Genomic DNA, 144,179 nt, shown 5'->3' with positions numbered 1-144,179 from the left:
GTTGTCATGAACAGTTTTACACTCAAGTTTCCATCAATGAAGAGTTATAACATCAATGAAACTGACTTCTTTGTTAAAACTGTTAACGTTATAGTCATGTTGTCTGTTGTTGCCCAAATGAGGATGGGTTCCCTTTTAAGTCTGGTTCCTCTCAAGGTTTCTTCCTCATGTCATCTGAGGGAGTTTTTCCTTGCCACAGTCACCACAGGCTTGCTCATTGGGGATAGATTAGGGATAAAATTAGCTCATGTTTTAAGTCGTTCAAATTCTGTAAAGCTGCTTTGCGACAATGTTTATTGTTAAAAGCGCTATACAAATAAACTTGAAAACAACACACCAGCACAGAAGACCACTCCTCCCCCAGATGAACAGGCCGTATGTCTGGATACGGCCAGTGTGGAGAGGACCCTCTCCAGGATCAACCAACATAAGGCAGCTGGACCAGACAACATCCCTGGTCATGTTCTGAAGGAGCTGTGCCATGGAGCTCAGGGATGTCCTCACTGACATCTTTAACATCTCCCTGAACCAAGCGGTTGTCCCCACGTGTTTCAAAGCTACAACCATAATACCAGTGCCAAAGAAGCCCCTCCCATCTAACTATAACGACTATCGGCCTGTAGCACTGGCTTCCATCATGAAGTGCTTTGAGCGACTGGTCAAGCAGAACATAAAGTCCATTCTCCCTTCCTCTCATGACCCGTTCCAGTTTGCATATAGGTCAAACAGGTCCATAGAGGATGCTATCTCCGCTGCTCTCCACCCAGCCCTTACTCACCTGGACTCAAAGAACACCTATGTGCGAATGCTGTTCTTGGATTACAGTTCGGCATTCAACACAATCATTCCCCAGCAGCTAATACAAAATCTCGGACATTTGGGACTCAACACCTCTCTTTGTAACTGGGTGCTGGACTTTCTTACAGGGAGGCCACAGAACGTTCGGGTCAGCAGTAACACCTCCAGGACCATCATGCTGAACACAGGGGCCCCCACAAGGGCATGTACTCAGCCCGCTGCTCTTCACCCTGCTGACCCATGACTGTGTACCAATCTACAGCACCAACCACATCAAGTTTGCGGATGACATGACTGTGGTGGACCTCATCCCTAACAACGATGAAGCCAACTACAGGAATGAGGTGAGCCAACTGGTTGAGTGGAGTAAAGACAACAATCTCTTCCTGAATGTGGAGAAGACCAAAGAGATTGTAGTTGACTTCAGGAGAAGTTACTCACAGCATCCCCCTCTGACCATCGATGGTGCTGCAGTGGAGAGGGTGAGCAGCACCAAATTCCTAGGGGTGCACATCGCTGAGGACCTCTCCTGGTCCAACAACATCGCCTTGCTGGCCAAGACGACTCAAACTTGCAAACTGAAGAGTGCACGAGTCCCACCCCCCATCATGTGCTCATTCTACAAGGGCACCATTGAGAGTGTCCTCCCTGGCTGCATCACTGCGTGGTATGGAGGCTGCAGTGCCCCCTGCCGGAAGACTCTGCAACGCATAGTGAACATAGTGAACCAGCAAGATCATTGGTACCCCTCAGCCCTCCCTTACGGACATCTATCACTCCTGTCTCACCTGCAGAGCCATCAGCATCGCTGGTGACACCTCCCACCCTTCACACTCACTCTTCAGCCTCCTGCCCTCAGGTAAAAGGTACCGGAGCCTCCGGGCCCACTCCACAAGACTGCTAAACAGCTTCATCCACCAGGCTGTCAGGATGCTGAACTCTGTCCACTACCTACCCCCTACCCTTGGTCTGTAACAGAATTCATTCACACAAGAAAACTACCTCATCCGTTTGCACATCACACCACAAACATTAGCATTACTGCTGTATCTGCTGCTATTGCTCATTTGCACTACTGTCATATACACCTCATAAGCTGCTCTTCTAGCACCTTGTCCATTATTGTACTGTATTGCACTACTGCTATTTTGTACATTGATTTTTATATTATATATATATATATATATATATATATATATATATATATATAAAAACACACTATATATTTTTTTTCTTAATTTTTTATCTATATTTATAAATATTTATATCTCGTGTGTGTGTGTGTGTGTGTAATCTTTATCTGTTTTTTTACAAGTAAGGTGAGAGAGAAATGGCATTTCGAGTCTCCTATATGTATAGTGAATTGACAATAAAGAATCTTTGAATTTGAAATTACAAAAAAAAAAAAATCCTGGCTCTGCATCCATATCCAGATTTACATAAAAATCTACTCATTTGTTCCTGGGCCCATGGCCCACCTTTCTACCAAATGTCATCCAAATCTGTTCAATACTTTGAGTTATGTTGGGAAATTACCAAAAAAAAAAATCCTGGATCGGCATACATTTCTGGATCATACTATGCAAATCGGGATATGTACACCATTCACATACTGTACATATCCAGATTTACATCAAAATCTACCCTTTTGTTCCTTGGCCCATGACCCACCTTTACTCCAAATTTCATCCAAATCAGTTCACTAATTTGAGTTACAGTGGGAATAGAAAAACAAACAAATGGAGGCAAAAACATAACCTCTTCCAACAAAGTTGTCAGAGGTGTATTTTAAAAAAAAAAAAAAAAGACAATAAAACCCCACCTCATTTAGTAGTGGAAACAGACCACAATATCACACAGTTAATATGCTGTCAGCAGTATTTCACACTGAATCATAGAGTAAATCATGGGTGATGTAGTGGTTAGCACGGTCGCCTCACAGCAAGAAGGTTCTGGGTTCAAGCCCAGTGGCCGGCGAGGGCCTTTCTGTGCAGAGTTTGCATGGGTTTCCTCCGGGATATAATCTGTAATCTGCTATAAGATGGGAGAAACAAATGAAGTGATTCTCGGAGAGGACTTTTTTTTGACAATTCAGAATCCACTACTTCCATAGTGCTTTTAAATATAAGGCTGTAAGCTTTGTGTTAGTTGTCTCTAATATTTATGTCCCAATATCTTGACCACATTTTAGGATAAAAATAATCATTTTAGATATTTTATATTGAAAAATTAGCTGTCTCGGAGAGGACTTTTTCTGACACAATTACATACTAATTTGATCAAAATAGTCTGAAAATTTACCGGCATTCAACATTAAAACTTAACTAAGTTTCCAATGATATGGAACCAAATATTTGTTTTATGGTATAAAGAATGATTTAAGTGCATCCCTTTTGGAGCTACCTGTGGTCAAAAAAAGCACTTTTTCTAAATGACACGAGTAATTTTGCTAAATATGATATATATTGCCACACATTCACCAAAAATAACGTTGTCACCAAAATTTTTTTTGCATGGTAAATAAAGCTATCACAGGGCTACAATAAACAACCAAGTTTATTGAGTCAAGCCTTTTGATATTGAAGATAAGTGTTAAATGTGATTTTTAGCTTGAATACCCTGATTGTAAAACAACCCTTAACTGGTGACTCTAAATTGACCGTAGGTGTGAATGTGAGTGTGAATGGTTGTCTAATGGCCCTTTTCCACTACCCTTTTTCAGCTCACTTCAGCCCGACACGGCTCGCGTTTCGACTACCTCAGAGCAGCACGACTCAGCTCGCTTCAGCCCTACTCAGCACCCAAAACTCGCATGGTTTTGGAGTGGGGCTGAAAGCGAGCCAAACCGAGCCGAGTGGGGCTAGGGACATGAGGAGACACTCCCCTGTGCACTGATTGGTGAGGAGGAGTGTCCTCACATGCCCACACACGCCCCGCGAGCACGCTGGGGTCTGTAAACACCGTAAACCCGGAAGAAGAAGAAGAATTACGAGAATTTCTGAAGCCTTATGCGCCTCGCCTCATCTATACGCTCTTGCCAGTATCTGTTGGCGTTGTCGGTGACAACAAGCCACAGCACCAAGACCAGCAACACTAACGACTCCATGTCCTCCATGTTTATTGTTTACTATCCGGGTTGTGAGACTACCGCTTAAAAGCTCACTGATGTCACTGTTTGCGCTGCCTAACGACATCACATGACGTCCACCCACTTTCGCTAACTCCACCCAATGTGTCCACCCACTTCCAGCCAGCACGGTTCAGCGCGGTTGTAGTCGAAATACAACTCCAACAGCCCCACTCAGCACGGCATGGCTCAGCCCAACTCAGCCGCGTTGGTAGTGGAAAAGCGGCATAAGTGTCAGCCCTGTGATGACCTGGTGACTTGTCCAGGGTGTACCCTGCCTTTCGCCCATAGTCAGCTGGGATAGGCTCCAGCTTGCCTGCGACCCTGTAGAACAGGATAAAGCGGCTAGAGATAATGAGATGAGATATTATCAAGTCAGTGCAAAACATTTTCAGAAATTACTTTTCCAACACAAAATTAAATGCTACAGAAAAACATCTGGATGTCAATAAAGAAAGCAGCATGTTATATGAAGAGAGACACGCTTCAGAGAAATAACAGAATGAAGACTGCTGGGGGTTTGGGGCAAAATGAAGAAGCAAGTGTGACAGTCAAAGTGTCCAGAAGAATTGTGGCTGGTTCTGGAACTTTCTCATTAAAACTTACAGTTCATTTCTTTATAAAACTGTACACATTATACCTAAAAACTAATTTTTTTACACCAAATATGGATTTATATTACCGTTTACTGCTCTCTATAGTATTTTTTTTAAAGTAGAAGCATTTCACTTCATTATTTTTGAAGCCATCTTTGCTTGCACCTAAGACTTTTGCACACTGCTGTAGTCAGTCCTACCATGAATAAACAGCTGTGTTACTCTTCTGTCCTGTATCCTGTTACGGAAGTATGATCTACTCACCCAGTTTTTAGATCTAAAGTACTCGACGCATTTCGAGCCCAGAGCTCCTTTCCCTCCGTAAACAATGACTTTACGAGCCTCAACAGCTGCCATTTCTTATTAACCTGAATTTCAGGTGTAAATTCCAAATAAGCGTGTAAAAACTCCGAGTACACTTGCAATAGCGACACCTAATTGAAGCTCTCTATCGCCCCCTGAGGCCTGGAGGATGTGGAGTAGACGACATGTACAGTACATACAGTGGTGCTTGAAAGTTTGTGAACCCTTTAGAATTTTCTATATTTCTGCATAAATATGACCTAAAACATCAGATTTTCACACAAGTCCTAAAAGTAGATAAAGAGAACCCAGGTAAACAAATGAGACAAAAATATTATACTTGGTCATGAATTTATTGAGGAAAATGATCCAATATTACATAGCTGTGAGTGGCAAAAGTATGTGAACCTTTGCTTTCAGTATCTGGTGTGACCCCCTTGTGCAGCAGTAACTGCAACTAAACGTTTCCGGTAACTGTTGATCAGTCCTGCACACCGGCTTGGAGGAATTTTAGCCCATTCCTCCATACAGAACAGCTTCAACTCTGGGATGTTGGTGGGTTTCCTCACATGAACTGCTCGTTTCAGGTCCTTCCACAACATTTCCATTGGATTAAGGTCAGGACTTTGACTTGGCCATTCCAAAACATTAACTTTATTCTTCTTTAACCATTCTTTGGTAGAACGACTTGTGTGCTTCGGATCGTTGTCTTGCTGCGTGACCCACCTCCTCTTGAGATTCAGTTCATGAACAGATGTTCTGACATTTTGCTTTAGAATTAGCTGGTATAATTCAGAATTCATTGTTCCATCAATGATGGCAAGCCGTCCTGGCCCAGATGCAGCAAAACAGGCCCAAACCATGATACTACCACCACCATGTTTCACAGATGGGATAAGGTTCTTATGCTGGAATGCAGTGTTTTCCTTTCTCCAAACATAATGCTTCTCATTTAAACCAAAAAGTTCTATTTTGGTCTCATCCATTCACAAAACATTTTTCCAATAGCCTTCTGGCTTGTCCACGTGATCTTTAGCAAACTGCAGACGAGCAGCAATGTTCTTTTTGGAGAGCAGTGGCTTTCTCCTTGCAACCCTGACATGCACACCATTGTTGTTCAGTGTTCTCCTGATGGTGGACTCATGAACATTAACATTAGCCAATGTGAGAGAAGCCTTCAGTTGCTTAGAAATTACCCAGGGGTCCTTTATGACCTCGCAGACTATTACACTCCTTGCTCTTTGAGTGATCTCTGTTGGTTGACCACTCCTGGGGAGGGTAACAATGGTCTTGAATTTCCTCCATTTGTACACAATCTGTCTGACTGTGGATTGGAGGAGTCCAAACTCTTTAGAGATGGTTTCGTAACCTTTTCCAGCCTGATGAGCATCAGCAATGCTTTTTGGTCCTCAGAAATCTCCTTTGTTTGTGCCATGATACACTTCCACAAACATGTGTTGTGAAGATCAGACTTTGATAGATCCCTGTTCTTTAAATAAAACAGGGTGCCCACTCACACCTGATTGTCATCCCATTGATTGAAAACACCTGACTCTAATTTCACCTTCAAATTAACTGCTAATCCTAGAGGTTCACATACTTTTGCCACTCACAGATATGTAATATTGGATCATTTTCCTCAATAAATAAATAACCAAGTATAATATTTTTGTCTCATTTGTTTAAGTGGGTTCTCTTTATCTACTTTTAGGACTTGTGTGAAAATCTGATGATGTCTCATCTCAACATCTCTAGCCGCTTTATCCTGTTCTACAGGGTCGCAGGCAAGCTGGAGCCTATCCCAGCTGACTGTGGGTGAAAGGCAGGGTACACCCTGGACAAGTCGCCAGGTCATCACAGGCCTGACACATAGACACAGACAACCATTCACACCTACGGTCAATTTAGTGTCACCAGTTAACCTAACCTGCATGTCTTTGGACTGTGGGGGAAACCAGAGCACCCAGAGGAAACCCACGCTGGCCACGGGGCTCGAACCCAGACCTTCTTGCTGTGAGGCGACAGCGCTAACCACTACACCACCGTGCCGCCCGTACATAGGTATGAGAAAATAAAATGTCTAAAATGTATTTGGAGAGATCTCTGTACACATTTCACTTATTTCCTTAAAGTGTTTACTTGTGTTATGAAAAAGTATTTGCTTCCAAATTATTCTACATATTATTTAAAAAAAATTTCCAATTCATCCATTATCCGTAACCACTTATCCTGTGCAGGGTCGCAGGCAAGCTGGAGCGTATCCCAGCTGACTACAGGCGAAAGGCAGGGTACACCCTAGACAAGTCGCCAGGTCATCGCAGGGCTGACACAGAGACACAGACAACCATTCACACTCATATTCACACCTACGGTCAATTTAGAGCCACCAGTTAGCCTAACCTGCGTACATACAGTTAGATCCATAAATATTTGGACAGAGACAACATTTTTCTAATTTTGGTTCTGTACATTACCACAATGAATTTTGAACAAAACAATTCAGATGCAGTTGAAGTTCAGACTTTCAGCTTTAATTCAGTGGGTTGAACAAAATGATTGCATAAAAATGTGAGGAACTAAAGCATTTTTTAAGCACAATCCCTTCATTTCAGGGGCTCAAAAGTAATTGGACAAATTAAATAGTTGTAAATAAAATGTTCATTTCTAATACTTGGTTGAAAACCCTTTGTTGGGAATGACTGCCTGAAGTCTTGAACTCATGGACATCACCAGACGCTGTGTTTCCTCCTTTTTAATGCTCTGCCAGGCCTTTACTGCAGCAGTTTTCAGTTGCTGTTTGTTTGTGGGCCTTTCTGTCTGAAGTTTAGTCTTTAACAAGTGAAATGCATGCTGAATTGGGTTGAGATCAGCTGACTGACTTGGCCATTCAAGAATATTCCACTTCTTTGCTTTTATAAACTCCTGGGTTGCGTTGGCTTTATGTTTTGGGTCATTGTCCATCTGTATTATGAAACGCCGACCAATCAGTTTGGCTGCATTTGGCTGGATTTGAGCACACAGTATGTCTCTGAATACCTCAGAATTCATCCGGCTGCTTCTGTCCTGTGTCACATCATCAATAAACGCTAGTGACCCAGTGCCACTGGCAGCCATGCATGCCCAAGCCATCACACTGCCTCTGCCGTGTTTTACAGATGATGTGGTATGCTTTGGATCATGAGCTGTACCATGCCTTTGCCATACTTTTTTCTTGCCATCATTCTGGTAGAGGCTGATCTTGGTTTCATCTGTCCAAAGAATGTTCTTTCAGAACTGTGCTGGCTTTTTTAGATGTTTTTTAGCAAAGTCCAATCTAGCCTTTTTATTCTTGAGGCTTATGAGTGGCTTGCACTGTGCAGTGAACCCTCTGTATTTACTTTCATGCAGTCTTCTCTTTATGGTAGATTTGGATATTGATACACCTACCTCCTGGAGAGTGTTGTTCACTTGGTTGGCTGTTGTGAAGGGGTTTCTCTTCACCATGGAAATTATTCTGCGATCATCTACCACTGTTCACCAGTGCTTTCTTTCTCAGGATGTACCAAACTGTAGATTTTGCCACTCCTAATATTGTAGCAATTTCTCGGATGGGTTTTTTCTGTTTTCGCAGCTTAAGGATGGCTTGTTTCACCTGCATGGAGAGCTCCTTTGACTGTATGTTTTCTTCACAGCAAAATCTTCCACATGCAAGCACCACACCTCAAATCAATTCCAGGCCTTTTATCTGCTTAATTGAGAATGGCATAACGAAGGAATTGCCCACACCTGCCCATGAAATAGCCTTTCAGTCAATTGTCCAATTACTTTTGGTCCCTTTAAAAACGGGGTGGCACATGTTAAGGAGCTGAAACTCCTAAACCCTTCATCCAATTTTCATGTGGATACCCTCAAATGAAAGCTGAAAGTCTGGACTTTATGTCCATGTCCATTATATAACTATAACTTGAATATGTTTCAGTAAACAGGTAAAAAAAACAAAATTTGTGTCAGTGTCCAAATATATATGGGCCTAACTGTACTTGCCAACTTTTCAAAATTCTCATGGGGGAGAAAAGTGCGTGAACGACATTTTCAATTGGACGAGGGTCTGATGCGCGGTTGAAACGATAAAAACAGTGGATCCCAATTAACTGCAAACCATTTGAAATTTATACAATTAAAGAGTTTTTGAATTGTTGATATTCTTCTATCAGTTACTCTAGGTTATGGGATTCATGTATCAGGCATGAGAGAGCTCAGAGTGAAAAATCTGAAATAATACTCATCTTGAATTTTAATATAATAACAATGAAAGGGAAGTCTTAAATCAGATTTTTAGCTGAAAAATCTCCTGCCTGAATATTGTATACAAATAGAGACCCACAGAAAATAACACAAGTGATGCTTTAGAAGAATGTTTATAATTTCTTAAAATAGTCACAGTGAATGAAAGTATTTTTGGATTGCATCAAATGTGTTTTCCTTCTGTAAGCTCATGTAAAAATACAGAGAACTATATCATATATAAATTAAATTTTAATAAAATTTAACCAAAATAGTAACAACTCAATTAAATAAATACTGCACTGTCTTAGTACTACTAAAATGCATCTCTCTCACTAAACACTTTCCAACAGAATTTTTAAAAAGCACTAGAAATACTATCAAAATCCTATCGGAATGCATCAAAGGAATTTGCTCATTTGCAAACTTTGACTGAAAGTTTTCAAACAAAATTTAAAAATGGCACTATAAATGCTACCATACTATCAAAATATACTCCACAAATAAATTCACTTGAATACAAAATTTTAGTACTACCAAAATACTAGTAATCTTTCACTTAAAACTTTCAAACATAAATTCAAAATAGCACTAAGACACTACGACACTATTCAAATACACTCATCAAACAAATTCTGTCATGAAAAATTTCACTAAACACTTTAGAAGTTATACAATTTTTTTTATACGTTTCTGAAATGGTATGGAAGACTAGTTTAATTTCACACTCAAATCTCCATTGTATTCTGATTTAAGGTATCTTTACCTTAAAATGTGTAACTGGCTGGTCGAACATTTGCTTATCCATGGAAATTCATTCTCCCATGCAACCTGGTATTTGCATTCATATTTTTGCTGTTTGGTATTGGGTTTAGTGGCCATGATGAATGACTGCTTGTAAAAAATGTCAGACAGCCTGGGTGAATCCTACATTACAGAAGTGACTGTCGTTATGTTCATTGATTGGTTAAAAATCAGTTGATGTCAGCAGTGTTTCTCATACGATTCTGATTGGACATAATCAGGAGTATTTTTAAGTTGGCGGTAGGGATTTCCCAAAACCGGGAGATTATCCAGTTTTTAACAAATACGATCGGGAGGCGGAAGACGGAGACTAAAATCGGGAGCCTCCCACCAAAATCTGGAGGGTTGGCAAGTATGTGCATGTCTTTGGGCTGTAGGGGAAGCCAGAGCACCTGGAGGAAACCCATGCAGACACAAGGAGAACGTGCAAACTCCACACAGAAAGGCCCCCGTCGGCCACTGGGCTCGAACCCAGAACCTTCTTGTTGTGAGGCAACAATGCTGACCACTACACCACCATGCCATCCATCCACCAATGGGCGAGAGGCGGGGTACACCCTGGACAAGTCTCCAGGTCATCGCACGGCTGACACACAGAAACAAGCAACCATTCACACTCACATTCATGTTCAATTTAGAGCCACCAATTAGCCTAACCTGCATGTCTTTGGACTGTAGAGCACCCAGAAGAAACCCATGCAGATATGGGGAGAACATGCAAACTCCACACAGAAAGGCCCCCCCTTGGCCACTGGGCTCAAACCCAGAACTTTCTTGCTGTGAGGCAACAGTGCTAACCACTACACCACCATGCCATCTATTACTAAAAAATCATTTACAAAATACGGATTAATGGAAAATAAAAAATACAATACAAAGTATGGATCTTTTATTCACAGATACCGGTATGTGATATTTTCCATGAAATAAGAAGAAGCCTTTATTTCTGTCACATGTACGCTCAAGCACAGTGAAATTCCTCCTCTGCATTTAACCCATCTGCAGTGAAGCAGTGAACATGCGCACATACCCAGAGCAGTGGGCAGCTATGCTTCCACACCCAGGGAGCAGTTGAGGGTTAGGTGCCGTGCTCAAGAGCACTTCAGCCATGATACAGAGGGAGGGGAAAGTGCTGTTCATTCACTCAACTCCCCTCACATTTTTCCTGCTGGTCTCAGGAATCAAACCGGTGATCCTTTGGGCCCATGGTTGCTTGTCTAACCTTTAGGCCATGTCTGTCCTGTAAATTAATAAACATATACATACAGGTAAGATATTTTAATTATGAACTTTGGCAGTCATTTAATTGTTTTAGACTTCTTAATTTGTTTTAATTTATTCAACATGTCTTCCATGCCTAAAATTACAATAAGATCTAAAAAATTTGCAATCAAATGAACAAATCCATCTCATCTCATTATCTCTAGCCACTTTATCCTGTTCTACAGGGTTGCAGGCAAGCTGGAGCCTATCCCAGCTGATTACGGGCGAAAGGCAGGGTACACCCTGGACAAGTCATCAGGTCATCACAGGGCTGACACATAGAGACAAACAACCATTCACACCCACAGTCAATTTAGAGTCATCAGTTAACCTAACCTACATGTCTTTGGGAGAAATCGAAGCACCCAGAGGAAACCCACGCAGACACGGGGAGAACATGCAAAGTCCACACAGAAAGGCCCTCATCGGCCACTGGGCTTGAACCCAGGACCTTCTTGCTGTGAGGCGACAGTGCTAACCACTACACCGCCGTGCCGCCCATGAACAAATCCTTTGTCTTCATATGCAATTGCCTGCATCTTTAGTCAGCCTTTCTTCTGTTTTGTTTTTCTCTTCAAGGTAATGGATTTGATGGACATTCTGTGGGATGCCCATGATTTCAACCTTTTCTGTGGCTACAGACCCTTTGTATAATTTATGGGCACTTTGGTCCGTGTTGCTTTTTACTGTCTCCTCCATCTTTTGTAATGACAGAAAGCTTTGGTCTTACGCAGGGGTGTTTCTAGCTATTGAAAAGACCAGGGGCTGAGTCAAGTTTTCCTGGGGCTTGTATTTTTTAAGGGAGATTGGCATAGATAGGTTGGCTAGCTTATATCTAACTTTACAAGAAATATTATCACCCACACACATTCAAAGGGGGTGGCACGGTGGTGTAGTGGTTAGCGCTGTCGCCTCACAGCAAGAAGGTCTGGGTTCGAGGGCCTTTCTGTGCGGAGTTTGCATGTTGTCCGCGTGGGTTTCCTCCGGTTGCTCCGGTTTCTCCCACAGTCCAAAGACATGCAGGTTAGGCTAACTGGTGACTCTAAATTGACTGTAGGTGTGAATGTGAGTGTGAATGGTTGTCTGTGTCTATGTGTCAGTCCTGTGATGACCTGGCGACTTGTCCAGGGTGTACCCCGCCTTTCGCCCGTAGTCAGCTGGGATGGGCTCCGGCTTGCCTGCGACCCTGTAGAACAGGATAAAGCAGCTAGAGATAATGAGATGAGAGATGAGACACATTCAAAGGTTATGACATGTTTATTCCTGGTTTCTGCACTGCTCTTTTTAAATGTATGTAGTTCACTTCAGTTTCTGTTTCCTTATTATTAAGTTATTATCAACACCCATAATGTCTCAGGAAACTGAGACATGTGTCAATTGACTATTAAATACATCTCATCTCATCTCATTATCTCTAGCCGCTTTATCCTTCTACAGGGTCGCAGGCAAGCTGGAGCCTATCCCAGCTGACTACGGGCGAAAGGCGGGGTACACCCTGGACAAGTCGCCAGGTCATCACAGGGCTGACACATAGACACAGACAACCATTCACACTCACATTCACACCTACGGTCAATTTAGAGTCACCAGTTAACCTAACCTGCATGTCTTTGGACTGTGGGGGAAACCGGAGCACCCGGAGGAAACCCACGCGGACACGGGGAGAACATGCAAACTCCACACAGAAAGGCCCTCGCCGGCCCCGGGGCTCGAACCCAGGACCTTCTTGCTGTGAGGCGACAGCGCTAACCACTACACCACCGTGCCGCCCATACTATTAAATACCACTAGTAAAATTTATCATCAGTTTAATAAAAATATATATAATTTCTCACTCACATATCTCTCCTTTAGGATCACAAAGACACCAATTCTAAGCGATGTTATTAGATTACAACATTCAAAATCCCAGATGACATCCCATCTCACAAGACTATGGTCATATAAATATGTCTTCCAAGTTTCTCTCTCTCAATCTCACACACACACACACACACACACACACACACACACACACACACACACACTGTTAGGACTGGGACTGTTTTGGCCTCTAGAGGCCGCTGTTATTTCATTTTCTTGTCATGTTTGTTTTGGCCTCTAGAGGCCGCCACTGATTCTGTGTTTTATGTTTGTTGTTTTCCATGTGTCTTGTGCCCCACCTAGTCCTCATTAGTGTCACCTGTGGCCTATTTTAGTTTGTGTATTTATACCCCTGAGTTCAGTCCTCTTGTCACGGAGTCTTTGTGCTGTTATGTTTAGCTCCAGTTTCCTCTGTACGGTGTTCCTTGTCTTTTTGGTTTTGCACTTTGCTTTGCTTTTTGGACCTAGTATTTACTGTGTTTTTGGATCTTCTGAGCGTTGGTATTTTTACCTTTTCTTTTCTGTTTTTTTGGCTTTTATTTTGTACTTTGGATATTTCTTATTTTTTCCCTTCATCTTCTGAGCTTTTTGGATTTTTGTAAATATTGTAAATAAACCTTTTGATACTTTTTCTACTTCCACCTCACGCCTCTGCATTTGAGTCATCCCCCTGGTGGCCTAGTGGGGGTTTGCTGGATTATCACACCAGTGAACCAGGTTCGAATCCCAGCAAAACCCTAACAGAAAGACTCCGTCTGACCGACTCAGCAGAGGCTGCTTCAACTGTCTACCCGGCCAACCTTCAGGGAATTATGGCAGCTTTGACACGCTTCGGAGCGACCATGGAAGCTCATGGACGAATGCTCACCAGCCAACGTGAGGCCCTTGCTCGCCACGAGGACCTGTTTCAGCAAACTGGGAAAACCCTGGCACAGCTGACACCTCTGCCTGCATCTCCTCATCCTGATCCTGCTCCAGTGCCTCCCGCCACACTGTCTCCTTCACCTCGCGAACCCAGCCTTCCTGCACCACAGAGGTATGACGGCAAGCACGGTGAGTGCCGGGAGTTCCTTACCCAGTGCCAACTCACCTTTGAGCTACAGCCCACCACCTACACTACGGATCGCCGCAAGATCGCCTTTGTGATAACCTTGTTAGCTGGTAAGGCACGAGCTTGGGCAACAGCTATCTGGCAGAGACGGGGACCTGAGTGCTCTGATGTTGAACTATTTACTGAGGAGATGCTTTGGGTCTTCGACCAGGTGGACATCAGTACCGACGCAGCCAGAAAGCTCATGTCCATCCGGCAAGGAGGAAGCGTCGCAGATTACGCCATCTCGTTCCGGACGCTCGCAGCAGTAAGTGGATGGAAAGAGACTGCCCTGGTGTCAGCCTTCCACCATGGTCTGTCTGACCCCATCAAGGACAGCCTGGCCTCTATTGGATGCCCAAGTGACCTCGAAACTCTCATCTCACATTCTACTCGTCTGGACCACAGGATGAGAGAACGCCGCCAAGTCCTGAGCCCCCCCAGCCTCCCTACCTCTACCTGGAGCCCGTCTACCTCCTCCAGTGACTGTCCAGAACCCATGCAAGTGGGTCGTACTCGCCTCTCCGCATCTGAGAGGGAGCGCAGAAGGAGGGACAAGTGCTGCATCTACTGTGGCAAGCCTGGTCACTTCCGAGCATCATGTCCCGAACTCTCGGGAAAAGGACCACCCCATCCAGCCGAGGGAGGGTTGTGACGGGGCCTACCCTCTCTCCTGAACTCCCTGGCCAAGGAATCTACATCCCGGTCTCCATCTCCTGGGGTGAGTCTGTCCACTCTTGTCAAGCTTTGTTAGACTCAGGGGCGGCTGGGAACTTTATGGATATTCACTTCGCCCAAAGTATCAATGTCCCGACTGCACCTCTTGAAGTCCCACTGTCTGTGTCTGCCCTGGATGGCCAAGCCTTAGGTGATGGAAGAGTCACCCAAGTAACTTCTCCAGTCTTCCTCCAGTCTCAAGGTCACAAGGAAGAAATATCCCTGCACCTGATTCCTTCACCAGAGTTCCCAGTGATTCTAGGCCTTCCTTGGCTTACTCGCCACAACCCTCATATAGACTGGGTAACAAGCCAGGTTGTGGAATGGGGCCCTGCATGCCATGCCTCTTGTCTGCTCTCTAGCCCTCCTGTGTCTCCTGCCGAGCCCCCTGATCTCACCGAGCTATCTCAAGTTCCCACAGAGTACTGGGATTTGAAGGAGGTATTCAGCAAAAGCAGGGCCACCGTTCTTCCTCCGCACCGGGCCTACGACTGTGCCATCGACTTGCTCCCTGGGACTACCCCTCCTCGTGGCAGACTGTTTTCCCTCTCTCAGCCAGAACGCAAGGCCATGGAGGAATACCTCAAAGATGCCCTGGTCTCTGGGTTCATTCGACCCTCCACCTCACCTGCTGGTGCCGGCTTCTTCTTTGTCGGCAAGAAGGATGGGGTGCTCCGACCATGTATTGACTACAGGGGCCTGAACAAGATCACTGTGCGCAACCGATATCCCCTTCCGCTGATGTCCACAGCCTTCGACCTGCTCCAAGGCACCACCGTCTTCACCAAGTTGGACCTATGGAACGCATACCACCTCATCCGTATCCGACAGGGAGACGAGTGGAAGACTGCCTTTAACACCCCGTCTGGGCACTATGAATACCAGGTGATGCCCTTCGGACTCACCAACGCACCAGCTGTTTTTCAGGCCCTAATCAACGACGTCTTGAGGGACATGATTAACCTGTACGTTTTTGTCTACCTCGACGACATCCTTATCTTTTCCAAGACCGTGCAAGAGCACCGCCACCATGTCCGCCAGGTTCTCCAGAGGCTGCTACAGAACAATCTGTTCGCCATGGCCCAGAAATGCGAATTTCATGTTCCCGAGGTCTCCTTCCTGGGTTTTATCGTACGGACAGGCCAACTCCAAATGGACCCAGCCAAGACCCTGGCCGTCTGGGACTGGCCCACTCCCAAGTCCGTTAAAGAGGTTCAGCGGTTCTTAGGATTTGCTAACTTCTACCGCAAGTTTATCAGGAACTTTAGTTCTGTAGCAGCACCCATGTCGGACCTCACCAAAGGGACAGGTGGATCTTATGTCTGGTCTCCTCAGGCAGAAAAGGCGTTCAAAGACCTCAAGGATCGCTTCTGCACGGCACCCATTCTGGTCCTCCTGGACACCTCCCAACCATTCATCGTGGAGGTGGACGCCTCAGACAGTGGTGTCGGTGCGGTGCTCTCTCAACGTTCGGAAGGAAAGCTGCACCCCTGCGCTTACTTCTCCCACCGCCTGAGTCCTGCAGAGTCCCGGTACGATGTGGGGGATCGAGAACTGCTAGCGGTCAAATTGGCCCTTGAGGAGTGGAGGCACTGGCTGGAGGGAGCGCAACATCCATTCCTGGTTTGGACTGACCACAAGAACCTGGAGTACCTCCAGCAAGCCAAAAGACTGAACCCACGACAGGCTAGGTGGGCCCTGTTTTTCAGTCGGTTTGACTTCACCCTCTCGTACCGCCTCGGCTCCAAGAACACCAAACCTGACGCACTGTCCAGGCTGTTCTCTGCCACTAACAGGGAGAGTGAAGTCAGGCCTATCATCCTTGTGTCCCGGATTGTGGCCCCTGTCCGCTGGGGTATTGAGGAGGCCGTCCGACAAGCCCAACGCCAGGACCCCGGGCCTGGGACGGGGCCACCAGGCCTCTTGTACGTCTCACATCAAGCCCGGGCCAAGGTTCTCCAGTGGGGTCACTCTTCCCCTCTCACCGCCCACCCGGGAGCTCGGAGGACCCTGGACTTCCTGAAAAGACGCTTCTGGTGGCCTAACATGGAGAAGGAAGTAAGGTCATTTGTCCTGTCCTGTGAGGTCTGCACCAGAACCAAGAACCTGCGACAGCGTCCCCAGGGTCTCCTGCATCCTCTGACCATTTCCCGGCGTCCCTGGTCCCACGTGGCAGTTGACTTCATCACGGGTCTCCCTGAGTCTCAAGGTAACACTGTCATTTTGGTTTTAGTCGACAGATTCTCGAAGGCCTGCCGCTTCATACCACTGTGCAAACTCCCTTCTGCTCTTGAAACAGTGAAACTTATTTTTAATCATGTCTTCCGAGTCTTTGGTCTCCCACAGGACATTGTCTCAGACCAAGGGCCCCAGTTCTCCTCCCGAGTGTGGCACAGGTTCTGCAAGGTCATCGGAGCCACTGCCAGCCTCTCCTCTGGGTTTCACCCACAGTCCAACGGCCAGACGGAGAGGCTCAACCAGGACCTGGAAACCACCCTGCGAGGCCTGGCTATGGATAACCCGACATCGTGGAGCACCTGGCTGCCATGGGCAGAGTACGCCCACAACACCCTGCAGTCATCGGCCACCAAGCTGTTGCCATTCCAGTGCCAATTCGGGCTCCAGCCACCTCTGTTTCCGGACCAGGAGGAGGACGCGGGGGTGCCCTCGGTCAACCAATATGTGAGACGGTGTCGCAAGACCTGGAGCAAGGTCAGGAAGACCCTCATCCAGGCCTCCAGAACCAACCAGACTCAGGCCAACCGCCATAGAAGACCTGCCCACGCTTTCCGCCCTGGGCAGCGGGTTTGGCTGTCCACTAAGGACCTTCCGCTGCGGGTGGAGAACCGCAAGCTGGCTCCTCGCTACATTGGTCCCTTCAAGGTGGTGCACAGGGTGAACCCTGTCTCCTACCGGCTCCAGTTGCCCCGGACTCTGAGGATCAACCCCACATTCCATGTTTCCCTGTTGCGGCCCGTACTGACGTCCACGTATGCCCCTGCCCCTAGGAACCCCCCACCCTCCCGCATCTTCCAGGGTCAGACTGTGTTCACCGTGCATCGCCTGCTTGACTCCCGCCGGGTCCACAGAGGGCTGCAATATCTTGTGGACTGGGAGGGCTATGGTCCTGAGGAGCGCTGCTGGGTTCCCGCTCGGGACGTTTTAGATAAAGAACTGTGTCGGGACTTCCATTCGGCCCATCCGGATCGCCCTGGGAACGTCAGGAGATGCTCCTAGGGCGGGGGGTCCTGTTAGGACTGGGACTGTTTTGGCCTCTAGAGGCCACTGTTATTTCATTTTCTTGTCATGTTTGTTTTGGCCTCTAGAGGCCGCCACTGTTTCTGTGTTTTATGTTTGTTGTTTTCCATGTGTCTTGTGCCCCGCCTAGTCCTCATTAGTGTCACCTGTGGCCTATTTTAGTTTGTGTATTTATACCCCTGAGTTCAGTCCTCTTGTCACGGAGTCTTTGTGTTATGTTTAGCTCCAGTTTCCTCTGTACGGTGTTCCTTGTCTTTTTGGTTTTGCACTTTGCTTTGCTTTTTGGACCTAGTATTTACTGTGTTTTTGGATCTTCTGAGCGTTGGTATTTTTGCCTTTTCTTTTCTGTTTTTTTGGCTTTTATTTTGTACTTTGGATATTTCTTATTTTTCCCTTCATCTTCTGAGCTTTTTGGATTTTTGTAAATATTGTAAATAAACCGTTTGATACTTTTTCTACTTCTGCCTCACGCCTCTGCATTTGAGTCATCCCCCTAGTGGCCTAGTGGGGGTTTGCTGGATTATCACACCAGCGAACTAGGTTTGAATCCCAGCAAAACCCTAACACACACACACACACACACCATTTTTTCCAATGCATCCAGGCTCAGTTGAATGCAGCAGATCATTCATAGTATCTGGACAGCATGAAGCCATGGCCTAAAGGTTAGAGAAGCAGCTTTAGGACCAAAAGGTCACCAGTTCAATTTCCTGAACCAGCAGGAATGGCTAAAGTGCCCTTGAGCAAGGCACCTAACCCCAGCTGCTCCCCAGGCTGCTCTGGGTATGCTGTACGTCACTCTGGATAAGAGCATCTGCTAAATGCCTGTAATGTAACGTAATGCTGACATTAAAGTGCATATCACGGGTAAATTCAGGAGCAAGATCAATGTAATTCTCCTATTTTATATTAAACTTTGGTCAAATATCTGTCGCATTTTGCATTTTGTGCAATTTTTTTACCTTGCGCAATACCAGAAAAATTCAGTTGAAATGAAGCCATTTGAGGCGAATTCGTCCACCTCTGAAAAAACTTGGCATTTGGATTTCCCGGCAAACATTGATTTTCATGACGTCGCATGCGGGACGCCTCCTTCCGAATCCTACGTCAGCGCTGGTTTGTTTATGAGAAAACGACTTGGTGGTTTTCTGCAAATTTCTTCAACGTTATCACGTAATTATTAAAATGGTTAACAGATGCATCATAGGAGGGTGTAGCAACACCAATCATGATGGGATTAGTACTCATCATTTTCCAAAAGACCGGACAATGAGAGAGCTTCGTGCGAGGCACCCAGAAGCCGAGGACCAAAGCAGAGCTGAGAAAAAGACCAAGAAAATTGGCAATTCACAAGTTGACTGTTGCCAGGGTAAGAAATAAGAGAGACTACTCTAAATTAGGTGTTCCTGTGTTTGTGTGGTACATGGATAATGTTATTTATTGACACACACAAAAGTAAACAACACGAAAGCGCTGGGCAATAATACACTTACTTCACATGTATCAAGGGATATGCGTGTCAGGGCTTGAGATCTTGGGACCTGTCAGACACATTAAATGTATATACAACCCCGCTTAGCCGATTCCATGTGTGTAGCTTATGAAATCTTTCTCCTACAGTAACCAGTACTCTTCTAAATGAAGAAACATAAATACATAAAAGTAATTAGAAAAAATATGATTTATCTAACAATAGATAGATGAGCATTGATACATGAATCCATGGGTTTAGAAGCTCAGGCAACAATTCCATATTTCAATGCAAAATCACTAGCTGCTAAACTTGGTCTACACAGGCTGTGCACTGAAACCGTGCAAGCTCTCGCAGCCTGCTGGTGGTTCCGCACGTGACGTCACGAATCTGGTTCCAGACTCCCTTGGGATTTTTCCAGACGCGTTTTGTTATTTTATTTTTTTCTGCTGTAGACAGATGGCTTTGTGCAAAATTACCCTTCTGGATGAGTGTGTAAAGGGACATACTTTCATATAAAAAAAAACACGAAATTGGTCCAGGATATACACTTTAACACTGTGGCAAACAAAAAAATTTTTTTTATCCGTGACTAATATGCCAAAGGCTGGGTATGAGATGGTCAGCTGCATGGTTCTGCGTAGGCTACATTTAGCAATAAAACATATGATTAAATTATGTCAGGGCATCTATTGGTGTCTACATGAACGCAAACTGTTGTTGACCTGTGAAAGTGAATGTAATGCCTCTAAACCTCACTTTTTTCCTTGTACAAAGCAACAATCATGATGTTGATTGACCATGTGTTTTCAAACCAAAGCTGATCCAAAAGACCATAAACTGATGGAAAAAAAAATCAGCCGATTTTCACGGAATCTGCCAAGACTGAACCGGAAGATCCTGAAGGGGTGCGTGATGTCATACGTGTAACAATCCAGGTATCAATTTTGTTCATGTGCGCAGCAGTGGTTAGATCAGTCTCGATATGGAATCATGTTTTGGAGAGAATTCTGATCGTGATTGGGATTCTTATATGTCGGATGAAGGGGCAGATAATTATCAAGGATATTCTGGAGTAAATGGTTATTTTTTCAAGCCCCCAAGATGAGAAACCACCAGTTCACTCAATTCACAACAGTCTTCCTCTGTAGTGCGTGCAAGATGGAGACATATACATATACAGTGGTGCTTGAAAGTTTGTGAACCCTTTAGAATTTTCGATATTTCTGCATAAATATGACCTAAAACTTCATCAGATTTTCACACAAGTCCTAAAAGTAGATATAGAGAACCCAGTTAAACAAATGAGACAAAAATATTATACTTGGTCATTTATTTATTGAGGAAAATTATTCAGTATTACATATCTGTGAGTGGCAAAAGTATGTGAACCTCTAGGATTAGCAGTTAGTTTGAAGGTGAAATTAGAGTCAGGTGTTTTCAATCAATGGGATGACAATCAGGTGTGAGTGGGCACCCTGTTTTATTTAAAGAACAGGGATCTATCAAAGTCTGATCTTCACAACACATGTTTGTGGAAGTGTATCATGGCATGAACAAAGGAGATTTCTGAGGACCTCAGAAAAAGCATTGTTGATGCTCATCAGGCTTGAAAAGGTTACAAAGCCATCTCTAAAGAGTTTGGACTCCACCAATCCACAGTCAGACAGATTGTGTACAAATGGAGGAAATTCAAGACCATTGTTACCCTCCCCAGGAGTGGTCGACCAACAAAAATCACTCCAAGAGCAAGGCATGTAATAGTCGCTGAGGTCATAAAGGACCCCAGGGTAACTTCTAAGCAACTGAAGGCCTCTCTCACATTGGCTAATGTTAATGTTCATGAGCCTACCATCAGGAGAACACTGAACAACAATGGTGTGCATGGCAGGGTTGCAAGGAGAAGGCCACTGCTCTCCAAAAAGAACATTGCTGCTCATCTGCAGTTTGCTAAAGATCATGTGGACAAGCCAGAAGGCTATTGGAAAAATGTTTTGTGGACAGATGTGACCAAAATAGAAATTTTGGTTTAAATGAGAAGCGTTATGTTTGGAGAAAGAAAAACACTGCATTCCAGCAAAAGAACCTTATCCCATCTGTGAAACATGGTGGTGGTAGTATCATGGTTTGGGCGCGTTTTGCTGCATCTGGGTCAGGACGGCTTGCCATCGTTGATGGAACAATGAATTCTGAATTATACCTGCAAATTCTAAAGGAAAATGTCAGGACATCTGTCCATGAACTGAATCTCAAGAGAAGGTGGGTCATGCAGCAAGACAACGACCATAAGCACACAAGTCGTTCTACCAAAGAATGGTTAAAGAAGAATAAAGTTAATGTTTTGGAATGGCCAAGTCAAAGTCCTGACCTTAATCCAATCGAAATGTTGTGGAAGGACCTGAAGCGAGCAGTTCATGTGAGGAAACCCACCAACATCCCAGAGTTGAAGCTGTTCTGTATGGAGGAATGGGCTAAAATTCCTCCAAGCCGGTGTGCAGGACTGATCAACAGTTACCGCAAACATTTAGTTGCAGTTAATGCTGTACAAGGGGGTCACACCAGATACTGAAAGCAAAGGGTCACATACTTTTGCCACTCACAGATATGTAATATTGGATCATTTTCCTCAATAAATAAATGACCAAGCATAATATTTTTTTCTCATTTGTTTAACTGGGTTCTCTTTATCTACTTTTAGGACTTGTGTGAAATTCTGATGATGTTTTAGACCATATTTATGCAGAAATATAGAAAATTCTAAAGGGTTCACAAACTTTCAAGCACCACTGTGTGTATATATATATATATATATATATATATATATATATATATATATATATATATATATTAGTGCTGTCAAGCGATTAAAATATTTAATCGCGATTAATGTCGCGACTGTCATAGTTAACTTGCGATTAATCGCAATTTAATCGCACATTTTTGTCACATGAAAAAACATTGTACTTCTCTTATCAGCATAAAAAAGTGAATGGGCTTGCTCACCGTTCGAACTACGGGGGTACTCGGGGGATCCGAGATCCCCTGAAACAGACATAAGATCCCTTGAAAACATGACTTGGGAAATGTTGGGGGGTCTCTTAAATATTGTCAAAATGATGTTTATTGACATAGCAATCATGTGTAACGGGAAGCATTTGCATATCCTAAGTGAGCGCGCGATGGAGAGCCGTGCTCTGAGACAAGCGCAAGCACCCCCCCAAGGGAATAAAGGGACCCCCCGAAAATATCGGCATAGTTTGAACACTGGTTGTACCAATGTTTTTTTTTTTTTATTGCAGAGCATAACATGTCTTGTCACAGCCACTGCAAAGTGGGGCTGGAGCTGCCGATGGGAAAACGAAACCTAAGCCGAGCACCGTGGCTCTTCGGGGGAGGGCAGAGGACTCTGGCTGTGCGGGGCGTGGCATCATGTCACAGAGCGTTAATCTCGTGATAAAAAAATTATCGCCGTTAAAATTGAGTCAAGTTAACGCGTTAATAATGCAACATTTTTGACAGCACTAATATATATATATATATATATATATATATAGAGAGAGAGAGAGAGAGAGAGAGAGAGAGATGTGCAGAACGCGGTAGTTACCTTTCATCAGGTTTTCCTGAACAAAACTAAAGACAAATCAAGTCTTGCAATATTGCAATCTGAGAGCATTTAACACATTTCAGTTAATAATTAATGATGATGATTGCGCGTGTGCATTTTTCTTCCAGTTAAAATAAGATATGATAAGATCGGATGTTGTGAGTGTGTAAATATTGCTCATAATCCTGCGTCTGGTGCACTGTGTGTGTATGTGTGTGTGTGTGTGTGTGTGTGAGAGAGAGAGAGATAATAGGGGAATCGACGAACTGTCCAAATGTCAGATCAAATGTCATTTATTAAATAAATGGGTTTATTTTTTGCTCCAGTAATTCCCATATGATTGTTCTAGTGGTGATGAACACTTGATGAATCAGATTTATTATTAGTAGGCACACAAAATCTGCCCACTTCATTTGCAGAAACCTCACCCACTGTCGCTTTAGATTAGTGTCATTTCTTGGAAATTTGTGAACCAAATATTCTGTTGTATATGTATTTCAACATCCAAATACAACGCAGCGCTTTCCCATCGTTATTTTTGTAAGATTCCTACAACGATATCCAATTTCAGCGAGTAAACAAGCACAGAATCAGGTGAACCGAAATGACCCAGATAACCAGGGTTCCATGCGTGACACTGTGCAAGATAAGCCCTGAGGCAAGGCTGCCTTTTTCCAGGATCCGGAAGCCACGATTTATCTATAGTTTTGTGCCTGATAATAAAATAACAAATAATTAATATTATTTTCCCTCTGCTTATTAATTCATTTTGGTCGTTACTAATGATATATATTCATTTAAAAGCATTACAATAAGGCATTACGTACACTTTAAATAAACTTAGTCAGGACAAATAGACCATCACTGTAGATATTCATTAAACCGCTCAAACTTTTGAGCTCACCTGGCACACTAATCATACAGACCCTACGTTGTAAATTCAACATAACCAGGCTACACAGCAGTTTCTGTGCATCAGAAAATTGATAGTCTATATAAACACCCATGGTCAATGACTTACCATCTGTTTTCATCTTGAAAAAATCCAATAATAGTGGATTGTATTTTAAAGTTGTGTTCCAACCAGTTCTGAATGTTCTTCTTCTGTTGGTGGTTACCAACATTTTGAATGTGCACTGTGCAGCGCTCAATTATGTCCCCCCTCCATCTTCAGACACTGTAAGTCAAGTTCTGATCTGTTTCACTCAGTTGTTTTCTATTAATCTCTTACTTTTTTTGAGGGTGAAAATACCCAGGGCTATAGCCCCAAGTGACAGGGCCTAATGACGCCACTGGTCTTATGGATATTTTTGTTTGCTTTATGCAATTTCCATGTGTACCTACTCTACTCAGCTCCTGGTCCAAGCACTGACCCTCTCCCACTTGAATTACTGCAACTCTCTCCTTGCTGGCCTTCCAGCTTCTGCCATCAGACCCCTGCAGCTCATCCAGAACAGTGCAGCTCGCCTGGTCTACAACCTCCCTTGTTCTTCCCATGTCACCCCTCTGCTTGCCGACCTGCACTGGCTACCTATCACAGCTTGCATCAAATTTAAGACACTGGTGCTAGCTTACCAGGCTCTCAAGGGGTTAGGGCCAGCACACCTCCAGTGTCTGTTCTACCCCTACACGCCAGCCAGATCCCTATGCTCTGCTACTACTGGTCGCCTGGTCCCTCCTCCTCTCCGCTCCTGCCAAGCCTGCTCAGGACTACTGTCTGTCCTTGTTCCCCATTGGTAGAATGACCTTCCCATTGAGGACAGAACTGCTGACTCCCTGACCACCAGGGCTCTCAAGCCTCACACATTGAGAGTGAGACACACGTATCTCAATGAGTTCACACGCCACACATGGCATTTCTCACTCTGAGTTTCTCCAATAACCGCACAGAAATTCCTTCAAGCTATCTACAAATGCCACAGCCGCAGGTCACAGTGCTCCTGGGGCGAGTTCAACCGCTGCAATGGTTTGCTACATTTTTCTAATTGTTCCTTATTGATTGGCCGAAACATGCAACGTTCTGCAACTGTGTTGAAACGTTTCACGTGTCTTGAACTCGCCCCTGTGCTCGGAGCAGCATCAGCCAATCAGAAAATAGATTGTTCTGTTGTCGGGAAGACGTGAGTTTCAGCTACAAGCGCGCGCTGCACCTGCAAAATTGTGAGTGAACTAGAGAACGACCTGGAGCAAACGAGAGAATTGAAAGAACTGGAGAACTGTCGGGACTCAGGACCATCAGGTAATAACTTAATTATCAATATTTACTTAGTTACTTTGTAGTTTTACTCTATAGACCAATATTTCTGGTCTACACCTTGTTCAGTATCGAAAACCTGTCCATTTCAAGCTATCGTAGATAACTGTCTAACTAGCAAGCTAGATGTAAACCAGCTAAAATAGCATACTGTGCTGACGATGATTTAAATGTTCGTTTAGTCAAAGACTGTTTTTCTGGGGATTATAGAATGAATAACTTTGGTTAAGTCGCCTAGGAGCTGTCATGAACAGAGAGGTGTTTTTCATTTTTTTAATCATTTGTGTCATTTATTTTAGCATGTCAGGGAAGAAACAGAAGAGCCTCCTTTCCTTCTGGGAAGCCAAGGCTCAGAAAACAAAGGCAGGGATGTCAGTTGATGTGCCAGAGACTGAGAGGGATACTGTGACATCAGGTGAGATAATGAATGTGCAGGAAGTGACAGAAGAGGAGACAGGGGAGGTGGACAAAGAGACGGTGGAAGACAAAGAAAGAATGGAGGTGAATGCAGAAGGTGGAGTGCCAGAAGAGGACAGGGTGACGGAAGAAGGCAGGGTGACCGAGGAAGACAGTGCAGAGGTCAGGGTAGTGGTGAAAAAAAAGGCCTTAACTGGAGCTGCCACCTACCGATCCACATTCAAAAGTGAATGGACTGCAAAATGGCCATTTATAACTGTAGGCACCACCAACTCCTACTACTGGTGCTCAGTATGTAGGCAGGAACATTCCTGTGGCCATCAAGGTGTCGCAGATGTGCAGCGACACATTAAGAGTAAGCCCATGTTTACATTAGACCGTATCAGCGGATCATCAGATTAACGTTTTTAAAACGATTAGTGTGCACACAGCAACACCAATACACGATTTGCGTGCACACAGCAATACCAATACACGGATACGCTTGGCTCCGCAGGCATCCTGCGCTCCAAATCACACCGCCCTGAACAGCGAGTGCCCTCTGGAGGGTGCGCACTCCGGCCCTGCGCAGCTCACACAGCGCGCGAGTGAAGTGAACAAGCTGTGATTCGGGACTGAGCCTCTGTGTGTGTGATCCCAGCGCATATCACTTGCAAGTGGAAGGATGGCAAGCCTAAAGACAATCATAACTACACAATGGGCAGTATTTGCAGTATTTTCATACTTTTATACTCTTTAATGAAAGGTGATACAAGGCGGAAGTCCGCGCCGTTTTTCAGCAGTCGCGTCACATGACCAACGCCAGCAAATCAGGAAGGTGGATGTCACAGTGACATTGTCCAATGAGACGCCAGCTAGAGCTCAGCACAGTGTATCCGCGTATTCTGAATGTTTACACAGCACCGGAGCTGACACGATCTGGATTGAATACGTGGACGCTGGCGGATTCCCGTTTCCCGGCGTTTCCAGGTGGTTTAATGTAAGCGGACAGTGCATCCGCGAAGAAAACGAGACAGATACGGTCTAATGTAAATGTAGCCTAAAGCACACCAGTCTAAAGAGCAGGCACTTCAGTCCACAAGTAGGATTGGACAGTTTTATCCCCAGTGACTGTTGGTGGCATGACTGCACAAGAATCCAAGGTATTGTCCTGGTCAAAAGGACTACATGAAGCTCAGATTCTTGCATGAAATCTTGTTTTTCATCATTTCCGAATATAAAAAAATATTACCATATATTTTAAATAATTATGAACAATTACCCTGTAGCTGATTGAGTTGTGTCTGTGTTTACCATAAATTACCTCATCTCATCTCATTATCTCTAGCCGCTTTATCCTGTTCTACAGGGTCGCAGGCAAGCTGGAGCCTATCCCAGCTGACTACGGGCGAAAGGTGGGGAACACCCTGGACAAGTCGCCAGGTCATCACAGGGCCGACACATAGACACAGACAACCATTCACACTCACATTCACACCTACGGTCAATTTAGAGTCACCAGTTAACCTAACCTGCATGTCTTTGGACTGTGGGGGAAACCGGAGCACCCGGAGGAAACCCACACGGACACGGGGAGAACATGCAAACTCCGCACAGAAAGGCCCTCGCCGGCCACGGGGCTCGAACCCGGACTTTCTTGCTGTGAGGCGACAGCGCTAACCACTACACCACCGTGCCGCCCCATAAATTACCTCTACAAATAAATTTATCTTGAATGTCCTTTCTGCTGATAACATGGTTATCATTCTTTTCTGTTTAAGACAAGGAGAGCTGAGGTGAAAGTGGCTGTGGCCATGGTGCAGCACAATATGCCATTTGCCACGGCAGAACATTTTAGTCCTTTGTTAAGGAATTGCTTTAGCGACTCCCCCACAGCACAGCAATATAAGTGTGCCAGCACAAAAACAACTTGCATAATAAATGAAGCTGTGGCACCGCATTTCAGAGAGGAGCTGGTCACCAAAATGAAGACCAGTCCCTTCACTCTCATAACAGACGGCTCAAATGATACAGGTGTTGTATTGACAACCAATTAAGACATCCTCATTTTCCAGTACACATTTTTTACACGTCAGTGGTTTAGGCTATGTGTGTAATGTTTCTAATGTGATGCTTAAACCTTTACCTTGCAGGACGTGAGAAAATGAACCCCCTCACTGTCAGGGTGTTTGACGGCAAGGTTGTTCACTGATTTCTGGACATGTGCACAACAAGCGGGAAACACTGTGGCACTGCCGAAGCCATTTTCCAGAAGATCAATGATGTCCTCGAAAAACACAACATACCTTGGAGTAACTGTGTTGCTTTGTCTATTGACAATGCCCCAGTCAATACGGGGGCAAGAAACTCGATTGCCTCTAGGATACTGGCAGAGAATCCCAGCGTGTACATCCATGGGTGCCCATGCCATACTCTGCATAACACAGCAAAACATGCTGGGCAGGGTTTTTTGGAAGTAAGTTTGTATTCTTTCAGTAACCTTTAGATAGCTTGTTGTGCTGTGGTGTAATGAATTTGTGACCAAATTGTAACATAATCTAATTTGTAGGTAACTGGATTTGACCCTGAAGATCTGGCAGTAGATGTTGGGCACTGGTTCAGAGGCAGTACGAACCGTAAAGGTTACCTAACAGGTTTGTGATTTTCAGCAGTACTGTAGTGTGTGAATGCAATGCAAAAACTTTCATGACACTGAAATGTAATATTCACATTGCAGAATTCTGTGACTTGCATGAGTCAGAGTGTATGGATACACTTTCACATATCTCCATCCGTTGGCTGAGCCTGGAACGCTGCTTGAATCGGATTCTGCAGCAATACAAGCCACTCTCCAGCTATTTCAAGTCAGCAAGTAAGTTGCATATTTTACTAACATGAATTTGAGGTTCTTTAAGAGATTGCCATGTGAATGAATACTATGTATAATTGTGTTTTCTTTCCTTTTCAGATGAGAAACAACCACGCTTCACACGGCTTGCGCATGCATTCTCCAACCCAATAACAGAAATCTACCTGCTTTTCTATCAGGCAACGTTGCCAGCCTTCTCCTCCCTTAATCTCCTCCTTCAGAGAGAGAAATCATCTGTCTTCCTTCTCTCTGAAGAGGTAAAATATATGAGGGTTCAGCTCTGTTTATGCCATTGGTTTTTCATCTGCTGTCACTAACATCTTCAGTGAATTTTTCCTTCATAACTACTAACCCTACTCATCTTCACTAGCCTTGTTATGCTTGTGTACTCGCTTGGGATAAAACTGTCTCTTCAATGTAATGTAATGAATTGCAACTTTGTAGATGACCAAGTTCATTCGCAAGTTGTGCGGAAGATTCCTGCAAGTTCAGGCACTGCAGAGCAGAGCGGTGGAGGACATCAATTACACAGATCCATCCAACCAACTGTCTGGTAATGCTCCCCAAGTTTCTCCCTATATGCAAATACATAAACTCTCTGTTTACTGACCACAAATGACTTATTCAGTTTTGACAGTGAGGATGTCACCAATGTGAAAGCAGAGATACTTTATGATACTTTGTTTGTGAAGATTCTGTTAAAACTGTGGGAGGTGTTTGCCTTTGTGGTTTAAGTGTCTGATGTTTACTGTATATGTTTGCAGTCTATGTACAGTAGTTAGTAGTTTTATTGAACAGTATATTTATGTGTGGGCAGCACGGTGGTGTAGTGGTTAGCGCTGTTGCCTCACAGCAAGAAGGTCCGGGTTCGAGCCCCGTGGCCGGCGAGGGCCTTTCTGTGTGGAGTTTGCATGTTCTCCCCGTGTCCACGTGGGTTTCCTCTGGGTGCTCCGGTTTCCCCCACAGTCCAAAGACATGCAGGTTAGGTTAACTGGTGACTCTAAATTGACCGTAGGTGTGAATGTGAGTGTGAATGGTTGTCTGTGTCTATGCGTCAGCCCTATGATGACCTGGCGACTTGTCCAGGGTGTGCCCCGCCTTTCGCCCATAGTCAGCTGGGATAGGCTCCAGCTTGCCTGCGACCCTGTAGGACAGGATAAAGCGGCTAGAGATAATGAGATGAGATGAGATGAGTATATTTCTGTGTGGGCGGCACGGTGGTGTAGTGGTTAGCGCTGTCGCCTCACAGCAAGAAGGTCCGGGTTCGAGCCCTATGGCCGGCGAGGGCCTTTCTGTGCGGAGTTTGCATGTTCTCCCTGTGTCCGCATGGGTTTCCTCCGGGTGCTCCGGTTTCCCCCACAGTCCAAAGACATGCAGGTTAGGTCGCCTTTCGCCCATAGTCAGCTGGGATAGGCTCCAGCTTGCCTGCGACCCTGTAGAACAGGATAAAGCGGCTAGAGATAATGAGATGAGATGAGATATTTATGTGTGCACTTTATGGAGCAGCTTTAAATGTTTTTATACTCTGTATAATGTCAATAAAGGCTTTCTATTCTATCCTATCCTATTCTATTCTACCCTATTCTATTCTATTCTATTCTATTCTATTCATAACTCTAATAGGACAAAAACTGAATGTGGGTTTTACAACCAGGGCAACCCTCAACCGGCTCCTAGAGGCTGGAGATGTCACTCCACAGCAGGTGGAGAGATTCCACCAGGCTGTCTTGGCATTTTTGACAGAGGCAGTTGAATATGCCATGGCAAAACTGCCCCTTAAAGAGAGTCTCCTGAAACACGTCAGGTTTGTGGATGTGCAGCAGAGGGCAGACTGTGAAGTCAGTGATGCTGCATACTTTGTGGATCGGTAAGGGTTTACCATTTCAAATCTATTGCAAAGTTTGATCACATTTGCTGAAAAACTAGCCCTTTGTTTCTCCTGGTTAAGTACACATTGTATTCTTTAGGTTCACCAAACTGCTTCCATATCATGAACCCCAAGACCAAGACCAACTTGCAGAGGAGTTTCAGGACTACCAGTTAATGGAGGTCCCAATGCCCGAACACCAAACGGAATTTGACGTTGAGGCTTTCTGGGAAGGCATGAGTTCACTTAAGAATAGGGTAATAAATATCCAGCGCGCACACATTGACATGAGCAATTTAATAAGTGTAAAATATGTAGGGGTGTAATTAGGCTTCCTTGTTTTTTTTTCCCCCAAAGGTGACTGGAATGAGCAGATTTCCCAGGCTGTCTGCAATTGCCAAATTAGTTTTAATTCTCCCCCACTCCAATGCAGATGCTGAGAGGGGTTTTTCCATAGTGGGCTTGAACAAGAGCAAAACAAGAAACGCCTTGGCCCTGGACAGAACCCTCTCAGCAATCATGACAGTGAAAATGGCTGGCATTGAGCCTCATTGCTTTAAATGGGAGCCCCCAGTGTCAGTAAGTAAGGCATCTAAATCTGCCACAAACACTTACAACACACAGCATCACTCATAAACACACACACACACACACACACACATACAATATCCACCATTGTTCAGTGGGGCCCTTTGGGGCTATATTTGTGTTTTTTGCCTTTATTTAATTTGAAATGCAAATGTTTATGCACAATAAAGAACAAAACATATTTTACTGTATTATTATTTGTTATAGAATAAACAAACAGTGTAATTGATCTGATCAAATTTGTTCTTTTTTTAAGTAGCTGGGTTGATGGGACACTGGGAGGGAGGGTCGATGGGACACTAGGAGGGACCACCCACCCCACCAAAAAACAAACAAAAACATCTCACTCCAAGCAAACTTCAAAACTTGAGAGCCCTGCTGACCACCTTCAAGTGCAGACTGAAGACTCACCTCTTCAGGCTATACTGCTCCCCTCCTTCCCTGCCCACTGTGTAACTGCGTTTTGGTCTAGACCAACCCAGGCTGTGTACTGTCTAGCCTGAGGTTAGCCCTTTTGAGTTCTCTGTTTAGTTATACTTTGTATGGTTGGTTTGTTTCCTTGGCTGTTTGAGTATTGATACTTCAACAGAATATTACACTAGGTATTGCTGTCACTGTTCAGTTGGCACTAGAACTTTTCTCGTCTAGAAGTTCAGAACTTCGTGTGCCTGACTTTTGCACTCGTTGTACATCGCTCTGGATAAGAACATCTGCTAAATGCCATGTAATGTAATGTAATGCCTTTGGTTGAGATATTCGCCCCTTTCACATATCCCACAATCCACTGTGTTGGGAACTTCCGGTGGCCAGGCTCAGGCTGCTGATAACGGTACAGAAACCAATACACTGCAAAAAGTAAAATTTAACCAAGATTAAATATCTTAAATCAAGACAAAATATGCTTGTTATTTGTCTGCCAAGATAATTCTCCTTTCCAGGCAGGTTTTGTGTAAGAGTATTTCACTTACTTTAAGCATTTTTTCCCTCAGTTATCTTAATAAGGTATTATAACTTGTTATTGAGATTTTATTACTGGTTATGAGTAAGTTCTGTCTTAAAATGAGAATTACCATAATTTCATCGGTGTTATATTAACCATGACAAGTTTGTCAAAGTCAGAATTTCTTATTTCAAGCATCTTATCCTTTCTTTTAATCTCTTAATACAAAACAGATAACTAAATTAAATGAATTGTTGTATTGTCAATCTGGCAACAAAAATAGGCTACAAAATGGATTGGTTTGTTGTTTTGATTTATTTGGCGGTCTCAGTTGGTATAAACACTTACTTAAACAGAACACACCAATATGCCCAGATGAAATAGTCAAACTGCTGGTTGGGGGACAAAGTATCTAGCATGTTAAAATGAGTAGTACAACTTTACTTGTTTTTAGTATAAATACACTAGTTTTAAGACATCTGTGGGGTTTCTAAAGCTAGATATATTTACTTGTTTTTAAAAATCTTGCCAAGTCAGATTTTCTTGTTCTGTTGGCAGATAATTTTGCTTATTTTAAGTAAAATATTCCTAATTTTATTACTTTTTTTTCTTGTTTTTGTAAGCCGGGTTTTTGCAGTTAGGCTATATAATCAGTTTCAATGTTCAAATATTATTACACATTTACATGGTCTCACAGATTTTTTTCAAGATTAATACTGCTCTAGGGCGGCACGGTGGTGTAGTGGTTAGCGCTGTCGCCTCACAGCAAGAAGGTCTGGGTTCAAGCCCCGTGGCCAGCGAGGGCCTTTCTGTGCAGAGTTTGCATGTTCTCCCCGTGTCCGCGTGGGTTTCCTCCAGGTGCTCCGGTTTCCCCCACATTCCAAAGACATACAGGTTAGGTTAACTGGTGACTCTAAATTGACCGCAGATGTGAATGTGAGTGTGAATGGTTGTCTGTGTCTATGTGTCAGCCCTGTGATGACCTGGCGACTTGTCCAGGGTGTACCCCGCCTTTCGCCCGTAGTCAGCTGGGATAGGCTCCAGCTTGCCTGCGACCCTGTAGAAGGATAAAGCGGCTAGAGATAATGAGATGAGATGAGATTATTTCAATGGAGATTATTTCAGTTTTTCTCTTATACAGTGTATCTTTCTCTTTTGTATATTTCTTCTTCCGTTCTATCTATCCATCTATCTCTCTATCTATCTATTTATTATACCAAATTTCTTCAACGTTATCATGTAATTATTAAAATGGTTAACAGATATATCGTAGGAGGGTGTAGCAACACCAATCATGATGGGATTAGTACTCATTGTTTTCCAGATTGCACTCAGGTGACAATTTCATATTTCAATGCAAAATCGCTCGCTGCTAAACTTGGTCTATACAGGCTGTGCACTGAAACTGTGCAAGCTCTCGCAGCCTGCTGGCACTTCCGCAGGTGACGTCACGAATCTGGCTCCAGACTCCCTTGGGATTTTTCCAGACGCATTTTGTTATTTTATTTTTTTCTGCTGTAGACAGATGGTCTTGTACAAAATTACCCTTCTGGACACTGCAAAAAATTGAAAACTGAATTTGAGGAGAAAATTACTTAATACGGGCGGCACGGTGGTGTAGTGGTTAGCGCTGTCGCCTCACAGCAAGAAGGTCCGGGTTCGAGCCCCGTGGCCGGCGAGGGCCTTTCTGTGCGGAGTTTGCATATTCTCCTCGTGTGCGCGTGGGTTTCCTCCGGGTGCTCCGATTTCCCCCACAGTCCAAAGACATGCAGGTTAGGTTAACTGGTGACTCTAAATTGACCGTAGGTGTGAATGGTTGTCTGTGTCTATGTGTCAGCCCTGTGATGACCTGGCGACTTGTCCAGGGTGTACCCCGCCTTTTGCCCGTAGTCAGCTGGGATAGGCTCCAGCTTGCCTGCGACCCTGTAGAACAGGATAAAGCGGCTAGAGATAATGAGATGAGATGAATTAACACCCAGAGTGTTTATATTGGTCCAGTTGGACCAATATAAACACTCTGGGTGTTAATTCAACACTGGGGAATTTGCTGTGTAGTGAAATTATCTTGCTGCACTGACAGATATTTTTACTTGATAAGACATCTTAGAATAAGTTGGTTGCAATCTAGAACTAAGTTTAATAATCTCAGAATTGGTGTCTTGTATTCTTCTAATAGGAAATGTTAGATAGTTTCAACTATTTCAAGATATTTTCACTTGCTAAGATATCATTTTTTGCAGTGGATGAGTGTGTAAAGGGACATTCTTTCATATTAAAAAAAAAACGAATTTGGTCCAGGATATGCACTTTAAGGTGTCGATAATTGTAGCCGCCGCTCTAGTAGTAAAAGAATTGATGAGCCACACCATGAAGCTATGGGAAAGGGTATTGGAGGCGAGATTGAGAAGAGAGGTAGCAATCTGTGAACAGCAGTACGGGTTTATGCCAAGGAAGAGCACGTCGGATGCAATTTTTGCTTTCAGAATGTTAATGGAGAAGTACAGGGAAGGCCAGAGAAGCTACATTGTGTGTTTGTAGACCTGGAGAAGGCATACTATAGAGTGCCGAGAGATGAGTTATGGTATTGTATGAGAAAGAGTGGAGTGAATGAGAAGTACATTAGAGTGATGCAAGACATGTATGAGAACAATGAAACAGCACTGAGGTGTGCAGTTGGAACAACTGAATGGTTCAAGGTGAAGGTGGGACTCCATCAAGGATCTGCTTGGAGTCCTTTCTTGTTTGCCATAGTGATGGATAGCTTGATGGACGAAGTGAGGCAAGAGTCACCATGGAACATGATGTATGCGGATGATATTGTGATATGTAGTGAAAGTAGAAAGGAGGTTGAGTTGGGTTTGGAGAGATGGAGATATGCACTGGAACGAAGAGGAATGAAGGTGAGCAGTAGCAAAACAGAATACGTATGCATCAATGAGAATGGGGATGAGAGTGTAGTGAAGATGCAAGGAGTAGATGTAAAGAAAGTTGGTGAATTCAAGTACCTGGGGTCAACTGTGCAGGAAAATGGGGGCTGCGATAGTGAGGTGAGAAAGAGAGTGCAGGCAGGGTGGAGCAGTTGGAGAAGGATTTCGGGAGTCATTTGTGATCGGAAAGTCCCAGCAAAAGTGAAAGGTAAGATGTATAAGACAGTAGTGAGACCAGCTGTGATGTATGGATTGGAGACCGTACCCTTAACGAAGAGACAGGAGGCAAAGTTGGAGGTGGCGGAGTTGAGGATGTTAAGGTTTGCAATGGGAGGTTGGACAGGATAAGGAACGAGCACATCAGAGGGACAGCACATGTGGAGAGCTTGGGAATTAAGCTAAGAGAGATGAGACTGAGATGGTATGGGCACATCCTGAGAAGAGATGCAGAGCATGTGGGAAGGAGAATGTTGAGGATGGAGCTGCCAGGCACACGAAAACAAGGAAGGCCAAAGAGGAGATACATGGATGTGGTGAGAGAGGACATGAAAGTGGCAGGTGTGGAAGAGAAGGATGAAGAAGACAGGGAGCAATGGAGACGAAAGATCTGCTGTGGTGACCCCTAATCGGGAGAAGCCAAAAGAAGAAGAAAGAAGCTCTAGTAGTAAAAGATCCGTTCAAAAAAAATTGATCAGAAACTGGACTGGAAAAGGGGGAAAAATAACAGTGAAGGGGACAACTATGAAGATATGCAAGGAATGGGGGTAAAGTTGAGAAAATAAGAGGAGGTAATGAAAGGGGGAAAAGTCAGGAGATACTTTTCTTGGGGCAAATTTGATCGGACAGAATGGTTTAACACATAAGCCAAATACACGCAATGCGAGTGGTAAGATGGCGGCCAAACGGCTTCACTCTGACAAGCCTGTGAGCTTTGCTGATTTTATATAGAGCTCAGTGAATGGGTGATGCTCTGAATTAAAGTTTGGCGACAACAGGATGGAAACTTCTTTTCGAACTTCTTTCTATTCGAACTTCTACCAGTCCGTAATACATCCTCATCCGTATTCAAATCCACAACCACTCCATATTTTCTGTCCTTTTTTAAATTATATTTCCGTAATCCGTTGTCCGTCACCTATCCGCATTTTGTGAACCACCTTTATTTAAAACTAGATAGAACTCGACGCCAAGATGCCTCCGCCTGGTAGATTACACGCCTTATTAAGTTGTGATTTGGGGATGGACATTTGACCGCACAGTAATCTTGACCTGTGACCTCATCTCATTATCTCTAGCCTCTTTATCCTGTTCTACAGGGTTGCAGGCAAGCTGGAGCCTATCCCAGCTGACTACGGGCGAAAGGCGGGGTACACCCTGGACAAGTCGCCAGGTCATCACAGGGCTGACACATAGACACAGACAACCATTCACACACACATTCACACCTACGGTCAATTTAGAGTCACCAGTTAACCTAACCTGCATGTCTTTGGACTGTGGGGGAAACCGGAGCACCCGGAGGAAACCCACACGGACACGGGAAGAACATGCAAACTCCGCACAGAAAGGCCCTCGCCGGCCACGGGGCTCAAACACGGACCTTCTTGCTGTGAGGTGACAGCGCTAACCACTACACCACTGTGCCGCCCGACCTGTGACCTTTTAACCTCAAAATCTAATCAGTTCATGTTTGTCCCAAAGCGCACAAATGGTGAAAGTTTGGTGAAATTCCTTTCATTTGCCTTGGAGATATTGTGTTCACAAGGTTTTCGGACAGAAATTTGACCTCACAGTGACCTTGACCTTCGACCTCATCTCATCTCATTATCTGTAGCCGCTTTGTCCTGTTCTACAGGGTCGCAGGCAAGCTGGAGCCTATCCCAGCTGACTACGGGCGAAAGGCGGGGTACACCCTGGACAAGTCGCCAGGTCATCATAGGGCGACCTTAGACCTTTTGATCTCAAAATCTAATCAGTTTATCTGTGTCCCCAAATGCACAAATGGTGAAAGTTTGGTGAAATTCCTTTCATTTGCCTTGGAGATATTGTGTTCACAAGGTTTACGGACAGACATTTGACCTCACAGTGACCTTGACCTTAGACCCTTTGATCTCAAAATCTAATCATTTTATCTTTGTCCCAAAGTGCACAAATGGTGAAAGCTTGGTGAAATTCCTTGCATTAGTCTTTGAGATATGGTGTTCACAAAGTTTGAGGATGGACATTTGACCTCACAGTGACCTTGACCTTAGACCTCATCTCATCTCATTATCTCATTATCTCTAGCCGCTTTATCCTGTTCTACAGGGTCACAGGCAAGCTGGAGCCTATCCCAGCTGACTACGGGCGAGAGGCAGGGTACACCCTGGACAAGTCGCCAGGTCATCACAGGGCTGACACAGAGACACAGACAATCATTCACACTCACATTCACACCTACGGTCAATTTAGAGTCACCAGTTAACCTAACCTGCATGTCTTTGGACTGTGGGGGAAACCAGAGCACCTGGAGGAAACCCACGCGGACACGGGGAGAACATGCAAACTCTGCACCACAGAAAGGCCCTCGCCGGCCACGGGGCTCGAACCTGGACCGTCTTGCTGCGAGGCGACAGTGCTAACCATGACACCACCGTGCCGCCCAACCTTAGACCTTTTAACCTCAAAATCTAATCATTTCATCTTTGTCCCAAAGTGCACAAATGGTGAAAGTTTGGTGAAATTCCTTGCATTAGGCCCACTTTACATGGGGACGGTCTGAAACAAAAACGCAAAAGTCCGTTTTCGTTCTCACTTTTTTCCGCGTCTACAGACAACCCGAAAACATAATGCCTCCTGCACCTTAAAGGAACAGTCCACCGTACTTCCATAATGAAATATGTTCTTCTCTGAATTGAGACGAGCTGATCCGTACCTCTCCGAGCTTTGCGCGACCTCCCAGTCAGTCAGACACGCTGTTACTCCTGTTAGCAATGTAGCTAGGCTCAGCATGGCCAATGGTATTTTTTGGGGCTGTAGTTAGATGCGACCAAACTCTTCCACGTTTTTTCCTGTTTACATAGGTTTATATGACCAGTGACATGAAATAAAGTTCAGTTACACAAATTGAAACGTGGCGATTTTCTATGCTATGGAAAGTCCGCACTATAATGACAGGCGTACTAACACCTTCTGCGCGCTTCGACAGCGCATTGATACCTTCACTCAGGAGTTGTACCATTTTTTTTTTAGACAGGGCGGACGGACCAGGGCATTCGCCCACCTGGCCGTGCCCGACGAGGAGCGCTCTCGGCCGGCTTGGGAGGCAGACGGCAGCCCCTCCTGGAAGTGTCGTTTTACCATGGGCCTCATGCGGAAAAATAAAGTCCCAATTTTACCATGGGGCTCGAGTTGTACCATTTTTTTAGACAGGGCGGACGGACCAGGGCATTCACCCGCCTGGCCGTGCCCGAAGAGGAGTGAAGGTATCAATGCGCTGTCGAAGCGCGCAGAAGGTGTTAGTACGCCTGTCATTATAGTACGGACTTTCCATAGCATAGAAAATCGCTACGTTTCAGTTTGTGTAACTGAACTTTGTTTCATGTCACTGGTCATATAAACCCAGGCCCGGCGCCATGGGGGGGCGAAAGGGGGCGTCGCCCCCTCGTGGCTACAGCCTCGCCCCCTCAACGGAGACTCAGATAACTTAATTGTTTTCTTTATTGTTATTGTGGGTGTATGTGTGAAATGCTGACACAGCCGCGCACACACAGACCTGTGATAAGGACAAGGGGAGGGGTCGTGCAGGTGGGGGTTTTACATGTACACTTACAAGTGCACTGTCTCTGCAATATCCTGCAATATGCAGTCAGTTTACGGGAGTAGTCTTTCCCCCACCGAATTAAACAAATTCAATCACAATATTGTGAATCCATTTTCTTTCTTTGTAGGCTAAGTCTATCTCCGTTTATGTCGGTGTATGTGTTCATATATGGTCCACTTTGTGCGCAAATAGCGTAAGAATATGTGTCGTTGATGTCACCCCCCATGCAGCGGGGGTGAAAATTCATCACTTCAGAGTGTTTTGTCCCCTACACGCCTAAACTGGGATCGTGGATTAAGTGGTTCGCGTTGACTCGGTGCGAGTCAGGAAGGCTATTACTGGTGCAGCCACGGGGTCTGTTGATTTTTTTAAATTATGATTTTGGCCGCCGAGCCAAGTACCTTAGACTTGCATTGACGTTTTGTTTTCATGCCGCGGAGCTATTTGTATGTATTTTAAATGTAAAGGACTTGCCTGTAGGTTTGTGTGTGTTTTTTATGTTTGGCATCTTTCCAGTTGTACCGCGTGTCTGTGAGAAAATTGGAGGGGAGGGTTAACAGGTGGGCACGGGGGCTGATAAAGCGCAACTGCCCTGGTAATATGTCACATGATTTTCCCGGACTAAAGCAACCTTCGGGGCCGTGGTTTTGTGGTTGGCGCAGTTAATTGTTTGAAACACGTTGTCAGACCGCCATCACTACTACACACTATATGAAAAATATTTGCCCCCTTGCGATTTCTAATTGCCCCCTTAGTAAACTGTTCCTGGCGCCGGGCCTGTATAAACCTATGTAAACAGGAAAAACGCGGAAGAATTTGGTCGCATCTAACTACAGCCCCAAAAAATACCATTGGCCATGCTGAGCCTAGCTACATTGCTAACAGGAGTGACAGCGCGTCTGACTGACTGGGAGGTCGCGCAAAGCTCGGATAGGTACGGATCAGCTCGTCTCAATTCAGATAAGAGCATATTTCATTATGGAAATACGGTGGACTGTTCCTTTAAGGTGGCGGAGGCATAAAAAACAAAAAAACAAAACACGGCTCCAGGACAGAAGGTGGCGCAATACGTGTAAAGTTCGCGAACTGTCCAGTGAAATAACCCCGTTCTTTTTTCCTACCTGCATTCTATAAATCCCGCCTCCGTCTCGACGATTGGCTACGGAGTCGTACTCGTCGAGCTCTTATCCAATCCCAGGTCGAGGAAACGAAATACGACACGCTTAGCCTTATCTGAATACGGGTGCGGAAAATATCACAAGAAACAAAGAAAAAGTGCGGCGTCGTCTTTTTTAGGTTGTAGTTAGCTTGTGGCGTTGACGCTTACAATGCAGAACTGAATTAAACCCAAGGGCAGCTCATGAGCTTCGGATTAAGACAAGAATATCACAGGTCTTTCTGTCAAAGGAAGATCGTAGTCGGATAAGCGGGTAGGTTTTAAGGACGGAAGAAGTTTAGCTTCATTCCAGAGTGTTGCTCGGTAGTGAATCTTATACTGGAGTTTGGGTTTTATTCACAGAGAGAAGGGTTAAGAGTCGTAGATTTATCTAGCAATGATAATGAGATTAGCCGGTAGGTTTTATTTCAGAATCCTGTAGGTGGCAGGCTGAAAACTGCACAGCTGGAGGTTAAAGTCATTTCACGACAGCTAGCTATGCTCACTTGGAGCAGAAGATATTATCCTAGGTAGCGTTAATTATCCATTCAGCTGTCGTTAGGCCTCATACGAAAAAGCTGCGAGTCGATTCTTCGATTCAGACGCGAGCGAATCTTTCGAGTCGATTCTCAAGCGCGCGATTCTGTTTCAGTTCATATCCAGCAGGTGGAAGAACGAGTCAGAATCAGTGTCGACTCCGGACTGTGGAGTCGAACAACCCTAATTGATACATGATTCTGAATCGACTCACTTGGAATGTAGCTGCTGTGGTAACTTAGAACAGGATTAGTAAAGGTGTTTTAGATTAGGTTAGTTAGCTCAATAACTTTTAAAATGCCTCCAAATACGAGCTATATGCAAAAAAAGAGTCTCTTATTGGATAATTACTTGATGGTTGGTTTTCTTACTGAGCTTCCAAAAAAGTTGGGACAAATTGTAAATAAAAACGGAATGCAATGATGTGGAAGTTTCAAAATTCCATATTTTATTCAGAATAGAACATAGATGACACATCAAATGTTTAAACTGAGAAAATGTATCATTTAAAGAGAAAAATTAGGTGATTTTAAATTTCATGACAACAACACATCTCAAAAAAGTTGGGACAAGGCCATGTTTACCACTGTGAGACACCCCCTTTTCTCTTTACAACAGTCTGTAAACGTCTGGGGACTGAGGAGACAAGTTGCTCAAGTTTAGGGATAGGAATGTTAACCCATTCTTGTCTAATGTAGGATTCTAGTCGCTCAACTGTCTTAGGTCTTTTTTGTCGTATCTTCCGTTTTATGATGCGCCAAATGTTTTCTATGGGTGAAAGATCTGGACTGCAGGCTGGCCAGTTCAGTACCCGGACCCTTCTTCTACGCAGCCATGATGCTGTAATTGATGCAGTATGTGGTTTGGCATTGTCATGTTGGAAAATGCAAGGTCTTCCCTGAAAGAGACGTCGTCTGGATGGGAGCATATGTTGCTCTAGAACCTGGATATACCTTTCATCACTGACGGTGTCTTTCCAGATGTGTAAGCTGCCCATGCCACACGCACTAATGCAACCCCATACCATCAGAGATGCAGGCTTCTGAACTGAGCGCTGATAACAACTTGGGTCGTCCTTCTCCTCTTTAGTCCGAATGACACGACATCCCTGATTTCCATAAAGAACTTCACATTTTGATTCGTCTGACCACAGAACAGTTTTCCACTTTGCCACAGTCCATTTTAAATGAGCCTTGGCCCAGAGAAGACGTCTGCGCTTCTGGATCATGTTTAGATACGGCTTCTTCTTTGAACTATAGAGTTTTAGCTGACAATGGCGGATGGCACGGTGAATTGTGTTCACAGATAATGTTCTCTGGAAATATTCCTGAGCCCATTTTGTGATTTCCAATACAGAAGCATGCCTGTATGTGATGCAGTGCTGTCTAAGGGCCCGAAGATCATGGGCACCCAGTATGGTTTTCCGGCCTTGACCCTTACACACCGAGATTCTTCCAGATTCTCTGAATCTTTTGATGATATTATGTACTGTAGATGATGATATGTTCAAACTCTTTGCAATTTTACACTGTTGAACTCCTTTCTGATATTGCTCCACTATTTGTCAGCGCAGAATTAGGGGGATTGGTGATCCTCTTCCCATCTTTACTTCTGAGAGCCGCAAGATGCTCTTTTTATACCCAGTCATGTTAATGACCTATTGCCAATTGACCTAATGAGTTGCAATTTGGTCCTCCAGCTGTTCCTTTTTTATACCTTTAACTTTTCCAGCCTCTTATTGTCCCTGTCCCAACTTTTTTGAGATGTGTTGCTGTCATGAAATTTCAAATGAGCCAATATTTGGCATGAAATTTCAAAATGTCTCACTTTCGACATTTGATATGTTGTCTATGTTCTATTGTGAATACAATATCAGTTTTTGAGATTTGTAAATTATTGCATTCCGTCTTTATTTACAATTTGTACTTTGTCCCAACTTTTTTGGAATCGGGGTTGTATAATATGGTAGTGTAGTGTTGTAGACCTGTCTAGTTGTATTAGTTCATAATGGTTAAATAGTTAAGCTCACAACTGCTTTGACTGTGTGACATTTTAATTTAAGTTTTATTGTGTGTGTGTAGGATGGACCCTGCTTTGCTGAGAGAGCGTGAACTCTTTAAGAAGAGGGCTCTGTCCACTCCGGCAGTAGAGAAGAGACCGGCGTCCTCTGAAACCTCTGGCTCTTCCAAGAAAAAGAAGAGTAAACCAGACAAAGACTCTTCAGCTTCTAAAAACAACGCAGGTTAGGATCTTGCATGCTTTTGTCCATACAGTGATGCTTGAAAGTTTGTGAACCCTTTAGAATTTTCTACATTTCTGCATAAATATGACCTAAAACAACATCAGATTTTCACACAAGTCCTAAAAGTAGATAAAGAGAACCCAGTTAAACAAATGAGACAAAAATATTATACTTGGTCATTTATTTATTGAGGAAAATGATCCGATATTACATATCTGTGAGTGGCAAAAGTATGTGAACCTTTGCTTTCAGTATCTGGTGTGACCCCTTGTGCAGCAATAACTGTAACTAAACGTTTGCGGTAACTGTTGATCAGTCCTGCACACCGGCTTGGAGGAATTTTAGCCCGTTCCTCCGTACAGAACAGCTTCAACTCTGGGATGTTGGTGGGTTTCCTCACATGAACTGCTCGCTTCAGGTCCTTCCACAACATTTCGATTGGATTAAGGTCAGGACTTTGACTTGGCCATTCCAAAACATTAACTTTATTCTTCTTTAACCATTCTTTGGTAGAACAACTTGTGTGCTTAGGGTCATTGTCTTGCTGCATGACCCACCTTCTCTTGAGATTCAGTTCATGGACAGATGTCCTGACATTTTCCTTTAGAATTCGCTGGTATAATTCAGAATTCATTGTTCCACCATGATGGCAAGCCGTCCTGGCCCAGATGCAGCAAAACACGCCCAAACCGTGATACTACCATCACCATGTTTCACAGATGGGATAAGGTTCTTATGCTGGAATGCAGTGTTTTTCCTTTCTCCAAACATAACGCTTCTCATTTAAACCAAAAAGTTCTATTTTGATCTCCTCCATCCACGAAACATTTTTATGCCTCCGCCACCGTAAGGTGCAGGAGGCATTATGTTTTCGGGTTGTCCGTCCGTCCCGAAACCTTGTGAACGCGATATCTCAAAGGCTAATGAAAGGAATTTCACCAAACTTTTACCATTTTTGCGCTTTGGGACAAACATGGTGATTAGATTTTGAGATCAAAAGGTCTAAGGTCAAGGTCACTGTGAGGTCAAATGTCTGTCCAAGAACCTTGTTAACTCAATATCTCCAAGGCTAATACAAATGATTTCACCAGGTCAAGATTACTCTGAGGTCAAATGTCCATCCCCAAATCACAACTTAAGGCATGTAGTCTACTAGGCGGAGGCATTTCCATTGCCGCCGTTGGCATCGAGTTTTATGTAGTTTTTTTTTTTTTTAAAAGCTTTTTGTTCGCGTTTTTACAGCGAAGCACTGCTAGTTGAAGTGTAAACAAGCAACAGTTCGCTTGATTCTCACTTGTGTTGGCTCTTATCTCTCTGGTAAATCATTCACAAAGATCATCAGAAACCCCTTTTAAAGACCTGGATCTTAGTTAAACAAGACGGAGAAGTGATCACGACGCATTGTAACCGTATGGCTGGGAAAGAATTTTATCGCAGCCTTCATGCATATGGATGACATTACCACCTCGCCTGGGGCAGAGTCCACCAGAGGACGAGGTATTGTTTTCGGCCAGGTTTTTTTTTTTCATGATATTATGGGAAAATGGCTGGACCAGTCTTCATGAAACTTTCAGGATAGATGGGCAATGGTCTCACATGCCCAAATGAACCTCTAACATTTTGGGGGTCATCTGGTCAAGGTCACCAAAAAGGTCAGAATCGTTTTTGTGGTTACTGCCTCATATAGAGGTGTTAGCCACTGTGCTGTAAGAATGTAAGAGTGTAACACTTGCGCACTGCACATACGCGTGTTCCGATTAAAATGGCCGGTGAGTGTATACAATTCGGTTCACCATTCAAAATAAATGGATTAAAAAAATCACTTTCAGACATGTTTATGCTTGTTACAGAAGGAAAGCGTGTTCCACTGAGCTCTAGCGCCAGGCCATTTCTGGGAGTTTGGGTCATGGCGACAGCGTGTGTATGAGCCTTGGTTCGGAGGTTTCCGTTTCAAAAACTGTAAGAGTGGAATAATATACAGTACAGACACTTGGTATATTTTATTTCTGTGATATTTTTTATTAAATTGTTCATTTTTGGATTACACTTCATTTTTGTGGCTACTGCGTCATAGAGTAAAAAAAAAAAAAATATATATATATATATATATATATATATATATATATATATATATATATACCGTATTTATCCTAATAAACACGCCCGGGCGCGATGCAAAACATGAAGGGGGAGCGTCAATTTCGACCCTTAAATGACAAAATTCGAACATGACAAAATCATCGGAATTTAAAACATTTATTTTGAAACACATGAAAATACAGTTATGTCCAAAAAGTCAATTAAACAATGTCCAGCTCGCTTATAAGGATAACATTGGTAAGTAAACTATTTGTAGTGACGTCACAATTCACGTCATCGTCGATGTTTATGAGCTCACAAAAAATGTCGTCCTCGAAACGATCCTTCACCGCTAGTTTTAAGTTAAAGGTTGTAGAACTGGCAGAGCAGAAAGGCAAACACTTAGCTGCAAAAACATTTAATGTTCACCGTAAACGTGTACAAGAGTGGTGCAAACAAAAGGTACGTCTCCACCGGTATTGATATCCGCAGCAGAGTGAATGTCCATATTTTATACTGTCCATGTTTACTAACGCGATTTCCGGTAAAAAAAAAAAAAAATCAGCGGTGAAATTGAACGTCTCTGTTGTGGTTTGTTGGATTTAAAGTTTGTTAAATGAAGAAAATGGTTGGTAAATACTATTCTAGCTCTGAAAATCGTGGAGGCGCGTCAAATAGGGAGGGCGCTTCTATAAGGATAAATACGGTATATATGGGATCAGAAAATTTTTTATTTTTAAGCAGTAGCCACATGGACCCATAGGGTACCTATAATTTTTTTTTTTCACGATATCTTCCTTCATATTCATAAGTGCTACCAGGTGAGGTTTGTTTTGCCTGGCAACACTTGTTTATGGTCGTTTTGATTGCATGCACTTGCTGAAAGACTTGTTGAAAAGACCACTAGGACACCCTGTTTAAAAAAAAAAAAAAGGCAAGACATGTGTTTTCAGTATGGCAGCTATCAAATGAGGAGTAAACAAAGAAACAGCTGGGGACTTTGAAGTGCTTTGTGACTGGAAAAACTAACGACACTTTGAAAACACTGACCTAGCTGAGAGGGAAATACAAACCTTTCGCCAAGTGACCACTGCAAACTCGAGCATGCTTCGACTCGGCTCCCTTTGATTTCAGTGAGAGGTTCAAAAGCCACCTTTCTCAATGTCTTTTTGTGAAATCCTGTGTTCGCTCACCCTTTATTAGTTCACGGGGAACCTTGAAGAAACTTCTCAGTTTCATGAGTTGATCGAGTTGAACAACCTAAAACAACACAAGCGTAAGGCATTTTTCATGCAAGCGATACACCTTGTCTGTACAAACACTTTGTCAACTGAGCTTTGGTAGACCACCAGCTAAAGTTCTGAATAACTAATGAGGTGGATGTGATGTCACGTGAAACCCAAGAATACTTAAGAGAATATGGTAATACAGCAACTTGATTTCTGATGGCTTTTGCGACCGTACGAACAATGTTCGTGCACCACCACAGGGAACCTGATCGTAAGTGTAAGGCAACGTATCTCAAACACTTGACCACTGGACAACAAAACTTGTATCTTTATTTCCATTAAATAGATGGGTCTTTATCCAGCACTTATTTTTAATTAGGGTGTTTTTTTTTTTTAAACAAGGTGGAGTTATTTACAAACACATTTTACAGTAAGTATTCATGACCGTTTCATATAAAACTCATTAAAACAGTTTTATTAGTCTACTAGCTTGCTGGATAGTTGACACTTTGTCATGTAAGGGCGATAGATGGATGTAAGTGCGGAAAGAGTTTTATTGAAAACATGCTAGCAAACTGATCCAAAATGGAGACAAAGGCAGAGTCGAAAAACAGGCAGTGGCCGAGTGAGGCACAAATAGGATATCGGAGGTGATGCGATACTCGTAGTCCAAAACCAGAAAAGGATACAAAATACAAGACTTGGTAACATTAGACGCAGAGTCCAGAGCATGTATTTTGAAGTGTCTGTTACTGAGAGTCCTTAAATGTATGTGCTGTGACTGAGCTCTAATCAGGAACAGGTGCATGGTAATTAGTCTTAATGGCGTTGCACATGCGTGGACGTGACTGATGTAACCAGACTAGTGTTTGACAGAGTATTGTCTTGTGACAATGCAGCAGTTTATTAATGTGAAATGCACAACTTTGTGGTTAACTGGAAATTCGGTCGGTTCAGTTCTTTTTGTAATCATCGAAAATCATAACCAAGCATGTGCAAAAATACCGGAAGTCTCGGGCCTCATGTATTCTTACGTGGTAGCAAAAATTCGAAATGTCCGACAAGGATAACGCTAACCAAACGCAAGAAGACACTCTGTCTGGAAATGTTTCAAAAAAGAAGGCAAGAAACAGAAGTATGCAGTTTGTATGATATGCCAGAAGGCCATTAGTGCTGAATATGGAAATACTACAAACCTAAGAAAACATTCAAAGCAAGCACAAGATGGCGTATGCTGAGTTGCGCAAATTAACTTCATCTCAAACTTCAAAAAGATTGCAAAAGGTGAGTTAGCAATTGTTTTAAGAGATGTACCGGACATTGAGCCCGTCATTGGTATGATCGATTTATAGCTCCAGCGATCATGTTTGCACCAAAAACTGCCTGTAGGAATGTCAGTTGTGGCTTGCCAAAGTAAACAATACCACGTGTGGTCGTGTTTAATTTATCTAACTTATCTATGGGAAATAACTTTTACTGACAATTTGATGTTTTTGTAACACATCTGAGTAACAATATGAAATAAACATTCGCTCTGATAACTGTATTTCAATAAGGGGAGCTGGTAAAGGGAAAAAAAATGCATGCAGACGGTTTACAGTGGCGTCTCACACTTGGCCTATATCTGCCTTCTTATTGAGATTCGAGACCACGTGAACAGATCAGTGGAATTTCCATGGTTACCGCAGGGAGTTTATCTGGCAGCCAGTCAAAGCATCGCGTTTCATCAAGTGGTTATTAATATACAGCGGGAGCTGCTGGGTGTTTTATTTAAAAAAAAAATTTGTGATTGGTGGAAGAATAACTGTACAAAATATCCCATTGTTGCAAAATTGGCTCAGGCCTACCTGCGCATACCAGCCACATCTATGTCAAGTGAAAGGTTGTTCAGCTCGGCTGGCTTGGTCATAAATCAGACGGTCTTGCCTGGAGCCAGCCATCGCAGAGCAGCTTGTGTTTCTTGGACACAATTTAAAACGATGATTGTTTGATTAACACTGATACAGTGGTGCTTGAAGTTTGTGAACCCTTTAGAATTTTCTATATTTCCGCATAAATATGACCTAAAACATCAGATTTTCACACAAGTCCTAAAAGTAGATAAAGAGAACCCAGTTAAACAAATGAGACACAAATATTATACTTGATCATTTATTTATTGAGGAAAATGATCCAATATTACATATCTGTGAGTGGCAAAAGTATGTGAACCTCTAGGATTAGCAGTTAATTTGAAGGTGAAATTAGAGTCAGGTGTTTTCAATCAATGGGATGACAATCAGGTGTGAGTGGGCACCCTGTTTTATTTAAAGAACAGGGATCTATCAAAGTCTGATCTTCACAACACATGTTTGTGGAAGTGTATCATGGCATGAACAAAGGAGATTTCTGAGGAACTCAGAAAAAGCATTGTTGATGCTCATCAGGCTGGAAAGGGTTATAAACCCATCTCTAAAGAGTTTGGACTCCACCAATCCACAGTCAGACAGATTGTGTACAAATGGAGGAAATTCAAGACCGTTGTTACCCTCCCCAGGAGTGGTCGACCAACGAAGATCGCTCCAAGAGCAAGGTGTGAAATAGTCAGTGAGGTCACAAAGGACCCCAGGGTAACTTCTAAGCAACTGAAGGCCTCTCTCACATTGGCTAATGTTCATGAGTCCACCGTCAGGAGAACACTGAACAACAATGGTGTGCATGGCAGTGTTGCAAGGAGAAAGCCACTGCTCTCCGAAAAGAACATTGCTGCTCATCTGCAGTTTGCTAAAGATCACGTGAACAAGCTAGAAGGCTATTGGAAAAATATTTTGTGGATGGATGAGACCAAAATAGACCTTTTTGGTTTAAATGAGAAGCGTTATGTTTGGAGAAAGGAAAACACTGCATTCCAGCATAAGAACCTTATCCCATCTGTGAAACATGGTGATGGTAGTATCATGATTTGGGCGGGTTTTGCTGCATCTGGGCCAGGACGGCTTGCCATCATGGTGGAACAATGAATTCTGAATTATACCAGCGAATTCTAAAGGAAAATGTCAGGACATCTGTTCATGAACTGAATCTCAAGAGAAGGCGGGTCATGCAGCAAGACAACGACCCGAAGCACACAAGTCGTTCTACCAAAGAATGGTTAAAGAAGAATAAAGTTAATGTTTTGGAATGGCCAAGTCAAAGTCCTGACCTTAATCCAATGGAAATGTTGTGGAAGGACCTGAAGCAAGCAGTTCATGTGAGGAAACCCACCAACATCCCAGAGTTGAAGCTGTTCTGTACGGAGGAATGGGCTAAAATTCCTCCAAGCCGGTGTGCAGGACTGATCAACAGTTACCGGAAACGTTTAGTTGCAGTTATTGCTGCACAAGGGGTCACACCAGATACTGAAAGCAAAGGTTCACATACTTTTGCCACTCACAGATATGTAATATTGGATCATTTTCCTCAATAAATAAATGACCAAGTATAATATTTTTGTCTCATTTGTTTAACTGGGTTCTCTTTATCTACTTTTAGGACTTGTGTGAAAATCTGATGATGTTTTAGGTCATATTTATGCAGAAATATAGAAAATTCTAAAGGGTTCACAAACTTTCAAGCATCACTGTATGTGATGGATGTTGTTGAACTTAATACAAAGCTGAACAGCTGTAGTCTCGCTCAGAAGGCTTGATTATCAAGTCAGACCAGATTTGATTTTTTGTTGCATCATTTTCAAATTTTTTTAAAAGGGTGGGGTTTTAAAAATTTTTTTTTTTTTTTTTTTTTGGTTTCTTGTCCTACAAGTTTAGCCTTTTCTGGCTTTTTGTTGTCTGTTTAATGCAAGAAACATATTTATTTTTACATGGTTTTTATTTTGTTGAACATGACTGATATGGACATGATGCCTCATCATTGAACTTGATTTAAACCAGTCATGTTGACTGAGTTAAGGCCAATTTATGCTGACAACCTAGTCCTCGCAGACGGTGTCGCAGACAGTGTCTGCGTAGGCCCCCCACCTTCGCAGACGCTCTGCGCGCACCTCCCAAAAATTGTGACCACCGCAGAAGCCTCGCAGACGACAGGGCTCTGATTGGTCCACTCTACCCGCTGTACACGCACTTCCGCTTCCCTACTTTCCCGGTTTGTTTTGTTTTCACGACCGGCATTTTTAAAAACACGAGCGAAGATGGAGCAGCATGAGGAGCGGTTGATTGAGGAAGTGAAGAAGTACGGACATCTATACGACTCCAGTTCTAGTCATTATAAAAAAGTTCTAGTCATTATAAGTAACCGGAGGATAAACACTCCATTAACCACACCCACCAACTACTCCTAGCGACTTCTCGCCCCCTTGCGTTGTGCCGGTGAATAACATCGCGCGCGCCTATTACTCCCGCTCAACAATAAATTACAACTGTCTGCGAAAAGCTATCTGCGAAAGCCTTGTCGCGCAAGCATGCAGAGGCCTTTAGTTGAATTTTGTGTAGTTTTTGTTCCTTACTTCAACAGCAAGTTTAGCTGTTTCTGTAGGTTTATGTTTAATGCAAGACAGTTTTTCACGAATTTTTTTTAATTTAATACTGTTGAGCAACGTTTGCCATATGGTTGAGTCTTTTTTTTTTTTTTTTTTTTGGGTCCTGAAATAAAATCCGAAAGTGGAACCGTACCGATTTTTATTTATTTTATTTTTTTCCCCCTCAAAGAAACCGAGATGGAAAATTCTGGTTGATTTTGTGCCCTTGTAAATATTTTGGCCATAAACTCATCAGGAGCGCCACTTTTTAGGCAGTGCATAAATATCTGTATTAGGCTTAATAGCATCACAGTAGGGTTGAAACTCTTTTTGATTAACATCCAGTTGAGGCTGAAGGTATACGTACACCTAGGAAAAAGATATTCATCTCCATACATTCCTTTTGGTAAGCCACTTGGGGCATCTATCTTGTGCACATCAGAAATCATTTTAAAACAATCGATTAGTGACAGTTCACTTTGGGCCATTATTAAAAAAATGTTCTGTTTCCGGTCCACCAGCTGGGTGAGTGCCGTTTGTGCGGTTGAAATTTTTTTTTTTTAACGCTGGTTTTTCGACATTTTTTTCGGGTTCGTAAATCTAAAATCGAACTTGACATTTCCGCATTCCCAGGGCTTTCCACTAAGGCTCATACTAGCCAGCCATGACACATAAGTAGCCAGCCGGGGGGGTAAACACAAAATAAACTCCTGTGCACGCAGTTCCCAGGATTAAGTGTATTTTCCACAGACCATTTATTTATTCACTTTACTCAAATACAAAATAAAATGGCAGTAAATCTTCTCTCTTTTCTTGCGTATTGCATCATGAGGCGTTCCTGGCTTGTAAATCTCTTATTTTCGGTGCATGACACATTCACGCAGCTGAGCATGCTATGAATTAACAACGACAACGGTCTGCAGTAGGGCTACACGATTAAACACTCAGTGAACATTTCTCCATTTGTGTATGAAAATACACTCCAACCACTCAGTTTGGCTTCATTTACAACCAACGGTGTCTTTTGATGCCAGCACGTAATTGAACGAGAGAAGACTGGTTTACCGGAGACAAAATGTGTTATCTCTGCTTCTGTTCCCTCTGATGTCGCCTCCGACGGCCCCGACACACTACTGCCTCCGCCGAGTGCGCGCACGCACACACCGTATGTCGGGGCCGCGGATGAGTTACTCTCCCTTGATCAACGAAGTCTGCGGGGAATTTGTGGTTATTATCGGTACAAACAGCGCGACTCACAACTTAAATGAGTGCGGTTCAGTTTGACATTGTCAGTCCGTTAGATAAACATTTAATTTTATTAAAATCGAAAATTAATATTTAGAGCCTGTGGGCTACAAAAATAGTCATTAAAGTAGCCGGCTGGACTTAATTGTGTAGTCGGCTGTACGGCTGGCGCTTGTGGAAAGCCCTGCATTCCGCGCAGAATATAGAATTGAATCAGCTCTGCGCATGCGCTGTGCGGCACAAAAAAATGGCAGCCACCATGAAGGAAGGAGATCCGGAGTTTTCATTTTGCTTAAGTGTGAAATCGCAAAATGGTATTCTAGCGAACAACAAAATGGTAAAGATTCAGAAAAACAAATCATTCAGTGATCATTTTAATAGTGTAATTTCATCCGAACTAGGCCTAACGCTCGATTTAGAACTACAAAAAGTCCGTGTGTCGGACATTTTAAGTACCTTTTGTAAAAGTTTTGCAAATGTTGCAGTCAGCATTTAAAATGTTAACTTAAAGTTTTTGTACAAGTTTCAGTTGATTAAACTGTCATTTTATTAAATGTGTCTGCTTTTGTAATAAAAAAGTACTGAAAGAAAAAGCAAACACAGCATTGCGATTTCTTATCCATCCATAGGTGTGTGTGTGTGTGTGTGTGTATGTATATATATATATATATATATATATATATATATATATATATATATCCCTCCCGACTGAAAATTTTTTTGCTCACCCGGTGGACAGGAAACGGATTTTTTTTTTTTTAAAGGATGGCCTTGTGTCCAGATTCCAGAAATTTCTTTATTTTTTAGAGAAGCTTTTGATCAGTCAGCTGTCATATTTTAAGTGTTTTAATTGGAAGTGCACTTGGCTGTAAAATGGGAAGGAGTAAAGACTTCTGGGAAGCTTAAAGGTTAGAGAAGTAGCTTTGGGACCAAAAGGCTTCTGGTTTGATTCCCTGGACCAGGAGGGATGGCTGAAGTGCCCTTGAGCAAGGCACTTAACCCCTAAGTGCCCCTCTGCCCACTGCTATGGGTATGTCATGGTCTTGTACATCGCTCTGGATAAGACTGTAATGTAAAGCAGTGTTTCTCAGGCCCACTTTACACGGGGACGGTCTGAAACAAAAACGCAAAAGTCCGTTTTTGTTCTCACTTTTTTCCGCGTCTGCACGACTGTTTTCAAGGAGGAAATCTGCGTCTATACGGTGACGCATAAATGTGTGGAATTCAATTGGATGTTGTAATAGAGTGTGCCGAGTGGATGGAGTGGTCAGTCAGAATGATGAGCAAAACAAGGGAAATTCTTGTACAAAAATAGTTTTCTTTTTATTCTTAAGCCAGCAGTTAACACAAACAGGACAAACAAACAAAAAAAAAACACTGATGACAAAACCAAACACAAATTCTGGGACAAAATGCCCACGCAAGCTAGGTTACTCTGGCATTACTCACACAGAGCTCAAGTCACGCGTCCTCTCCCTGCCGAGGCCATCTCTCCAATGAACAGTGCAGCGCATATTTAAAAGACTATGGCACAGTCTTAACACAATTAAAATCAGTCAACACATCTAGACAGATTTTAACAGTTCTAAACATTTTCACTGCATGCATTACACTCCTACAACTATGTGCAGACCTTAAATATTACAACAAACACGTAAGATTTTTAGACCATTTCTCTCCGCTCTAATGAGCTGCTTTCCCGCGCATCGCGGAAGAAACCTTGAAAAGCGCTTTCAGACCTGCATTCTGCTTTGGTCCCGCACCCGGAAGACTACAGCAGGTAAATGGCTACAAACATTTCTGGCTGATGTTAGATAAACTCTAGCAGAAAAGGATTCAGATGTTAAACGTGCGCACTTAATGAATCTTTACACGCTATTGTTTATAGTGAAAACTAATAAATGCTTGCGCTGTTTAAACCTGTGTCGCGTCTTTTACTATGAACACGTACCAAACATTTCAGGTTTACATATCTAAAAGTTGTAACAAACGTACCCGTAACAAAACATACTTGTAAAGCCCCCATTACCAAACCCACAACAGACATACAACACAGATTGTATTTGGAATGTCTTTGCAACTGTGGTTTAGTCCATTGCACTTGACCATTGAAACATGACCAGCGGGAGGAACCGCTGTTTAGTGACAGACGTATTGCGCTCTGTCACAGATGTGCATGCCAGGCGGTGCTGTGAAAGACCTCCGCTATGTCTGCACGCATGCGCAACATCTTCCGTCTTGTCTGATCTGCACATCTGCGCCGCGAAAACTTTGACTGCTATGGTAAGTAAGAAAGTAAGTAAAAAAGTAAGAGCATACTATACCCGCCTCTGTTCATTAACGGTATATGTGCAGATTCGGTATAGATGTTCGAAGGACTCCTGGACGTTTATTAAAGCTGCCAGAGAAGCTTGAAGGTCCGTTGGATCGATGTAATCAGACATGCTCTTACTTTTTTACTTACTTCCCGGGCTGGCATGTACAGTATATGACATATGTATGACGTAAACGCGTACCTGACGTGAGCAGATCCGAGCAGAGTTTCGCATATTGGATAGTTTAGACGGATATGCAACGGGGGCCGTTTTTAACTTATCCACTTTGGAAGGCGTTTTCAATTTTTTTCCGTTTTTCAGCCTCGGAAACGCCGTCCCCGTGTAGACGAAAGGCACTTCCGATAAAATAATTAGTCGTTTTTACCCGACAGCGTCCTCGTGTAAACGGGCCCTCAACTACTGGACCACGGCCCATTAGTGGGCTGCAAAGTGCCATCTAGTATTCTGCGAGGTTTTTTTCCCCAAGTTTGAAGCCAAATACTAAATAGTTTTTAGGATGTTGTAGGGTCCCAAATCCGGTAGCTGGTTTGCTGTATACTTTTCAAGTGGAATAAATACATTTGTGGGTAAATTTAAGAAGAATGAGCCTTTTTGTCACGTTTAAGCCACAGAGCGTGTGTGCATGTGCAGCGGGTTGAATGAATGAATGAATGAATGAATACGTTTGTGGGTAAATGAGATGGATCTGTGATGCCTGCTGGAAGACAAGAGCAGGGAGGATTGAGAATTGAAGGGCTGTGGCTTGTTTACACCCGATACTAAAACTTCTAGCGTCCTAGTAGCCATCTCAGAGATGCGTATAAAAAGCCCAAAAATTCCTCCTTACCTGGGCAAAAACAATGCAGAATTTATCTTGGTGTCCTGATCCCCAGATCTTTAACCCAGCTGCATATAAAAAAGTTGTACGCCTCCATGCTCTTCCAGGTTTTCATCTGTGTCCCCGAGTAGAACGATGTCTGCAGCACCAGGTAGTTTGAGATTTCTGGAAACTCAACGGATGGATATTTTTTCAACTCGTAGTAAATTAATAACTTTATATAAACACGATAAGTTGATCAGAGCTGGTGGAGTCATGCATGTACGGATACAAATCATTACAAATACAAAAGACTAAAAATATACACAATCTTTTAAGAAAAAAAATCCCCAAAACAGATCTGTTGATCTGTTAATTATCTTTACCAGAGATGGACAGAGTACCCAACTTCATTACTTAAGTCAAAGTACAGATCCCGCTGGTCAAATGTTACTCCGATACAAGTGAAAGTTGTCCAGTCAAAATTTTTACTTCAGTTAAAGTACTGAAGCACTTGCTTTTAAAAAAACTTAAAGCAGATATGCAGAACCTTTTATTTTTCAATACATTTCTGAGTGGATAGTATCTCCATCCTTGACTCTTGTATGCTGCATAAATGGGAATAAAAAAAATGTGTATTTGAGAGTTAAAATTGACCGCAAAGTTGGCATTCGAGCTGCCCCGCTGAGCCAGCCAGCCCTGAGTGCGTGACGTCACAGCGGGAACCGGTTTTAAGGCCGAGGCCTTTTACAGCTATAGACCAAAGTCATATAAATAAACATTTATGGTGAAAGTAAGAAATCCCGTTACCGACTCGCTCAACTAAGACTGATTTGACTTCGTTGATTGTGGGTTGACTCTCATTAAAACAGGATGGGTGTTATAACTTATGCAACATACATGTACATGCATGCATTTTCACTGATAAACCGTAAAAGGCTAATTAAATAATCAGATGAACTGAGAATCACATTCTGAAGCAAATTAAATAATCTTATACCGGGAACTTAAACACACAATACAAGTTACATGTATTAATCTAAATGCAGGTAAACAACGGCTTTTTTTTTTTTTTTAAATCCAAATGAGAGTCGGAGCTTACCCGTCTATGTTCTCGCTTCTTGAAGGCCGATTGTTTCGAAACAATTTGACTTTCAGTTGTTCGTTCAGTTCTCCGTTCATTCACTTCTCCCACGTAAGGGCGAGATGGCAGCAATATCCAGTTTAGAAATCAGACGGCTGCTCCACTCATTCACTTTTCTTCATACTGTGTATTCCGCCATTACTGCTGGGCTCAGGCAATTACTAAAACCCGGGACAGAACGGGATGTCACTGGTTTTAGCAACAACTACAGGGAGGTCACTGCCCAAGCGATATGTCCCATCTCGTTCCGTCCCGGGTTTTAGCAACAACCCTCAGCTCACTCCAGGAGGACTGGTGCAACTGAACTCACTTTCCTTTTCTTGTAGTTTTCTTTTCCTTTAATTGTTGGTACTGCACCCTCTTTCAATACGGGCTTATAGCCAACGCTCCAACAGATCAGAGGTCTTGTATGAGTGTTCAGTAAAATGTGCAGAGGAGAGACCACTTCGTAGGCGCCCAGTGTGCCCGTGAACTTCTCTCAAAACGCGTCCAAATCTTTGCGGTTTGAACATTCTTGGGCCGTGAATGCAACGTAAATCCAGCTTCTGTCATGTTGCTGTACCAGCCAGCAACACATCTACGTGGCATGGTGATAAATTAGCTCAAAATGGAAGATCGGAGTTGCAGTCAGCTCTGTTTTAGTATAGCGGAAATGGCGATGAGACCGATACCCTTCCTGCTGTGACGTTACGGACGTCAAGGTCATTCACTCAGACCGCTACCTATATAAATCACTTTAATCATAAAAATTACTATATTAGATTTATTTTTAATGCTTAAAACTATTCCTGTGCCATTCTTGAGGTCTCAAGGTGTTTATAAATGAAAGTTGAGGCCATGGTTCTGCGTATCTGCTTTAAGTATTAAAAGTACATTTTCTGTCAGTGCGTTGTATTATTGTCAGAATGCTGACAAAACCTAATGCCTCTGAAGCAGCCGACTGAATTTACTGACTAACCTGTAGAACCTGTAGAATAAATGCCTGGTAGAATGTTACAAACAGAAACACAACTGAACTGAAAAAGAACCTTTTTTTTTTTTTTTTTTTTAAATGCCTCCGCCACTGTAAGGTGCAGGAGGCATTATGTTTTCGGGTTGTCAGTGTGTGCGTCCGTCCTGAAACATTGTGAATGCGATATCTCAAAGGCTAATGAAAGGAATTTCACGAAACTTTCACCATTTGTGCGCTGTGGGACAAACATGAACTGATTAGATTTTGAGATCAAAGGGTCTAAGGTCAAGGTCGCTGTGAGGTCAAATGTCTGTCCGAAAACCTTGTGAACACTATCTCCAAGGCTAATACAAGTAATTTCACCAGGTAAAGATTATTGTGAGGTCAAATGTCCATCCCCAAATCACAACTTAGTAAGGCGTGTAGTCTACCGGGCGGAGGCATCCCCATCAACGCCGTTGGCGTAGAGTTCTATCTAGGTTTTTTTTTTTTTTTTTAATTGTAACACTCCTCCCCACCCCCACAAACCAGGGTCTCCGCGGATCCTTAAAAAGTCTTAAAAAGTCTTATTTTTAATATGTGTTTTTTAAGGTCTTAAAAAGCATTATATTTCGCTATTTTTTGACCTATGGTATTAAATTTCACATGGGAGGTATTAAATTTCATCCGGGTAGCCTACGGTAAATGAAAAAAAAACAAACATATGTCTGGATTTTTTTTTCCGCGCTAACGTTATTTATTCAACCAGCGTCGTTTGTTATCAAGATGCTGAACAAGTAGCACAAGAGCCGTTGTGTGTCTAGCACTAGTTCTAATAGCGCAGGAACCACGCCACAGGGGGCAGTGTGTTCTTTTATCCATGTAGTAGAACCATTGAGAGTAGAGCAGACGAGGAAGAAGTGGTTGAACTTGAACATGAGCGGAGATGGGGAAGTGTAAGTTTAGTAACAAGTGGCTTGAGGAGCCAAAATACAAAAGTTGGCTAACAACAGCAACTTCAGAATATGAAGCGAGATGTAAGGTATGTCGGAAAGACATCAAGTTAACAACAATGGGCTGTAAAGCCCTTGACGCTCACTCGAAAGGGGAAAAGCATATGCGCTATGCTGCTAGTCAGGCAACAACAGTCCCCATGCCAATGTTCGCCTCTACGGTCACAAAAAGTGCAACGCCAGCTTTAGCGTCTCCGGGTCCCAGCACAAGTGCTTTCGTGGCATTCGCCCCAACCGCTACGCTGAAGGCAGAAATACTGTGGGTTCTGCAGAAGATGCACTTATTTATTAAAAAAAAATGCTTTGAACTTAACCTAGAGTGTGCTTTTTTTTTTTACTGTACGTATTTGTTCCGCGGTAGTGGTCTTATTTTTTATACTCAGTGGTCTTAAAATGGTCTTAAAAAGTATTATTTTTGCTGGTCAGAAATGTGCAGAGACCCTGACAAACCAGTATGGTAGTGTTCTGACCCAGCTCTGGGAATGTGTGCACACATGTATGTATGTCAGTCAGGAAGACAGTGGAATAGCTGTAAATGCAGCTTGCTCAGAAAATAAAAATGACAGTCCAACCTGATTAAAACCCAGGTCCGCACCTCTAGCTTAATAATTGCCCAACAGCAGACCTGGGCATTTTGCGGGCCGCATCCGGCCCTTTGGTTCATTCTGACCGGCCCGCGTAAGGTTAATGAGAAATTACAAAATAAACGTATTTTCTAATTTTACCTCATGCATGGACTGAATGTGCATTGCTTTTATTTTGAAGTTGTGTTCAACAAAAACGCAATGCACGTGACATGAACATGACATGAAATCCCACGAAACCTAATCCCGCGATAACTACTTCCGTAATTTGTCCAGACCAACCACAAACTTGTACGTCATCCTTCAAACGGTCCAGCCAATCACATCGTGTGACGTCACCAGCAGGCGCCGGAGGCGATCTCCGGCGAAAAGCACCAAATGAGGTGATTAGACTACAAATGTGGGCATCATTATTATAATATGATGTATCTTGCTTGATATTTGGAGTAGAAAGACAATATTGTGATGTCTTTATTGTGTTTTGGGGTGAATGTGACTTGGGAGGGGAGGTACAAACATTCATATTTTGTTAACCATTGTTTTGGGAAATTTGATTGAATAAATGACATTTTTTGTAAGGCAACCTCGTTTTTTCCATACTCTTACCAGTCTTAGCAGTTTGTAAAAACAATGTTATTTATTGCTTTATATAAAGAAATACAATTAATATTATGCAGAATTTAGTTCAGCCTTTTGGTCCGGCCCGCCACAAAATTTTCTGTTTCTCATGTGGCCCCATGGAAAAAATAATTGCCCACCCCTGCCCAACAGCAACACTGCTTTAAGCAAGACAAAACAAAAAAAATGCAAGACCATCATCTGACATCAAAACAAAAAATTCCAACAATTTGTTGTGACTGACCAGTACAATACTGTCCATCTCACAGGTCTCGTGTGTGCGCGCACAGTGTATGTATTCATGCACATATGAATCTGCCTGTGGAATCGTGGTGGTTTAATGTTGAGCTAGCTCGTCAGTGAAGCTCCACCTGACATGCTAGCGAAGTCTTTTCAAACTTAATCATATTGTGTAGCTAATGTTACTAGAAAAGAAAGATTTCTACATTCTGTTTATTTGGCAAGATTATGCTAAAACGGGGGTGGGCGATTAATTTTTTTTTTTTCCATGGGGCCACATGAGAAACAGAATTTTGTGGAGGGCCGGACCAAAAGGCTGAACTAAATTCTGCATAATATTAATTGTATTTCTTTATATAAAGCAGTAAATAACATTGTTTTTACAAGCTGCTAAGACTGGTAAGAGTATGGAAAAAACGAGGTTGCCTTACAAAAAATGTCATTTATTCAATCAAATTTCCCAAAACAATGGTTAACAAAATATGAATGTTTGTACCTTCCCCCCCCCCCCAAGTCACATTCACCCCAAAACACAATAAAGACATCACAATATTGTCTTTCTACTCCAAATATCAAGCAAGATACATCATATTATAATAATGATGCCCACATTTGTAGTCTAGTCACCTCATTTGGTGTTTTTCAGTTTTTTATTTGTTCAGTGAGAGAAATCTAGTCTCTGTTAGTCTTTAACGAGTGCATCAGAGTCAGGTTGAATGTCTGAGGTGGAGATGCGAAGCACAGCTGACAGATGATCATCAGTCGATTCGGTGTAGGCATCAGATCTACAGATCGGCTCGGGCTCCGGCGCCTGCTGGTGACGTCACACTGTGATTGGCTGGACCGTTTGAAGGATGACATACAAGTTTGTGGTTGGTCTGGACAAATTACAGAAGTAGTTATCGCGGGATTAGGTTTCGTGGGATTTCATGTCGCGCGCATTGCGTTTTTGTTGAACACAACTTCAAAATAAAAGTAATGCACATTCAGTCCATGCATGAGGTAAAATTAGAAAATACGTTTATTTTGTAATTTCTAATTAACCTTACGCGGGCCGGTCAGAATGAACCAAAGGGCCGGATGTGGCCCGCGGGCTGTAAAATGCCCAGGTCTGTGCTAAAACATTTCTGAAAACACTTCAGACAAGTTAACATTCATGTTGGCATAACTCCGTGTTTACACGCTAACTAACAGTGTCCAAGTTAACTAGCTATGTGTTAACGTTAGCCGTAGACAAGGCTATGGCAAGTTGGCGGGCACATCCATAGAAAGTCATTCAACTAACCAGACTGCATAGCTATTGCAACATTATCGTTAGCTCTAAAAGCACCGACAACTTCATTGCAAGCTTTTTCTTGCAATAAAACATTTACAGACCTCAATATGCTTCCGCAGGTTGGACGGCAAGTTTTTGTAGGCTGTGATGTGCTCCGTTTTAGGCAAACAAAGCAAACATTTAACACGAACCGCATCTTTAATCCTTTTAGGAAACTGAAACCTGGGTTCTAGTTATAGCCAGCGTAAGCTCGCTTCAAACGAAGAGTTGAAAGATGGCAGCCTCCGTGATCGAGCGTAAAGATGCAGCTGATCATCAGTTTGGTGTGTGTTTTTAAAGTACATAAACATGGGGAAGAAGAAAAAACAACCCAGCTCATTTCTTTCCCCATAATAAGCCTGTGAGTGGTGATGGTGTCACTGCACGTGCGACGGCGTGACGAAGGTTGCCGTGGCAACGGGGCCTCGCGCTATCTGTTGCTTCCTGGATGCGCATGCGCACGCTATGAAAGCTGTGGCGAAATGACAGGCGTACTAACACCTTCTGCGCGCTTCGGCAGCACATTGATACGGAGCTCAGATATCAATGCGCTGCCGAAGCGCGCAGAAGGTGTTAGTCCGCCTGTCATTATAGTGCGGACTTTCCATAGCATAGAAAATCGCTACGTTTCAATTTGTGTAACTGAACTTGTTTCATATCACTGGTCATATAAACCTATGTAAACAGGAAAAACGCGGAAGAGTTTGGTCGCATCTAACTACAGCCCCAAAAAATACCATTGGCCATACTGAGCCTAGCTACATTGCTAACAGGAGTGACAGCGCGTCTGACTGCGTCTGACTGACTGGGAGGTCGCGCAAAGCTCGGAGAGGTACGGAGCAGCTCGTCTCAATTCAGATAGAGCATATTTCATTATGGAAGTACGGTGGACTGTTCCTTTAAGGGCCCAATAGCGGCAGCAACAGACTAGTTAATAAAGTGAACTAATCTGACGAGATTGACATAATTTATGACAAGGAATTAATTATGCTGCCAGGTAACTCAAACATGAGACTTGCACCATATTGGAGCGTCATCATTATGCGTATAAATTTTCTATTTTCCCCTGTAATTGCATAAATATTGGTTCTCTTATTTGGTTCACAGAATTTTGTCATAGTCTTAATCAAGCTAGTTAATGTATGGAGAGAAAACAGCCAAGCTAACCTGGACAGCAATCCTACGAGTAACAAATATAAGCAAAAGAAATGCATCAAGAGTGTCAGGATGGGGAAAAACACACCACAACTTCAGAATTTTATAATCGGGGTTGCAGGTCTACTCCTTTTATTACTCTCCCAGTAATTCCAGAGTTGATGCAGAAATTGATTCAGGGCATCCGTTTTTAGGCTGTTTTTATTTGTGCAGTTTTGTGGTGATTATAAACAACAACAACAAAGAATGCATCGTACAACACCTTCAGTTTAACATCCACACACTCGATGCAACTATAAAGTAAACAAGGAAAATAAATCTGTGCAAACTAATATTGCCGATTATTTTGTACCAGTCGTTCAATTATTGCTTGGGGATGTTGAGGCTCGGCTGTAATCAATTCTGAAACTGAGAGCGTGCAGCACGGAAGCTCATGGACAGCCCTCAGTGAGTGAGCCTTGCTTGGATGGTGGATTCGGTGTCTCCAGCAGCGGCCATGTCCAACGCCTGCCTCAGGAGGGTCCAAATAATGATTGGCCACTAAATTAGCTTGTTGGGAATCTGTGCATGATCAGCCGTTATACGGAGCCGCTGGAACAAACGGTTAAGGGCCCAATAGCGGCAGCAACAGACTAGTTAATAAAGTGAACTAATCTGACAAGGTTGACACAATTTACGACAAGAAATTAATTATGCTGTCGTCGGCTAATAAATTACATTACTGTAGTGTGATTTTTAAAAAAAAAAAAAAAGTCCTGTGCACTATGGAATCAATTTTGTGCCAAAATGTTCATACAATACTTTTGAAATATCAAACAAAAATGATAAATCAAAATACAAAAAAAATTAAGTCCATTTTTTTTAGACTGGCAAACAAATTGTGTAATTGTGCAATATCAGTCTATTACTCTTCAGAAACCTTTTATTTTTGTTCCGCGTCTTTCTCAGTTTTGTTGGACGTAATTTATTTTGGTTGCGATTCCAGCTTTCTCGTTTGCGCTCCCTGACTTTTTCCTTGCAGTTTTGGCACAAACTTCACGTGTGGGTGGGCTGTCCAGGAATGCATTCCCATTGGCTACCTTGCGTTTGACTGACAGCTACGCTCAGCCATTCCCTACTCGGATTCTGGCGGACTGTTTGACGAGTGACCGATCCATTGACGGTACACAAGGATCGAGTGGACTTGTGTACTACTGCAACACATTTGTCCCGCACTTGCACTTTGTTGAATTAATTCAATATCATAGTCGCCACTGAAGTCCACTCCATCCTTGTTTACCGTCAATGGATCGGTCACTCGTCAAACAGTCCGCCAGAATCCGAGTAGGAAATGGCCGCAACAGCCTCCGGGGGAATGACTGAGCGTAGCTGTCAGTCAAACGCAAGTTACCCAATGGGAATGCATTCCTGGACAGCCCGCCCACACGGGAAGTTTGTGCCAAAACTGCAAGCAAAAAGTCAGGGAGCGCAAACGAGAAAGCTGGAATCGCAACCAAAATAAATTACGTCAAACAAAACTGAGAAAGACGCGGAACAAAAATAAAAGGTTTCTGAAGAGTAATAGACTGATATTTTGTGCGATTACACGAATAATTTGGCTACGTTCACACTGCAGGCTGAAGTGACTCAAATCCGATCTTTTAACCCATATATGACCTGTATCCGATCTTTTATTGACAATATGAACGACACAGATCCGATTTTTTCAAATCCGACCCAGGCCGTTTGGATATGTGGTCCTAATTCCGATTCCTATCCGATCTTTTCATATGCGACTTCAGTCTGAACCGCCAGGTCGCATTCATCCGACTTACACGTCATCAACAAGCCACAAACGTCACTATTCTGCGCTGAAGTAGGCGGCGGGTCTCAAAAGTTACAACAACATGGCGCATAATCACGGGCGCAGATAGAGGGAGGGACTCGTCCCACCCAGATTTAAATTCACCTCGCTCGGTCCCCCCTACTTATAGGGAGGAAAAAACGTCTATGCTGTCTTTCTTTGCATAAGGCAAACCTCACGGAAAAATCAAAAGACTAATTACCATTCGGTTTATTGAGGTGCACGGCAGTGTATACATAGTTGCAACAACTCACATAAAACAAAACAAAGACTGATATTCGGTTGGTTGAGCTGCGCAGACTGCACAGGTTGCGAGCTCGAGCTTGGTTGCTATGGTAACCCACAACGAGTTTGACAGGCATATCGGGGTTGGGGTTGGTTTGCTGGCAGCTTTGTCCCCCCCCCCCCAGTTTTTTGTCCCCCCCCAGTTCAAAAAACGTATCTGCGCCCCTGCGCATGACAGCAATGCGAGGGACGCTTCGGGCTGTGAAGGTTCTGAATCTTCTCAATGGAAGGACGCAGAGGTTAAGGAGCTGATTTCCATTTGGGGGGATGCAGCTATTCAAGCTAGATCGGATGGATCATACCGCAACCGGGCGGTTTTACTTCCGTAAACACTGGCCATGCTCACTGCATGTGACGTCGTCGTATCCTGCAATGCGCATGCGGAACACTTTTAGGTCGCTTTTCGTTCATACGGAGGATCACGTACAAGTCGCATATATTTGTTAATGTGAACGACCTCACAAAAAAATCGGATTTCACAAAAAAATCGGAATTGAGCATTAAGCCTTGCAGTTTGTTTGCCAGTCTAAAAAAAAAAATTGACTTATTTTGATTTATCGTTTTTGTTTGATATTTTCAAAAGTATTGTATGAACATTTTGGCACAAAATTGATTCCATAGTGCACACCTCTACACTTAATGATATCAAAGTGGTAATGTTCCATTCAAGTAAAATGGGGGGTCCCAGGGTAATCTGACTGTGAAATTGGCTTCACTTTAGTAGCCTGAAAATATTTTGATCAGCCAACTAAAGTACATTTTAGCCTGCTTCTTTACCGTCTGCCTGGATGTTCCAAACCCCTGCCCTAATTAGGCTGTACACACACTAGGCGATCCCTACCACACCCGAGCACATTTGACCCCCAAAGTCCGCTTCGTTTGAATACTCTGATCATTGCGTGCAACGCTCGGGCGTGGTTCAGTCAGGCTCATGCACAGCGTGATCTCTGACCACGCCCAAACACGGAGTCCGAACGCTACGACATCAAAATTACTTGACGGAAACAAGCACTTGCCCTTTTTTTTTTCCTCTCAAATTGACTCATTTGGGTTAAGAACTGCTCTGGTTCTCATCTTACTGATGACCATGAGTTGTAGTCAGCCATGAATTCCTGCTTCAGCGTCTGCTGTGTCCTTAAAGATCTTGTTCTTGCAGCGCGATTGATTTACTGAAAACGGATGACTTGTTCTTTTTGTAAAAAGAGTCCTGGAAAAAAAAAAAAAGTCCATTATGCGATGTGCAAGAGCTTTTCTTCAAAACAAAGTCGCATCCTGATGACATGAGCATACTCTGAGATGGAATGATGAGTATAAGGAGAGTGAGGGGCAGGGTAATCGGTCTCGGGTATGGTTCGAGGCAACCGTGCCTAGTGCGAGTACACCCTTAATCAACACCCCCACACAGTGACGAATGAATGGATGAGTTGACGAGCCTATACGGCTCCTGTTCTGTACATTTGGTTCATGTATATCACTCTGTAGCGTGCATACTGATGGTTACAAGGCTAATATGCAGATACTTTAACGTTTCGTGACTTTATTAGTCTGGCCTTGATGTTAATGGGGAACAGTGAAAATGTCACTCAAGCATACTTAGTTACTGCTTCCTGTTTTGATAGCACTGCTGTTTATTTACATGGAAGACTCACTCCATATAGTTAGTGTTTATTCATTATATGCGTGTTGAAATCAGTTTCTTTAGTCTGTTTTCTGACTCCTCGTTCATCCAAGTTGTGGCCAGTGTTGCATCCATTCCTGCGTTGTTTGTTTCAGTAGTGCCGGCTGTTGTTTCGGTGCTCCAGCTATACGGTTTCGTCAGTGGTGCTGCGTTCGTTGTGTGTGGTCTCGGTCTTGTTGAAGCAGCTGCGGTTGAGCAGCTCGTACAGGAAAGCCAGAGTAGCGAGCGAGAGTATAGTGAAGATGAAAATGAGGAGGATTACAAAGCAGGCAATATTCCAGCCATCATGGAAAGGGAAGACCTGCTGCACTGAAGCAGCACCGCTACTGGACACAGTCATGGTGATCTAGAAGGAGGAAAAAGACAAGCATAAAGAGATGGGGGCATTTAGTGAATGCGCGAGAGAGAAGAAAGACACTAGCGAGAGAATAACTGCTGATGGTTGTTGTCTTGTTTTAGATGTTCCATGATGTTAAACATGGATGATTGTTGGCAAGTCACGTTAATCTTGGTCACAAGAAGATTTGAGCGTATTCTTCAAGAAGTGTATCAAAAGATGAGATGCTTGATCAGAATTTCAGAATATTTACTGTCCAAAATCTGTTGCATTTGAAAATCCCACAGGATGAGCGGTTTCTGAAATACGCAAACCAACCCATCCTACACCAACAACCTTGCCATGTGTTTTTTTTTTTTTTTTTTTTTTTTTTTAAAACCACCTTCATTTTGATGTTGAGGCCATTATTAAAAAATGCTCTGTTTCCGGTCCACCGGCTGGGTGAGTGCCGTTTGCGCGGTTGAAATTTTATTATTATTTTTTTTAACGCCGGTTTTCGACGTTTTTTTCGGGTTCGTAAATCTAAAATCGAACTTGACATTTCCACATTCCCAGGGCTTTCCACTAGCCAGCCATGACAAATAAGTAGCCAGCCGGGGGGGGGGAGTAAACACAAAATAAACTCCTGTGCATGCAGTTCCCAGGATTAAATGTATTTTCCACAGACCATTTATTTATTCACTTTACTCAAATACAAAGTAAAATGGCAGTAAATCTTCTCTCTTTTCTTGCGTATTGCATCATGAGGCGTTCCTGGCTTGTAAATCTCTTATTTTCGGTGCATGACACATTCACGCAACTGAGCATGCTACGAATTAACAACGACAACGGTCTGCAGTGGCGGCTACACAATTAAACGCTCAGCCAACATTTCTCCATTTGTGTATGAAAATACACTCCCAAACTGAGTGGTTGGTTCATTTACAACCAACGGTGTCTTTTGATGCCAGCACATAATTGAACGAGAGAAGACTGGTTTACCGGAGGCAAAATAAGCGTTATCTCTGCTTCTGTTCCCTCCGACACACTACTGCCTCCGCCGAGTGCGCGCGCAGTCTGAACTGAATCAGCTCCGCGCATGCGCCGTGCGGCACAAAAAAATGGCAGCCACCATGAAGGAAGGAGATCCAGAGTTTTCAAACATTTGCTTAAGTGTGAAATCGCAAAATGGTATTCTAGCGAACAACAAAATAGTAAAGATTCAGAAAAGCAAATCATTCAGTGATCATTTTAATAGTGTAATTTCATCCGAACTAGGCCTAACGCTCGATTTAGAACTACAAAAAGTCCGTGTGTCGGACATTTTAAGTACCTTTGTAAAAGTTTTGCAAATGTTGCAGTCAGCATTTAAAATGCTAACTTACAGTTTTTGTACAAGTTTCAGTTGATTAAATGGTCATATTATTAAATGTGTCTGCTTTTGTAATAAAGTACTGAAAGAAAAAGCAAACACAGCATTGCGATTTCTTATCCATCCATATATTTAAAAAAAAAAAAAATCCCTCCCTCCCGACTGAATTTTTTTTTTTTGCTCACCCGGTGGACAGGAAACGGATTTTTTTTAAGGATGGCCTGACCTGTGACTGCATGACTTTATGCCTTGTGCTGCTGCCACGTGATTGGCTGATTCGGATAACCGCATAATACTGGGTGTTCCTATAACTCATGCATACACAATTAAAGGTGACCTCATATCCCCCTTTTCCACAACTTGACACCGTTCCCTGAGGTCTCAATGAAATGTCTGTGACGTGCTTTGGTCAAAATACCAAAAGGATAAAACGCCACCGCTCCCTTCTCACCCGGTGTAAACAGCCCTGTTCAAAACGGCTGATTTGAGGAACGGTCTCTCGCTCCACCCACCTCTTCTGCCAGCCAATCAGGCAGCACTTTCCTCATGAATATTCATTCACAAAGAGAGTTCTCAAGCCATGAATGGAGATACTCCGAGGGGGGCGGGGTCATTCTATGAGCTCAGCTTGTGACATTGAAAGTGGAGCCGAATCTGAGCGGCTTTGCTGAAGGATGTATTTTCAGAAATGGGCAGCGCAGAAGAAACTGGATTGGTAGGATCGAGATGGTCAGATGTATGCGCACAAGCACTGGGGGGCGTTGGGTGGTTTTTTTGTTTGTTTGTTTTTTTTTGTTTTTTTTTAAAATATGTCAACTTTAAAACGCATGAATGATGAGGGTGTAGTTGAATGTGACTGTGCAGTCGTACGTGTATCGAATGCTTTTGGAATGATTTCTCTTTGGCACGTATACCCTGCATTATGGGTGTGTGCACTGTGCATCTTCCAGTCCACTGTTAAAGGATGTAATCTAGTTAGCAGTGTAATATGAGCTGCGTTTTGTGTGTGTGTGTGTAGAGGCTTGGTGCATCCCGCTAATGAACATTAGTGCTTGTGATGTTCTAGGAACCCCATTTCTGTCTGTTGGTCTGCATATCTTCTTATCCATCTCTCTCTCTCTCTCTCTCTCTCACGTGCACATAGTCGCATACACAGGCTTTCTTTTCAACACACAGACAGATGGTTCCCTGTTTTCCGTGTCTCAGATGACCTCCTCCCCACTGTGGCATCCCGTAAGGTGGTTTTGGGTTTTTTTTTTTTTTTTTTTTCTTTCGGCTGGTCTTTGGACACTGAGCACAAAATTGACATAAAGGCCCTTTTAAACGCCCTACATAACCAGTTCTTGATTTTTGGATGTGTATGCGATAATTATTTATAATCATAATTACTTATAAAATTACAACACAAAATGTCGTCTGCCTGGGTGCTGTTTTAGATTGGAAAAGAACATCTCCTATACCCCTTTTCCACCAAATCAGTTCCAGGGCTGGTTCGGGGTCAGTGCTGGTGCTGGTTCACAACTCGTTCAACTTGCGATCCAGCTGAGAACCAGTTTGCTTTTCCATCGCTCGCGGTGCAAAGCGGAGCCATGTCAGTTACGTCGCTGTATACGGAAGTTACGGCGCTACGTTTACATAAATCTTGGCGCGAATATCAAAGCAAAAACAACACGGAAGAAGCAGCAACGGCAATAACAATAATAATAATAATGGATGACATCGCGTTTGTACAGCTGCTGCTTCTCGTCGCTTAAAAATGGCGATCTTTCGCGGTCTTGTTATTGTTGTTGGTCTTAACAACTCCGCCCCCCCGCTGACGTAAGCGGTTCTTTCCTCTGCCCCAGCAGAGAGTTGGTGCTAGCCTGGAACCGGTTTTTCTGGCCCCAGAGCCAGTTCTTTGTCAGTGGAAATAGAAAACCCGGTTCCAAACTAAGCACTGGCCCCGAACCAGCCCTGGAACTGCTTTGGTGGAAAAGGGGCACTAGAAAGGTGAATATGTAGCAGAGTGTCTATCATTACTTTTCCCTGTGTGTGTGTGTGTGTGTGGGGGGGGGGTCTTCCTTCTCATAGTAGTGCTCAGTGATGGTGCAACTGTATAACATACTGCTGACTAAATTGAAATCAGCAAAATTAGACTCAATGAGCGAATATGCCTTCGTAGGTTTTTAAAGCACTGAAAGCACATGGATGTGGAGCTCCATATCTCCATTTTATACTGCAGTTGTTTTAATAATTGAGAGCTAGTTGTCCTGTTCTCCCCCCCTCCCATATTCTCTGTCTGCTAAACAGGGAGTGTACTGTGTGCACGTACGGGTGGGCTTCAGTCATCTCTTTGTGCTGTACACAGGACCCTATTGCAGCTCCACATAATAAACCTAACGGGGAGAAAAAAGAAAGCCGTACCTGTGAATCTGAGCCAAAGGATGATTGAAGCGTGTGTCCGCGCGTCTTAATCCCTCTCCTGCCCCTTTCTCGTCTTTCCCCGTTTCTCTCTTTCCGTTTCTTTCTTTTCCCTCTCTCCACCCAGCCACTTCCTGCTGCAACACCATTGCTTAGGCTCTCTGTCCGTTAACGGATGCAACATCCCACACTTCATTAATAATGCATGAAGATGAAACCTGCTGTGATTGGCCGATCTCCGGCAGGGCTCGGAGAGGGTCAGGTTGGAAATGATGCCATCATTATCTGCACTCAGCTGTACAGAGTATACCTCTGTTTTCTTTGTTCCTTATTTCACATCAAGCTTTGCTCCTGATCCTACATCTAGTTCATTTCACTCTGAGAGATGCTCGTTTCTTTCATGGCAAGGAACCGAAGCTTCAGTATCCCTTTTGTTTTGCTGTTGCAAGATCATAAAACTGCAGATGGTAGAATGGTAACAATTAAAAAATAAAAATGCATCAGGTGGGGGGTGTGGGTTTTTTTTTTTTTTTTTTTAATTTATTTTTGTATCATCCAGATGTTTGAATAAATGATCAGGTATTAAATGTTCACATCCAACAGTAACACAGAGTAACAAAAGTGATCATTTGAACCCTGCGCTGTCTGACCGAGCTCTTCCATTAAACTGGTATTATTCAGAGTCTTTGTTACGAGAACTCTATATTTTTATTTTTTAATTAAATAACCTTCACTATCTTTCAAACTTTCTTTCTATATCCATTATGTGACTTATCCATAAACGTACAAAAAAGTGCCCTGATTGGTTGTTACAGTTCTTTATGCCTAACGCATTTGTCTTTTTGTTTGTGTTTCAGACTCCAGTAATGGATCCTTTAGTCTCAAAGCTCTCTCTGGAAGCTCAGGCTACAAGTTTGGGGTTCTGGCACGAATCGTCAACTACATGAAGGTAACGCAAATGTTGGAGCTGGAATCCACAGTGATGTAACGTCTGAGTCAGGCCACATCGCACCAGTGTGAAGTGCAAACTATAAAAACTGTACAAAGTAGGAATGTTGTAAAAAGAATAGTTTAATTCTTAAGCAAAAAAACACTTTTTTAAAAAAAATCTGAAATATTAAACTCTACACTTTTTTTTTTTTAGTTGCTGATATAGTCCTGAGTTATCAGCTGCACTTTTTTTTTTTTTAAAGATTTTTTTTGGGGGCTTTTTTTCACCTTTATTGGATAGGACAGTGTAGAGACAGGAAATGAGCGGGAGGGAGAGACGGGGAGGGATCGGGAAATGACCTCGGGCCGGAATCGAACCCGGGTCCCCGGGTTTATGGTATGGCGCCTTATCCACCTGAGTCACGACGCCCCCATCAGCTGCACTTTTAAGAGTGTTTCCCTCCCCATTATATTCCAACACACACAGTTCTGAAGAAAAACAAAACAAGCAGGCACTAGGACCATGCGGAAAGAGCACCTGCTCAAAAACAGGAGCGGGTGCAGGCACTAGGAGCATGCAGAAACATCTTCTGCTCAAGCTACACTCTCCTCGTCCGCTTAAAAATTATTCAAACAATAGTTAGCAATGTCAGAACCCCCCCAAGTGGCAAAAGATGGCGGACATATAAACACCCCCCCCCCCAAAGAAAGTGATTTGTCTTCAGACACTCCATAAAATGTTGGCTAACTTTATATAAATATTCATAGTGAGATCATATTCCAGCATGATCTCACTTTGTAAATGTCATGTTAGCTAGCCATAGAAAAACATTTTTTACATCACTTCAGGCAAGCACAATCAGCCTACTACTGCACTTCAGTCGATACATCAGAGTGGAGAGGTGAGTGAAAACACATTACAGAAGGAAGAAATAAGCGCTCCGACTTTCTAATTAGAAATCCGTTAGAACTAATAAATGGCTCATATGCCATTTTAATCTCTTATACTTGTTAAAGATTTGTCAATTAAATATTCTGTTGTAAAACAAATTGATGTAAAATAATTGTTCTGTTTATTTAAACAAAAAGCTCTCTTGTAAAAGTTTGTTCGAATTATTGTTCTAAAATAAATGTGAAGACTTAAAGGAAAAGGCAACTTTTGTACAAAATCACCACAGATAGATAGATAAATATATAAAGTAATCGATCATGGAATTTATAGAGAAAGAACAGACCGCATAACAGTATCTTTTAACTTTTAATAATATGGGCTTGCGCTGAGCTCAGCGAAGATGCGTTCCGCCATATTGATCGACTGCGTGACGTCATGCGGCCCACCACTGAAAAGAACTCTTCAGTGCTTCATGGTAATAAGGTAAAAAACCAGTACAATCGCTTCTTCAAAGTTTCACCAAATGGTTTTATTTATGCAACTTAAAGCTCATAATACTGTATAACTTTGGTTGAGTAAAAACACGGAGCAAAAACATGGCTGAATCCTGAATGACTCCTATTTGGATTTGTCCTACCAAGCCTACTGCGCATGCGTGAAGCGGCTCGGCTCGGTTTTCCCTTTTGGGCACTCTCGTTTTCTGTTAGAATTTGGTAAAGAAAAAAATGTATATTATTTACCAGCTTACCGGGTCCATGAACATAAATCTGACAGCTGACAAGGTCGGGATATAAACGAATCGAATACAAGCCACCCGCTGGGACTCCTAATCACAGTGATCTGCTTGTAAACACTGTTTTCATGGGCCCAGTGACATCACAGATCAGAGGGAGGCGCGTTAACGAAAGATTCTGATTGGTTTATAGTTGCCCACAATCTCAAAGTGGCTGACTCCTCTGTGTCAATTCATGATTTCAAAGTTAAAAATATTTTTTCATGTTCGATATATAATGGAAATAATTAACGGAATTGATTACGTATATGTTTTTCTCCTATTACACACCTGGTTTTGTACAAAAGTTGCCTTTTCCTTTAAATATGACTCCTTTAACTGTTTGTTCAGGTCCAAATGCTCTGTAATAGGAGCCGCAGGGAGGGGTCCTGCAGGTGGCCATCCTCATCTAGTGCCCCTGCACAAAAAAAAAACAAAACAGTAAACTTGGGGGGAAGCACTGAAGGATGTTACATTTTGACATTCATTGTGTTAATTTTAATAAAAAGTGAAATAAAGCTCAAATTCAGGCTGCATAATCTTAGTTTTTCTTTGCTGGAATTGCATTATTTAGACAGCAGAGAGCACAATAACATACAATATCAGGAATGCACCTGACTTCACCCCAGGTGGAAGTAACACAGTTCTAATGCTGCGAAAATGCACAAAAAAAAGCTACAGCTCTAAAATGAGAGAGCTGTTGTGTGATTGTGTACAAATAGATTTAATAAGAAATCAGAGCTCTTTGTATACAGACTACTGAAAGATAAAGAAAAGAGAAGCAAATGGAGGCGGAGCAAATGTTCATAAAATTTGATTAAGAAGGCCCATTTGTTAGGAGCTTTTTTTTTAATAAAAGGAATATTTTAGTTAATAGGCCATTATATTTTTACTCCAACCTTTACAAATGTGGGTAAATATTTGTTGTTGGTTATCAAGAAAATGAAAGAAACGGAATATTTAAGTTGATGAAAAATCAGGAAAAAATTTTGCCTCCCGCCCCCCCAAAAAAAATGCCATGGGAAAATTGAATTAGAGCCCTGCACTCCCGCGGGACTCGCGGGACCTGCCGCAAAGCAGTGCGGCGCGGGACAAATTTTGAAAGCTCATTGCAGGCGGGACCGGAAGTGCACATATGCGGACGCGGACGGGAGCAGGAGTGCACATATGTGGCGCGGGCGGGAGAGGTGATAAGCTGCAGTCCCGCTAACTAAAAACGTGTTTGAAATAAAATGTATAAATTATTAATTTATGTCTATCATATATAATTTGTGCTGGATATTTTATTTGGCATTAATAAAAACATTTTAAGATGCCTAAATTTGCAGAGAGAGTCAGATTGCCAGATTGAGTGAGGAATGGCATCTTAAATTTGCCATTGATCACCCTAACGGGAAATCCTTTGATCACTCTAATATTTATATAATAAATAATTTGCATATTACAGGAAATCCTTCCTGTAATATGCAAATTTGGCTGTCCAATCAGAGGTGGCCAAATTTGCATATTACAGGAAGGATTTCTGGGATAGCATTGAGTCAAGCCTACCGTCACTGTGTAATCTGTCTCTCTGATTAGAGTTGTAGACTAACGCAAACAGTAAATCACTTCACTCATGGTTCCCTTGCTAGCTCTGCTTTGCAATAAAAAAAAAAACAACAACATTGGTACAAAGCAAGCCCTTTCACTTTTTTATGCTGATCAGAGAATTACAATGGTTTCTCATGTGACAAAAATGTGCGATTCGCAGCACTAATTATTATTAGAGACACTACATGCTGAATTCAGAAACAAGGTAAATAATAACAAACGTGAGCTGTAGATATTTATGCTCAAATCCACTCAAAGTAGGGGGCGGGGCACCATCACGCTGTGTCAAGACAAGAACTTTCCTGAGAAATAACGCGAACGTCTGCATCATGCGGGATTTGCAGGCAGGAGCGGGACAAAATATGGCAGGCGGGAGCGGGACTGAAAATCATAATTCTTTGTGGGCGGGAGCGGGACTGAAAATCATAATTCTTTGCGGGCGGGAGTGGGACTGCACAATGCGGGCGCGGGTGGGAGCGGGACTGAAAAATCCGACCCGCGCAGACCTCTAAATTGAATCACGAATTGGGTGAATTGTTACATGCCTACAAAGGCATATGGGTTGTTTTACAATCAGGGTACAAAGTTTGTGTCACAGGGGTCCAAAATTCAAATTGATTCAAACTGGTTCTTGTACCAGTTTTTAAGTGAAGGACAAGTTAAAGAACAGATAAGCATGTGTAATAGTTTGTATTATAACAAGATTAAGTGTAGCTTTAAGCAGGGCTGGGAGAAACAAATGAAGTGATTCTCGGAGAGAACTTTTTTTTTTTTTTTGACGATTCAGAATCCACTACTTCCATAGTGCTTTTAAATATAAGGCTGTAAGCTTTGTGTTAGTTGTCTCTAATATTTATGTCCCAATATCTTGACCACATTTTAGGATGAAAATCATCATTTTAGATGTGTTATTTTATATTGAAAAATTAGCTGTCTCGGAGAGGACTTTTTTTTGTCACAATTACATAGTCTGAAAACTTCAACATTAAACCTAATTCAACATTAAACCTTAACTATGTTTCCAATGATATGGAACCAAATATTTGTTTTATGGTATAAAGAATGATTTAAGTGCATCCCTTTTGGAGCTACCTGTGGTCAAAAAAGCACTTTTTCTAAATGACATGAGTAATTTTGCTAAATATGACACACATTGCCAGACATTCACCAAAAATAACGTTATCACCAATTTTTTTTTTTTTTTTTGCATGGTAAATAGAGCTATCACAGGGCTACAATAAACAACCAAGTTTATTTAGTCAAGCCTTTTGATATTGAAGATATTAAGTGTTAAATGTTATTTTTAGCTTGCGTAACCTGATTGTAAAACAACCCTTATGCTATTGCTGAAACAGTTTCAGTATTACAAGTTTCCAGAAAGGCCTTCTTCAGCTGCAAAAAGGAATCAAAATGAAGTATTATTATTATTATTATTATTATCAGGTGAAGATTTAAATTCAATCCAAATTGCTTGAAACTGATCTCACTGAATTCAGAACTGAATGCAGAGCAGCATACTTTTTACGGAATTAAAATGTTTATCCATTCTTGATGTTACAAATCAAAGATTGAAAAGAGCTTAATTTTTAGAAAACTACTGTAATATTCTGTATTAGGATCATATAGTCCAAAATGGGCCTCATTAACCAAAGAACTCAAATGGGTTTTTTTTTTTTTCTTTATTTTTCAAGATATTTACATGGAAATTGGCAGGCACATACTGTAGATGGTTGTATACTGAATACAAAACTTAAATTAGTATACTAGTATAATAGTTATAATAGTAAACTAGTTATGCAAAGTAGCATTGAATTAGCATTAATTATGCTAATTAAGTAAACGTTAAATTGGTGCACTCAATTAAAAAAAAAGTAATAAGATTATTTCTAATACCCTCTTTGTGCTCTGTAAGCCTTTTGTATTTCTCAAAAGTAGGGCCTACTAGTGTTTTATGTTAAAGAATATAAATGATATTAACAGCTTTCAAGGTGAACCTCGAAAAAACTGATCCACATGCAGCACACAGTTCCATTTATTTGAACTGAAATTGACACTTCTGTTTCTGACTTACAATTTTTAAAAAAATATTCTGGCCACCAAGATCTCTATTTTTTTCATCAAAATAACTACAGTTATATTCTAAAGTAGTTATTTATTTACATGAATCAGTTTGATTGGGGGGGAAAAGTAGGTAAAGCTATGAAAACTCACTTCACAGTCTCCCGTGAAGCATAACGTCAAAACTAGCTGACGGAAAATTTTGCTGAATACTTCATCAGAAAGAGTGAGAGCGAGAGAACGTCCCTATAAAAGTTATCTGATATTCATGAGTAATCCAGTCAGAAACCGATCAGGAGAGAGAGAGCGAGCGAGCCTGACTGCTTTCCCGTGACTCAGAAAGCACCTGCAGTTTCCCAACATCATGCGAGCAGAGAGTGTACTCCTGTTGTATCAACTTCAACCTACTGTTACTCCCAAAGTACTGAACAGATCTTAACAAGAGAAATTTCTTTGGAAAGCAGAAATTATAAGCTTTCTAATGATAGTATTCAAGAGTTAAGCAGTGACAGATTTGGAAACTTTGAGCATCTGCATGCAGAATTTTCACAGTATGGCCAGCGAGCATCTGATATGCCTATTATGTTGAAGTCATCATGTCCATTCAGGAAAATGTGAGCATGAGACAAGAATCATATGAATACAGGCCAGTTTGGGTAACTACACTGAAGAGCATCATCAGGATCATCCCAACTGCACGACTGTGCAAATTACATGCAGCTTAACCAGCAGAGTATAAATAAGTAAACATGGCATCTGGGAAGACAGATGGTCTTAGTTGAGGTAGGTGTTGAAGAATCTGACCATCTGGGGTATAAAGCTGTTAGTGTGTGTCGCACTAATATCTTGAATGCTTTCACGTGTTAAATGCTGTAAATACGGCAGCAAGGTGAAGCAGACAGACCATTCCAGGGTCCCAGGTTCGCTCCTGAGCTCTAGTAATTATCTGTGCTCGAAGTCTCTGTGCATGTGGTCCACGTGGGTTTCCCCAGGGTTCTTTGGTTTCCTTCCACCTCCCCAAACCACACTGTAGGTGAAGTACCTACTCTAACTCAATCCTAGGTGTGCATGGTGTCCTCTAATGGACCTCACATCCAGGGCTTTGAACCAGAATTTTTTTCCTATTGGTTCTTTCCGAACAGAAACAGAATTTTAACGTTTCCGGTTTTGGGTTCCACCATTAAATAGACGTTCCCGAACCAGTTAGAACGAACAAAAATTTCGTTCCCGGAACGGTTAATTGCGTTCCCTGTCAGCTGTTTTAACAAATGGCTATAAAATTATGTCTCTGTCTCATCCAGCTTAAGCCAAATGTAGGCTAATTCTATTACAACCTTCATTAAATAAGACAAGAAATAATTCAAAACAATTATTATTTCAAATGCTGGCGATTTGGATTCTCAGTATGTCTTCCCATCTACACAAACAGAAAAAGTGCCAAAAATGAAAGATAATTCGTTTAGTGTGTTACCAAAGGCTAGTCAGGCCCTATGCATTGATAGGCTAACAGAGGTTAACATCATTTAATGTTTGCGAGCCTCTCATTAACGTGGACAAATGTATTGATATCGTGTTTGAAATTGACGTTTTCGAATAACGATAGACTGCAATATTTACCTCTTATTTAAGATGTGGAGGCGTGATAGTAGTCCACCCTCCCGCTCTCTCCATTCAGTCAGCGAACGTCACACAGGAAGTGAACCCCAGCGGGTCATAGAAACTTGCGCAGGAGAAGAATGACTTTTTTATTTGTAGGCTACGGAAACTTTGAGGGACGAAATAAAAACCGGTATTAACCGGTTACCATTATTTTTAATAAGCGTTTCTGTTCCGGAACATTTAAAAAATAATAAAGTTTCTGGTTTCGTTTCTGTTCCATGTGAAATAGAAAAAGTTCCCGGTTTTCGTTTTCGTTCCTTGAACTGGTTCAAAGCCCTGCTCACATCTAGCGTTCCCGGGATTCACCGTGACCCAGTCCAGGATAAAACACCTTACTCAAGATGAAGGAATGTAAATATACAGTATATGTCAGATTCGAGTACAACTTTGAACAATACTATGTATAGATTAATAGCACGGTATTGTAGAATTCTCAATTCTGAAGGGGTTGGTTGATTTTCTGACAGTTCCAGCTGCAAGATTTATATTAAGGTACTCGTTCTAATGCGTAATCATTAACATGCACGGGGACTTGTATGGCAGATGTACCACTTTTTTTTTTTTTTTTAATATATAAAGTAACTGCTTATGGTTTATTAGAAGTTTTCTCCAAGGAGGCATTTGTGGAAGGACTCTGCAGTGTAGGTGCTTTGATGCAGTAAAGCAGTAAGCAGTTTTCCAATATAGCAAAATGGGACAGAGGGCTTTGTGGTTTCTCTGTAACATGGCAAGCTGCATTTCTTTGTCTTTGATATCAAGAGAGGAGAAAAGGTCTCTTCTATAGCTTTGATAATGTAGGTAACAGTGATGGCATTCCACAGCATTAAATGTAACTATAGTATTACGCTGTGGTATACAGGGAGTAAAACGCTTCAGGGGACATGCTGTTATTGGAAAAGAACAAAGTTAACGTGGCCCTTTGACAGCTTCAAGAGAAATACAGAGAGCAAAGACAACCACTCTGCATCACTTTCATTGAGCTCACAAAGGCCTTCAGCCTTGTGAGAAGACATGGCCTGTTCAGAACCCTCACCAGGATTGGTTGTCCCCCAAGGCTTCTCAGGATAGTTCAGTCCTTCCACACAGACATGAAGGGCATAATTCAGTTCGACGGCTCTTCTTCGGAGGCCTTCAGCATCTGCAGCGGTGTGAAGCAAGGCTGTGTGTTTGCTCCAAGCCTGTTTGGCATCTTCTTCGCAGTCATACTGAAGCATATCTTTGGAAGATCATCTGACGGTGTCCATCTCCACACCACATGAGATGGGAGGCTGTTTAGTCTGTCCCGGCTGAGAGTGAAAACGAAAGTCTGTGAAATACTCATCAGGGATGTGTTCGCAGACAACACGGCACTGGCAACACACTCTGAAGAGCAACTGTAATGCCTCATGGACAGCTTCTCAAGAGCCTGCCAGGACTTCAGCTTGACAAACAGCCTGAAAAAGACAAATGTGCTGGATCAAGGTGTTGAGCACATGAGCACCCCCCAAATCACCATGAACAACTACAAGCTGGAGGTAGTCGATGAGTTCACATACTTGGCTCCTCCATCACGGGCAGTCTTTCCTTAGACTTGAGATCAATAGAGAGCTTGGACAAGCAGCCTCAACGTTCGCCACATTGACAAAGCGAGTCTGGGATAACAGAAAGCTGATAACGTGCACCAAGGTTGCAGTCTACAGGGCCTGCATCCTCAGCATGCTGCTTTACGGCAGCAAGACCTGGAGCCTGTACTCCAGACAAGAGCGGTGTCTCTATGCTTTCCACCTTCATAGTCTGAGATGCATCTTGGACATCAGGTAAACTGACCGTTACAAACAATGAGGTCCTGACCAACACCCAGATACCCAGCCTCTTCACCCTGCTTCAACAATGTTGCCTTCACTGACTACGTTTACATGCACATCCAAATCGAGCTGCTGTCGGTAATCGAGCTGAAGGTCCCAGCAGGGTGCCAGAGAAATCCAATCCTACATGCACACAATGAAATCGGGCTATTGTGTGAGGTGCATTGTGCACCCGAGCCACAGGTGGCGCAACACGCCCCATCGTGTTGGTACACTTCCGGTTGTCGTCATGAAGAAGAGCTATTCAAGAGTGTAAACAAAGTTATCAGTTCCGTGTTCTCCATTGCGCGTTTTTCTCCCGTCCATGAATTTTAATATATTCAGCTCCTTAAGCTGAATGAGCATGAACTCTGTCTCCTCATTGCTCCAGAAGTGCACGTTTCTGCTTGCCTGTGGCAGTGGGGGCGTGGTCAAGCGCCGGTCTGTGACAGGAGGGCGGAGCCAGTGAAGGTGAGTGGCTGAATCACTTCACCTGACGGTAATTAACCTGTGTTTGTGTGTCTTCCCAGTAACCGCGCCCTATTTAAGGAGGCAGAGGGAGAGCAGAGGGGACAGCTCATCCCGGGACTAGAACACAGCGCGCGCGCGTGTGCGTGCGCTTCTCTCAAGAATAAAAGTAGGCTGTTAAATTGAAAAGTCTGACAATAAAAAGCCTATTAGTACCAGAAGCTTTGTCCTGCCATCCTCTCTGCTCCACCCACACTTCAGAGAGCTCTACATCGCCATTTTCTCTTCTTCGTTTGTTCCTCCGGACCTCTTCTGCTGCTCGCTACTACTGTTGTCATGCCGACCGAGGCTGTTGTGTTTCCCGCTTGTGGTCTCGTCACTCGTCACTTCCGGAAGTAGCTCGACAACTAGCTCGATAGGGTATACATGCACAAAGTAGCTCGGCAGAAATCGCATAAACTAGGTCGTGTAGCTCGATTCCGAGAAATCAAGTTCGGTTCAATTTCAGCCGAATTAAGGTGTATACATGGCATTTTGAACTTCGATTTCAGTCGAGCAACGGCAGAAATTCGATTCTCTCTATGTGCATGTAAACGTAGTGACTGTCTGGGCCACATACACCACTTGTTGGATGGGAGGATCCCAAAAGACCTGCTGTACGGGGAGTTGTCCTCTGGCAAGAGAGTGCAAGGATGGCCCCACCTTCGCTTCAAAGAAGTCCGCAAGAGACATGAAATCCCTGAACATGCACATCAAGAGGTGGGAGGACATTGCAAGCAAACACTCTTGCTGGAGGCTGGAACTATAGAGGTCTAAAAAGGGAAGCTGAGGTTAGCTGCTGAAGAGAAGTGAGGAGGACGGTGCCTTCAAGTGCAGTGACCGCAACCATGATGGTCACTCCTGCATAGGCCTCTGTAGTCCCAACAGGCGCTGTTTGTAACAATGCTGACTGAAACGAGACTCTCTAGGCACAGATCCATGGTCTCGTGAGAGTAACAGGTGCCACCGCATCAGTTATACTCTTTTTAGTGCAGTCACTATTGTAATAGTGCTGTTTTGAGGAATACCAGAGTCTTTCCTGAAACTAGATTCTTGTAGTAATAAATGCTCATGAGAATTTTATATTTGAAGTCCTGAAAACTATACGAACATAAATATACAGTATGTGAAACAGCGAGCAAGTGTGGGCTTTTAGTGCTTTGGAGAACAGCAGGTGTTTTTGTCGATGGTCACAATTAGCTCGGATTTTTGCCGGACGGCAGTCTGCACTGCAAAAAATGGCCTTTCAAAAATAAGAAATAAAAGATTAAAACAAAGCATATTTGCTTGAATCAGGTGAAAAAAATCTGCCAATGGAACTAGTCAAATTTGACTTGGTAAGATTTTTTAAAGTAAGATGAAAAATCTAACCTGTTTTTAGATGAAATAATTCCAAAATAAGATTGGGGAACTTTATTATGCGAGATCTGATTAACTCAAAATAATCAAAATAGTTCTTATAACAAGATTGTATTTCTTACATTTAGCCATTCAAGTCATTTTTATTTATTTCATTTTAAGGGTATTTCACTTAAATTCATGACAAAGTCTTAGCAGTAAAAACTGAATTTAAGATAAATATACTAATATTAGGATTGTTAAATTCTACAACTAAGCATTGCTAGCTTAAGATTCCCCTTTTGTGACCTGTAATTAGTAAAATACTCTAGATATGAGACCAGAGACTATCTTGAATCAAGTTGACGACATGTGTAGCATTGCAACAAGTTTTATTTTTTTTCCCATTTCAACATTAAAACATCTCTTAAAGGGGTACAAAATATAATATATACAGTTGCTGATGTGACAAAGTAACGTATTCTTAAGTATTCTATCAAATTTATGTACTAGAAAACAACGAAATATCGTGGTAATTGTAAATATAATACTTTGTACGCTAAACCGCACAAGAGTCGCCATTTTTAAAAGACCGTGACGTCAGCGCTACCCACTGCACTAGCGGAACTCTCCGAAATAGAGGAGATAAGCGTGTAATCATGGTGTCGGGCGCATCAAGTGAAAGCGACAGCTCTGTCGAATCATACAAAGAGATCCCGCAAGACACCCTGCAAGCAGGCTATGGCTTAGAATGGTACCAGTTTGAACCTAGGAGAGGTACTCTTGACTCTGGTGATGAAATAAGAGAAGAAAGCTCGGATGACGGCGAGGATGAGACTGATGCTGACCATGGGCGTGGCGAGCGTGGGGCAGTGCGTCTGCGTGCAGGTGACACGGCGTGGTGCTCGTGCGGAAAATGTAACGTGGAGTTGCTCACGAGTCCAGCAGAATTTATTTGCTGCAATGAGATAGGCGCCGCCCGTGGACTTGCGAAATCGTCGCAAGAGGCAGAAACAGGTATTTCACACGTGCTATTCCCAACCTCAATGAGCCAACACAACTGGGCACATACATGCGTCATGAGTGTTACGCAGAGAAAATGAACGTGCATTCTGATTGGATAAAATTAATATCATGGCGGGCTGTTCAAACTGCGGAAATAGTTTGCTCGAGCTACTTTCAAAACACTATAACTTTCCAACCTTAGAACAAAAAACTTTTGTAAGTCTTGAATAAGGTTCATCAATGTGTGTTTTATTGTTATATTTACTCTATATATTGCCCTCTGTTCCCCTTTAAGATTCCAGTTCCCCAGGACCTCAGGCACCAAAAAAAAAAAGTCTATGCATTTTGACTTGCAGTGCTTACACAACGCCAAAGCAACAGTGCATTCTGGGGGCACTGACTATTCATGTGTACGAGGGGTTTACAAGATCAGGCACAAAAAAAAACAAAAACAACCAACCAAAAAAAAAAAACCACAACATAACTCACAGCATTCCAAAAAGACCTCACTAAAACGCCCTCCACTCACTCATAGCCTTTTTGAAGGCACTTGTCTGGTCTAGAGTATGTACAGCAGGGGTGCCCACAATATTTTGATTCGCGAGCTACTTTTAAAATGACCATGTTAATATGATCTACTCGGACTAGGTTGTTACCACTACTAGGCCTACTATGACTACTAGTACTGCTGCTGCTACTACTAATAATAATAATAATAATAATAACAAAATAATGACACTTTTTTTGATTATAAACATTCATATGCAATTTGTTTAATAATATGCAAACATGCATACAAAAAGGTGACTGAAATTTACATTCAAATTATGTTAAATGCATAAGCTTTGTACTCCTAAACGTATTTTTGTTCAAATCACTGTTAACTTTTATAAACCACAAACTACTAATAAGTAAACATGAAACAAGCCCACTGTAAAAAAAAAAAAAAAATGGGCTATGTTTAGGAAAAAAAAGTTAAATGCATCCAGACAGGCATTGTAAACCCCAAAACATTTTTGTTCACATCAATTGACTTTTGTATAGCCTGCTAGACAGAGATTTGACATTTACAACAATTTTATATAAAAACATTTTTCCTTCTTTTATGCTTTTTTAATTTTTTTTTTTTTTAACTGTGGAACTTAGCAACAGCACAACATTAATACATAGCATACTGATGTAGGCCCTAAATCAGATCTTAATCCGATGATGATCGGCACTGGAGGGAGTCAAAGAGGGCTGCATAGTCCGGACAGTAGCTGCTGGTAGCGAGCCTCAAGCAGGCCTCGAGATGATCGTCGGACATACTGGAGCGGTATTTAGACTTAATGATCTTCATATGCGAAAAGGCCGACTCGCACAAATAAGTGGAGCCGAACAATGCGATTAAGGAGGTGGCACATTGCCGCATGTTCGGGTACTTCGCCTCCGTGAGTAAATTCCAAAACGGCCCATGCGCCCTGGACTTCAACTCTGTGTCAGACTGCAGCATCAGCATCTTGTCTTGCACGGCAGACGTGTTCAGCTGAAACAGTGCCGCAACTTTTGAGGCGAGGGAATCCACCTCAGTATCCTCCCCGAATGGGTGGCACATGAATGTAGCTAGTGGCTCAAGCAAAGCAAAGCCTTGAAATCGCTTCTCAAACTCTGACTGGAGAATTTCAATCTGCTCAGTGTAGCGCGCACTGTTAAGTTGCGCAAACGCCCTCCCTTGCATCTCCAGCTCCGAGGCGAGGTTTCGGAAGTTTCCTAAATCACGGCGCTGCATCTTTGAAACCAGCAGTTTCATTTTACTGGTTGTCATGGTAACCTAATGTAACTTTTTTTTTTTTTTTTGATGCAGCGCTTGGCTGACATTTCGCTTCAGGGAAAAAGCGAATTTGTTTACATGTAAAAAATGACCACGACGTGTTTTTTTTTTTTTTTTTTTTTTTTTTTTTTAATTTCATAACAAATATATTAATATTTACATATCAATCATGAGATCTACCATCCCTGCCTTCGAGATCGACCGGTCGATCGCGATCGACGTAGTGGGCACCCAGGATGTACAGCATCTAGAAGGAGCTCACTCTGAATGACTGAGAAAACAGTCGCAGTAAACCTAGGATATGTAAGGTGGAGTTGAATTGTAATGAAAGATTTCGGTAAAGTTCATTTCGGTAAAGTCCAAAACAAGCATACTTTTTTTTTTTTTTTTTCTTGAAACAAGATGAACCGCATTTGACAAATGTCCAAAATGTACGTACTTGTTTTAAAAAAAACTTGTTTTATTTTCAAAGGTGCTCCAAATAAGACTTTTTCAAGACATTTTGTCTATACAAGATTTTCAAGATGGACTGTCTAAAAACTAGCCTTTCTAGCTCGATGAGGTTTTGCTTGTTGGGCAGTTATGTCTTATAATAAGGGTGGCTAGATGTTTTGACTTGAAAATAGACAAATAAACTTCCTAAGATTTAAATTTTTTGCAGTGTGTGAATCGGACCCAATAGGCCAATAGCTGTAACGCGTAGAATGCCTAGAAAATGACTTTCGTGGAAACTATCTTGAAACTACTTTCTGAAATGGTTTTTCTGGTCTCAAATATGTATCCAACTATGTGATAAAAGTTCTCCACGAGATACCTGCACATAAGTGAATAAAAATTCTATGATTGTCAGAAATAATGAATAGGTAATAATATTTCCTTCGATATTTCTCATTCTTTTACACTTTTTTTTTTTTCTCAGAGTGGCCTCATTATTTGGGGGACATTTGGGCACTTTCGTCACATGCTGAATCAATAATTTCTAGTGGGGATGTACAGTTAGGTCTATATATATTTGGACACGGACACAAATTTTGTTTTTTTACCTGTTTACTGAAATGTATTCAAGTTATAGTTATATAATGGACATGGGCATAAAGTCCAGACTTTCAGCTTTCATTTGAGGGTATCCACATGAAAATTGGATGAAGGGTTTAGGAGTTTCAGCTCCTTAACATGTGCCACCCTGTTTTTAAAGGGACCAAAAGTAATTGGACACTTGACTCAAAGGCTATTTCATGGGCAGGTGTGGGCAATTCCTTCGTTATGTCATTCTCAGTTAAGCAGATAAAAGGCCTGGAGTTGATTTGAGGTGTGGTACTTGCATTTGGAAGATTTTGCTGTGAAGAAAACATGTGGTCAAAGGAGCTCTCCATGCAGGTGAAACAAGCCATCCTTAAGCTGCGAAAACAGAAAAAATCCATCCGAGAAATTGCTACAATATTAGGAGTGGCAAAATCTACAGTTTGGTACATCCTGAGAAAGAAAGCACTGGTGAACTCATCAATGCAAAAAGACCTGGACGCCCACAGAAGACAACAGTAGTGGATGATTGCAGAATAATTTCCATGGTGAAGAGAAACCCCTTCACAACAGCCAACCAAGTGAACAACACTCTCCAGGAGGTAGGCATATCAATATCCAAATCTACCATAAAGAGAAGGCTGTATGAAAGTAAATACAGAGGGTTCACTGCACAGTGCAAGCCACTCATAAGCCTCAAGAATAAAAAGGCTAGATTGGACTTTGCTAAAAAAACATCTAAAAAAGCCAGCACAGTTCTGGAAGAGCATTCTTTGGACAGATGAAACGAAGATCAACCTCTACCAGAATGATGGAAAGAAAAAAGTATGGCGAAGGTGTGGTACAGCTCATGATCCAAAGCATACCACATCATCTGTGAAACACGGCGGAGGCAGTGTGATGGCTTGGGCATGCATGGCTGCCAGTGGCACTGGGTCACTAGTGTTTATTGATGATGTGACACAAGACAGAAGCAGCCGGATGAATTCTGAGGTATTCAGAGACGCACTGTGTGCTCAAATCCAGCCAAATGCAGCCAAACTGATTGGTCGGCGTTTCATAATACAGATGGACAATAATCCAAAACATAAAGCCAAAGCAACCCAGGAGTTTATTAAAGCAAAGAAGTGAAATATTCTTGAATGGCCAAGTCAGTCACCTGATCTCAACCCAATTGAGCATGCATTTCACTTGTTAAAGACTAAACTTCAGACAGAAAGGCCCACAAACAAACAGCAACTGAAAACCGCTGCAGTAAAGGCCTGGCAGAGCATTAAAAAGAAGAAAACACAGCGTCTGGTGACGTCCATGAGTTCAAGACTTCAGGCAGTCATTGCCAACAAAGGGTTTTCAACCAAGTATTAGAAATGAACATTTTATTTACAATTATTTAATTTGTCCAATTACTTTTGAGCCCTGAAATGAAGGGATTGTGTTTAAAAAAAAAAAATGCTTTAGTTCCTCACATTTTTATGCAATCATTTTGTTCAACCCACTGAATTAAAGCTTAGAAAAATGTTGTCTCTGTCCAAATATTTATGGACCTAACTGTAAGTGACGGCATCTTGGTTATGATGAATAGTGCTATAACTCATTCTATTAGACCCCTGCATAAAAATGCATATTACCCAGCAACTACCTCAAACTGTATCCATCAATAATATCATCTCTGAAAGATAAACCTACCCAGCAGGTTGTTTTCTTGTAAGAAACTTGGTGTAGTCAGCATAGCATGGTCAGTGGTAGCAGACCTCAATTGCTATACAGTCTTTTTCACGAATATGTACAAGCATGCTTTCATCATTTTTTTTTTGCCTCGGCAGCATTTCGCAGCAAACCTAGAAAAGTAAATAAAACAATATGCCTAAGTTTCATCAAATGCCAACAAAAATCACAACAAAAGAAATCGCCATGTGGTCAAATCATATCGTTTTAGCCTATGAATTCTTTATTCATGAAAAAATTCAATTTTGATAAAACCTATTTAATTTGGAACAAGCTTGGGGGTTTACATCCCTCATTAGGCCTACATGTATTTAATAGATTGGTTGGGCCAGCCATTAAGATTTTATGACTTTTTATAGGATTTATTTTAACAACTGTCTTTTTACTTACCTCCATCAACTGTCTCAGCTTTTACAAGTTTAGCTCTTGTTCTTTTACCCTTGGCTGTGATAAATCTGTCGATTTTCTTACATATTATGCAGACAGGTGGTAATATGTGGCTTTTTTCTGTACCAGACTATCCAAGCGTTGTTTCTGTTTTCCTCCTTTTGGTGTGCTGTAGTTGTTGTTGGCCAAAACCTTCTGTTCTAGATCATACTAGTTTTGGAGAGGAAATCCTCTGTTGAGCCGACTCCGCTTTGGCTGTCTGCCTCCTTCTAGCGGCAGCTATTCGCTTCTTGTCGACAAACCGTCGATAACAAGTAGGATGAAAGCCTGTACCGCTCGGTAGATCTTCACATTCCAGATGTTGTAGTGGTTCAGTGTTCTCGACAATTGTCCGCTCAATCCCGTCAGTTTCCTTCCAGTCAGAACAACATTTACGGAATGTATCCCACCTCTTTTTCGAAAACGGTTCAGAGTCTTCATTTCCAACTGACGGGAGGTGCATAAGACATTTATACTTTGCTGCAGAAGGGTTTTTTTGGCGATTTTCTCTCCACGCTGCCCTCCGTGGGCGCAGCCGTCTTTGTTTATACTACATCACGGCCTACTTAGGCACTCGCTCATTGGCTGGAAAGCTGACCTAGATTACTCTTCATCGCGCTAATTTTGAACATTTCAAGGTGCTATAACTATCAGTGTGCGTGGTTTTGAATGGAGAACTTTTTATTCTACGTTCTAAATATGTGTCAGATAACGGAATCCAGGGACACATGTCAGCCCGGGGGCATTTTGAGTTATTGACAGATTCAGAAAAAACAGTTTCTAAGCTTTCCAATGATGCCTTCCATATGGAGATCTGACAATATTTGAAGAATGTGTGGCCTTTTGAAACTGCATACCTCTTAAATCAGAAAAGGGAGAAAATCGCTCTCAAAGTTTTCCATCTCAGCTACTCTGGGTGTAGGGCGGGCACATAATGGTGCTCATTTGCATGACATTAAGGAAAGCCCTGCCCCCTACGAGCTAGCACGATGCTACTTTCATGTAAACAAAGATCACCACGTCAATTTTCCTTCCATGCAAAGTATGCCCAAAACAATTATGAAGTACAAAAATAAGTCCTAAAGTATACTTTAACGTTTTGTGGTTGAAAAATTACTCGCACCGTAAGAAAGGGAGCACGATGATGACACAACTAACACAACGCTAGTTTCATGTAAAGCCTCGGTCACAACCGGCCATACGTGCTCCTACGGCTGGTCTACATGCAAGAAACGCACGAGAGCGCGCGTGTGACGTGGTGATTTTCGAGCCGCAGACCGGCCGCAGAGGTTCTTTGTCATGTCAAACAAACTCTACGGGCGCTTACGGTTTTTTCAGGTTGCAAGACAAACTTACGGCCAACGCGCGTCTTTCTCCATGAACAAAAAAAAAAACGCAGCGATTTGGGAAACGCCAAAAACTCGTACGTCCGGTTGTGACCTAGGCTTAACCAAACCACAACACTCTCCGTTACATGCAAAAATAACCACACAGCCTTAGATTAATAAACTTACCCCATCAGAAAGAGAAACGGCGCCTTGCACACATCAATGCCTCCGATGGAATGTAATCCTAGAACGGTCCGTGTATCATCCGATCATTCAATCTGGAAAACGAGGTTGCGGGTTTTTTTTTTTTTGCTAGAAATGGTGATCTCCGATGTAAATACCGTGCGTCTGTTTGCTTCGCGGTGTTTCAGCTCCTCTGCGCTCTGTTTAACTTGCTCATTCCATAGTGAAATTACATGCCTGTATGCAGCTTAAGTAGCCACGAGCTCAGCTCGGATCATACAGCTGATTGGCGGAAAAAAAAAAAGACTTAGGCTACGTTTACATTAGACCGTATCTGTCTCGTTTTCTTCGCGGATGCACTGTCCGTTTACATTAAACCGCCTGGAAACGCCGGGAAACGGGAATCCGCCAGCGTCCACGTATTCAATCCAGATCGTGTCAGCTCCGGTGCTGTGTAAACATTCAGAATACGCGGATACGCTGTGCTGAGCTCTAGCTGGCGTCTCATTGGACAACGTCACTGTGACATCCACCTTCCTGATTCGCTGGCGTTGGTCATGTGACGCGACTGCTGAAAAACGGCGCGGACTTCCGCCTTGTATCACCTTTCATTAAAGAGTATAAAAGTATGAAAATACTGCAAATACTGATGCAAATACTGCCCATTGTGTAGTTATGATTGTCTTTAGGCTTGCCATCCTTCCACTTGCAAGTGGTAAGTGATATGCGCTGAGATCACACACACAGCGGCTCAGTCCCGAATCACAGCTTGTGTACTTCACTCGCGCGCTCTGTGAGCTGCGCAAGGCCGGAGTGCGCACCCTCCAGAGGGCACTCGCTGTTCAGGGCGGAGTGATTTGGAGCGCAGGATGCCTGCGGAGCCGAGCGTATCCGTGTATTGGTATTGCTGTGTGCACGCAAATCGTGTATTGGTATTGCTGTGTGCACACTAATCGTTTTAAAAACGTTAATCTGATGATCCGCTGATACGGTCTAATGTAAACCTGGGCCTAAATCATCATGTGAATGGCCCATATGGTAATTTTCCCACACCCCCCAGCAGGCTACAGTCCTGACAAAAACGAGACAATTTGCAACAAAAAATGTATGCTTTTCCAACAAAACAATCTATTATCTGAAATACTGATTGCATTCTTCAAGATCTCAACTTGCACATGATGGAAAAAAAAAAACAAAAATCACAAATTTCGAAAAAAAAAAATGCTTCTTTTGCGATTATCTCGGATTCGTTTCAGCCAACATGCGTCTCTGGATTCGGTGAGGGGTCACATATCGTTATCAATCATTCTACGTAAAAATTATGTAGTGCCACGAGAGTGAAATATACAAGTTACAGCTACCGGCCTACAAGCGGAGCATCCTGTTTGAGTTTATGCCATGCTGTAATGGGTGTGTGCGTGCACATAGATACACAGGAATGCACATATCGGCGTGTCAGTCTTTCTTTCTTTCTTTGGGTTTTTGTCATTCCTTCTAGTGTGACTTCACTTTTTCACTAGGCTTGCTACTGTCTGTCTGTCTGTCTGTCTGACACAGCACTAATTAAATTGAATGCAGACTTTATCCCTTGACGCTCTCTCTCACCCCCCAGACGAGGCATCAGAGAGGAGACACTCATCCCCTAACTCTGGATGAGATTTTGGACGAGACCAAGCTGTTGGACATCGGCTTGAAGCAGAAGCAATGGCTCATGACTGAGGTGTGTTAGAAATGGGATGTGTGTTCTCTTTAGTGTACGAATTCAAAATTTTTCTCCCCCCCCCCCCCCCCCCCCAAAAAAAAAAAAACATGTTGTAGTAAACAAGGCATGCCTTGGTTTTATTTAATAATTTATCAATCTTCCTCCTCCTGATGATGGCAGTATGTTGTGGATCAGCCCAGATCTGTTTATAACCACCATGGTTTTCCACCAAATGACAATTTAATATCTGGGAAGTTCTACTTGTGAGGGTTGTTTGCTGCCTGGATGATTTTGAGGTTATCGGGCTGCAAAAAATATCCACACCTTACTGTTTTCCTTAATGATGGACCAGTTTAAATATCAAAAACTGGCTTTCCTGTAGCAGGGCAACATCTTCCCCACTCTGACAGACTGTGACTGATACCACATCACATATGGAATAACGTGTACCGTTTTGCTTCCTTGTAAAATTTGAACAGTAAGGGTCTATGCAACTAATCCATCGTCTGCCAGATGATACAAATCATGAATGGTGTCCTAGCCCATGTCTCTTCATGCTACTTTCTTTACATCTTGCATTTGCATTAACATTAATGCAATAACCTGCGCCAAATATTACCATTATTTAAATGTACTTGCTTTTGGGTTGATGACATTTGGAATAAAACTGAAGTGAATAGTCTGGTGAAATTGGCTCATGTCGATAAGAACCCAATCATAAACTTCACAGCTTTGTTAGTGAATTGTGATTTATTTGATTTGTACCACCAAATAAGTAAAATAAATACAAATCGCACATCTCCCAGGTCACACTTCCTGAACCTCACTTTAAGAACCACTGCTGTAGACAATAAAGATTTCAGCTGGGCTTTATTGGTGCGATTTCCGGTGATGCCGTTAATTTATTGGATCCTTTGTCGTCGTAGCCATCAAGGGATGGTTAAAGGGATCCTCCAGCGGATTTACCTTTTAAGCTTATGTTAAAGGTCCCATGGCATGGTGGTTTGTTGATGCTTTAAACGGGCTCGTGGAGGCTTCCGGATGTTATATCCGCAGCCTTTCTCAAAATGAACCCTCGGCACGTAAATATAGCCTCCTGGGAGAAAGCCCCATTTCAGCGCTTTTCCCAGTGCGTCGTTTTGCTAATGAGAAGCAGGAGGCGGGGAAGGGTAGAGGGTGGGGGCGGGCCATGGGGGGAGGGGCTTGACCAAGCTGCGCGCGCGCGCACACTCGCTGCTATCAGCACCTGTAGCCTCGCTGCTAAGACAAAACCCCGTTCTCCCTCGGACTCCTTTCGTAAACTCAACGTGACACAGAGAACAGAGAGTGTGAGTGTTCGGAGTGGTAGTTTACGAACGTATAAACCCTAGGCTTGAATACGCACTCCATAACCAAAGAGGATAGAAGCAGCAACTACAACAACATATCGCTTATCCAACAGAAGACATGCATTGCGGAGCAATAGTCAAACATAAGCTCATAAGTTAGTTAATTTCCAGACTAAACTCAGTTTAACAGAGCATGCTGCATGCTTTTTTAGTTTTGTAGCGCAGATTACCTGGCTAACAGCAGGAAGCAGTTAGCTGCACAGCTAATGTAGCCATTGCTAGGCTAACGCACCGATTTTAAAACACGGCAAAACGACCAGTTATACACTTACTTGTTCGGTGTTTGTGGCTGATGCGGCAGGGATGCTTGGTACGGACCCAGGCTTCAGTGACAGTTGATGTGCAAAACCTGCCCTGTACTGTCCCAAGTTGTGGAAACATTCATCAGGAAAATGCTTCCGACAAACATACACTGTCTTAGGTAGACTCGACGGCGTATTATTGGAGTAAATAAAATTAAGCCACTGCGTCTTCAGGGGCTCTCCCGTCGGCAGTAAAAACAGACTCCTTTCTGTGTTGTCACATCCATGTACAGCGCAACTTCTATGTTTCGCTCGCTTAAGTGATGCCATGTTGTGTCCTCTATGGTCTCCTCACTACAACTGGGCGGGGCAATCCATACAGTGGGTGGGAATCCAGAGGGGGGGGGCGTGGAGATCATCTCCCTTGCTGACGTAGTAAAGGGAAGAGTTTATCAACGCGCCATTTTGACGCGCCATTCTCAAATGTTGGGCATAGTTTGGTTTACACATTATGAAATTTCTAGCCACTGGGGTGACTTAAGAAGGTCAGAGGAACTCATTTTAACGTTAAAAAACCTCAAAGTGAAAATTTCATGCCATGGGACCTTTAAGTAAAAATATTCGTATATTTCAACAGTCAAACCTTTTCGTTTTTGGAGACCAAACAGTGTTCTAGAAAAATGAATTTTTATTATGACGTAGCGTAGTGGAAGCTTGGAGCAACTGGGCTGTTTACATCCTCTGCTTACATTGTGGTTTTGCTAGTAGAGTTTGAACAAATCATCTAATGAGACGCTTTCATCTCCCAACAAAGAACACTGGATAATCTTGTCTTCGAAAACAACTGTCTGGATTTCAACACTGACTGGTTCATCTGTCTGCATAGCAGTTATCCCTCTTTCTGGTCAATTCACTTTCCTAGGACATAACTGAAACTACCATGAAATAAAACTTCAGAAATTTAAAATGAGTGAGTTTCATGCAAAATGTTCTGAGTAATTCTCTTATCTGGAGTGTAGTCGACCGTGCCTGAAGCTCAGTCGAATGCTCTGTCTCTTAATCCATCTGTGATGTTGTTCTTTAATATCGGTGTTTTCTTTGTTACCCATGTTTCTTCCAATATATGCGGACGAGCCGACAACACATCGGAATACCGATTACAATTCACCACGTAAGACACTGATAATATATCCGGGACGGATCCAGACCGATGCACGTGCAGAAATATACGTGCACTACTTGGCATCAGTCATGGGGCGTTTGTGTACTTTACTGCTAGCTGGCTACATGGGCTACAGCCACGCTCAACCAATAGACCAGGCTGAGCTCCGGTCGTAGTGGGCCGTGGCTGCTCTCTTTAGAAAGACCTCGGCGTGCTCTACGCCCCTGTGAAAATCCATAGCGATCTGGTAAAATTAGTGAAAATATTTCTGCAAACGTGTATCTGTCAGATTCTTGGGCTGGATCCGTCCCTGTACACTCCAAAGAACCGCCAAAACTGACCTCCCAGTGGTGTTGTCTCTGTTGCCGCTTAGCACTGCATCGGCGGACTTTTGGAGCTTTAGGCCCCGGTCACACCGCCCGAACTTTGCTGGAGCGTTCCTTGAACGGTAGGGAGGGGGGGCCGAATTTCGACAACGCTCGTCACCGCGCACAAAATGGGAAAAAAATCGAAAACATGGGCGTTGGCTTAGCGGTGCACCGCTGAAGCCGGCGTTGCTTTAGCGTTGCTTTAACGGTAGCGAGCGTTGGTTTAGCGGTGACGCGAGCGTTGGTATAGCGGCGTTCTGCGCATGCGGGCTTTGGCTCGGCGGGGGTATAAAGTTGGTTTAGCACCAATCATAGCAAGTCTCTCAGCATCCATGGTGATAGTTTTACTGTAACTTTGAGCAAATTCGATATAGATGAGGTCTGAACTCAACGGCAGCTCGATTCCAAATGAGCTCCTGGTCCATTTCTCCCTGTATTTATAGCCAAATTCTGGTCCCGCTCCGACACCTCTATACCAACGCCAAACCAAAGTTCATCGCTGCCATGGATAGCTGCTTCAACGCTCGACACCGTTCCAGCAACCCCGTGTCCGCTCGTAAAACGCTTACAACCGCTCCACCGAAGTTTGTGCAACGTTTAATCGCCGCCCGGGCAACGCTGGCGAAGCAACGGTGGTCCAGCGTTCAAGATTTCTGCGTTGGCCTAGCGGACCCAAGCGTCCACGAACTTGCGTCTAGCGGTGCCAAACTTTGACTGGGCGTTGGTGGAGCGGGGGTGAACTTTGCCGGGGCGGAAAATTGCCCCCTCCTCACCGCTCGCAATATTTTGTGCAGCTCAAAACTTTCGGAGCGGTAGGAGGGCCCCTCGAGAAACATCAGCGGTGGCCGAGCGTATACGGCATTGCTTTAACGGGGGCCAACTTTTGTTAAACGGTGGTGAACGGTTACGAGCGGTGAATTTTTTTCACCGCTCCAGGAACGCTCCAGCAAAGTTCGGGCGGTGTGACCGGGGCCTTAACAATGGGCAAATATTGTTAGCACGGAATTGTCTTTTCTTTCTTTTTATTCTGGAAGCCCCCATTAATCCTGCTTTTAATTCCGTTGATTTCATCAAAACTGGGGATCGACCGATATGTTTTTTCAGGGCCGATACCGATTATTATGGAATTGGGATGCCGATAACCGATATGTGCAACCGATAAATGTAAACATTATAATTCACATGAAATTAAACATAGCACACACTGACACAGACCTTCATATCCATGAAATGTATGTTTAATTGTAAAATTGAACATGAAATTTTGTGCAGGGAGATGCCAGCAGCATTTGTACAATAAAGTCAAACATTAGTTAGAATAAAATGAGAAATAAAATAAATATTCACCAATAAAAAAATAAATCACTCCCTACTATATTACAGCTCACCATTTTCAGTGGAAAATATATGAAAATACACTCTGGATTCTTTTACACTAAGAACTAAGTAAGACTTACCAACTTCAAGTAGTTTTTCTTAAATAACAAATCAAGTGTAGGGAGCTGCCTGCAGCATTTTTTAAAAAGTAAAATCAAACAAAGTAGGCCATCACTCCCTATTATGTAACAACAAGTAACCATCTACATTCTAATGCTTTTAATGCCCGAGCCTAATATTCCCAATTTGTGAGGATTATAGAGAAGGAAGCATTACATGTAGTTTCAGCGAGACTAGTTGGTTGTAGGCTAATTCAAGTGCTTCCTTCCGTAAGCTAAGTTTGCCTGGCTACACAGATGCAAATGGACAATTTTAACGAGTAGTAGATGAAGAATGTAAACATATAATGATGTTGTGCTTTTGCAACTTGTGTGTTTGTGACTTATTGCGGCAAAAGCAGCGTGTCCTTACCTTGAAGTGGGATCTGCTTCTGCCCGAGTGCCCGTACGGCCGCCTTGAAACAGTTCACAGCGTTTAGCTACGCATGTTGATTGGCTGTATCCCTTGTGCCGCTTCTGCCCGAGTGCGCGTACGGCCGCCTTGAAACAGTTCACAGCGTTTAGCTACACGTGTCGATTGGCTATATCTCTTGTGCCAAACAAATCAGATGTTGTGGTGGGCAGGACCGTGTTCTTGAACTCAGAGAGGCGAGTGCAGGAAAGGACGTGCAGTGACAGTCGCGTTAGGAACAAAGTGGCTGCAAAAAGGCATGTTATCGGCATATCGGTGGAAATTATGGCCAATACCGATAACCCTAAAAATGCAGAATATCGGCCCGATATATCGGCCAGGCCGATTATCGGTCGACCCCTAATCAAAATGGGGTGATTCAAAATGTTTGGAGCAGGAGTAGGGCACCGCAGGGCAGGCAGATTGTTTTGAGGTTTTCTGATGACGTGAATCCATTTCTTGCGAATACTCAGACAATTCTGGCCAGGTAAATGGTGAAAAGATATCTTCTCATCCTTCTTTTTCGCATCATTTTGGCATGTATATGCTGCGCGATGAGACCTACATCCGAGTTGCTCCAAGCTTCCACTACGCCACGTCATCGCATACATCACTTCCGCAGGAGGCCCATCTGGTAGTTTAAAATTTTCTAGAACACTATTTGTCTCTGAAAATGAATGTCTGACTTGAAATATATGAATACTTTCACTTAAGTTTAAGAGTAAATCCGCTGGAGGATCCCTTTAAAATGCCAGATTGGTGTCCTGCGGTGGTGACGTATGCGATGACGTCAGGTAGTGGTCGCTTGGAGCAACTCAGCTCTTTATATTCCCTGTTTACATGGTAGTTTTACACGTATTTTACACAATTTATCAGTTTTTAAAGAAGTATGCCTCCTTGTGTAGCATATAAATGCCACAATGTTGCTGAAAAGAGAGCACAAGCAGGAGGTAGACTGCATTTCTACAGAGGAAATGCCGAGTGTGCTTGATCAGCTGTGGTAAAGTGTCACTGACAGAAACTGGATCAGACATGAGACCTCATGCTGCAGAATCTTTTTTACATGATCTACAGATTGTGTGTGGGGCTGCGTGCTCTAAAGTCTTGGTTTAAAATGGCTCAATTCAGAGCGACAGGACACTTTGCGCACTCAACCTTTTTTTTTTTTTAAATATAACATGATCTGCAGCGTCCTGAATCGGTGTAGTGCACTTGTATACGGTTTTTGGATAGATGCATCTGTTCTCTCGTTCTTGTCATTTTTCTGCCCCCCCCAAATAGAGAATGAATGGGGCTCACAAATCGAATCGTCCTGCTTGGACACGCTTCATCGGAGATGTGCCAAACTTCATGCGATACCTCAAGCCAACTCCCCCGACACATACACGCAATCGATTCTGACCCACACTCGTCTTTTCCTTTCTTTTTGCTCATCCCATTTTCCCCATTCAAATGAATGGTGTTTCGGGAGGAAAAACTTGGCATGTCGCACTGTGTGCCTCGCACTCAATCTGTTTTAAACCATGCCACACACTCGGTTAATCTCCCCAGCACCATGTAGATCATGTTTTAAAAAAAAAATTTAGACCGCAAAGTGTCATGTCGTGCTGTGAGTTGAGCCATTTTAAACTGAGATTTTAGATTACGCAGCCATACGCAAACTTTGCCCCACACACGCACAACCTGTAGATCATATAAAAAAAGATTTTGCAGCGCAAGGTCTCATGTCTGATCAAGTTTGTCTATGACATTTTGCCACAATGGAAATGCAGTCTAGTTCTAGCTTGTGTTTTTTTTTTTTTTTTTTTTTTTTTAAGCATCATTGTGGCACTTGTATGCTGCACAATGAGGCATACTTACTTAAAAACTGATAAATATGGTAAAATACTTGTAAAACTAGCAAAACTACAATATAAATAGAGAATATAAACAGCTGAGTTGCTCTAAACGGCCACTATATGATGTCCTCACATGTGTCACTATGTCAGGATGCCAGTCTGGCATTTTAAAGAAAATTCATTTTTCTCGAACATTTGGTCTCCAAAAAAAAATGTTTTTTTTTTTTTTAATCTGTGACCACATTTAAATCCGTTGGAGGATCCCTTTAAGGCAGACCTGGGCATTTTACGGCCCGCGGGCCGCATCCGGCCCTTTGGTTCATTCTGACCGGCCCGCGTAAGGTTAATGAGAAATTACAAAATAAACGTATTTTCTAATTTTACCCCATGCATGGACTGAATGTGCATTGCTTTTATTTTGAAGTTGTGTTCAACAAAAACGCAATGCGCGCGACATGAACATGACATGAAATCCCACGAAACCTAATCCCGCGATAACTACTTCCGTAATTTGTCCAGACCAACCACAAACTTGTACGTCATCCTTCAAACGGTCCAGCCAATCACATCGTGTGACGTCACTAGCAGGCGCCGGAGCCGATCTCCGGCGAAAAGCACCAAATGAGGTGATTAGACTACAAATGTGGGCATCATTATTATAATATGATGTATCTTGCTTGATATTTGGAGTAGAAAGACAATATTGTGATGTCTTTATTGTGTTTTGGGGTGAATGTGACTGAAAAAAAAGGTACAAACGTTCACATTTTGTTAACCATTGTTTTGGGAAATTTGATTGAATAAATGACATTTTTTGTAAGGCAACCTTGTTTTTTCCATACTCTTACCAGTCTTAGCAGCTTGTAAAAACGATGTTATTTATTGCTTTATATAAAGAAATACAATTAATATTATGCAGAATTTAGTTCAGCCTTTTGGTCCGGCCCTCCACAGAATTTTCTGTTTCTCATGTGGCCCCATGGAAAAAATAATTGCCCACCCTTGCTTTAAGGCATGACGTACAGACAAAGTGAAAACAAAAGGCGCCAGTATTGTATTGGCTAATTATTCAGCAAAACTTGCATGTACACCAGAAAACTAATGCTGCTCTCAAGCCCGGTTTCATTTTCTCGATGAAAATGTATGTAAATTAATCCACTGGTTCATGGACAAGGTGCTGGGAATCGCATGATCACTGAAAAATGAATTATGATTATGAACAGAAATCAGTTCAGGGTGGTGATTGGTGGCAGCCACAGCTTAGCCCCGCCCCTTGTCAGCTTCTGGTATATTCATTTTTCCTTTCACAAGGCTTCATTAGTTCAATAACATTGTAAGTCGTATGTTCATTACTTTGTCCGGTTCTGTTCTGTTCCTCTATCCCAGGCCTTGGCAAGTAACCCCAAGATAGACGTGCGTGAAGGGAAATACGCCTTTAAACCTAAATACCACCTGAAGGACAAGAAAGCACTGCTCAGGTTGCTGGATAAGCATGATCAGCAGGGTTTAGGAGGAGTACTGCTGGATGATGTGGAGGAGGGCCTGCCAAACGCTGCCAAGGCCATCAAGGTATAGACCCCACCACTTTTTTTTAAAAAAATTATTAAATAAATACCCCCGCTTCAAAGGAGGGGGAGTATACTGGTTTATCTCTGTCTGTCCAGCCGAAACACCCTTTTTCTCAGCAACCACAAATCATAGCCACTTAGTACCAAGTGGGGGTTCTATACCGTGTATACCATTTTCAGGTCTGTCGCACATCAGCTTCCTCTTTACCGACTGAATGTATTTATGAAACGTATAGAGTGGATTTACAAAATTTTCAAGAAGCAAAATGCTATTTCATAATGACAGTTTACCACGATGCTATTTGAAATCCCTGGGGAGAGACACTGCTCTTTACCTACTTGTTTCAGGGTTAATTATTTGTTGAAGTCAACATTCGTAATAAGTGTCCTATTCCTTCGATTGCTTGCATTCTGATTGGGCTATACGTAAGTGAACAGTAGCTCACAGTTGATCTTTGTTTTTGTTTTTTTATATTTATAAATTGTTCACTTAAGAAAATAAGGTGACTCGGTCATGTTGAAGGAGCAGAAATTTTAGCAACCTGACTGAACTTGCAAGCGTATAAGAAACTTCAGCTTACAGTGCTGCATGGACTTGGCTAATACGACATTTGAATTGCTATTTAGATTTTTTTTCTCTGCAGCCCCCTGTGTCCTAACTGTCTTGATGTACATCTCCAGTAATTGTCCCTGTACTTGCGTCAAATGACCTAAACACTACAGCTGTGTTGCCAGTTTTATTATTTGATTAGTTTTAACTCTCAGTTGAAAGGAGTCAGTTGGGGTAGTTCGGGCACCTTGTAAGGATACCCCCTGGATGCCTCCCAAGGGAGGTTCTCTGGGCATGCCCCACCGGGAGGAGACCCCGGACACGCTGGAGAGATTACATCTCTTGGCTGGCCTGGGAACGCCTCAGTATTCACCCGGAACAGCTGGTGGCGGTGGCCGGGGAGAGGGAAGTCTGGGCTGCTCTGCTTAGGCTGCTACCCCTGTGACCCGGATCTGGATAAGTGGTAGAAAATGGATGGATAGTTTTAACTATCTAAAAAAAGACTTGCTAAAGAGATCTTGGCTTTTAGAAATTTGAAACGTATATTCAAATACAAATTTGTCTTTTTTTTGACACACTTCGACCACTAGGCAAGAAAAACAAGGCACTCAACTTGGTAGGCTAGCTTTTATGATACTATACCTAATATACAACAAACTTGTCCCTATTCTCAATTAGTTCAAATCAATACGATGTTTTTGGTGAATAAATCTTAGGAATGCAAATGAAATTTAATTATTAGCCATAACCAGTATTTGGTCTGTGGGGGGGAACAAGTGTTGGCGACATCTTACTCCAATAAGCATTCTCCCGAATTGCACCCTGATCTTTACCTGAAGGCTTCACCGTGTTTTCAGATTGAATTCTTTTTCCATTTCCAATATTGTGGTGTGAAGGTTGGGGCACAACTCCTGCTTCATCTTTATGTACTGCTTTCTTCTGCAGCTTCTTAAGTTGATTCTGTTTGTGCTACAGGCTCTTGGAGATCAGATCATATTTGTGTCCAGACCTGACAAGAAGAAGATTCTCTTCTACAATGACAAACACTGTCACTTCGAAGTAGATGAAGGTGAGTGACCTGTAACCTAGAAATCACACTGGATGCACCATGTCCGTGTAATATCGCACGAATGTTGTTCTGTCCAGTCAACATTGCTTCAGAATTATGTTCTGGACCTGATAGTGATTTTAGGTTTAGTAGCATTACGGCAATCCTAAACTCTCTAACACTGGACAACAATTTGAAAAAAATTTTCTGTTAAGTTAGATTTTTATGCTGATTAAAACTAAAATTGTCATGCTGATTCCAAAATTGCAGTCTTTTTTTTTTTTTTTCTCTAGCACGTCAAGTTTTTTTTTCTCCACAGCTTTCCCTCCAGATAAGCAAAATTCCACTGTAGTAAGACTATTTGAAGGTTATGGAAGAACGTTATCAGGGTAGATGGGATGTACATATGATGGCTGACTATTGTTGGAGCATTAAACGCGATAGTCCTCAAGTTGAACACTCCAGAAAGAGCTATAAACTTAAAATTTTACCTTAACTACTTGCACAGGCAGCACAGTAGTGTAGTGGTTAGCGCTGTCGCCTCACAGCAAGAACGTTCCAGGTTCAAGCCCCGTGGCCGGGGAGGGCCTTTCTGTGCGGAGTTTGCATGTTCTCCCCGTGTCTGTGTGGGTTTCCTCCGGGTGCTCCGGTTTCCCCCACAATCCAAAGACATGCAGGTTAGGTTAACATGGGGCAGCCTTGGGCTGAGGTGCCCTTGAGCAAGGTACCAAACCCCTGACTGCTCCCCAGGCGCTCTGGTGTGGCTGCCCACCGCTCTGAGTGTGTGCGTGCATGTGTTCACTGCTTCAGATGGGTTAAATGCAGAGGATGAATTTCACTGTGCTTGAAGTGTGCATGTGACGAATAAAGGCTGCTTCTTCTTGCACACAATTATAATTACAGTAGCCATATCCTTTGTAAAAACATAATTGTGTTAAACATTGCAGTCATGCCTGTTTCTTTCATATTTCATTGTATGTCAATATTTGTAAATTTTTATAAAACAAGCACATATCTGTTAAGTACAGTATTTTTCATATTTTTTTAAGAAAACGGGGATCCTATAGTTCAAAAACTTGACGTGATAGAGAAAAACTGAGATCAGTTTTGGATTCTGCACCCAAAAATTAGTTAAAAACAGCTGTCAGACCTAACTCAACAAAAATTGTGTTCCCCAGTGTAATTAAAGAAGTCTGAGTAATCTAATCCACCTGCATGAAGCAAAGGCTTCCGATTCCTCACTTTCTGAAATGTTTGCCACTGTTATAAAACAGGTCTTAGTGCTGTGCAGGCTTGTAGTACTCGAGTCCAGCTCGTGCCCTAATTTTAAGGACTCGCGACTTGGACTTAAGCACTGATGACTCGGACTCGTGCATTAACTGCATTTGGACTCGTAAATTGGAGACAAGGACTTTTTTGGTAACGTGCCATAATAATTTGGCATAAGTATTTATATCTACATTTAAGTTTGTACTAATTCCATGCAAGAGTGTTACACCTGCACGCCTTGGCACATGCATCAGATAGACTCTCGGGTGGGCACCTGTACAGGATTAAAGCGCAATCAGCGCGCCTGTATAAAAACTGAAAACACACTTTTTGCGAAGTATTGAGTTGCGTTGCTGACACGTTACCGAGCTTTATTTCCTTGTTTGGTGTCCTTATCCCTGATTTCCTGTTTCTCGTCTTTAGTACGATTCGCACGGGATAAGTATTACCTATGGACCTCTGGTAATTCGCAATTACCCCCGCACCTCTGTGTTATTGTGTGGCGCATTCGGACGGGATAAGCAAAAGTCTGTAATTCACCGAATTTACAGACATTGTGACCGGATGTGTCGTAAGTTCACAGCATCCTGTTTCGTCTTGTAGACAGTAGAGATGGGATTTATGGCTCTTTGATGGGATTCGCATCTTTGTGATCCGTTCTTTGAAAAGAGCCGTTCAAAAGACTGGCTCATTTGGCTCTTTTTAAATATTTATTCAGTTTTAAGAAGACAGCGTCTAAAGAAGCCAGATCCCTCTGCTTAGACAGTGACATCAATATTTCTGGACATACCTTTTATATAAAGCAACCTAGACTTACATTATTGTAACCCCTAAACGCTCATAAATAACCATTAAAAAACAATGAGGGCTTCAGTGAATGTCCATGCAGAACGGCTTTTCTGTAAAAAAAAAAAAAGAACCCACTCAAGAACATAGTTATCAAGAACACAAGAATATTTTATAGAAAAACACTTGTTTTACAAAAATATTTAAGTCTGAGATACAAAATGGATACAACTACAATAAATATAACACAAGAACTAGTTATCACACAAGAACATTTTAATAGAAAAAAACAAACTTTCTATATTAAAAATATTGAAATTGTAACAAAAATAGATACAACTAAACAGTCAGATAAATAGATAAAGTTATAACAAGAACACAAGATTTTTTTAATAGGAAAAAACAAACTATTAATGCAAAAAATATTATTATTATTAGAAAAATAGATACAACTAGACAAACAGATAAATAAATAAAATACACAAAAATAGAACAAACAAAATGATGATAGAATAAATTAAATGAACGTCCGTGCAAAGTAGTTTTCCCACAATATTATCATTAATATCACACAACATTATAAACTATATACAAAACAATTTGAACTATTAGGCAAACAGATAAAACTTGAATAAATAAAAGACAAATGCTGTTTAGCCTACTTCTTGTCCTTGGGCAAAAGCTTTTTCATCTGAAACACAGTACAGAAAAAGAGCGACAGAAAGAACGGCTCCCCCAGCTCGAGACTCGGTTCTCATCGTTCATGCCTAGGAGCCGTTCAGAAGAATCGGTTCGTTTGCGAACGTCACAACACTAGTAGACAGGAGTTCAGAATGCTTATCTGGTTCAAATACGGGATAGGCCTACTACCACTTGCCCCTGAAATGCTGTTTATCAAAATTTCGCCCGTATCCTCCATTATTCACTCCAGAAAAGTACAAGAGACGCGCGTTTAATAATTACAAACACAGACATGCGCATTCACACGGGACTTGTAGTACCACTGGACGTCTGTGTTTTGCCGAAACACAGTAGGTAATTCGCGGCGGAATTATTACTTGGCAAATTACGGACATGGCGCATTCGCACGGGACTAAGAACTCAGACGTTCTCTGCAATTATTCCGAATTACCAGAGGTCCACAGGTAATACTTATCCCGTGCGAATAGGGCTTTAGATTCTGCCGAGTCTATGATAGCCTGTTTATGCCTCACTCGACCTATTGCCTGTTTTATGATTTTGCCTGCCGTTCTGGATTGTTTACCGGTCTTCACTTGTATTAATAAACACACCTGCTGTCTCCCAACCATCTTTGACAGAATACTTTGCACTCCCTGTTCATACGTCATGCTCAGGAACAAACTAATGTTAATGGTGCTGAAACAGCCGCCGTCAAACAGTGCAGCTGGAGTGTTGGACTCGACTTGGATCAATAGTGGGCTCGAATTATTATTATTATTTTATTTTATTTTATTTTTTTAAATGACTTGGACGGGCGGCACGGTGGTGTAGTGGTTAGCGCTGTCGCCTCACAGCAAGAAGGTCTGGGTTCGAACCCCGGGTCCGGCGAGGGCCTTTCTGTGCGGAGTTTGCATGTTCTCCCCGTGTCCGCGTGGGTTTCCTCCGGGTGCTCCGGTTTCCCCCACAGTCCAAAGACATGCAGGTTAGGTTAACTGGTGACTCTAAATTGACCGTAGGTATGAATGTGAATGGTTGTCTGTGTCTATGTGTCAGCCCTGTGATGACCTGGCGACTTGTCCAGGGTGTACCCCGCCTTTCGCCCGTAGTCAGCTGGGATAGGCTCCAGCTTGCCTGCGACCCTGTAGAAGGATAAAGCGGCTAGAGATAATGAGATGAAATGACTTGGACTTGACTCCAACTTGAACACTGGGGACTCGAGACTGGACTTGGACTTGAGGTTTAGTGACTTGACTACAACACTGGTTCTGTGCCATTATTAAGAATTTGTATTCCGTGAAGTTCGTATCCATTGTTTTTAAAGAAAGCTCAAAATATTCCACAATGATCTCATCTCATCTCATTATCTCTAGCCGCTTTATCCTTCTACAGGGTCGCAGGCAAGCTGGAGCCTATCCCAGCTGACTACGGGCGAAAGGCGGGGTACACCCTGGACAAGTCGCCAGGTCATCACAGGGCTGACACATAGACACAGACAACCATTCACATTCACACCTACGGTCAATTTAGAGTCACCAGTTAACCTAACCTGCATGTCTTTGGACTGTGGGGGAAACCGGAGCACCCGGAGGAAACCCACGCGGACACGGGGAGAACATGCAAACTCCACACAGAAAGGCCCTCGCCGGCCCTGGGGCTCGAACCCAGGACCTTCTTGCTGTGAGGCGACAGCGCTAACCACTACACCACCGTGCCGCCATTCCACAATGATGATTTCTAAATAACACACAAGCAGAGTGATACAAACCGGTTAACTGTACAAGTGCTGTTATACTTAGACCCCGTCCACACGTAGCCGGGTATCTGCTAAATCGAAGATATTTTTCTACGTTTTGGCCTGTCATCCACATGAAAACACATCAAAAACGAATATTTAAAAAAACTCCGGGCAAAGTGAAGATTTTTGAAAACTCCGTGTATGCCTTTTCGTGTAGACCGAGATAACCGGAGTTTTGCGTTTTAGAACATCGCAATCTGCGCCAAAAAAAATGACGACAAATCTGCCCTGACGTCAAACGTGTGACCTTTGTTTACTGCAGAAGCCAGATTAAGCATGGACAAAGAGTAATGGATCGGAGTAGTGCCTTGAAAGCGCTAATTATTGTGCAGGTGCTATTTACATGTTTAATTTTAGAAGCCCAACTACTGCTCCAAAAACAGGGTCAATATGTCCACATATTTGCTTTGACAAGATTCCGAATCAACTTTTTTCTTGCGTCTTTTGAAGTTTATACTCCAAAATTGTGTTTAGAAGCAATTCTGTCTCCGAGTCTGTCCAGACAAACGAGCTTGGCGCCATGTTTTATGTTTAGGCGGAAGTGACGCCAACAGAGGGCTGTTCTGATGTGATTAGGGGTAGGATTTGGGGAAATAATGCCATCTACAGGTTTGGAATGCTTATGAATGTGATTGAAAACGCAGATGTTCGGTTATGTGTGGAAGGGATTTTTTTCGAAGACGAGGTGGTGTGGATAAAACATTTTTATAAACCGAGGGGGGGAAAATGTTCGGTTTTAAAAATACCCGGCTACGTGTGTACATGGCCTTAATATCAGCATTCTTGGAACTCCACTTATCCAATCAAATTAGTGGACTGGAACTAACTTTTGTATGAATGGTACTTGGAAATCTACTAATGTCGGTATGCCAAAAACATAATACAAGCTCATTTCTAATGGCCAGTACAAGTGTAAGGAGGACTGTTGGTTATTGTGGAATGTTTTTGATGTTCTCCAGAGTTCCAGAAACTGTGGCGCAGCGTTCCAGTTGATTCCATAGATGACGAAAAGATTGAAGAGTACCTGAAGAGACAGGGCATCTCATCGATGCAGGATACAGGACCAAAGAAAATTGTGCGTTTACACCATATACATACATCTCTAATGATTAATTTATACACTGCCCTGCCAAAAAAAAAAAAAAAGGTTGTGTATTCGAATATTTGGTTGGACCGCCTTTAACTTTGATTACAGCATGCATTCGCCATGGCATTGCTTCGATAAACTTGTGCAATGTTACATTTATTTCAGTCCAGAGTTGTAATTAATTTTTCACCGAGATCTTGTGTTGAGGATGGGAGAGTCGAGCCACTGCGTAAAGTCTTGTCCAGCACGTCCCAAAGATTCTCAATGGGGTCAAGGTCGGGTCTCTGTGGTGGTTAATTCATGTGTGACAAATGATTCCTCATGCTTCCTCATAGTCTGAGCCCTAATTTTGTTCCCGTACCATCAGGGAGGAAAAACTCCATTGATTTTAATGTGAACCTGGTCATTCAGGTCGTCAGCTGACTTCATTTTATTGCCCCGTAACATTGCTGAGCCTCGACCTGATCAACTGACTCAACCCCGGATCACAACACTGCTTCCAGAGGCTTTTACAGTGGACACTATGCATGATGAGTTCATCACTTCATGTGCTTCCCTTCTTACCCTGACACACCCATCATTCAGGAATAGGGTCAATCTGGACTCCTCAGACCACATGACCTTTTCCCAGTTGCTCCAGAGTCCAATCTTTAGTAGGCATATCAGGTGAAAGTTCAGTCCAAATTGCTTGAAACTGCTCTCATTGAATTCAGAACAACAGTTTAAGAGTTAAAATGTTTATCTGTTCTTGAGGTATTACAAATCAGATTGAAGAAACGGCTTAATTTTTAGAAAACTGCTGTAATATTCTGTATGAGGATCACATGGTCCAAAATGGGCCTAATTAACCAATGAGATCAAATGTTGTGTGGTTTTTTTTCTCTTCTCTTTTCAACAGTGGTGGCTGGTAGTCTTTCAAACAGGGGAAGCTGGTCGGTTATGATATTTCCAGATTTTAAAAGAAAAAACACATCAGTTTTGCCCATACTCTTGCCTCTGATCTGGCTGATTGTTGGCAGTGTCACAAACTGTAAAATAACAGGTTCTTTTGGCCCATTAGCCTACTGTCCAATATACATGATGGTGGTGTTGGGGGGGGGGGTATATTTTAACATTTTATATTTTAATATTGTGGCATGTTGTTTAAAAATTGACCTCGGCTGTGATTTTGTTTAAAAATGTTTTCCAAATTGTAGCTGTGTTTAATTCATATCCAGAAAAACATATATTCCAATATAATATACTCAGCATAAACATTTTAAATAGATTCTATATTTTTGGTCCATCCATGACATATTACTAAAGTAGCCTATTTACTGTTGTTGATGTGGGTCACTTGCTGTTAGCCAATTCACTTTCTCGTACCAGGAGAGCTGAAAGGAACGAGTATTATTCCCTACCTTTTTCACCAAGTCAATTTGAGGCGTTGGTCTACCCTGCTCTTTAATTTAAATTTTTTCTTTGAAAGGAAGACTGGCAAATGGCTTCGCCAAAATTAAATCAGCAATGCTTGGCATCCGTGCGCAGCTTTCTTGCTAGCTGACTAGCCCCCTCAAGTTCAAGTTCAGTCACTCAAATAAACGAAATTTCTGGAACTAAGATAGCAAACTTGACAACACTATATTTACACTTTTTTTATTTACAATGAAAATATATACAAACTAAAAAAGCTGGTAGAAACCGTATATAATGAATGAAATCGAAATGTAAGCTGATCTCTTACAATACACCACAGCACTTGCGAATCCGCATGGGACTGAAGTGATGTTGCCAGATACTGCTGACGTTATCCAGCCCAAAATATGTTCAAAACCCGCCAAAATGCACTTAAAACCGCCCAATCTGGCAACACTGTACCGCTGCCTGTCTATAGTTGAAACGAGCTGTCAATCAAAGAAAATATCCGGCCGCTTTCACCAATCACCAGTCTCCTTGCGGAAACTGCCATGTCCCTCCCATGTGAGGCTCGGAGTCCGTGGGCGGGCATTTTCGCAGTATTTGTCCAATAACCGTCTTGCGTTTTGAGATTGAAAAGCGCATAGCTCCCAAATGCCGTTGAAGTCCACTGAGGCTGGGAGTCCATGAGACTCCGTGGGCAGGCATTTTCGCAGTATTTGTCCAATAATCGTCTTGCATTTTGAGATTGACAAGCACATAGCTCCCAATCCACTGAGGCTGGGCTGCATCGCGCTGTCACGAGGGGGAAAAACTCACGCACACATTAGGCGAACTGGGGAAAATTTATAAGGGAATGATTTCGCACTGTAGTTGGGTTGAGCACATATATTTCTATGATTCTGGATCTGAAATAGCAATGTTATAAGGTCGGCTATAACATAAGCCTAGCGCAATTCATCCTACACGATGTTCGTCATTTTTAGAGGAGGCTGAGCCTCCCTCGTTGTCTTAGAGCAATCGCCCGTGTTTTTCAAGATATTTTACATGGAAATTGGCAGGCACATGGATGGTTGGTTGTATACCGAATAGAAAATTTGAAAAATTAGAAAAAAAAACAATTATGCAAATTAGTATTTAATTAGTATTCATTATGCTAAATGGGTAAAAATGTTAAATCGGTACACTCATTAAAAAAGTAATAAAAGATTTATTTCTAATACCCTCTTTGTGCTTTGTAGGCCTTTGTATTTCTCAAAAGTAGGGCCTACTAGTGTTTTATATTAAAGAATATAAATGTTTCTTTATTTCAATTAATATTCAAAACTTTCATGGCGAACCTTGAAAACAGATTGATCCACATCCAATAAACAACTCCAATTAATTGAATTTGACACTTGCATTTGACTTGTTTTTTTTTTTTTTTTCAAATATCATTCCGACCACCAAGATCAAGATTTTTCATCAAAACAACTACAGTTATATTCTAAAATGGAATAGAATTCATTTACATGAATCGGTTTGATTTGAAAAAAATAAGTAGGTAAAGCTATGAAAGCTCACTTCAAAGTCTTCCGTGAATCATAACATCAAAACTAGCAGACGGAAAATTTTGCTGAATGCTTCATCAGAAACAGCGAGAGCGAGAGAACGTTCCTATAAAAGTTATCTGATTGATATTTACGAGTAATCCAGTCGGAAACCAATCAGGAGAAAGAGAAAGCCTGACCGCTTTTCCGTGACTCAAAAAGCACCTGCAGTTTCCCAACGTTACGCGAGCAGAGTTTTTAGTCTGTTGTACCAACTTCAACATGTTACCCCCAAAGTACTGAATAGATCTTGATGAGAGAAATTTCTTTGGAAAGCAGAAATTATGGGGACACAGCTTTTTAGTCCTAGTCCCATGAGTTCTTATGACATTGAGCGTGGAAATGATCTTAATTTCACTATTGAACATAAGGGGTGTTCACACGGCACATATTTGCATCGATGCTGCACCGATGTGTTTTGTTGCGATATATCTTGCACCGGTGTAAATTTTGTGGAGCGTTCACACGTCACAACCCTGCTTACTAGAGAGAAGCGTGTTAGCACCGGTGCAGGCCCACTGAGGTTCACACGGCAGTTTTTGCGACCGTGCTATACGATAGTAATAATGCGGAAATGAAATATGCGCATGCGTGAAAATGTACTTCCTTTTCCCACCTTGTTTGTGACTGATGTATCGAAAAACCATGGTTTATACTTCTCCAGACAAACTTTCTACGTTGTGGTCTATCAGACACCGTAAAAGGGTAAAAGAGAGAAAGGAAAGGTTGCGCAAGTACAAGAGAGCACGAAAACGACGCATTTTACAATTCATTCGGCAACAAATCGACGACTTCGTGTCGTTCATGGCCATGTGGGCGGTTGTCATGGAATCACCAAGCGCCGGGAAAACAACGTGGATGAAGACACGCAGTTCTGTTTGGTGGGAGAGAATTGTCAACGGATCGCTTACTCATTCAGACTGGATATCAAACTTCAGAATGAGCAAGGAAGCATTCGGATATTTGTGCGCCAAGCTTCGTCCATCCCTCTCACGTGAAACGACTGTCATGCGTTAACTCTCCTCACGCGTAGCGAGTCTACCCCTGTAGCATTCAGACGTCCCATTTTATATCGGTGCTGCCCCGCAAACTAGCATTTACTCCGGAGTAAATTTCTTAAACCACCTCCCGAGCAGGGTTAGATTTGCACCGGTTTAAGCAGCTTTCAGGGGCTACACCGGTATAACTTTGTACCGTGTGAATGCTCTACCGGGGCAGCCCCGGTGCTACACCGGAGTAAAAGTTGCCATGTGAACACCCCTATAGTCGCAAGTTCCACCGGGGGCGGTTTAAATAAACAATTTGACTTCAAGCATTCAAGTGATCTCTGATCATCAGGATCTTTTTTCCAACCACATTTTTTTTTCCAGGAAGCTTGATGGTGGTTCATCACTCTCCTTCCAGGTTTTAATAATGCATTGGACAGTTCTTAATCCAGTTCTAGTCATTTCAGCAGTCTCTCTAGTTTTCTTTGCTTGATGCAGGCCAATAATTTGACTCGTCTGAAACACCGTAACATCCTGGGTGCGATTTGCTGGGGGGATGGTGGGGAAGTGTTGCCAGATTGGGAGGAATCCCGCCCAGTTGGGCGGTTTCAAGTGCATTTTGGTGGGTTTTGAACATATTTTGGGCTGGAAAACTTCAGCAGCAACAGATACTGCTGATGTTTTCCAGCCCAAAATATGTTCAAAACCCACCAAAATGCACTTGAAACCGCTCAACTGGGCGGGAAACCTCCCAATCTGGCAACACTGTGGTGGGGATCATCCCCCCCCCCCCCCCCCCCCCCCCTCTGGTTTTTATCTCTGCTGAAAAAAAAAATCCTCGGGGACAACCCCGTCAATAAAACAAACAAACCAAAAAAAAAAGTTGACATGACAGGCATGTTATGACAGTTTTCTATGGTCTACATTGCACTCGCTTTCAAAATGACCCGAAGTGGCAGCTTTGATGTTCACGAACGTCCCCAGCAAATAGATACATTGTAGATAATAACAATATCCAGAGTGTGAACGTGGATTTAGCGCCATGAATCACATCCTTATTGATGAGCGCAACAGAATGAATGTATCCACACTGACAGCCTTCTTTTCCTCGCTGTCAATGGGTCAGACGTGCGTTCCTTCCCTGCTGAGAAATTCGCAGAAATGTGGATTAAAGAAGGGCGAAACGTGGCGGATAGCGCACCGACGGGAAAGCAGAAAAGGCCACATGAACTGCGCCATCAGAGCAAACTGTTCATTTAGTATTCATGTATTTCAGTGATTTTCGAGTCACTGTCCATTTAATCCGGAGGGAGAGAAACATCACAGCAACGCGACAAGCAGTGCGAACTTTGTTGTGCGTTAGTGTTCGTGTATTTAGTCAGAGAGATAGGAAGATGAATTTACTATCTCTGGTTTAGTGTTCGTTTTCATTGTGTTATTCATTTGATATCATCGGATGTTATTGAGCTGTTAGCCTATTGTTACCTTAATTTTGTGACGTTTCATGATAAAAAAAAAAAAAAACATCCCCCCTTCTGGTTTTTTGACAAATCGCACCCTGGTAACATCTTTTCCATGAGTACAGGATCCATCTTCCAGCATGTATGTTTATGAAATGAGAAGCTACTCGCTGTATCAGTTAGGGTTCAAAGAATTGTTTCCAGTTGAAACACGATCGCTGCACTAATTATTATTCAGTCAAAGGCTGTTTATGTATTTGCTTATTTAAATCCAAATGATGATAACTTTTTTTTTTTTTTTTTTTGGCCGTGCAGTGTACATGGTCAATTCTCCAACAAGAGAAAATAATCCACAGTGGAGAGACCATAAAACATTCAAAAAGGCTTTACCATCTTTTGGGTTATTTAAAATTTGACCTTTTAACTGTTACAAAGCTTGGAAAGACTCCTTCCAAAAATGTCTCCTCTTTTGACCATATCAAACCACAAGACAAACTATCATACAAACCCCTGTGTTAGTTGTTAGTATAGAGACAATAACGTACAGTATTAGAAACAGTTTCTCACCAATCAGAATGGAGCATTCAGTAACGCTGTGATGTAAAATTCATCATTAACCATGATGTCATCCATTCTCAAACATGTGTATCTTGTGATGAACTGTACAGGCACCAGTCCCAAAGAGGAAGAAGCCGGCAATGCAGAAGAAGAGACGGTTCAAGACTCACAATGATCATCTGAACGGTGTTTTGGAGGACTACTCCGATGGAGTTCCCATGAAGAAGTGACGCCCGTTCACACACGTCCCACATCGGCTGGGATAAAGACTCAAAGTGAAGATTGACGTGTGTGTACACTGTATCGCATTGCCAAAACCACATGGAGACTAACAGACACAATTCTAATGTGAAGCGACTGTAAATATTTTCTTTTTGTGCCAGCACTTTAAGTATGTTGGAAGCGCCTTTTTTTTTAAGAATAAAATTTAAAATCACTGTGTGCGTGTGTAATGTGTTTTATAAAATCAGTAAGAAATATTCTTAGCTTATTATACTGTTGGTATTATGCAAGAAACGTTTTTTTATTAAGCATTATTCTTTTTAACCAAGCACAAATGTTAAGGGGGAAAAAAGTGCATGAATGCAGTTAATACACTTTAGATTAGATTTTTGGGTTTGTGTACATAATTTATCAGGGATGTGATTTTTCCGCAAATTCGCGGAATTCCGCTTTTTTCACCTCAAAACTTGAAGAAAAATTTTTTCCAATTTTTCCCTCATCCACATTCGTATCCTATTCGTTCCGACTTTGTTTGAAAGATGGCAGCCTCGGATTTGCATCTTTACGCCTCGATCACGGAGGCTGCCATCTTTCAACTCTTTGTTTGAAGCGAGCTTACGTACAGCTATCTAACAAGCGCGTTCATTGGTTGTTACAGAGCGATGAGCCAATCACGTACACCTCGTTTCATCTCATTGACGTAATTACGTCATTTACGCAATGAAACGAGGTACGTGATTGGCTCATCGCTCTGTAATAACCAATGAACGCACTTGTTAGATAGCTGTACGTAAGCTCGCTTCAAACAAAGAGTTGAAAGATGGCAGCCTCCGTGATCGAGGCGTAAAGATGCAAATCGAGTTAAAGAAATCGACAGAATAGTGAAAAAAAAGTTCCGCTGGGAATGGTTGGAGAAAAACCGCGGCTCGCCTCGGGGCGAATTACGTCACAAGGCGTGGGGCTAGCGGGCCCTGCTCGCGCTGGTTCTTTGGGGTGTGTGTGAGCGAGTGTGTGTGTGTGTGTGTGTGTGTGAGCGAGTGTGTGTGTGTGTGAGCGAGCGAGTGTGTGTGTGTGTGAGAGTGAGCGAGAGTGTGTGTCAGAGTTGCATGTTGACCATTAAATTGGCTTGAATTTGTTAATCATGACAAGTTTTTTCTTGTGTGTTTGCTTGCCATTTTAGTACAATTTTTAAGTCAGAAAACCCCAGAACCCAGGAGCTTCGGGGGGCTTCCCCCCTTGTCCCCCCCACCAGGCCGCTGCCCTGGACCAGCTGGGGGCCTGCGGCCCCCGGCTAAAATTTTCAGATAATTTCACCAGCCCCAAATCACATCCCTGATTTATCCGTATTAAATGAGAAAAGAAAAAGAAGTTGAAGGAAACCAGAATAAACCCAGGCAAAACGTGTTGGACAGTAATCCAAGCTCGAGTAGACCAGGGACCCTGGAGCTGTGAAGAAGCTACCGTACATGATCTGCCATTCCGCAGATGAAGAATGGTGGGTGTTCCAGATGTTTCATATGTACACTACCGTTCAAAAGTTTGGGGTCACCCAGACAATTTTGTGTTTTCCATGAAAAGTCTCACTTTTATTTACCACCATAAGTTGTAAAATGAATAGAAAATATAGTCAAGACATTTTTCTGGCCATTTTGAGCATTTAATCGACCCCACAAATGTGATGCTCCAGAAACTCAATCTGCTCAAAGGAAGGTCAGTTTTATAGCTTCTCTAAAGAGCTCAACTGTTTTCAGCTGTGCTAACATGATTGTACAAGGGTTTTCTAATCATCCATTAGCCTTCTGAGGCAATGTAGCCCAAGAGCATTAGCTCAAAATTGAGTCCAACCCGGAACAAATTAGTAGCAAGCTGAATTTTTCAGAATATGTTCAGAATACCCTTAGGAATAACATACTAAAAGTCCCCGGGAATCCACCTTGTGCTGTCTGAGAAATTCAAGATGGCGTCCAAAATGGCCACCGATTGGAGATTTTTCAATATCTCAGGGATAAAACATAATATAAATGCAATTAAAATGTTAAATTATATGTTCTCTCATACAAGCAATGCAAATTCACCATTGTCACACTGTTAAAATTAACCAAGATTACAAGGTCATTAATGTGGAAATTACATGGAATTTGATGGTTGACATGATTGACAGATTAGCTTAGTAGGCTACCTACTGTACATACATGAACATAATGTAAGACAACAATTAGACATCAATTTCCTTAATATTTAGTGCATCTTTAAGCTTTGATAAAATATTAAAGGGAAATTAAATTTGAGAACTCTATTTTCTAAAACTACAATGGCAAGCTGTTTCAGTATACTTCTTCAACATTCTGGCGACTTTCATGACAAAAAGGTCTGCCTCAATAAAAGCTCTTGCTTATAAACAATGAGTAGACTTAGACACTTCTCAGTGCCTCAGTTGTAATGCTTGGACCTTTGTTGTACCATCAATGAAGTAGGGAATTTATTCAAGCTTGTTTAAGGGTGGAAAAAAATTAATCTTTGAGTTTCTAGCGCCAGTCTTTACTACTAGCAACGCCAGTGTGTTCGGACAAAAAATGACTAAACTCAGCATGACCTTTTAACATGCCATTTTTCATTTTATACCACCAATTTACTTTAATTAATATTAATGAAAATAAGTGCTCCAACCCCTAGTAAATGTGTTTGTTGTTTTGTGAACAGAATAGGATGATACGGAGTGAACAAGTAACCAATGGATCCACACTATACACAAATATACTGTTATAATAATGTGTACATTGTTATTATATAATGTTAATACACAATGTAATTAATACACATGTTGGAATTTACTCTCCTACCCTACAAAACATATATTCTGACCTTTTAATTGCATTCATATTTTGTTTTGGGCCTGAGATATGGGCAGATCTCCATTTGGTGGCCATTTTGGACGCCATCTTGAATTTCTCAGACAGCACAAGGGGGATTTCCGGGGACTTTTAGTATGTTATTCCTAAAGGTATTCTGAACATATTCTGAAATTTTCAGCTTGTTACTAATTTGTTCCGGGTATAACCCTATTACTCCTGGGCTAATGAGCAAACACATTGTACCATTGGAATTCTGGAGTGATAGTTGCTGGAAATGGGCCTCTATACACCTATGGAGATATTGCACCAAAAACCAGACATTTGCAGCTAGAATAGTCATTTACCACATTAGCAATGTATAGAGTGGATTTCTGATTAGTTTAAAGTGATCTTCATTGAAAAGGACAGTGCTTTTCTTTCAAAAATAAGGAAATTCCAAAGTGACCCCAAACTTTTGAACGGTAGTGTAACTGTATTAACAGAGTTGCTGAGCAACAGAGATGCCAATGGTTATTTGTTTTCTGAGCATCTTTATACCATTAGACTGAATGAGTGTCCCCCCCCCCCAAAAAAAAAAAAAGATTTATTTTTTATATTGTCCACCATTTTGAATATTGACAAGTTCATCACCACCTGCAACATCAGAAGTGCTTCGCTTGCACAGTTGATGAAGGCCTTTTGTATACAATATCTCATCTCATCATCTCTAGCCGCTTTATCCTTCTACAGGGTCGCAGGCAAGCTGGAGCCTATCCCAGCTGACTACGGGCGAAAGGCAGGGTACACCCTGGACAAGTCGCCAGGTCATCACAGGGCTGACACATAGACACAGACAACCATTCACACTCACATTCACACCTACGGTCAATTTAGAGTCACCAGTTAACCTAACCTGCATGTCTTTGGACTGTGGGGGAAACCGGAGCACCCGGAGGAAACCCACGCGGACATGGGGAGAACATGCAAACTCCGCACAGAAAGGCCCTCACCGGCCCCGGGGCTCGAACCCAGGACCTTCTTGCTGTGAGGCGACAGCGCTAACCACTACACCACCGTGCCGCCTGTATACAATATATGGCTATATTATATACTAAACTTGATATGGAGAGACCATCCTGCTGTACCAACTGCATACATGTGCATACACACACTTTCTCTCACACACACACACACACACACACACGTTAATTTGGACCTTCTCATTTCCCTTCTCATCACTCCTTTCATATACACATTAACTGACTTGATGTCCTCTTAGCGCTCATTCAACACACACTCACGTATTCGCTTATACTTACCTCTTGGACACAGCTACTCAAAAAAAAACAAACAGCTGAGATCTTGATGGGTGAAAGACACTGAATTACAGATCCATCACAGTGCAAGTGTTGTCTCAATAAATTGTAAGCATTGTTGCTTATTTCTTGCTTTTGCGGATGGAAAAATAGTGTCAATGGGTTCCTGTGAGAAGCTCCACGCTGTGTTCTGAAGCCTGGAGTAGTTCTGGAGTACTGGAGCACGTTTTTGTATTGCTTACTTCAGTTGCACTTGAACTGATGTGGCTTTATCACCAACCAGCTTGATGTGAAGATAGAGAGAAAATGCATCAAGTCAAACATCATATTGAGTAAAAAGCTCTCTATGGCTTTAGTGAATAAATCAACTCCCGTAACATTGTTTGCATAAGATCTTAAAATCGATCATGTCTGAGAAAGAGCACGCAAAATAGATGTTCAACTTCCAGATAGTGTGAAGCTCTGACCTCAAGATTGAAGAGAAGCAAGGAAATAAGATTTCCTGTTTTGGTGCGTGTGGTTTCACACTCTGATAGGGTCGTTTTTCTATTGCCACTGCTTCAAGCTATGTGTGTCGTAGGGTTGCCAACTGTTCCGTAAAATACGGATTTGTTATGTATTTGGAAGATAAAATCCGTATTAAGTACTCACGGAACGCACTGTGTTCCGTATTTCTGGCATAGACGGGGCTATCTTTGTTTCTGCCAATGGAGTCATTACAAATACCATGACATTAAAATTACACATTTATCTGGTCAAATAAAGCCCTCCTCTGTGTCGGCCAGCCAGGCCTTCATATCTGTCTACTGTCACACCACAGCCGCTTTACAGAAATTAAAATAAATTAATTCCATTAAAATTTCTCTGGTCACACCATCAAACTAAAAATGCGCTATTTTAATTGGCCGTCATTTACCTTGAGTCCTCTGTATCATAGCAACGGAGAAGCTATGAAGAAGATTCGCAAGCATGGCAGCAAACGAAGAACCACAAGCTGTGCAGGCGAAGAAACGAAGATTGCAGAAATATAGAAAAGAATGGGAAAGGGAATTTTCGTGGGTGGAGTATGTAAGGGGAAACGATTATAAGGCTAATTGCACTGTCTGCCGTCGTGTGTTCACCATTGGACACGGCGGAGTTTGTGACCTAAAGCAGCATGCATCCGGAGTAACTCACAAGAGGAACGAGAGGGCGCAGAGAACGCAGGCAGATCGAGCCCTCTCAAAGTTTATTGTCCATCAGACATCACCAGAAGCAGATTTGGTACGTATAATAATTGTTCCTTCCAATGATAGAAAGTAGTAACCTATACATTGACATGGAAAACTTCTTGTGAAAGTGTATGGGAGTGCCCTGTCAGTGCAGTAGCCTAGACCAAGACTGGATGGATGCGCAGGGATGTCAAACATTAGGCCCAGGGGCTCACTGCTCACATAATTTCAGGCGGCCCTATTTGAAAGAAGTGAAGTTGTGACTATGTGAGCTACTTGAAATGCTTTGTAAACAGCTTCTAATAAGTAGAGGCTTGAGAATAGGATTTTATTTGTTCATTTGATTTTTTTTCCCATTAGCTCTATTAAATCACACAGGCACACACTAACATCCAAATAACTCAATTAGTCACAGATAATTCAGAGTCTAATAATAAAGTACACATATTCAATTTATTTATATATATATATATATATATATTTTTGTGGGGCGGCACGGTGGTGTAGTGGTTAGCGCTGTCGCCTCACAGCAAGAAGGTCCTGGGTTCGAGCCCCGTGGCCGGCGAGGGCCTTTCTGTGTGGAGTTTGCATGTTCTCCCCGTGTCCGTGTGGGTTTCCTCCGGGTGCTCCGGTTTCCCCCACAGTCCAAAGACATGCAGGTTAGGTTAACTGGTGACTCTAAATTGACCGTAGGTGTGAATGTGAGTGTGAATGGTTGTCTGTGTCTATGTGTCAGCCCTGTGATGACCTGGCGACTTGTCCAGGGTGTACCCCGCCTTTCGCCCGTAGTCAGCTGGGATAGGCTCCAGCTTGCCTGCGATCCTGTAGAAGGATAAAGCAGCTAGAGATAATGAGATGAGATATATTTTTTGTTTCTGTAGGTGACTGCTGCTGAGGTAGCACACGTCTATCATACAGTGAAGCACAGTGTAAGTTACAACAGCGCTGGCTGTGCACTTAAGCTCTCTCACCGAACACTGAACGATTCCAACATTGTCAAGATGTCGTCTTGTGGGAGGACAAAAGCTGAGGCGCTGGTCACTGATGTCCTTGCTCCAAAGGCAGTAGAGGAGGTGATCAAGAAACTAAAAATGCCTCAGAATCCTCTGCCATTCTCTATACAAACTGATGCCTCTAATAAAGGCAATCGCAAGATGTTTCCCTTGGCTGTGCAATTTTTCAGGGCAGACACTGGGATCACCCACAAATTGATTGACTTTGTTGAAAGTGCAGACGAATCTGCTGAAGGAATACTGTCCACAATTCAACGTTCACTTGAAAATCTGGGTCTTTCATTAGACAATGTCTCTGCATTTAGTGCAGTCAATTATGGCATCCACAATTCTGTATATTCCAAACTGAAACAGTGCAATGCTAACATTCTACGAGGCAACTGCCATGCCCACATTGTGCACAACACAGTAAAGCATGCCTTGGATAAGCTCTCCATTGACATAGAAAACATTGTCCTTAAAGTGTATAGCTTTTTTTCCCAGTCGGCAAAGAGGAGAGATTCACTGAAGGACTTTTGTGAATTCTGTGATGTTGAGTTTCATGATATCTTGCGACATGTGGTGACTAGATGGCTGTCACTCAACCCTGCAGTCACCCGTCTTCTCCAGAACTGGGTTCCTCTCAAGTCCTATCTCGTCAATATTGGTGGAGATTGTCCAAGACACCTCAGAACATTGCTGAGATTAGCAGAAGATGCTGATGAAGTTGAAGAGGATGACCCTGACATCGTGGAGGTGTATCTCCTCTTCTGCAACAACATCCTCTCTGTCTTTGAGGAGGTGGTTAAAAAGCTGGAGAGTAACGATACCACATCAGTTGAACTCTATGCCATCATGTTGTCTTTTCTGAGACAGCTGGCTAAGAGAAGAGATGATGAATTCTATGGCTACCTGACAAGACAAAAGCTGCAGCAGCTCCTACCATCCGATGCAGATGTGGCCAGAGAGGAGTTCACAGCCTTCCTCAACACAGCCATATCTTACATAGACAAGTGGTTTGATTTTTCACAGGATAACTGGCTCTTTCACATTCAACCCCTCTCTCTGTCATCTGGCAGGATCTCCTATGATGACATGGTTAAGGTCTCTGAACGGCTTCACCTGATTGGTAGGCTCAACATGGATGCACTCTATGATGAGTGTGTTACTGCCAACTCTGTTCTTGAGCATCTCACGAAGCATGAGGACTGGGTGTCCAAGGGAACAGCTGAGAGATGGATGGCAGTTCTCCAGCACGCTGAAATTCCAAACATCCTGGCAGTTGTGTCCTTTGTCCTAAGCATCCCATCTTCAACTGGCTATGTGGAGAGGGTCTTCTCCTCAATGAAGAATAAATGGTCAGACGTGCGTAACAGATGTTCAGTTGAACTAATGAAGAGTGAGCTGATGATCACTCTGAATTACGAATTGTCTTGCACTAATTTTTACACTGCAGTGGTGAAGGATAAACAACTACTTGCTACAGCAAGAGATCAAAAAAAGTACAAGTGGAAAAAATAGGCTTTATGGAAGTACATATGCAGTGGTAATCAAATGGCAAATAGCCTACCAATTGTGCAGTAATTAATTGTCCAAAAAACCAATGGAATGTGTCCAACCTTGATGTTAAAAAAGTCAAGCTCAAATGCATTTTTTTGCTTTTATTTCATGTCATATGGCCAACACAAAACTGCACTGTTCATTTAGTTTACCTTTGCAGAATGCATTATCTGTCAGTTGTGTTGTCAGTTTGCTCTTTAAGGGGACATGGAATGGGTGCTAGTATTGTACCTTATTCTCTGATATGTAATGCAATATGTTCAGCCTTGATGTTAAAAAAATATATAAGCTCAAAAGCAACTTTCTGATTTTATTTCATTTCATATGGCCAACACAGATCTACACGTTGCAATTTAATTCCACAATTTGGTATACTGCCATTTAGTTCACAATGCAGTATACTGCTCAGTATGAAGTGTTGTCAGTTTGCTGTTTAAGGGGACATGGAATGGGTTCAAGTATTGTACCTTATTCTCTGATAGGTAATGGAATGTGTTCATCCTTTATGTTAAAAAAATATATAAGCTCAAAACTTTTTGATTTTATTTCATTTCATATGGCCAAGACAAATCTACACTGTGCAATTTAATTTCAAAATTTGGTATACTGCAATTGAGTTCACAATTTAGTATACTGCTCAGTGTTCTCAGGGGACATGGAATGGATGCAAGTACCTCATTTTCTGATATGTAATGGAATGTGTTCAGCCTTGATGTGAATAAAAAAAACACATTTGCTATTACTATTTGCTTTTATTCATGTACACCCCCCCCCCCCCGCTCAATGACCTCCCACCGCCTGTCTGCGCCAAGCCCCCCCACCCCGTTCCTTATTTTCATATCTGAAAGTTGGCAACCCTATGTGTGTGGCAACAGCTATCGAACATCTAATCTAGAAAGATGAATCTGTTTTAAAAAAAAAAAGTAAGTTGCAATTCCAGGTTCACAAAGGGTTTCACAGAGACGCCGACCACCGTTCACTCTCATGCCAACAGTTGAACTTTTTCAGTAAGCTTCCCAAATTTTCCCCCAAAACTCAATGAATTGTTCCGTTTGTTGAGTAGCGATTCAAACATAATGGGACGTGCTGTTATAGGAAACAAATCATTTACGGTATGGTATGGTATGATGTGCCCAAATGATTCATTGCTCTCATACCAAAGCAATTTGACATCAATCACAATTTAATGAATGACATGTTGTACTGGGCAGCATGGTGGTGTAGTGGTTAGCGCTGTCGCCTCACAGCAAGAAGGTCCGGGTTCGAGCCCCATGGCCGGCGAGGGTTTCCTCCGGGTGCTCTGGTTTCCACCTACAGTCCAAAGACATGCAGGTTAGGTTAACTGGTGACTCTAAATTGACCGTAGGTGTGAGTGTGAATGGTTGTCTATGTGTCAGCCCTGTGATGACCTGGCGACTTGTCCAGGGTGTACCCTGCCTTTCGCCCGTAGTCAGCTGGGATAGGCTCCAGCTTGCCTGCGACCCTGTAGGACAGGATAAAGCGGCTAGAGATGATGAGATGAGACATTGTATTTTTAACTGTTTATAGTTGCATTTATGTTCAGATTCTTAATTACTGTATGTCAAAGCAGCTATTAACAGTTGCTACCTCACCATCTTGAAGTTAGAAAAATAAGAATGCACATGTTAATATAAACTGAACTCCTGTCAGAGCTACTCTTAGAAAATGAAGCAACTTTGTCTAACGAATCATCTCATCTCATTATCTCTAGCCGCTTTATCCTGTTCTACAGGGTCTCAGGCAAGCTGGAGCCTATCCCAGCTGACTACGGGCGAAAGGCGGGGTACACCCTGGACAAGTCGCCAGGTCATCACAGGGCTGACACAGACAACCATTCACATTCACACCTACGGTCAATTTAGAGTCACCAGTTAACCTAACCTGCATGTCTTTGGACTGTGGGGGAAACCGGAGCACCCGGAGGAAACCCACGCGGACACGGGGAGAACATGCAAACTCCACACAGAAAGGCCCTCGCCGGCCACGGGGCTCGAACCTGGACCTTCTTGCTTTGAGGTGACAGCGCTAACCACTACACCACCGAGCCACCGTCTAAACGAATCAGATTGAAGAATTTTATAAGTGTTGCGATTTACTCTAACGATAAACATGAACGCAATGACAAGTTAATAGAGAATGTTGCTAAGAAAATTACAATCAGTCTTTAGGGCTCAAGGTGTTCTTTCTTTTTCTTTCCTCTCAAACACCAGTGGGCAAGCTATTCTCTGGGAAGAGGTCACAAGTCCGGTGGAATGTTTGAAAAGTGCATTTTTTGATCACAGCAAAGCTTTACAACCAGTTAAGGAGATTCACACCATGCTCATTGCTTATTTTTTGGGTCAAATGTCACTCAACAAAATCTTGGATGATCGTCTGTCCTGGCAGTAATAAAAGCTCTTGTTTACTCTCTTGTGCTCACCTGTTGGTACCTGTACGTAGTGGCCTTGTTCATCCTGCCATTTGAGGCATTACAGAATGCTCTGGAAACCATGCATGGCTGTTTTTTTTCTTCTTCTTCAGTCAAGGCCATTTTCAAAGTAACCTGACTCATTGTCTTTGGCAGTTCGTGTGACTGTACAGTGAAGCACTGAGCACGGGCCATAAATCAAATTGACAGTTTCATATCTCTAAATTTCATTTTTTCACTAATCAGTGTAGATGTTTCTGGTATTGTAAAGGCTGCCTCTGGAGTTTTGTATGATGTTGCATTCATAGTTGTTATCTTATTTGTGAGAACAGTATGACATCAAATTGTGATATGGTGATTACTGAATTATACTGTATATCAGACATTGTTCAATATGGACTGCTCTTATATGATTTTATATTAAGAGGATGCTTTCAATGAGTCTGAGATTAAAAAAAAAAAAAAGGTTTTCGCCAGTAACTATGAAAAGTCATACACTGCTGCACTTCTTAAAATGATTTAGATTTAATAATTAGCCAGGGCAGAACTCATCTCATCTCATTATCTCTAGCCGCTTTATCCTGTTCTACAGGGTCACAGGCAAGCTGGAGCCTATCCCAGCTGACTACGGGCGAAAGGCGGGGTACACCCTGGACAAGTCGCCAGGTCATCACAGGGCTGACACATAGACACAGACAACCATTCACACTCACATTCACACCTACGGCCAATTTAGAGTCACCAGTTAACCTAACCTGCATGTCTTTGGACTGTGGGGGAAACCAGAGCATCCGGAGAAAACCCATGCGGACACGGGGAGAACATGCAAACTCCACACAGAAAGGCCCTCATCGGCCACGGGGCTCGAACCCAGACCTTCTTGCTGTGAGGCGACAGTGCTAACCACAACACCACCGTGCCACCCGGGCAGAACTCAAATTCAAATATTTTCAAATGATAAGCCACTGATATTTTATTTAGTGCTTACAGCAAAAATGACAGTACTTATCAAGGTTCTGAGTCAGCAAATGTTTCTATAAGTTAACTACCAAGAATTTTTAAATAATCAAAATGCGCAAAATTACATAATTCAATCACCCATTCATCTTCAGGAAACACTTCATCCTGATTAGGCTCATTCAATGCAGCTAATCCATTTACCAGCATGCTCTTTTGGGAGATGGGAAGAAAACCAATGCAGAAACTGGAAGCACATGAAATTCAGCACAGCAGTAATCTCAGGATTGAAGTGGAATCTCAGGAATGAACTGGAATTTCAGGCAGCACGGTGGTGTAGTGGTTAGCACTGTCGCCTCACAGCAAGAAGCTCTTGGGTTCGAGCCCAGTGGCTGACGGGGCCCTTTCTATGTGGAGTTTGCATGTTCTCCCCGTGTCTGTGTGGGTTTCCTCCAGGTGCTCTGGTTTCCCCCACAGTCCAAAGACATGCAGGTTAGGTTAACTGGTGACTCTAAATTGACCGTAGGTGTGAATGTGAGTGTGAATGGTTGTTTGTCTCTATGTGTCAGCCCTGCGATGACCTGGCGACTTGTCCAGGGTGTACCCCGCCTTTCGCCCGTAGTCAGCTGGGATAGGCTCCAGCTTGCCTGCGACCCTGCACAAGATAAACGGCTACGGATAATAGATGGATGGATGGATGGATGGAATTTCAGGATTGAACAGGATCTCAAGATTGAAGTGGAATCTCAGGATTAAAGTGGAATCCCAGGATTGAACAGGATCTCAAGATTGAAGTGGGATCTCAGGATTGAACAGGATCTCAAGATTGAAGTGGAATCTCAGGATTGAGCATGATCTCAGGATTGAACAATAATTTCAGGATTGAAGTAGAATCTCAGGATTGAACAAGAATTACAGGATTGAAGTGGAATCTCAGGATTGAAATGGAATATCAGAATTGAACTGGAGACCCTAGAGCTGTGAGTTGACAATGCCAATTAATGGTGCACTAGAGGCATATGCACCATCAAACTCTCACTGCATCAACACCATGGCACAGAAAAAAAAATACAGTGTATACCTCCAACTTGTATTGAAGCACTCTGACCTCGCAGTTGCTTTGTCAAGGTCATTAGCTGAATAGATGTGCTAAGAGGCACATGGGGTAATGCAGATCCACTGAAATAGTCTATAGGCAAAAAAAGAAATGATGAAATCAACAGTCATCCTTTGGTTACATTACAGTCTTGGCTCCTGCTGAGCATATTTCTTGATATTGCAGTATATTCATTGTTTTTCTCCACATGGGAACAGTACTCCTACCTAGACTGAAGGTCTTCACAGGGATGGCCACAGATGTTGAATTCTCAAATCCGATTGGTTAGCTGATACTTTATAACAGGGATTTGAATGGCAGTTAATCCACAGTAATCCATTATTGTTATTGAATATCTAACACTTTATTTGATGACATTTTCTGTAAGGATGTGTATGGAAGGAGTCTACAGTATCAGCTAGCAATAGGCACTTTCTGGTTCTCAAAAACAGAAAAAAAAGACAATGTTGAGAGAAGAACTTTTTATAGCTACTATAATGTAACGTACATTCTCATGATCATTTCAGAAGATTGGGCGGCACGGTGGTGTAGTGGTTAGCGCTGTCGCCTCACAGCAAGAAGGTCCAGGTTCGAGTCCCGTGGCCGGCGAGGGCCTTTCTGTGCGGAGTTTGCATGTTCTCCCCGTGTCCGCGTGGGTTTCCTCCGGGTGCTCCGGTTTCCCCCACAGTCCAAAGACATGCAGGTTAGGTTAACTGGTGACTCTAAATTGACCGTAGGTGTGAATGTGAGTGTGAATGGTTGTCTGTGTCTATGTGTCAGCCCTGTGATGACCTGGCGACTTGTCCAGGGTGTACCCCGCCTTTCGCCCATAGTCAGCTGGGATAGGCTCCAGCTTGCCTGCGACCCTGTAGAACAGGATAAAGCAGCTAGAGATAATGAGATGAGATGAGATTTCAGAAGATTCTATTCACTGGCCACTTTATTAGGAACACCCTGCTGTTTTATGCAGTTCTCTAATCAGCCGATCCCTTGACAGCAGCACAATGCATCAAATCATGCAGATACAAATCAAGAGCTACAGTTAATGTTCACTTCAAACATCAGAATGGGAAAAAAAAATTGTGATCGCAAAGTGTGACTTTCGCTGTGGCATGGGTGTTGGCTTGAGCCAGATGGGCTGGTTTGAGTATTTCAGAAACTGCTGATCTCCTGGAGTTTTCACACAGAGTTTACACAGAATGGTGCGAAAAACAAAAAAAATATTGAGTGAGCGACAGTTCTGTGTGTGGAAACGTCTTCTTGATAAGAGAGGTCAGAGGAAAACGGCCAGATTGGTTTGAGCTGCCTGGAAGGATATAATAACTCATATAATCACTCTTTACAACCATGGTGAGCAGAAAAGCATCTCAGCATGCAACAGCAGAAGAACACATTGGGTTCCACGCCTGCAGGAATCTTAGACTCAAGAAAAAGTTCCTAATAAAATGGCCAGTGCGTGTAAATGTAACTATAAATTGTTAAAATATGATATAAATGAAAAATTTTAATTGTTAGCAAATTGCTGTGATATAAAAGTAATATTATGGGAACTGAACTCGTCCCTCGACTTCAGGCTGCATCACACAGGACTGTTGTTGATTATTTTTCGAAGACAGCACATCATCCCATCAAGTTTTATTGACAGAAAAGTAGGCATTTCAATTTTCTCTGCATTTCTAAGAACAATATTGCACATTCTAATTATTAACTCATGTTATATGCATTTCAATCCACACACGTGAACTCCAACTTGCAGTGCAGCACAGGAATAGCACAACTCTAGTAAATCAGCTTCACCTTGTTACTCATAGTCCACATGCTGTTCATCCTTGAGAGACACAGTATTTGATGTTGCTTCCTCTCAGTCTATTACAGTAATTTATTAGGTACTTAGTGAGTCAGTAATAGCAGTGAAGCCTGAACAGCAGTTCCATAATCTCAGACAAGGACACACATAGGCCTCGGCCCACACACATCTGCTTTTTATCACAATTTGTTTCCTTAATATTTAAAACAATGCCACACAAATTGAGAAAAACTACCCGAGCTTATTTCACCAGCCTACTATTGCTAGTAATAAAATAATTAGCTATTTAACATCTTCTAGGAAATCCTTATAAAGTTTATTTTACACTTTTTTTTACTTGGAAAATCAGTGTGCTTTTGGTTTATCTACAGCAGCACAATGTTCTTTGGCACTTTATTCACATTCTATACAGTATTAGACAAAAACAAAATCAAAATCACAGCTTTCCAGGTCACTGTGGTTATCACTGTTGCCTCATAGGAAGCAGGTTCTAGGTTTGAACCTCGCAGCCAACTGGGGCCTTTCTGTGTGAAGGTTGCATGTTATCTCCATACCTGTGTGGGTTTTTTCTGGGTACTCCAGTGTCTTCCCACAGTCCAAAGAATGTGAATAATTAGGTCAATTGGCTACTCTAGACAACTATGTGCTTCCAACTTTGTGGCAACAGTTTGGGGAAAACCCACATATGGTTGTGATGGTCAGGTGTTGACAAACTTTTGGCTATATCAAGGTCAAAGCCCTGCCCATGCCAGGACCTGGTCTTCCCAGACAGTCTCCTGTCCCAGTACTAACAGTCCCTTAAGGCGCATTGGGTGGCGCCGATCTCTGTTTCTCTAGCCCTTGGCCTCTTGCCTATTACATAGCTAGGGTTATAGTGAGGGGCTGGTCCTCTGGTAACTGCCAGAGTTTGACTCCTGACTCACATCTGTATTGCGGTGTGCCTCGCCAGATGGCAGGAGGTACCATTTTTATGACGGTCTTTGGTAAGACCTGACCGTGAGCACAACCCAACAATCTCCTGGTCAAGAGGCGGACACACTAACCACTCAGCCAGCTTGCAGTTTTGGCCTATAGTGTATATGATATTAAGCAAAATATAGAAACTTGTGCATGAAATCTAATGTTGTGTTCTTTACATGAATATTGACTAAAAATAATTCTCCTCTCATCAAAAACAATGCTAAAATGAACAAATTAATGAAGCAATATTGAGTCATAAAAATGAAAAGGTGTCTTATCAGTTGATTGCATCATGTACAGAAAATAATTGGTCCGAGGGATTCTTTGTTATGGCTTCCACTCTTGCAAAGTTTCAACCCAACTTATTTCTTCCTTATTTCACCTCCTAACTCAGAAGACCTCTGACTGTTTCTGTCATTTCTTTCTGGATGGTGCGCCATACATTGCAGAGCATATTACATCAGCTTGACACATTATTTGCAATCCTGTATTCAGAGACTGTGTAATGTCTTGCACCATGTTGTGCTGCGCCATGGTATGTGAGGCACAATGTGTTGTTCCACATGACACTTGACTTGAAATCCTGGTAAAAGAAAACAACTCCACTTATGTCCTTTCAAGTGGCCTATGTACATTGAATACTCCCATCAAAAATTAAATACAAACGTGTTGTCTTGCCTGATTTCCAATCCATCCATCCATCCATCCATTATCTGTAGCCGCTTATCCTGTGCAGGGTTGCGGGCAAGCTGGAGCCTATCCCAGCTGACTATGGGCAAGAGGCGGGTACACCCTGGACAAGTCACCAGGTCATCGCAGGGCTGACACATATGCCGCTTTTCCACTACAAACGCGGCTGAGCCGTGCCGTGCCGAGTCGAGCTGAGTCGGGCTGAGCGGGGCTGTTGGAGTTGCATTTCGACTACAACCGCACTGAACCGTGCTGGCTGGAAGTGGGTGGACACATTGGGTGGAGTTAGCGAAAGTGGGTGGACGTCATGTGATGTCGTTAAGCAGCGCAAACAGTGACATCAGTGACAATGGCGGAACAAGTCAGAGCCGGGCCGGGGGCAGGGCAAATGACCGGGCCCTTTATTAAAGCTTATCATAACATCATTTTAGGCTACAAAATGTCCGCAACTGCGGTGTTTACCAATTTCAACACTACCGGGTGCAACTATGTTATTTAGTACATCAAGTCCTTCAAACGAACATGTAACTCAGAAACAAAAAGCATTAGGATACTGTACATGGCTCATAATAAAACATCAATAGCCTATACTGCGCACATTATTTGAAGGGCATACGAATGAGCGCTCAGAGGTTGCAACGGTGACAGGAAGAGTCAGAAATAAAAGGAGGGTGGTGCAAACCTCACTGAATGCACTGTGTTTACCAATTTCAACACTACGGGGTGCAACTATGTTATTTTGTACATTAAGTCCTTCAAACGAACATGTAACTCAGAAACAAAAAAACATTAGGCGACATACTGTACATGGCTCATAATAAAACATCAATAGCCTACTGCGCGCATTATTTGAAGGGCATACGACGAGCCTTGCGCTCCGCGAACTCGTCCACGATGCTCTGTATGTCACTGATTCAGTGAGCTTTTAAGCGGTAGTCTCACGACCCGAATAGTAAACAATAAACATGGAGGACATGGAGTCGTTAGTGTTGCTGGTCTTGGTGCTGTGGCTTGTTGTCACCGACAACGCCAACAGATACTGGCAAGAGCGTATAGATGAGGCGAGGCGCATAAGGCTTCAGAAATTCTCGTAATTCGTAATTCTCCTTCTTCCGGGTTTACGGTGTTTACAGATCCCAGCGCGCTCGCGGGGCGTGTGTGGGCATGTGAGGACACTCCTCCTCACCAATCAGTGCACAGGGGAGTGTCTGCTCACGCCCCCAGCCTCACTCGGCACGGTTTGGCTCGCTTCAGCCCCACTCCAAAACGGTGCGAGTTTTAGGGGCTAAGCAGGGCTGAAACGAGCTGAGTCGTGCTGGTTTTTGGTAGTCGAAACGCGAGCCGTGTCGGGCTGAAGTGAGCTGAAGCAAGCTGAAGTGAGCTGAAAAAGGGTAGTGGAAAAGGGCCAATAGAGACAAACAACCATTCACACCTATGGTCAATTTAGAGCCACCAAAACCGGAGCACCCGGAGGAAACCCACACAGACACGGGGAGAACATGCAAACTCCACACAGAAAGGCCCTTGTCGGCCACTGGGCTCAAACCCAGAACCTTCTTTCTGTGAGGCAACAGTACTAACCACTACACCACCCTGATTCAGATTTTAAAAAGTTTAAGAAGAAATTACAGCATTTTTCTAAGAAAAGCTCTCACTCCTACAGTGGCATTGGCACCTTAATTTCATCTCAGAAATATTGCTAAGATAAGAAATTTAATGTCACTACATGACGTGGAAAAACTAGTTCATGCTTTTGTTACCTCCAGGTTGGATTATTGTAATGAATGCCTTACTGTCTGGATGTTCCAATAAGTGCATAAACAAGTTCCAGTTAGTTCAAAATGCAGCAGCAAGAGTCCTTACTAGAACTAGAAGATATGACCACATCACCCCTGTCTTATCCACACTGCATTGGCTCCCAATCAAATTTCGTATTGATTATAAAATACAACCCTGATTCCAAAAAAGTTGGGACAAAGTACAAATTGAAAATAAAAACGGAATGCAATGATGTGGAAGTGTCAAAATTCCATATTTTATTCAGAATAGAACATAGATGACATATCAAATGTTTAAACTGAGAAAATGTATCATCTCATCTCATTATCTATAGCTGCTTTATCCTGTTCTACAGGGTCGCAGGCAAGCTGGAGCCTATCCCAGCCGACTACGGGCGAAAGGCGGGGTACACCCTGGACAAGTCGCCAGGTCATCACAGGGCTGACACATAGACACAGACAACCATTCACACCTACGGTCAATTTAGAGTCATCAGTTAACCTAACCTGCATGTCTTTGGACTGTGGGGGAAACCGGAGCACCTGGAGGAAACCCACGCGGACACGGGGAGAACATGCAAACTCCACACAGAAAGGCCCTCGCCGGCCACGGGGCTCGAACCCAGGACCTTCTTGCTGTGAGGTGACAGCGCTAACCACTACACCACCGTGCCACCCCCAAAATGTATCATTTAAAGAGAAAAATTAGGTGATTTTAAATTTCATGACAACAACACATCTCAAAAAAGTTGGGACAAGGCCACGTTTACCACTGTGAGACATCCCCTTTTCTCTTTACAACAGTCTGTAAACGTCTGGGGACTGAGGAGACAAGTTGCTCAAGGTTAGGGATAAGAATGTTAACCCATTCTTGTCTAATGTAGGATTCTAGTTGCTCAACTGTCTTAGGTCTTTTTTGTCGTATCTTCCATTTTATGATGTGCCAAATGTTTTCTATGGGTGAAAGATCTGGACTGCAGGCTGGCCAGTTCAGTACCCGGACCCTTCTTCTACGCAGCCATGATGCTGTAATTGATGCAGTATGTGGTTTGGCATTGTCATGTTGGAAAATGCAAGGTCTTCCCTGAAAGAGACGTCATCTGGATGGGAGCATATGTTGCTCTAGAACCTGGATATACCTTTCAGCATTGATGGTGTCTTTCCAGATGTGTAAGCTGCCCATGCCACACGCACTAATGCAACCCCATACCATCAGAGATGCAGGCTTCTGAACTGAGCGCCGATAACAACTTGGGTCGTCCTTCTCCTCTTTAGTCCGAATGACACGGCGTCCCTGATTTCCATAAAGAACTTCACATTTTGATTCGTCTGACCACAGAACAGTTTTCCACTTTGCCACAGTCCATTTTAAATGAGCCTTGGCCCAGAGAAGACGTCTGCACTTCTGGATCATGTTTAGATACGGCTTCTTCTTTGAACTATAGAGTTTTAGCTGGCAACGGCGGATGGCACGGTGAATTGTGTTCACAGATAATGTTCTCTGGAAATATTCCTGAGCCCATTTTGTGATTTCCAGTACAGAAGCATGCCTGTATGTGATGCAGTCCCGCTTAAGGGCCTGAAGATCACGGGCACCCAGTATGGTTTTCTGGCCTTGACCCTTATGCACAGAGATTCTTCCAGATTCTCTGAATCTTTTGATGATATTATGCACTGTGGATGATGATATGTTCAAACTCTTTGCAATTTTACAATGTTGAACTCCTTTCTGATATTGCTCCACTATTTGTTGGCGCAGAATTAGGGGGATTGGTGATCCTCTTCCCATCTTTACTTCTGAGAGCCGCTGCCACTCAAAGATGCTCTTTTTATACCCAGTCATGTTAATGATCTATTGCCTATTGAACTAATGAGTTGCATTTTGGTCCTCCAGCTGTTCCTTTTTTGTACCTTTAACTTTTCCAGCCTCTTATTGCCCCTGTCCCAACTTTTTTGAGATGTGTTGCTGTCATGAAATTTCAAATGAGCCAATATTTGGCATGAAATTTCAAAATGTCTCACTTTCGACATTTGATATGTTATCTATGTTCTATTGTGAATACAATATCAGTTTTTGAGATTTGTAAATTATTGCATTCCATTTTATTTACAATTTGTACTTTGTCCCAACGTTTTTGGAATCAGGGTTGTACTACTATTGACCTTTAAAGCACTAAATGGTCTCGCACCACAGTACCTGAGTGAACTTCTGGTCCTCTATGAGCTGCCATGCCTACTTAGATCAAAAGGTGCAGGCTATCTGCTGGTACCTCGTATAGTGAAGGCTACATCAGGGGGTAGAGCCTTTTCTACAAAGCCCCACAGTTATGGAACAGCCTTCCAAGTAATGTTCGGGAATCAGACACAGTCTCAGCGTTTAAGTCTAGGCTGAAAACATATCTGTTTAGTCAAGCCTTGTGTTAATGGTGTTTATGAAGTAAAGGTGAAGATCTAGAGGGTCCTCAGACATAGAGTGTTTTGGTAAACTGGGATGTATGGATGCTGTCAGTCCCCCACTTGCTTGCTCACTTGAGTTTGTTGACGGTGTAGTGGCTGGCTGCTTTATGTCCTGGGGCTCCCTCATGCTTGTGTTACCTTCTGGCTCTCCCCTTTTAGTTATGCTGTCATAGTTAGTTGCCGGAGTCCCTGCTTGTACTCAGTGCAATATGTATACTGTTCCTACTTATTCAGGTGACATGGGGCATACCTAACAACCTGCCCCCCCCCCCCCCCCCACACACACACAATCCTGTCCCTCTGAGTTACATGTCGGTCCTGGGATCGAGATACTGACCTCTTCTGCCCCTCGGACCTACCTGATCCATCCTGGTGCCCTGTGTCTGGTTGGAGTCTCATCACATCGCTCCTGTGGAGGACGGCCCCATGTGGACAGTTGAAAGTCACACCTGGAGGATGCTCTGGACACTTACAGTAATGCTTTTATGGCTGAGGACTACAGTTGACTTGCTAACTTTAGGACTGCAGTTGTCATGAACAGTTTTGCACTCAAGTTTCCATCAATGAAGAGTTATAACATCAACGAAACTGACTTCATGTTAAAACCGTTAATGTTGTAGTCATGTTGTCTGTTGTTGCCCAAATGAGGGTGGGTTCCCTTTTGAGTCTGGTTCCTCTCGAGGTTTCTTCCTCATGTCGTCTGAGGGAGTTTTTCCTCGCCACCGTCGCCACAGGCTTGCTCATTGGGGATAGATTAGGGATAAAATTAGTTCATGTTTTAAGTCGTTCAAATTCTGTAAAGCTGCTTTGCAACAATGTTCGTTGTTAAAAGCGCTATACAAATAAACTTGACTTGACCCAAAATGTATCATATTATTCATATTTAAGTGAATAATCAATTCAGTCATCATAACTTGGCATTTTTAACCCAAGCAATCAAAAAGATGAAATTTATTCAATATTTTCACTCATCTGTGAAGGAGGGGCTTTAATTCTTCATGATATAGTTATTTTATATGTAAATCAATTTTACAAAAGCATTTGAATTGTAATAAAAAAAAAAATCCACAGTGGAGGCCAGATAAAGCAAGATGCTATCTTTATTCTTATTAAACATGACAAAAGAAACATTGAGTGTTAGGTAAATGCAAAAAAAAAAGTAAAATTAGAACATTTATTTTTTGACCTTAATGTCCCAAATGAGAGACCAGTTTCTGAGACGGAACCATATATATATATATATATATATATATATATATAACAACGAAACGGCATCAGGAACGGCACTAAATATAAACTAACAAAAAGATGGTTTCTGATAGCAAATTTTTGATCCCACATGGGGATCTTCTTCGGGCACTGTATTTAAACATACAAACAGCAGTACATGGAGTGAATCAATCATGAATTCGCTCAGTGTACTGCTGTTTGTATGTTTAAATACAGTGCCCGAAGAAGATCCCCACGTGGGATTGAAAATTTGCTATCAGAAACTGGCTTTTTGTTTTATATATATATATATATATATATATATATATATATATATATATATATAAAACAGTTATTCCACAAAATTGAGTCGTACATGAGATGATAGCCGATGAGGCGCGTAGCACCGAATTGGCTATAAGCTATGTATGACGAGATTGAGTGGAATAACTTTTATTCTCTCCACATACACTGGATTTTGAGAAACAGAGCATTTTTTATTTTTAGTAAATTTGATGAATAAAAACTTTATACAAAACGTCCGACAAAATCACTTCCGCTTAGAATGTAAACAAACCGGCAAAATGACAGCAGCAATTTGTGAAAAATGCTGTAATAATATCGCTCTCATTATCTGTAGCCACTTTATCCTGTTCTACAGGGTCGCAGGCAAGCTGGCGCCTATCCCAGCTGACTACGGGCGAAAGGCGGGGTACACCCTGGACAAGTTGCCGGGTCATCACAGGGCTGACACATAGACACAGACAACCATTCACACTCACATTCACACCTACGGTCAATTTAGAGTCACCAGTTAACCTAACCTGCATGTCTTTGGACTGTGGGGGAAACCGGAGCACCTGGAGGAAACCCACGCGGACACGGGGAGAACATGCAAACTCCGCACAGAAAGGCCCTCGCCGGCCACGGGGCTCGAACCCGGACCTTCTTGCTGTGAGGCGACAGCGCTAACCACTACACCACCGTGCCGCCCATGAAGAAATATATAAATACATAATAGTAATTAGAAAAATTATGATTTATGTAACAATAGATAGATGAGCATTGAAACATGAATCCATGGGTTTAGAAGCTGAAGCTTTTAACTATCATCATTTCAATGCAAAATCGCTAGCTGCTGAACTTGGTCTACACAGACTGTGCACTGAACCCATGCAGGGTCTCTCTGCCTGCTGGCGGATCCGCACGTGATGTCACGAATCTGTATCAATCTGGTTCCAGACTCCCTTGGGTTTTTTTCAGACGCATTTTGTTATTTTATTTTTTTCTGCTGTAGACAGATGGCCTTGTGCAAAATTGCCCTTCTGGATGAGTGTGTAAAGGGACATACTTTCATATAAAAAAAATACTAAATTGGTCCAGGATATGCACTTTAAGATATCATTTTTGTAGTGTAGAAGAATACAAGCCACCAACTCTGAGATTATTAAAACTAGTTCTAGGTTATAACCAACTTATTCCAAGATATCTTGTCAGGTAAAATTATCTGTCCATGCAGCAAGATAATTTCACTAGTATTAAGGAATTTTCTCCTCAAATTCACTTTTCAGTTTTTTGCAGTGCAGAGACCAGCTACGGCTTTGTCTCTAACAAGATATGAACCTAAGCTTCATGATTTAAACAGAAAAAGCCTTCTAAAGCAGTGGGGGAAAATGTCTAGAGTTAATTAGGAAGTAAATTTCATTTTACAGTCATGTGGAATGACGCTACCCTGCACTAATTAGGCTTTTGCATTATGTAGATTTGTGGTATGCTCATGGATGCTTTCTTTCATTTCTGTTTAGCTAGAGTTGAATTCTTTTTTTTTTTTTTACTGTATGCAATATTCTATGAAGCCATTGAAGTAACAAGATTGTTATTTTTTAATAAGGCATTATCACAAATTAATATACTGAGGCCACAAACTCAGAATCTTGTAGCCTGTGATTATTATGTAGTGTAACTTGTTCCTATGAATTAATACTCCATGTTGTGGAATTTCATACCTAATTTATGGCCTCCAGTTCATTATTTTGCAGGAAAGTGCAAAAAAGTTTGCTTGTTTGTTTGTTTGTTTGTTTGACAATAAATGGGCTAATGGTATATCCATGGTGCAAAGCCAGCGACTCCAGTATGTCATTATGTCTCATTCCATGGCTGAAGTAAAGTGGAATATTATCAATAATCTCTCTGCTTATAATCTGTGTCCACAATGGTGTTCCAGTTATTTTTTCTGTATCTAGCTCATTTTACAATATATTATTTGCCACAAGTTAAATATCAGCATCGATATATTCATTTGTGACTGAGACATCACCTCAGTGGCTCTGCAATATTATGTCTAGCAAAACAATGATTTTAAAAATCATCTGTAGCCTGTCCCATGTACAAATCATGCTCGGTAACTCACAGACAATAAGTGTAAACACAGGCAAACAACTTGTTGTCAAGATGTAAAGGCAGAATCGATGAAATTGATGAAGAGTCATTAACAGTTAAAGCAGACACACACAAGAAAGGCTTGGAATTTGCACATTGAATAAATCTCAAGATGTTCCAAAGACATTCTGATCTAACAGAGCTTATATCCTAATGAGAAATGGGTGATATGATTTGACTGGACCAGTCATAAGTTAATGTGACAAAAAATCCTAACCAGGAGAAGGGCTTGACTGGGATGTGAGACTGATTTAATGACCTAGGCTGAGATGCCTTTCTTTTCCTATCTTTCTTTAAGCACGATTTCACAAATGATGTTTGACACTTGGTGCCAAATGGATGGCTCACCCCAGAACACAAGACTAAAACATTCAGAACAGCCTTGGATTTCTGAAACACTTCTTGGTCTGCACAAAACCACACACACTATTCATGCCATAGTGTGCTAGGAATGTTGCCATTGTGTAGTCAAGTTTTTCTTCCTGGACCTTGTTGATGTTTTGACAAAAACCCAATATAAGTAACTGCCAACTTTCAAAGCTTTTCTCAGCTGCACTCCATGTTCTTGCCACTGTTAATGTTCTCAATATTCCCTTTTTTATTTAGACAAGTCGAAATATTTTTTGCAGTTTCTGAATGACAGTTGTGTTATCCAACTAAACGACTGCCAATTAATTAAGTAAAGCTGCTTGAAGCGAACTCCACAGCAAGAGCCTAGAGTGCGAAGATATAAATCATTAAACTGAAAGGACACTTTCTTAAAAACACTGACAAGTTTAAATCACAAGTTAGACACATTAACACACATTGGGCTCAGAAAAGCAGGAGATAAATAAATCATGTTGTGTTGACATTTTCCCAATTAACATATAAAGTCCTTGCACTGTAATTTGTCCAAGTTGGTCTCCAATAATCTTCATAGTCTTAATTTTCATTTTCCTTCTTGCATACTGTTCCCATGTTGTCAGTCCAAGTTCTGTTAGTAGGATGTCTTGAGTAAAATAGCTTTCCTTTTGAGTAATAGTGCTTTTCATCCCAAATTTCACTTTCACACTGGTCAGATGGCATTAATTTTTAGATTATTTTTGCATGGTGTCAGAAAATGAAGTTCAAATAGACCTAAATTTTGCACTGATTGTAGAATTGGCAACACTTAGCAAGGCTTGAGTTCACTACCTTCTGATCAGTTGCCTGCGGGGGTGGCCAACCCGCGGCTCGCGAGCCGCATGCGGCTCTTTGCCCGGTGTCATGCGGCTCTTACGTTCATATCAAAGTTTGTGTTTTTTTTAATGTGTGTGTGCGCTTTGCTTGAGTTCAGTATGGTATTTTAGTCAAATGCATCTTCGCTTTGCTTGGGTATATTACGGTATTTTCAGGTCATGTCAAATGCGCATGTGCGTGAGATAATCGCTAAGTTTTTGGGCAAGGTGTATCTTGTGTCAAGTAGCCTCTCAAAATGGCAATGAAAAAATGCACAGCAAAACGAAAATATGAAGACGAACATAGGACATTTTTAACAGAGTGGGAGAGTTTATACTTTTTTGTTGAACGTAATGGCAAGCCATTCTGCCTTATATGTCAGTTGTCATTAGCTCATTTCAAAGCTTCCCGCCTCCCTGAATAAGCAAGGAGCCAGATATGCAACACTAATTGAAAACCTGCACGAAAGCTTTGTAACCCGGTTCCGTGATATACAACTGAAAAGGCCACAGGTTGCGTTCCTCGTCGACCCATTCAATGCGGAGGTGGACTGTTTGAAAGCCCCGCTTGTCACAGATGAGGCTGCGGCTGAGTTGGAGATGATCGATCTTCGTGAGGAAGACCAACTGAAACCTGTTTTGAGGGAAGGCACCATTGAGTTTTGGAAAAGTGTGCCATTGGAAAAATACCCGAATGTGAAACAGGCTGCGCTTAAGATACTGTCAATGTTTGGGTCAACATACGTCTGCGAGTCTGTGTTCTCTGCCATGAAACACGTGAAGTCAAAGCATCGTTCTGTTCTGACTGACACCCATGTGAAAGAACTGCTTCGAGTGGCAACGACGGAATACAAGGCAGATTTGAAGAGGATTGTTCAAGGCAAGGAATGTCAGAAGTCCCACTAAGCAACATGCATAGTAAGTGCACACAATATTGATTGCTGTAAATGACTGGCCTGTGGTATTAGTACTGACTGAAGGAGTAAATTTCTCTCATGTTGGTGTGTGACATTTACTATTAATCTGGCTGAGCAGAGGTGCGTGAGCATGTGTGTGTGTGTGTGTGAGAGAGAGAGAGAGAGAGAGCGAGGGGGGCGATGTTCATGTGTGGTCATGTGTATGGTGTGGCCTTTTTTTGGTAATGCCATGAGTCCCACTAAGCAGCATGCATAGTAAGTGCACACAATGTTCATTGTTAAAAATGACTGGCCTCAGCCTGTGGTCTTAGTACTGTAGGAGTAAATATGTTGGTGTGTGACATTTACTATTAATCTGGCTGAGCAGAGGGGTGTGTGTGTGTGTGTGTGTGTGTGTGTGTGAGAGAGAGAGAGAGAGAGAGAGAGGAAGAGATGGGTGATGTTCGTGTGCCCATGTGTATGATGTGGCTCTTTGCGGTAATACAGTAAAAAAATGTGGCTCTTGGTCTCCAACTGGTTGGCCACCCCTGGCCTAGAGCCTTAACCACTGAGCCCACAAGGCACCAAGTGACATGGTGAAAAAAGGAATTCCAAAAACTAGGCATGTAGTGATTCACCCATTATAAGCATAATTTGATTCGTTTCTCAATATTGGGTTCATGATTCAATTTTCCCACCATATTTTTGAAAAAAAAATTAATGAAGAAAATATTATTATAAAAACTGCAGCATTTATTTTCCTATTCTTTATCAACTTAATATTCCTTTTGTTAAATAAAAAAATGTTATTTCATTTATAATAACCAACAATAATTATTTACTCACATTTGTAAATCCATTAACCATAACCACTTATCCTGTACAGGGTCGCAGGCAAGCTATAGCCTATCCCAGCTGACTATGGGCGAGAGGCGGGGTACACCCTGGACAAGTCGCCAGATCATCGCAGGGCTGACACATAGACACAGACAACCATTCACACTCACATTCACACCTACGGTCAATTTAGAGTCACCAGTTAACCTAACCTGCATGTCTTTGGACTGTGGGGGAAACCGGAGCACCAGGAGGAAACCCATGCGGACACGGGGAGAACATGCAAACTCCACACAGAAAGGACCCCCGTCAGCCACTGGGCTCAAACCCAGAACCTTCTTTCTGTGAGATGACAGTGCTAACCACGACACGACCGTGCCGCCCACATTTGTAAAGGTTGGAGTAAAATATAATAGCCTATTAACGAAAATATTCCTTTTATTGAAAATAAAAACAATAACAATTATTCTATCCACATTCACCAGATATGAGCAATCACAAGCTCTGGTTGGCTACGCTAGTACTAGACATTTGTCCAACTCATATACCATGAGTAGAAAAAACAAAATGGCATAATGTGTTGCTGAACCAACTGAGGATGAAATAAAAACTACTTGAAAACAAACCCCCAAAATTTCTTATCAATATTTAAAAGAAACAGAAATAGCTAAAAGAATATAGTCCCCCCATATCTCCTGTTCCACACTCCAGTTCAGTCGGTGGCGGTAATGCACCTTTAAGTTGGTTTGCCAACCACCAAAAGACCCTAAAGAAGAAACAGAAGAAGAAGACCCCAAAAAATACAAAAAAAAGCAACAAAATATGGAATAAAAGTATTTGATGATAAGAACATTTCTTTTTATTTTTCAAGAATTATTATTACAGCATTTTTCACAAATTGCTACCGTCATTTCACCAGTTTGTTTTCATTCTAAGCAGAAATGATTTTGTTGAACATTTTGGATAAAGTTTTTATTTATCAAATTTGCAAAAAATAAAAATCAAAATGTTCTGTTTCTCAAAATCCAGTGAATGTGGATAGAATTAAATAGTTATTTCACTCAATCTCATTGTACATGGCTTAAAGCCAACTCGGTGCTACGTGCCTCATCAGCTATCAGCTCATGTACGACTCGATTTCATGGAATAACTGTTCAATATTCCTTTTCTTAATTAACATTTATGAACATTTGTCCTGCCTCCATTTGCTTCTCTTTTCTTTATCTTTCAGCAGTCTGTAAAAAGAGAGGTCTGATTTCTTCATCTCATCTCATTATCTCTAGCCTCTTTATCCTTCTACAGGGTCGCAGGCAAGCTGGAGCCTATCCCAGCTGACTACGGGCGAAAGGCGGGGTACACCCTGGACAAGTCGCCAGGTCATCACAGGGGTCTGATTTCTTGTTAAATCTATTTGTACAGTCAATTACATGACAGCTCTTTCTCATTTTAGATCTGTTTGTGCATTTTCTTATAGTATTAGAGTTGTGCTACTTCTGCCTATGGTGAAGTCACATGCATTCCTGCTATTGTATGTTATTGTGCCATCTGCTATCTAAACAATACAATTACAGCTAGGAAAAATGAACAGATTACACAGCCTGATTTGAATCATCATAAATTTGTATCCTGATTTATCGTCACATGATATATCATCACATACCTACCAAAAACATTTGTCAACTCATATTATTGTCTGTCTCTGAACCAGGAATCTACTTCTTATGGAACAGCACAATGTCTCATAGTATCAAGTCTCCGAGGTAACTCCAAGGACAAGCAAGGATGTCACTAATGTAAATGTTGGCACTTCTGTTGCCTAGAGCAATGTGACTTGCTGGCAGTGTCTGCACACACCACTTATCAGAGTTTGCCTTGAATGGTCAGATACCGGTTTTGTCAGCAGAGTAAAAAGAAAGCGTCTCTTCAGTCAGCGCAAGAGCATCAAAACTGATCCACTAAAGAGTGAGGAAAATTATATTGTATATACAGTGTCTTGCAAAAGTATTCATCCCCCTTGGTGTTTGTCCTGTTTTGTTGCATTACAAGCTGGAATTAAAATGGATTTTTGGAGGGTTAGCACCATTTGATTTACACAACATGCCTACCACTTTAAAGGTGAAAATTGTTTTTTATTGTGACACAAACAATAATTAAGATGGAAAAACAGAAATCTGGAGTGTGCATAGGTATTCACCCCCTTTCATATGAAACCCCTAAATAAGAGCTGCTCCAACCAATTCACTTCATAAGTCACATAATTAGTTGAGTAAGATCCACCTGTGTGCAATCAAAGTGTCACATGATCTGTCACATGATGTCTGTATCAATCAACCTGTTCTGGAAGGACCCTGACTCTGCAACACTACTAAGCAAGCAACATGAAAACCAAGGAGCCTCCAAACAGGTCAGAGACAAAGTGGTGGAGAAGTATGGATCATGGTTGAATTAAAAAATATATCCCAAACTTTGAATATCCCAGGGAGCATTATTAAATCCATTATAGCAAAATGGAAAGAACATGGCACCACTACAAACCTGACAAGAGAAGGCCGCCCACCAAAACTCACAGACCGGGCAAGGAGGGCATTAATCAGAGATGCAACAAAGACACCAAAGATAACACTGAAGGAGCTGCAAAGATCCACAGTGGAGATGAGAGGATCTGTCCATAGGACCACTTTAAGCTGTACACTCCACAGGCTTTATGGAAGAGTGGCCAGAAAAAGAAAAAAGAAAGAAAAAATAAGAAAACACGTTTGGAGTTTGCTTAACAGCATGTGGCAGACTCCCAAAACACATGGAAGAAGATTCTCTGGTCAGATGAGACTAAAATTGAACTTTTTGGCCATCATGGGAAATGCTTTGTGTGGCACAAACCCAACACTTGCCATCACCCTGAGAACACCATTCCTACAGTGAAGCATGGTGGTGGCAGGATCATGCTGTGGGGATGTTTTTCATCTGCAGGGACAGGAAAGCTGGTCAGGACTGAAGGAAAGATGGATGGCACTAAATACAGGGCAATTCTGTAGGAAAACCTGTTTGAGTCAGCCAGAGGTTTGAGACTGGGACGAAGGTTCATGTTCCAGCAAGACAATGACCCTAAACATATTGCTAAAGCTACACTGGAGTGGTTTAAATGGAAACATTTAATTGTCTTGGAATGGCCTAGTCAAAGCCCAGATCTCAATCCAATTGAGAATCTGTGGCATAACTTGAAGATTGCTGTATACCAATGCAACCCATCTAACTTGAAGGAGTTGGAGCAGTTTTGCCTTGAGCAATGGGGCAAAAATCCCAGTTGCTAGATGTGCTAAGCTAATAGAGACATACCCCAAGAGACTTGCAGGCGTAATTGCAGCAAAAAGTGGCTCTACAAAGTATTGACTTTTTGGGGGGTGGTTGATTACCTGTGCACACTCCAGATTAATTATTGTTTGTGTCATGATAAAAAAAAAATTGCACCTTTAAAATGGTAGGCATGTTGTGTAAATCAAATGGTGCTTCCTCCCCTCCCCCCAAAAAAAAAAAAAAAAAATTCAGTTTGTAATGGAACAAAACTGGACAAACACCAAGAGGGATGAATACTTTTGCAAGACACAGTATTTCATTTCTGAAAGATTATGTGTGAAATTTTCCTTTCATGCACAATTACATAAAGTTGCTTATCACCAAAACCATGTAAAAAAACAATGTTGGTCAAGACTAAAATTGTCAATAAACCTGTAAACTCTCCCAAGCTTAATGGCTCTTTTGAAGTCATGAAAACTACAGGCCTTCCTGAAGAGAAATACAGTATATAGCCAAAGGTTAGTGGACACCTGACCATCATACCCATGTGCTTTTTGAAGATTTATTTATTAGCTACTAATACACCCAAATTTGTTGTTTTTAATACCATGAGTCATCTCACAAATGCTGTTTTTGTTGGTAACTCATGCAAAAATGTATCAATGTGCACATGCATTCACATTACAGTTACATACAGGTCACTTGTAATTATGAATGACTGTGAACTGCCAGGATCTTCTCATCTCATTATCTCTAGCCGCTTTATCCTGTTCTACAGGGTCGCAGGCAAGCTGGAGCCTATCGCAGCTGACTACGGGCAAAAGGCGGGGTACACCCTGGACAAGTCACCAGGTCATCACAGGGCTGACACATAGACAACCATTCACACCTACGGTCAATTTAGAGTCATCAGTTAACCTAACCTGCATGTCTTTGGACTGTGGGGGAAACCCACGCAGACAACATGCAAACTCCAGACAGAAAGGCCCTCACTGGCCACGGGGCTCAAACCCGGACCTTCTTGCTGTGAGGCAACAGCGCTAACCACTACACCACCGTGCCGCCCCACCAGGATCATCTTCTTCTTCTTCTCCTCTTTATATGTTAGCTAAACACAATCAGCAAGGCTGTTGTTGACTGCTTTACTGCAGATTTCTTAACTAGCTCAAGAGAGTTACCCAGGGTGGACAATGAAGGCTACATCCACACGACAACGGCAACGAGATTTTTTTTTTTAAATATCGCGTCCACATGGGCAACGGATCAGTAAAATATCATGTACATATGGCAATGCAACGCTTGCTGAAAACGATGCAATACACATGCCACACCTCTACATGCGCTGTAAGACGGTCCCCTCGGAGACACCAGAACAATAGAAGAAGTAGACGCATGCGCATAAACCCCTTCTTCTGTAGCATCAGCCACATAAAGTTTTGATTATTAATCAGTAGCGTAAAACGAAAGACATGGAAAGAGGAATGAATGGGGGTAGATGGAAACCGGTACGCCAACATTCTGATATCCTCCAGAATTCTTTAATGGTCCAGAATAAATTGAATGCTACACGTTGATGGATTACTTTGTTCTTCTACACCCTTTTTGAGGAATGTATTGTCGGACTTAAACCAACATCTGAAGAGGTGAGATCACTCCTTTTTTTTCCCTATTTTTGCTGGCGGGATTGTTTTTGGAAAGCGCACGGGCGGTGCGCGGTTTGGTACTGCTTCCGCAGTGTTTGGACTAAAGACTTTGCCCTAAGGGCTATTCTC

General features: G+C 42.4%; 3 protein-coding genes and 1 long non-coding RNA gene across 5 annotated transcripts in view; 2 read left to right on the top strand and 2 right to left on the bottom strand.

Moving 5' to 3' along the window:
- The window catches only part of qdprb.1 (quinoid dihydropteridine reductase b, tandem duplicate 1), a 62,165-nt gene extending 57,201 nt beyond the window's left edge, over positions 1–4,964 (bottom strand). Inside the window, exon 1 of one of the 2 annotated variants that reach the window (XM_060916526.1) lies at positions 4,786–4,964. In XM_060916526.1, coding sequence (XP_060772509.1) covers positions 4,786–4,878 — 93 coding nt within the window. In that variant the 5' untranslated portion in view covers positions 4,879–4,964. The remainder of the gene's footprint in view (positions 1–4,785) is intronic. The other variant, XM_060916525.1, reaches the window with a different exon arrangement.
- A 25,528-nt stretch (positions 4,965–30,492) lies between these two features.
- Positions 30,493–30,986, top strand: LOC132882736 (uncharacterized). Its single transcript, XR_009654220.1, has 3 exons — positions 30,493–30,543; positions 30,644–30,800; positions 30,901–30,986. It is a non-coding gene; the product is annotated as an uncharacterized LOC132882736 (long non-coding RNA).
- Positions 30,987–40,053: 9,067 nt separating this feature from the next.
- On the top strand, positions 40,054–112,672 carry gtf2e2 (general transcription factor IIE, polypeptide 2, beta). Its single transcript, XM_060916524.1, has 8 exons — positions 40,054–40,230; positions 42,575–42,735; positions 70,664–70,755; positions 90,485–90,592; positions 98,846–99,028; positions 100,553–100,646; positions 106,116–106,231; positions 112,342–112,672. Exons 2-8 carry the CDS (start codon positions 42,576–42,578, stop codon positions 112,459–112,461), a joined length of 873 nt encoding a protein of 290 aa, XP_060772507.1. The 5' UTR covers positions 40,054–40,230; position 42,575; the 3' UTR covers positions 112,462–112,672.
- smim18 (small integral membrane protein 18) lies at positions 65,843–66,058 on the bottom strand. The gene has a single exon (XM_060915835.1). It carries the CDS (start codon positions 66,056–66,058, stop codon positions 65,843–65,845), a length of 216 nt encoding a protein of 71 aa, XP_060771818.1.
- Positions 112,673–144,179: the final 31,507 nt, after the last annotated feature.

The sequence above is a fragment of the Neoarius graeffei genome, chromosome 3, assembly GCF_027579695.1.
Source record: "Neoarius graeffei isolate fNeoGra1 chromosome 3, fNeoGra1.pri, whole genome shotgun sequence".
Classification (NCBI taxonomy): Eukaryota; Metazoa; Chordata; class Actinopteri; order Siluriformes; family Ariidae; genus Neoarius; species Neoarius graeffei.
The sequence above is the reverse complement of the archived record's forward strand: the minus strand, read 5'-3'. Positions and strand labels throughout refer to the sequence as shown.

Excerpts from the sequence above, each read along its gene's own strand:
- gtf2e2 (XM_060916524.1), top strand. The coding sequence starts at position 42,576 with ATGGACCCTGCTTTGCTGAGAGAGCGTGAACTCTTTAAGAAGAGGGCT. Across the intron at positions 42,736-70,663 it reads AGCTTCTAAAAACAACGCAG|ACTCCAGTAATGGATCCTTT; the intron begins GTTAGGATCTTG and ends TTTGTGTTTCAG. Across the intron at positions 106,232-112,341 it reads ATACAGGACCAAAGAAAATT|GCACCAGTCCCAAAGAGGAA; the intron begins GTGCGTTTACAC and ends TGAACTGTACAG.
- smim18 (XM_060915835.1), bottom strand. The coding sequence starts at position 66,058 with ATGACTGTGTCCAGTAGCGGTGCTGCTTCAGTGCAGCAGGTCTTCCCT.